The sequence below is a fragment of the Oculina patagonica genome, chromosome 7 (genome assembly GCF_052425735.1).
Source record: "Oculina patagonica isolate OP01 chromosome 7, crgOcupat, whole genome shotgun sequence".
NCBI classification, from domain to species: Eukaryota; Metazoa; Cnidaria; class Anthozoa; order Scleractinia; family Oculinidae; genus Oculina; species Oculina patagonica.
The window spans coordinates 12,592,714-12,699,939 of record NC_135764.1 but is presented as its reverse complement, the minus strand read 5'-3'; the positions used below and the strand labels follow the sequence as shown (position 1 = coordinate 12,699,939).

Sequence of the window (107,226 nt, the reverse complement as noted above, 5' to 3'; positions counted from 1 at the left end):
AATATTTTTAGCGGACAACAAGGATTAAATTAGATACCAGCAAAAACGTGCCACCTGACCATGAATACTGCGGCATAATTTCAAATATGTTTGAAATGCCTATGAATTGACCAATAATGTTATCATGTCATCTATTTTAACTGGCACACAATAATAACTGTTTGCATTTTGAACGTCGATGACAACTTTCTCCGTAAACTAAAGTGCAAGGGAGTCAACCTTTATCTTAAGCATTTGCAGTTTCCATTCAAAATGGATCTCGAGCTCGGCCTCCTACAGCTCTTCAGCCACCTAATGTTCTTTCTGATGATCATATCCTGCTTTCCAGAAGCATTTGAAGGTAGATTCACTATTTTCTTTACCACTGTAACACTTTCTTCTGATTATGACTTAGTCTAAGTCGAAAACGTTTGTTTTTTTCTTTTTAGCAGGTTTTTTTAACAATTTTGTAAGCCTTGTAAATAATGATTTTAATTCCAAAGCGAACATAATGAACTTCATTTAGAATTATAAACATTTAACGTAAAAGTTAAATTAAAGGCAAACATATAAACGCTGTGTTCCCTAACCTTGTTTTTTTTCTTTCTTCTCTCATTTTTTACCCACTTATTTGCTCGTTAAAGCTCTTAGCCGAAGCTCTGAGGAAGCTATGGTTTATACCAACTTCGATGCTCACAAATGGTCCTACCTGAATATCACCAGTATCGGGGTAGATCTCGTTCAAGATGACAGCGAGTGTGGATTTGCCTGTTTAGAAATCGCTTCATGTTTTTCTTACAACCTCGCTGCATTCCCTGACAACAACGGAAAACTCCCGTGTGAATTGCTCCCATCTGACAAGTACAACAACTCAGACAAGTTCATCTCCAGTCCGGTTTATCATCACTATAGTATCACGGTAAGCCAAAGATGAGTTTGTTTAAAACAATAAGGTAAACTGAAACTGTCATCTTCGCTTTTACTTCATTAAAACTATCATGTGCGCCAAAATGTTTATTGTTGTCAAAGCTATTTTTCATAACTAATCTTGTGTTCGACTCAAAGGTTTTATTTTTTTCGCCTGAATGTAAGGTATCCCATATGTTGAATCATGGAAGTAAACGTTCATCACGAAGTACAGCTTTCTTACGAGAGTTCTATTCTACCGCTAAATTTTTGTCTAGTATTGCAACAATCTATTTCCTCTTGCTTAATTCAAAGTAACAGTAAGAGACGGTGTTTTTTAGTATATTATTTTTTACTTTTCTAGTTATTTGCGACTCATTTCTTAAGAAAAAAAGAAAAAATTATGGCTCTTTCGATTCGATGGCCCATTAAAATATCACTTTTGAGATGCATTTTTTTTTTGATTTCAAGCATTCTAAGAAAATATATATTAAAAAGATATAACAGCGACCGAAAATATTATTTTAATGTGGGTTACAGAACATATTATCTAAAGAATCCATCGCCTCATTTCCAAGCGTCCATTTCCTCTTTTTCGGTCGTCAATGCTTCATGTTTGTTTGTTTGTTTTGATTTTGTTTTGTTTTTTGCTTTAAACGTTTGCTCGAAGTTTATAAATGTATGTCCACATTTTTCTCTGCAGTCTCCATGCAGCAGTACGCCTTGTAAGAACAAAGGTACGTGCGTATCACAGTACAAGAACAATAGCTACGTGTGTGTTTGCACGAAGGAATATACCGGGAGAAACTGCCAAACAAGTAAGAACGTCCACCATATATTTGCATGCACATATGTCAATAGTTGCTGGTGTTATATTGTGTTCCAAGTATTCGCTTCGAAACTTTTGCGAGTATCAAAAAAAATGAAAGTATTGTAGTTAGCTGCATCGCCATCCTGTCGTGGATAGGATAGAATATTGCAATTCGAGGATATAGGAGCAAAATTATTATTAAACCTGGTTATTTTCTCTTTTTTCAGGGAGTGGAGGGGGGGGGGGGGACGCGCACCCACCGAACACGACAAAGCCCATCTTATACATTCGTTTTCACAGAGGAAATCCCATTATTTCGTATAATTTCCACAAGACAAGACAAAAAAACTTGCGTTCCCTGTGAATTCGAGATTAAACAGAATTTAATACTTTACTGAGGTCTGCCGAGGGCGCATGCCGGGGTACCGATCATTGACAAGGGGCCTGAAGGGTTAAAAACGGGAACTGGGATTTGGAAACATTTTCACTAGGAAAATGGGGTTTGGGTCAATGGGACTGGGAATCAAAAACAAAAAACAATCCTAAATAAAATTATAAAAACTCGGCTGTTGATGTTCTAAGTTTTGATATAGTTAAATTATATACATTTTAATGGTCTCTCTTTTTTGCTTTTACTTAATCTGCTTCATAATTGAGAAGATTATTTCAACTTTATTATTGTTTTATGAGTGAGTCAAGTGTCAACGATATCCCAAAGCAATCTATGTCGCTTACTGTCCAAATTCACTTGACTTCCGATTCTGTTTCCAGAGATTTTGTTGAGTTCGACCATTATCACAGGAAACGAATTCTATGAGAAGCACTTTCATCAGTTCCTTGCACCTGTCGTTGGTAACCGTGTACAATGGAAGCTGTGTTTCCGCGCCTCCTCTCACGGTTGGGCTGCAAAAACCTTTCACAGTCTTTGTGATGGGAAAAACCACACTGTGACCATCATCAAGAAAGGGCAGTACGTGTTCGGAGGATATACTGACATTCCCTGGGGTAAACAATACCTTCTGTACCTTTGGGTGCAAGCAACTTTTAGCCAGGGTCTATTCAGACCCTGGAAGGGGGGGGGGGGGGGCTTTTGAAGGCCGCGCCGAATCTGAAGAATTAGAACTTTTTCAAGATTTAACCAAACCCCGCCAAACTTTCTGAGTTTATCTAAAATTTATCTGGTAATAATTTGAACTTGACTCACCATGTAACGGCATTGATAGGCATGTCCCAAATTTGTAATTTTCTGTTTCTTTATGAAAATTAACTCACCTATGCAATTTATTTTTACCTTTTTACGGTTTCTAAGCACAATTTTATTGATTTTGTGTACTTTGCAGTAATTTTGGGTGGATTTCTGGTATTTTTGAAAAATTTTGAAATCCAAGATGGTGCTCCAAGATGGCGGCTTTTTGACATCTGTGTAATTGTACTGAATGACTCATCATCCCACGTGATATTCCAAGAATGTTTGACATACTTTCCCCCGGTCAGAGAAGAGTCAAAACCCGTCTAATAGGTTAAATGCCGACGCCCTCAATGAGCCACCCAACATAATTTAACTAATAGTAAACTAATTCGCCAACCCAAGCCTTATACGCTATTGTCGAAAATGCTTAAGAACTCTTAACAACCTTAAATAATTTTCTATATTAAATTACTATGTACTTATTTATTATACTCATTGATAGACTTAAATCCATGTTTGTATCTTGTTTTCCGTTTTAGCCCTTTTGTATGTAACAATCCAGATTATACATCGTAATTATTGTAACTACCCGCTCGTTTATTTTTTACTCTTCCGAGTATTTTTTTATTACACAATTGAACTCAGTTAATTTTTTCTCTACCGTATGTTTTTGTGTAATTTATATTTGTGCCAAAATGAAATGGTTGTTATTGTTGCTTGTTGCAGTAATTCTGGTTGGTTACGTGTTATTGCTACTGCACTTTCAAGAAGTTAATCTTTATAGAGTTAAGTTTTTAAGTTCTCAGAATTTTATTTCGCTTCCTCTTTTAGATACAAGTAACAGCTCACACTACGGCTTCACTGCAAAAGCGTTCATATTTTCTCTCCGCAACAAGGAAGGACTTGGGCCATTCAAGAGTATGGTGGCAAGGCCAGAATACGCAATTTACAGAGGCACGGGCCCTAACTTTTCTAACTGTTATTGTCCAACATTTGGTAAGGGACACGACATCCACATTGTAGACAACGCAAATACTCTCCCAGAATCATATACAGACTTTGGTCAATTTAATGTCTACTCCGTTCCAAGTGGAGTACAGGACCCGTTCACAGTTCTGGCCGGGACCAACAAGTTTTCCCCTGATGACTGGGAGGTGTTCTACCTTGGTTAACCCTCGGACGTACAACTTGGCTACTGGAGGGGTGGGGACTGATCCCACCCTTCTCCCTCCTGGGAGTTTTTTTTTCAAATAAAAAAATGAATTCTATATTTACTCCAGCAACCACCAGCTCCTCGCAGAAATTTTGATATGTCAACTATATATGCCCGTGATCTTACATACAACACAATCGCCGCTACATGGAGTGTTTTGGCCAAATATCGATTATTATAAAATAATTCTTCAGTTTCCCCGTTTTCATAAGTAACATTGCTATAAACAAAATTCCAATCGTTTGCACGTCATTAGCAATTTGGATCGATTTTGTATCAATTTCCGCTATCTTTGCTTTTCTAATGACAATAGTCATAAATATCAAGCGTCAACTTTGAGCAGGTACAGCTCTCGGCTCAATGTGTCGTAAAAAACAAACTTTTCAAAGTTTAGACCACTCCAAAACTCCGTGTATGATCAAGAATTGCCCTACTTTTCATCAAACCAGATCTTCACCAGAGAAAAGGAGATAAAATATAAAAAAGACTGCAAGGACTGGTCAACAGCGTTAACATACTCTGGGGGGGGGGCTACTATCAACAACTACCCCCTTGTACCACTGTTGGGGTATGAATTTGCTTGCTAGGTACCAGGATTAACTGTCTTATGAACACTCGCTGTCACAAATGTGTTACTGCATTAACAAAAAATTGATATTTCACTTTAGATTAAATTATACGGGGTCAGATTGATTGGTGAAATCTGTGAAAGTGGTGACGAAAAAAAAAAATCTGAGAAGAAATCAGATTTTAACTTGTTGCCAACTCTAGTTTCCTTATAAAATGTCTAGAAAGCCTTTTGTTATTACGGAGGAAACTATCAGAAGTTCAACAGCGATTAAGTATTTTTAAGGTGATTCCTCAGTATTGCACTGCGCATCCTTACTGCGCAGAATTTTATTGATAATTAGCGCGCACATAAACGCAATGGCGCCTTTTTCTATACGGTTTGGCCCGCGAGGGAGATAAATCGTCGTTTTTTCGTAAACGAGCAGGCTGACTTATATTTTTTTATTGCATAATTTTGCTCTACAAATTGTCCTCTTTGATTTAGACAATGTAAAGAACTATGATCGGAGGGAAAAAGATATAGCTGAACGCGTACTCGTGTACTCGAGTACGCGAATTATAACCTTGAAAAAGCGACTCGAGGAACGTTTTGATTCGATTTCGGTTAGATTTTTTTTTTTTTTTTTTTCATGATTTCTATATTACATTGTTTTTGCCTATCAATTCCATGTTTAAGTATTACTTAAAAAAAAAACTTTGCTTTCAGCTACCACAAAATGTAAATGTAATGTAAAGCGATGAAATAATGCGCGTGATTTGTACCGGAAATTTCATAAATGAGGTACGATTGGCCCATCACATATCTTTTGCGAGCACGGTGTCAAAGACCGTTCTTAGATATTAGCTACATATCAGATATGGATAAATAAGGGTATAATATGAAGCTCACATAGAATTTTTTTTATTAAAGCTTAATTAAATTCTTCCAATAGAATAATGCCATTTGTCAAACATGTCGCTAATGAGGGATTTCCAGGGTCCGAAGGACAGTTTTGTTTGGAAATCATCTCAGGGCAACAGTGTTCTGTGTGTTATGTTTCGCTTGTACATGCATCAACAAATTACTTTTGGGCCATTGCAACTTGACTGAAATCATGCAGAGATGAACCAATCATTCTGGAGAACCAGAAATATGATGAGGCTATTGGCTAACTTAAGTTTCATAATATTATGCTTATTATTTATTTAGCGACAATGCCTCTCGATGCGTTTAAAAAAACGAAACAACAACAACATAAAATTATTTATAATGTCATTTTTGTTCAGCCATTAATTAATTTATAAATAAGGAAATATATCAGTTAACCGCAGATGTTGAAATAAAGGCTTGCAAGATAATAACAGTTACCACTGTGTCGTTTGCATGTTAAGTGATAACAATTTTCCAGACATGATCGGTTTGCAGTGTTCAAATGTAACGAATGTTTTCTTTCCATTCAATTGTATCCTATCTATTAATGAGTCCTGCATATCAAGGTTTAACTAAAATTGTAAAATTCATTAACTATTCATGAGGGTGCAAACCAATCCAAGCACAGTATTCAGATCACATGTACACAACTGTAAACCCCAATACTAATTAAGCAATAGAATCAACTTTTGATACAAACTCCTGCTCAGCTAATAAGTGTTCATTAACTTTTGATACAGATCTCTTCCGAATCGCATAACAATACTTTGCATTCAATTTATTGTTTTCATTTCCCTAGTACTAGTAGGATAAAATATTCGCGTCCGACCTGTATGGCCGTTTACAATGACTCGCCTATCGGCTCGCCATTATAAACGCCCATACAGATCTCCCGCTCTTATTTTATCTACTACTTGAAGTTGAGTACGTCGAACATTTGAAAATGGCTTTAAATCTGACGTTTCACAGTCTATTTTTGGCGTGACCAAGAGGTTTATTTTTCTAGAATGTGCTCATCCCAAACCGGTTTATTTTTGAGTAATAAGTGATACTGGCCGTCCAAGGTTCACGACTGTTTTTGGTTTATCCGTGACTTGCTTTAAACTGTATCCGTGTGACCATGTGATAACTGGGAAAATTTGAAACAACTTGAGTGGAGCCACCGTTATTGCAGGGGATGGAACTTCCTGTACCTGGAGAGTGTTGGGTCTTTCCCTCGCAGCTTATTCAATGGGCTATATTAAGAACAGTTTTGCCTTCGAGTCTTTGACCCAAGGAGTAACGTCTTTACATTTTCTCACCAAATTCATTCAAAGAACGGAAGACCTCAGATTCCATGCTCCCTCAGATCTGAGAGAATGTTGTGAGCCTGGGCTTGCCTTCATTTTACGTTCTCACGGGAGCGCTGTTCATGAGCGTATAAGACATAATTCAGGGTGAGACAAAAATAAAAAAGGCAGCTTGCCCTTCGGGCAAGCTGTTATTTTATCTTACTAGCCCAAAGCTCTGAGAAGCTAGCCCGAAGGTAATTTGCATAATTAATTATATGCAAATTTAAAATTGTTCTTCCTTTGGAGACAATAAATACATAAATATTCAAAAAGAAAAAGAAAATAATGTTCCACAAGAATTAAAACAAACACATAACGATTTTGTGGCAACTAACTTTGTAGCTTAAATAATGTAGAGGATTGCAAATATGAAGTATCCTGAAGGATACATTTCAAGGGACATAATTCATATGCATACATGACGTACCCAATGCCTGCAATGCATTTTGGGGTGTTTTCAAAAACGGTCAGCCATTTGCAAGTTTTACGAAGTGACTGGAGTACTTTACGGCAAAGCAATACAACGGATTGGAAAACTATGACTTCTTTTCTTATTGTGAATGCTTTAGAAGCAAAGATCTTCCAATCTAATTTTCTGGAAAGACACAATTCCTCAGAAAATGGCCGTTACTCATCTTAACAGAGAGAAATATAGTCGCCACGTTCAAGTTGGCGACTATAAAACCAGGAGTTTTTGTCTCCAAGGATGCAGTGAGTCACATTTTTGAGCCCCAAATTTTTCCCTCTAGTCTAATTTGTCTGATGCACATTTATTTCTGAAGGTTGTCATAAAAAAAAACCCAATGTTTCTTGCCCGTGTGTTGCTTGCCCGTCGGGCAACCCGTGATCAGAATACACTAGCCCGATGGATAATTCCACTAGCCCCGGGCTATCGGACAGCACTTTTGTCGCGCCCTGTAATTAGACATTTTGTTTTCATTCCTTAATTAAATGTCAAGAATCCCATTGAGCAGAAATAACTATTCAAAGTGGCTACGAGCCACTAAACTCGGAAAATTTATTATGAATCAAGAATCGAAAACAACAAACTGACAAATAGAGATTTGCTAAACAAATGATGTTTAACTTTCCACAATTCAGTTCACTTCACTTAGTTTCATTGTCATCTAGCTGCTTATCGAGAGCAGGCCGAAAGGGCAAGTGATAGAGTTCCCATCGGTTACAAATTGTTTTCTTTCCTTTTATTTTTCTTTTTTTTTTTTATTTTTCAAAATAATAATATCATTAGAAAAAATAAGTTTTGGTCTATTTCAAGAAAACTGACATTAATACAATATTTCGGCTGGTAGTTAAGCATGCATGTACCGTATTTATTCGGCTATTAGCCGAAACCCTAGACTTTTAGTTTTTGGAACCAGTTAAACTGACAAAAAATTACCCCAAATCACTCAGCTATAAGCTAGACCCAATTTTTCCTTCAAGCTATAAAACAGTCCACATGCAGCGAATCAACATATCGTTAAATTACAACTATGTAATTGAAAAACAACGAATCACTGACAAAGAATGAATTTACTGAATAGAACCGTACACAAGCGTGACAAAACATTCACCTGAGTTCAGAATCCCATCTCAAACAATCACGCATTCTTCAGAAGAATTAAGCAGTTATCGATCATCATGCCAAAAGCTACTGGTTTTATAACAACGAAACGTTCAAGTTGAAAGTTGTTGCCGTGGTAGGAACAGTTCAGAACAACTGCAAAATTGCCAGAGAATACGGAATGATTCCTGATGATTCAGTGAATCTTCAGTTCGTCGCAATTCGCCAGCGAAAAGATCAAGCAGGTCAAGCGGGTGAACTTTAAATGTCACCAAAACGAAACATGTGCTGTTACCAGTATTTGTCGAGTATCCTCAATTCAATCAAACTCTTCTGAAGTGGTTTCTTTTAGCAGAGAAGTCGTGGTATTTTTACGTTTTCGCTTTTGAACAAAAATATTACATGCAGCCGATTTCTGTCAGATCGTGTTACAATGTTTACCAAGCGCGTGAGAACGACCGCTTCTGGTTGGCCAGTTTGTGGTGTCGCGACAACTAGTCAAATAGATCGATTCCTTCTTGACCCTTCTTCTCTTAAAAAGTCACGTTAGCAGTGACTCTGCAAATTAACTAAACTTAAAGAAAGGAACAGAAGGAAAGGAACAGAAACAGTCTCAGGCAGAAATAATTATTGTAGAAGAGATTGCGAGGACATTGTTTACGACATGCGGGATTTCGAATTCCCTCGTTAGTTCAAAAGACGATCTCATACGCAAACAAAACAAATAATATTCCAGTGCGAGCTGATGGAGGACGAGTTCCAGCCTAAATAGCGAAGAAAAGACGAATAAAAACTGCATTCCTAACGTTGCTTCATTAAACCAAATGGCTTTTAAGGAGCCGCCACTAAAATAAAAGGTAATGACCAAGAATAAATACAAACGCTTGTTAATTTACGTTTGTTGATGACCGCTCGGCTTATAGATGAATATTTCATTCAAATTGAACTCTTTTCTAGTACCATCTAATTTTTTTCGGAAATACTCGGCGATAAATCGAACCCCAAATTTTGTTGAATTTTAACCAGTTCTCAGTAAGATTTGGTGAAAATATATCGTCTTTGTGTACTTCATATATGCACATGCGTTCAGCACAAAATTCCGTGTGCTTGGGTCTACGCCTGGAAGAATGCATACCACAAGGAGAACATTTGGTTTTCAGAAACAAATATATAGCCTTTGTGTACCTCATATAAAGTAACACGGATAAAGTTCGCATTTTAGCCAACCCCCTACCCGCTTCACAAGATTAATTGATTAATTCAATTTGATATTAATTAATTAATTCAATTAAAATGTTTACAGGAATCGAGTGAAGGAGGGAAGGAGTGAAATCGGGCCCACTCACCAAAACTCGGAATTTTCCGAGTTAAAAATGAAAACGGAATGTTTCTTAAGGGGAGAAGGCACTTGTATGCTTGTAAACTGGTACTTAAGTTGCTTCTAAACCAAAAGTGAACTACCAACGCTAGATATTTGGTAAACAGTTGATGATGGATTCATTTACATGTCTATACTCTTATTGACGATAAAAAGTAGCCAGTGTGTGCGGGAAATTTGACAGTTATTCTTTAAAGTTTAAGTGTTGTTGTTGTTGGTAGCAAAGAACCTAACGCGATAATTTATTCAAAGTAAAGACTTAAAAACGAGTTCATAATGTACAACATTTATTTATCATTTTACATATTAACTGTGACAAAACATGGATTCGACCTTTCAAGACGTATCTGCTACTTGTTCTACAAAGCGTACTCTTACAATTTATTTCAAGTATTAAATATACCAATCGTTACCCTACCTCCACCCAATGGTTTGGCCAGTCGTTAAGGCAAGGGACGTTACAAAGGGAAAACCATCTTCTAGCTGGGGTGTTCGCTTGATTACTGCGATATAACTGAATATATTTACAGATACTGGGATACATTCTACTCCACTACACGAACCCGCACGTAGTGAACATTGCAGATAAACTATAAACGAGTGCTGAATTTCTAACAGACCACTATAAATAATGACTGACTCTTTGGTTAAATACGGTGAACAACACCACTAGAACTACCGTTGCTTCCTTATAGGAAAACTAATTAAATAACGTTGCAGTGTTAAATATAAAACGAGTCGGATGATGATACATGTATGTATGAATGAATGATGGCGAACCTAGGTGCAACAATCTTTTGTACAAGCGTAAAAAAAGACGATGAAAACTAAGCAGGTTGCACGTGCATGTTGTAAGAGAGCTTATTTGTAATAGCAATGTGAAAAATACCAAGAAATACGTTCAGAAACGTATGTCGTCGGTTCGGATGAGATATAATGCTACGCTTTAAGACAGAAAAAATTCTGAGAACTTCCAGAATGAGTGACTCTGAATTGGATTAAAACCCATTGCGTTGTCAAACTTAACTACTAATGAAAGCTTTCTACTTTTAGCACACCTAGCCCAAAATTGAATTTTGCACTTCACTGAGAAAAAAATAAAATAAAAACGTCAAAAACAGAACCACAAAATCTAGCACTTTTATCCTGCAATTGCTAATAAAAGTTGTGAAGCTTCCTGTTTACAAAGTGAGACGAAAGACAATTTAGTGCTACGACGCTTATACCCCATTCACGCGAAAGCTAGTTTAATTAAACACAGTTTAAAATTGTTTTCTTCACAGAAGTTGCTGAATGATGTTGGTCGACTTCACATTTAGCACAATAAAGGCACAAATTATACACGAATCTTAAACCCAAGGTGAAATTCAATCTCTCAGTTTTCTAGTCCTTTTTTTTTCATTTTGCTAATCCTGGTTTAATTAAACATGTTTTGTTGGTGTGAATGTGTATAAGATAATAATGAATTAACCAACTTATAAATATTTATCTATTAATTTTTCACTGGATTGAGCAGGCCGCACTACTGATCTTGCCGTCATTGTCAACTGATTTCTGTGCGTGGAGAATGATGTCAGCGGTTGCTTTAAACTTGTCACCTTCGCCTCCATTTAAGATATCTTCAACTGCTGCAATCTGTTATCAAAGATTAAATGCTGTCAGCTATAACAAATGTTACACTTATGGAAATCATTCTCTTCGGTAAGTTACAACTAATTGAAGAAATGTTGACCCTGTGAAAAGCATTAACCATTAATGATAAGACCGGATGGTTTTCTGGGTAGACAGCATTGGCAAACTGAGTAATATTCCATTCATTGAGAATCACTATGTTTTCTTCTTTTGGGGTCTTAAAAGCGTAATTTATGCAACCTGTCATATCATTATTTTAATTCTGCCACAGACGGGGATTATTTTATATAATAATAGTCAGTCAACATTTGGGTCGCATTGTTTAAGGTTTATGCTTTTCACGGGTTAAAGTTTCTTCAATCAGGTATATTTGCAAACAAAGAAAAACCTCGCAGTAGTAGTGTAAAGTAAAGTATGCTTCTAAGCCTACGCAGCTAGCCCCGCCAGTGCTTTTAAAATGTGTTTTCACGCACCATATTACTTGGATTAAATGGGACGACAATATATCACATTCTTTCCCTACACCAGTGAAGAGTAATATGAGAGTGTCCAGCTTAATGACACACACAACGACCCAAAAAGGGCTCCAGCCTAGACCTACAGCTGGCTATTGACCCTTCGTCCAACAATCAGACCACGTATGGTGTAATAAGGTAGAACAGACATTCAAGAGGTGAAAACAGACCATTGAATTTAAATAAAATCGTATAGGCTAAGGAAGGTAGACATGGATTAAAAATAATGCCACATGGCTTAATATGCTTGATACTTTGAAACATTATATTGCGAAATTGAGTTCCCTACATGGTAACTAAAGATGCTACGTTCTCAGTGATAGGTGAACAGTAACTGACTACTGGACTAATAAATAACAAGAAAAACACAGCGATTTAAATTAAACTGAACCTAACTTTCATAGGTTATCTCATAAAATAAAATTACGTGAGGCAATGGGAAAACATTTGATATGCTTTAAAGTCAGGCTCTTCGTGTTTTCTTTCAAGTACAACAACCGGCAGTTTTTTTCTGCTTTTTTTCGTTTTCCTATTGATACATAGAAACAACGTGCCATTAGCCTCCGATTCCACGGGCCCTACAGCAACGTTTTTTTCACTGCTTTACATACCTTTTAAATAATTGATTTTATGGGATGATAAGAAAAAAGTGTCAGTCTTAGTCCTTAGCCTATCTACTTGAGCTTGATAAATCAGGGACAAAGAGGTTACCACGGAATTGATCAGAGGAGGCATCACCTCCTGCTTATTAGAATTTTTTTTTATTTGCCTATTTATTCTGTATCTCTTAGCTCCACTTACCTCTACTGTCTTGATGCCTTTTTTTTTAGCGTCCTCCAATAACTCTCGCATCTTTTTCTGTGTGAAAAATCAAAATCGTACTGATGTAAACGTTCTTTATTAAGTTCTTTGATCTCAATTACAGGAAATCTTGCAGACTGTTACCTTCAGTTGCATAACGTAAAACCCATATTCATAACCTTCTTTTAAGTAGCAACCTACTGAAATAAAGAACAGATTCGGTTCTACCCTTGACTAGCAATTGCCGAAAAGAACGACCGCTCACAAGTCCCCTCACCCCAATCCCCCCTCCCATACTGCCTGAAAGAATCTGCACTTTGCTAAAGTATGTAGCACCCACGTGGCGAAGCAATAAAACATCATTTGATAATCTTATGTCTTTAATATTATTATTCTTTTTTATGTAACGGTAAGGACCACTCTCCTTTCTACGTTTATTTACAGTTCACATTTTCACTATCATGCATTATTTTAAGACAAATCTGCATTATATTTAATACATTTTTTAATTCAGTAAAACCTTGGTGCATTATAAATCGGACTTCCATTAATGGTAAACGATTAAATTATATGTGCCAGATTACTTACCAGTTTCTTTTCAGCTCGATCATTTCTTTTCAGTGACTTGTTTAGCTCTAATTTCATATTTTGGCCCTCTTCCTTTGACTATTAAGAAAAGAAAAGAAACAATTTTAAAATACGGACAAGGATGCACTTGCATAGCGTTGCACTGCTAGTAAGGTAGACAGCCCAAGAGAGAATTCTACCCCTGCTGTCTGGCAACAAATATAAAACTGTGCATACTCGATTCTTTGTAATGAGAATGCCGGGCATGGCTATTATCAAAGTTCTTTCCAACTCATAACAACTGACACTATAACATACCTTATTATAGGAAATTAACGATACATGTTATTAACGCGAATTTCAAAACTTCGCGTTAATTTTATGTATGTTAACTTTTTTACTACAAGCATTTGACCAGAACTTTTCCTAAATTCGCGTTAATTTTATTACGCGTAAATTTTGTTCGCGTTGTTAAAATGCCTCGTTATATTCCTATAATAAGGTAGTTTCAGAAAAAAAAAATAACGTAAGGTGACCAAGCAGTTGCAGTCAGCGATTTTTCAAGCGCGATCACTCGGGACTACAGCGCTTAAAATCCAGTAAATAATGGAAGTTGAATATTTGTACCCGAGGACTCCGGATTTGTGCACAAACACTCTGTTACTAACAGCATTTTATGAATTCTTACCAAAACCTCTCCGTTTGTCATTCCGCTGTTTTTTGGCCCTACAGATGTTTTCTTGTTGGCTGCTGGGCGGTTTATTTCTCCACCCGTTTCTTTGCGGCTTATTTTCCTTCCACTCTGCTTTCCCCAAACTTCGACAACAAGTGGTTTGTTCAGTAAATAATCCACGAACTGAAATTGGTAAACAGAAAAAAATAAAGACCAATTATTGGCTATACTGCGTGACTAAACTGTAAGGAGAATTGTAAAAATTCCCCCTTCACACTCCACCCCCCCTCCCCCCCCCGCCCCCCCCCCCCCCCCCCCCCCAAATCACATTTTGTGTTATTTTTTTTTTTGTTTGTGTGCGTTTGTTGTTGTTGTTGTCGATGTTGTCGTTGGTTGTAGATCTGAAGCCATCAACTTCATTGAGCAAGCATTACCGAAAAGGAGCGTTTTCTTCTGTTACACGAACCTAGAACATCCCTTCTCCAAACAAATAATTTGACGAACAAGAGAGCAATGTTACTGTTCGACCGATTTGCCTAGACCTAGAACGTGGTTTCTTACTCAACACCATCCCCAAACCCTGTTTGATATGTCGAAACCTCGTTTGAAAGTTATTGTTTTCTTCTAAAAAAACATTACGTTTGTACGTTTCTCGTTTGTGTTTTTCTCCTTCTCGCCCCTCGTTCATCTTTCCTCTCACACTCCTGGCCGCCTCCTCACACCATCACCAAACCCTGTTTGATTGTCGAAACCTCGTTTGAAAGGTATTGTTTTCTTCTAAAAAAACATTACGTTTGTAACAAGTTTATCTCATATTGGAGTTTATTCTCAAAGCTTCTAACGCACAGCCAATTCAGATATACATCTAGATTTACCATACTTAACAAAGGCACTACCATAGGCCGAGATAACAATAAAAATTAATACTGCAACCCAAAGCTAACACAGCTGGTTGCTCTGATAACAAACAAGAACATACCTGTTTTGTGACTGGATTGAAGGTGAACTTCTTTTCGGAATCATATGAAGGATTCATGGTCCCTGTGACGCTTTTTGTACAAGTGAATTCGTGATCCAGATACAGTTTATATTTGCAAAATGTTTCGCCCTGTAAGAAAAAGTCAGCTTTGTGAGAACAGTCAACGATTACTGGACAAATTTGAGCAAAATATCACAATTTGTTAGTGGCGAGCAAATTAATTATTCACCGAAGCCGAAGGCTGAGACAAATTATCTACCTGCAAGACCCAGACAAATCAAGGTATTTTACGACAACCGAGTTCAATGAATGTCTTATCATTTGAACACTAAGTTTGTTTTACATTATGTTCGGGAAGTGGGAAGCTACAAGAAGAAAAAGTTACAGTTTTGCTTCCCACGATAAGAGCTGTTGTATTGACGTTAAATCACCCTCTGAACACTCTGCTAAACGAGATTCCATTTTTTGCAGAGGTGCACACAGCTAAGTATGAGGGGAATATTATTTGTAGCAAAACACTATAAGACCGTAACGCGTATGAGTAGACCATTATTTGTAGGCATATATTTTCAGATCACGTGGTTGGCTCTCCAAAAATGGTATATTTAATGAGTCACACTGGTTGAACAAATACTGAAACAATATGTCAGGTTTTTATTTATGGTTATGCCCACAACACTTCTATATAAATGATTGGAAAATGCCAGTGACAATAAGACATCGGGGCCTCAATATTTGCCTTCAATCCCTCGTCACACTGCTAAAAGTTAATGTCAAATGTGCAATAGCAATTTTTCTAACCTTATTACTATAATATAGCTAAAGCTGAAACCGTATGGCACGGTTTGAGCAAGCCGGGTGGAACAGAGCCTTCTCCCGCCCTGGTTTGAGCGAGAAGAGTTTTCCGTGGAGCGTGAATTCGTGCAAAAATCATTGCGGGAATCAAGTCCCCCATCCCTCCCACAACTGAACCTTTTATCGCACTGGGACTGTCTGCATACCTTTCCAAATATGGCTGGTAAGCCTCTTGCGTATGGAATTTTTAGTTTGAAATATAGTGCCTTTCCAATCTGTAAAAAAAAAAAAAAAGAAACAAATTAACAAACAAACAAAACGAGGAAAAATCTACGGAATATTGAAACGACACAAGATGATTGCTTTGATTTACAGTTGAATCCCGATAACTCAACCCTCAGTAACTAAAACCTCCCACTAATTCGAACCTTATCCGATTCCCCTCCAGGTCATTTTCTTACTAGTTTTACCCTCGATAACTCGAAATCTCGAACCTTTTTCGATTTCCCTTGAAGGTTCGGGTTATCGGGATTCGACTGTACTTCTATTCATAAATATTGTAACTTATTGAAAACTAGCCATGGTATATTGCCATTCCTGCGTTTTGATTGGTTAACAGGCAATAGTATATAAGCTCATATACCATTGACCACAAATAAGGTAGCCAAAACGCGTCAACGAAAACAGATGGGGAGCTCAAATATTGCAATTCTTTGGGTGTTTTTTTTTTTAAAATTTTAAATAATTATTCCACTCGCGCTTGTTGTATATGAGATCATTATAGCCAATTCGGGGCTACGCGCCTCGTTGGCTATCTGCCGTCTCATATCCAACGTGCGCTCGTTGAATAATTGTTAAATATACAATTCCTTGATCTGTGAATCTCTTACAAATACTCCGCCGATTAAAACTCACTCGGACCAAACTTTTAGACAAGGGTTAGTGTACTGCTAGCGCAGTTTGTATAGGGTATGAGATGTAAACATGACATTTTGTAAGGGATAATGTAACTGATCTATTCACTATACATACCAATTCTTTAGGGTCTTCAACGTAATCGTCCAGATCCTCGGAGAAGCTTGCATCACAAGGATATGCCTCAATCTGTTAGCAACGGAAAAATTTATAATGAGACAACACATCAAAAAGTCCTAAATTAGTCTCCAAAGAAACCGTTTTTTTGGGGAGTCACGCAACAGAGGGAGAAGCGTTGCGTGACATCCCTTTTTTTTTATAAGAATACAATTTTTCCGACCCAGGCTGAATATTTTTTATTTTTCTGCCGATTTTAAGCTGAAATATTCTTATGAACATTCTTAGAAAACAACGTTTGACATTTCCGTTTTAGCAAGTATTGGGTAATCAATTACACGTTTTTGGTGTCCAGATCTGTATCGTGTTACATTGTGCACATGTACCATTGCTTTTCGTTGCAGCCTTGCCGTTTTGGCTTTAAACAAAGCATCTCACAGAGATAAAGTGACGGAAATGAAAATACCTGATTTTGTTTAAACTAAAAACTATATTCTTTTCAAAATCTTAGCCTCGGGTTAATTCTTAAAATATTCTTAAAAATTCGCAAATTTCAGCTTCGATATTCTTATAAACTAGATTCTTATAAAAAAAAAGAGTGTATGGGCTGCAAAGAAGACTAGTCCTAGTGGGGTTGTAATTGCCATGAGTATTTTGCTTTACTTCTTCTCTTGCCATGGTCACTCTCTAAGAAAACATGATACTAAAGAGTTCTGTTTTATAATTTTTTTTTTTTTAAGAAAAAAGAAGAAAATAATGGACAGTCGCTTTATTACAACAAACACCGAAAAGAACATTGAAGACACGAAGTTAAAGTCTTTCTTGGGCTTTACCTCTGTAGACCCACCCGTCACTCCTGCTCTCGTCCTCTGTTCTCGCTCGTGGCGCCGCGCCGCCTCTCCCTCGTCCTCGTCCTCCCTCGCTCTCCTCCCCTCTCCACCTCTCCATCACCATCATCCACCCATCTCCACCATCGATCCATCGACCATCGTCCACACCTCGTCCACCATCGCCCTCGTCCACACCTCGTCCCTCTCCTCGTCCCTCGTCCTCTCCCTCGCTCGTCCAGCGCCCCTCTCCCTCCCTCGTCCCTCGTCTCCTCGTCCTCGCCTCGTCCACTCGTCCTCCTCCTCATGCGCTGTGTCGTGGTGACTCGGGGGGCCTGGGCAAAGTTCAGGAAGGTGCTTGGTAAGTGGCATTCAACACTACACGTGACTATAACACTACACCTCCACCCTCACGTACCATCACACTACACGTGACTAATTACCCTCAACAGTGACTAGTAACATAAAATGGGATCGATAAATACATGTAAAAGGGGATGAAGTGGGACATTACAAGAACTTGTAAATTAAAGAAAACTAAGTTACAGAGAGACTCAGAAAAACGTGTCTTCCAATCAAATGACAAAAGCAACATGAGTTACAGGACAAAATGAACCCACAACCGGGAAAAGGCAAAGAAAGACCAAAAAGCTGCGATAAAAAACAAAAACAAAAAACAAATAAGCTGCGATAAGACAAAAACAAACAAACAAACAACGAACACTTGTGAAACGTGAAACTTGTTTACGACATTTTTTGTATTCCAATAAATGGCCAATCCAATTCTCCCAATTATACTAAAAAAAATTCAACTGCACGTACCTGTAAATGTCCCTTCTCGTTGCCTTTGTGATCTGTAATTACAAGGCTTTCTTCCACTTCAATCTAAAACCAAAAACATTCGTCATACTCGAGAGGTCACTGTACACGTTACTTATAATTAAATATAAGGTATAGAAGGTCTAAAGAATAAGTAGCGTAAGAAACTAGTCTCTGTGTATTTGCTAAATGCTGGGTTTTAGGCAAAGAGGTTGTTGAGGTATGTATTTAGCCAAAACGTTCTTACCAAGTAAGCTAAACTTTGAAGGTAAACCTGCACTGAACCGATGAAAACCTCGGCATCATCTGGTTCCCAGAACGGATCTTTTTCCTATTTAGAAATAGTAAAAATAAATGGATTTGAAGCACAACTAACCTTTAAATAACAAATCAAAATAGGAAAGAACAATATTCACTGACCAAGGCGGACGCAAAATACTTCGTTTGCCAGTTAATAGCCCTAAGCAACTCTCCGACGTCCAAATTTGCCAATAAATGTGGGACATTCTTTAATTTTTACTTTCTGTTTTAAATTAAATTTGCTTTTGAGGAAGGATAAAAAGGAATCACTGTCAATGATAAAGAGTGGTCCAGGTGAAAGTTAAATGGGATTTACAAACCTCTGGCACATTCCAGTCCTCCTCTCCTTCGAAGTAGTTCTGGAACATTTCCTTCATCAAGTACGTTCTATTAACGAATTTATTTCTGTCCCAGATCCATTCCGCATCATCTTCCGTGCTTTTCATCTTTACTTTGACCTACAGGGTAACACGGACGGTTACTTTTTTTTTCCCTCATTACTCTCTACACTTAATCGTGTCCTCGTGCTGAGTAACAAGAAGTGGAAGTAGACAGCAACGGGCTAAATTAATTTTCATTATTAACTGTAACCGACTTCAACAGTGCATTTTAATACGAGTGAAACGTACACGGGAGTGTACATGATTTGCCCGAACGGAGGGCAAACTAAATGCCTCTTTATAGATTCACAGATTACGCTTCGATTGTGAACCCTTCCTGGAACGTAATCCTGGAGGAAGCAGAAATTTTCAAGCCAGCCTCGGAGGCCATTTTAAAGATTGCAACAAAACAACCAAATAAGCAAACACACAAGCAAACTCATACTGCAATCCATAGTTAGATGATTTTTGTCACAGTCGGCAACCTGACGATGGGACGAGCTGGCTGATCACAAAGACGTATAAAAATATACTGAGAAGCATGCAGAGTACTCCTATATAATAGAAGTCCCCTCCTACCTCAGTTCTTCCTTCCTTGAGACCACGAGCTTGAGGTGATACTAACAGAATTTCAAACTTCACCTGAACGCGGGGAAAGAAAACATTCACGAAATTAATTTAGCTCAGCAGAAGGCCGTGGCAATATAATACTCGTGGAAACATCCTTGAAAGGCAATAATTTTAAAGTCACGAGCCCAGGAATCTAACGAATAAACTCCGACAACTTCGTGGAGACTGCGTACGAGTTTTGCAAGATGGATTTCTGGTATACTGTAAGTAGATATAAACATGGTGGGTTATTGCCTGGACAGTCCCTTATTATCGTTTTTGTTCTTAGTCACTTAACAAATTTTCAAAAACATTTGCTTATAGTGGAAAAGATGAACGTTTTTTCGTTTGTGTTACGATGGAATCGCTTTCAGTTGTTGATCGCGACGTTTCGACTGCAATACTGCTAGTCCTCATCAGGCGATGAGGTCGACTGTTTACGTGTCGCTATTTGTAGCATGTTGGTTCACTGCTATTAGTGTATTTCGATACTCATTATTACCGTATTTATTCGGTAAAACGCCTTGGGCGCTTCTTAAACTTTGGAACCTTGAGGGTGGGCGCTTATTCGAGGCTGGCCGCTTATTAAATCTTCACCTTTTTTTTAGCAAGTAGTAAGTTTATTTTGCAAGCAAACAATATGAAATAACTAAACGTGAAGGTGTATCAAAGCTGAATTTTAAATGTTCATTGAAAGTTTTAGTAAAAAAAAAAAAAACTAAAAAAAACCTCGGTCTTCGGGATAGTCGCTTAGACGTACCTAGTCAATTTTTAATCTCAACTTCAACAATAATCCAAATTTTTCTTGTGCTCTCATTTTAAGGAGGGGTGGGTGGGCGCTTATTTGAGGCTGGGCGCTTATTAATTTTTCCTACCTACATGGTGGGCGCTTATTCGAGGATGGGTGCTTAATCGAATAAATACGGTATTTGCTAATACTGCTAAAGCAGTTACCCTCACCGGTTTTCCCAGTTCCTCAGCCATGGCGTTAGACTCATTTACCATGGGAACCATCTGTACCAGGTCTTCTTGCAACAGCAGATCATCTGAAAACACGTAAGCTAAATTAGTAGTAGAAATGGCAAAATATTGAGTACATTGTCCAATAAATATACAAGAGCCAAACTTATCAAAACACCCTTCAGGAACTCGGAGGATATTTCAAGATCTTCATAACCTGTTAAAGATCGAAATGTTAAAAAGATCTTTTAAGGATCCTTGGAAGATCTTTTACAGTTTCAAGGATCCTCAAATTGACAGAACTTGCCAAGATCAGAATGACCTTGACATGAACTTCGAGAATCTTTGCAGGGACTGGATAGGGACTTGAAATACTTTTGTAAAATCCTACAAACTCTTTAAGGCTTTGAGATACAGATCCCTTCTTTACCAGGTTTTTTTTATATCCATGTTGGTGCCCACAATTTAGTTCTTTGCGCGATTGAATCATGTTGTTTGTTAGTGTGAAACTGTACATTACATACTTTTAGATTGGCCGCTATTCTTGCCCATGTTAAACCCAGAGCTTGCTGCTATTTCCTCCTGTGCCAGGTCATAAGTTACTTCTTCAAGTTTAACGCCCTCGTTCTTTTTATTTTCATACTCCACAGGGTGATGTAAAACGAACAAACTTGCAGAGCCAAACATCACTCTGTCGAGAAAAAAAGAAGCAACAATTACTGGATATGTTACGTTGTGTATAAGTCGTTTGTAAGATGCTGTTACCTGTTGGTGTCGGTTAAGTCGTGCTTGTTCTTAGTCTGTGTACAAGATTTCTGGAGGTAACTCATTGAAAGTAGTTTGTACTAGTACTGTAGGTAATATATTGAGCAGCTTCCCAGTGTGCGGTTTGTTGGTGTAATATTATGATGTGCAGCAATGTGATGATCAAAACGCCCTGTCACTAATTTTACTAAGATTTAGTTTTGTATTAATAATAACCAGAATAATTTTTATCTATTTACAGTAGTCCCCTAAATTATGAACATTCGAACGGTTGCAGCTCTAAGCTAATATTTATCAAATTCTCCTACAAAAACCTCTCAGAACCAGGCAGGCAATTGGCTCAATAAACAACAAATCATAACAAGACCTCTAGCCCACCACAGCTGTAGAGGACACAATAATGAAAATACACGTTCTACACAGGTGGTGGCTGTCCGGAAAACGAAGACACATTTCAAAAGCTGTTACAGTAAGGAATGTGTAAGAGAATAGCATAGTCCCCTATCCAGCCTCTCTTTGGGCTCGTCACGGGCAAAAATTGCGTGACGAGACTACAGAAATCAAGAATGTCACGAAATCCGTACCTGTCATTATGGTGTAGCTCTATCTCGTCGTGTGTTGGTTTACCATTAACCATCAGTTTAGCATCTGGATGAGCGAGTATTGTGATGGTGTCACCTTTATGTGTCACTGTAGCGTGCTCTGAAAGAATGCTAAAAGAAAAAAAAAGATCAGTTGAAATACGAGTCGAAGGTCTTAAGTGTAGCCCTTACCCACCCAAACTTTCTCCTTGCTTAACTCCATCTAATCGTTGATAGGAAAGACTGCAAAACTGTCGACAACTAAACCCTTGCAAGGCAACACCTTTAGTCAGTTAGTTGTGACGAAATCTTAATGTGATCAAGCAGTTCTTTTTCTGGCGCAACTTGTTTTTGTTTTTCAACATTTAGCATTTTTTCTTCAAACATATTGATATTCGTCAAAATTGATTGTCAGCTGAGATTAAATTTGATTGAATTCCATTTATTTCAAGCAGTTACTTCCGCGAAAATTTCACTTACTTTTGTGACTAAATTGTGTGTTTGTTTTCAGTTACTATTTGTGCGATTGTATGTATTACCTCAAACCACTCAATACAATGTCAGGTTTAGGATCGGCTTTCTTGTTTCCAACTCTTTGTTCTCCTGCAATAAACAACCCCAAAACGTTAGCAACATAGAGTTAAAAGCTATGTTAAGCTAGTGAAGGATTTAACCTCTTAAAGCTCATAAATTAGCTTGTCAGGGCATACAAATGTTCCGCAGACAATTAACTCCCACGAGACATAAATTCCGTTCAACCAGGGTTATCGTTTTGGGGATTATGAGGTAAGGCTTTACGGGAATTAAAGCCCTTGTATCACTCAAGTTTCAAGAAATAAAAAAGGTGCCTTGTAATAAATTTTAAGTAGTCCCCGCAAGTTGCTCCCAATCAAAAGAAACTTTAAAATAAATTACTACTACTGTGAATGAACTTCACGAACATATCGCAAACCTCAATAAAACACGGATGAACAAGATAACGAAACTCACTTATTGATATCACTGCGTTTTGAATTTATAGTTAGGTGGATAATTATCTTTAATGTACTGTATTAAGGCAAAGGAAACCTCAAATTAATGTTTATTTAGACAGCAAAACAACAACGAGATGATATTGAGCAATACCGAAACACGGACGTTAAAAAGACACAACTCAACTTCTCTATGAGCGAAAAGCGATGAAAGCTATGTTACGAAAACAATGTTTCCTATAATAAGATCGTTTTTTATTGTAAAGCTTATGTAATGATTTGATCGCGTTATGTTGCTCTCTTGAGACAGAGTTAATAGAGATTATAACTTGTTGTGTACTCGATGTCTGGAGTAAAATACCTGCATGAATGGTGTAGATAACTTACTGATAGGTCTGATAAGTTGGATGCGAATTACTGTTCTACTATTTCACCAGTAAATAAATAACTTAGTTAATAACTAGTAAATTACCATGCGAGTTTTGACAAACAACATTACCTGCGCAATTTGATCCATTCAATAAACTTAAGAAATGCCTAAGTACATCGCCAATATCATTATATTGCCACATAAAGCTTACATATGTTCAAACTAAAACAATATTCCAAAAGCTATTTTTAATTTGCAACTGCACGTTTTTTCTTGTTATTTGCCAGTGTATTGGCTGTTAAATAAATAGTTCAAGTTCATAATTGATGAAAAAAAAAAAAAAAATGCCTCGAGGGTTGAATGTAACTGTGTGGTTCACGCGAACAAAAGGTTAAAGACAGTGAGAAAAAAATTAATATCGCCACTTGTTTTTCATTTTTCCATTTTTAAGGGAGAATATTGTCACGTGACGTAAAACCGCGTACACAGCCAACATTGCCTCAGTTATGCAAAACAACTAGCCTTCCGATTAGAGCGCACGAACGAACGAACGAACGAACGAACGAACGAACAGACGGACGCAGGGTCGAAAGGACGAACGGACTTTTTTAACCTTGTATGGATTACTTTGTAAAATAAATAAATAAACAAATAATTAAATAAATAAGTTTGAACCTTATATGAATCACTTTGTAAAATAAACATATAAAGAAGTAAATAAGGAGTTAAATAAATAAATAAATAAATAAATAAACAAACAAAACGAAACGAAACGAAGGTCCGTGTTTCGTTACAGCTACCAGAAAACACTCGCACGACATCCCTAACTGTTTTGAAGCTTTACCAGGCTTTCTTTGTTTCTATTATAATGTGGAAAATGTTTTCTATTCGTTACTGTAAGTGGAAAGTGAAAGTTCCCACATGTCAAAATGATACTTACCTCGTTCAATAAAGTGGAGAATTTTTCCTGAAAGCTGCGAATCTTCATTAAGATTCCAGAAGTGAGGAGCGGTTTTGCGTAGTTCTTTTTCCTTCTTTTCTTGTTCCTCTTTAGCCTGCGAATAATGGAGACATGCGTAAAACGTCAGGATTACGGCTGTAAATTTCATTAGTCACAATTGAGTTTAAAGACTGCTTGTTGCTGCTTCAATTGAAGCCAATCTACCCAAACACGTGAAAACTGTATTCTCATTCCCTTTTTCTCCACCCTTCTCGTGGTTTGAACTTCTTTATGTGACATCTTCTTTTCGATATACGAAATTGCACTTAAATGGAAGATAAGTTCCTCAAAATAATCGTTAACCAGGCCAGCAAAAACACCAACGGGACAACGAGAAAGCAAAAAAAAAAAAAAAAAAAAAAAGAAAAGAAAGAAAGACGATGGTTACAATTGAAAAGGATTTAGACGTATATGAACAAGAAAGAATACTTAGTAGGCTAAATTTTTCAACATGTGCCCTCCGTAACATATTCACAGATGGACGGACGGACGGACGGACAAAAAAAACGAACTTAGGTAATCGTGCCTTACAGTAAATCTGACACGCATGACCCACCTTGTTGGCTGCTTCTTGCTCATGTAATCTTTCTTGCCAAGACTTCTTCATCTCTTCCATCTCCTTCTGGTTTTGTAGCAGCTGCAACATTAAACAAGAACGATATCAAGTATATTATTGCAGAGTCGAGAATACAGTCGAGAATGTACATCAAAAAAGTCTTAAATAAATAAAAATATACGCATACCCGCTCCTCCATTTCCTTTTTCATTTCGTTAACCTCTGGAAAACGAAACAAAATCAAAGTTCAACAATTAAATGCTGGTTAAATTAACACCGACAGCCATAAAATATTTGGTCGTATGAACAGGTGGGCGTATTAATGGAGTTAGTGCAAATACCTGTAACGACAAAGGAATTTTCACTCGAGTATTGAAAGTAATTCGCGTTTGCCTTGGTTTTGTATACTATATTTTGTAATTGGTTTAAAAAAAAACCGCGCCACTTTCTCAACCAATCAGAAGTAAAACCAAAACCAATTGTAACGCGCTTACACATGTATTAACTTCGAGTTTTGACTGGTTCGCTGGATTGTCCAAGTCCTTTGTGATTGGCCAGAGTGATTACTTTGGTCTTGGTTTTACGACACTCATTTGAAATTGCTCTATCAGTACCAATTAGTGATATCATAATGTATTTTTTATTTTTTTCCAAGAGGGCACGGTAACGAATCCTGCAATCTAATTGGTTATTAGCGCGGGCGATTCTCCTATCTCTGCCCACGGGCCACGGTAACGCTTTCGTGAGTTTCATCGCGGCGAGACGAACGAACCCATGACAGTTTTGCTCTCCAAATATTTATCGTGTAGTTGCTCACCAACCGTTGTAAATTTGAAAGGGAAAATTAGCAGTGGAATTAAAGGCCTTGAGTTCTCCAAAGGCGAGTATTTATTCTCTTTAGTGACAAAATGAAGTTATAGTTTTATGGCCGTGGTTTGCCGATCGTTGTTTGTGCATTCGCACTGATTTTCACGCCATTGCGGTTAACTGCAGTCGCCGGTTTACAGACTCGATTTATCCTTTCAAACACCTTGCTTCTCCGCTACTTTTCTCCAAAACCGATACTGCTTATCACCATTCAGAAAATGAGATGCTTTATTAAAAAAAGCAAAATCTCGCATTTGTGCCGTCACTGTGCAGGCGACCAAACTACACATTTCACTTCATTCAGTTTCACTTTCGCAAACTTTTTGTCAAAACAGAATACTGTGGGAATCAACACAGAGGTTTCTGACTCGTTAAATAAAATGTAAAAGCTAAGTGCTTTCCAGTCCGAAAAGAGTAAAACTAAAAACTCACAAGCCGAAATGGAGTTAAAAGTGTTTCGCAACTCGCTGATTGCTCTGTTCTACATTGTGCTTTTCTATTATTTCAGATGCTTTTTTCTTTTTTTTTTTCAGATGATTTTCCTTGGTACTGTTCATTAGTATTTTGTTTGACGTAGCTCATAGCAAAATCATAACTCTGCCGTAGCTTTGGCGATCGACTCAACATTGGATGCGCGCGATATAAAACAAACACATTTGGCAAGAAAGTCTTTGTAGGTTTTATAGGTGTTTTTTAATCAAACACATTAAAGTAGGAAAAAATAAATAAGTTATTTACCGGCTTAGGGTCGGTCCGTATAGGAAAACTGTGCCTCGGCCTTGAAAATGCTGCCCTCGGCCTGCGGCCTCGGGCAGCATTTCAGACCTCGGTCACAGTTTTTCAGTATACGGACCTCCCAGCCGGCAAATAACATATATTTATTCATTTTTCTTTTGTATTTTTTTCTGTGTATTGTCAAGTGTATTGTGTTGAAAAGTAAAAATTAAAAAAAAAAAAAAATGTTATCAGTAGATCTTGCAAACGAAACTAAACGCAACTGTTATCTAAATTCCACTAACTTTCATTTGTCACTAATCAGACCGGGTATTTTGAGTGGTCATATTAACGAAACAAATCCTTAAGGATTAGGCACTCCAACGCAAGGCGGAGTCCACTGTGTATATTTCCTCTTAGTGATCGTATACTCTCTATGTGCATCTGCTTATTCATAAGTATTATAATTCCAAGGCAAGTGCAATTTAATAACACCCAACATTAACAAAAGCTAGAACCTTCTTCAGAGATTCCAACAGTCTGTGGCTCGCCGGGTTCGCCTTGGACAATGATTGGCTGGCCTCCTCCCCCTGACATCTTTAGCTGTTCCAACAGTCTCTGGTTTTCTTCGCGCAGTTCTCGGATTAATTTTTCAGTCGGACTTTCATTAACAACAGCTTTGGTTTTGATAGCCTTGGCTCTGTCGGCTGCAAAAAAAGGGCAATCACCTTAGTGAAGATATTTCGTTTTGTTGTGGAATTCAGATATTTTTACAAAATTTGTAAACAACATCTGCCGGAGAAATCTCGACAAACTAACAGCACCAGATAAAAGTACTTATGTCGGGTTCAATCTAAATGACTTTCATTCGAATGAAAACACATTAAAGATGAATTCCAGTCCGTACTGCGCAATCTCGGCTGCAATGTTTATGCGAGCCCAACACGAAGGAATGTTTACAAGCAAAACTAAAAATTCCGCGACAAACTTACCTTTTTCTTCATTATTAACGCCAGATATCATTGCAAAACAAATAATAACGAGTAGGGGAACCTTGACGCTATTTCAAACCGACGTTTCAGCTCATCGGAAATTCTTGAACCAAACGAACTGTATTGGCGGACTAAATAAACTTCATGTATGCTGTCACCGAAGTGTAACGTTTCAACGAATTCAAAACAAAAACGAAAACAAACCCCGAGTCTGCGCAGTACGGACTGGAAATCAGCTTTAAAGGTTTACACTTAAAAGTTTGAGCAACCTTGTACATCATAATAAACAGTACCACATGAAAGTAGCTTTTAAATTGTCACACTGCTTACAAGAACCACACTGCTTACCCAAGAATCTATGCTGGACTTTGGGAAGACAATCTTTAAGTGAGTAATAATTTTAAGTATTTTCACGTTCTTGTAGGCAATGTTTCTACTGCCGTCTATGGAATGCAACATAAGTTACACCAATTACGAGGTTTGGCACTGTTAACTCGCAATGAAAATTAAAACCAAAAAAAAAAAACGTCTCACCAAATCGCAACGTGGACAAAGTCTCCTCATAGTTTATATCAGCGGGACTCAAGGCTGCAATCTAAAAATCAAACAGTTCACAAAACCATATTAAAGAGAATATAAAGTAAGTAAATTTTTCAAACGCATTTATAACAAAGGAAATCATAACCGCATAGATTAGCATAGATTTTTTCGATTTTATTTCTCCGTTTTTGTCTCGATTTAGAAGATATATCAAACACTCGCGATAGTGTTCATCGGCTATCCAAACACCTTGAATTTCGTCGGTGTTTGGATATCCCGATGAAACATTGTCTCTCGTGTTTGATATATTACTTCAAGGCCACTGAATGTTCACTTTAACTTTTCTTGTCCAAAGGAAACTTTAACACTCACCATTATTGTCTTGCTGTTGCCTCCAAGGGCATTCTTTAGTAGCTTGGTAAGGACAGAATCACGGAAAGGAACTGAAAGGAAAAGAATGTGCCATTACCTCGCAAATGAAACACGTACTTTGCTGTTTATTGTGAATCATATAATCATGTAAATGTGAAAAAGAAGGAAAGCTGTAGAAAAAATAATAGACTTAAAGATTTATACGTAACTTTCCATTAATAAAATTGCTCTGGACTTGACTGAAACCTACTTCCAAACGAACTTTTTTTTAACTTTTTTTTGGTACGAAATTATTTTCCCAAACGTATCAAGAATGCCAATCGATTTCCTGAGACTGTATCACAAATATTTTGCCCAGCCTTCATGCCTATTAACGGCACAACTTCTTAATACCTCCCAGAATGTCTCATAAAAAAAGCAAGAACAAGACAAAAACAACAATAACAACAACAAATTAAACAACAACAACACAAGAAAATATCAGATAGAGCGGTTTTCACTTGAGTGTCGAAAGTAAATTGTGTTTGCTTTGGTTTTGCAGTACTACGCTCAGTGATTGGCTTAAAATTCTCGCGCCACTTTCTCAGCCAATCAGAATTAAAACCAAAACCAATCGTGACTCGCTCGCGCACGTTTTCCCGCGCTTCGTGCCGGCTACATGTATTTGCTTCGAGTTTTGATTGGTTTACTGGATTGTCTGTGTTCTTTTTGTTTTGGTTTTACGACACTCAATTGAAAACTGCTCTATTCTGTAAGTATTTATGTAATATCGACTTGCTTCTTTTGTGCCATGCCATTTCGAGAAACGAAGGCAGTTTAAGCTACGAACTTCTTACCAAGCGCGCCCTTCTTTCCAGATGACTGATCAGCAAGGGCTAAGGAAGGAGAAATAAAATCGACATTTCAACACACTGCGCAAAATGAATCTGCAAAAATCAAGTCGCATTTTAGAGATGTTTAAATTAATTTGCGTATTTTCATATGTATTGGATTTATTTACTGGTAGTATCAGATACTTGTAACAAAAAATCAACTTGCGATTTGAAGCCCACCGACAGATAAACTGCACCTGTCCAACAAATTTCTCGCTTTTTGCTGACGTGTTTTTATAAAGTTATTTGCCACAATAAATGGTTTGAACTCAGGAGTATCATTCGTTCATACAGTGTGATCGTCCGTGTGAGGGTAGTTCTGAAAAGAACTGTTGATGGTGACTGACGAATCGACAACCTGAGCGAAAGTCATCTTGAGAGTCAAGTATAAAGCTGTTGTCAGTCAATGATGTTATAAATCTGGTTCGTTGAAGCTGATTGGCCAGTTTTGCCGTGACGTTCAGTTATTGGCTACAAGACAAGCAATTTTTCGCCGTCTCTACACAAAACACAACAGAAATGGATAGTTTTATAAATAAACCTGTCAGGGAACTCTTCAAATACGATCATAAATACCTTTAATACAGTTGCCTAATGTGGAAAGAGACTGGTTAATTGCTGATCCTTCTTTTAGCCTGTCTCCTGTAGCTCCGGTGGACTCTGCTCTCTCGCTATCGAAAATATACACGAGATATTTTATTACTTGGAGAAATATGCATTGTAATGCTAAGTAACTGAAGGCGGAAGATCGATGAGAAATACATGTACTAGACAGCAACACCACAGAGGTATTAGGACGGTTTCCGCTGAACAATCAAGCGACAAAGGCAAAAAAAAGGTATCAAAACAAAGTCACGGTATGATCACAGTTTTTAATACAGTCAAGAATAGCTTATCGAAATTTTAACTTTTAAGCTGACCCCGCGCGAGAGAAAAGAATTTGACGTTCTCCATATTTTAGTTAAAATAGACGTTTCAGACAAAACTACACGCGTTTAAGCTTTTTTTACGACGTTCGGCATTCTCGAGAATGCTTTAGAATTTCATAGCGGGGTCAATTGGAGAAACGAATTACAGTGAGATGTTTCAAACTATACAAAATGTCACCGTGCTATGAGTAGATTTTTGGTAATTAACTTTTGCACTTATTGCTCGAGCTTTCAACAAAATCCGTCTTAAGACTCTTAAAATGCCTTAGTTTGCAGATCGCTTGAAAAAAGAAACAAGTCGTCAAGAAAACACTGCCTGGGCTCAACTACATTTATTCTGCATGATTGTGCATGATACTGCAAATTGTTATAGGGTCACGCAGGTTACCTTCCAGCAAGATCCACCAGGTTGACAATAGACGTTTTAGTCATCATTTGTCCAGCTTCATTTTTCCCTTTTTGGATAAAGTTAATTGCGACAATCGTGTGGGCACGGCTATAGAAATCAAAGTAAAATATTAAACTGAAACAAATATAATGTATCCGATAAAATCCTCAAAATCCATTGGCCGTTATCCGTCCTTAAATAAAGACCTTTGGAAAGTAACAGGGCAAGAGATAAAAGGTCAAGATGAGTTGGTTGGGACAAACTCTTTAAAACCTAAACATCAGCATCACACGGCAGCCCTTGAAATGGAACAAACGGGGGTGGGGGGGAGGGGGGAATTGGAGGGAACAGCTGGCGAAAGACGATGGAAGGAGAGATTAAAGGAGCGAGATTCAACCAACTACAGAAGAGGCCCCGAAAGACCTGTAAGAAGATCTTCCTTGTATAATGCTTATACATTACTTGTTGCTTACGTACATGTCGCCACCCACTCGACACTCTGGTTTCTTTTACATAAAGTTTGAAGTCCGCGATCAATAAAATAATTCTATATGCGCGAAATACTTAAGTTGACAGAATATAAATTTACTTTTTTTAACCGGCGTTGACAAGATAAGAACAAAAAAAGGCAGTTGTCAACACATCCTTCGGCGATCCGTTATTGTTCACAGTTCAAAATAAGTGTGAATTGCTTTACCTGCTAGTAGCATTCATGTTGGTAGCAGCCACTGTCCTGTTCCTTGTTCCCTCTTCAATACGACTTTCAATATCGGCATAGTCCTTCACAGGGACAGTCACTAAGCTCTCGACTGAAAAAAGAATGACGATAACCAATATTCACATTACGTTGGCAAAAAAATACTTTGGTCAACACGTAAAACATAGCCGCTGGTTTACACGAGTGATGTAACGGCATACGCAAATGCGAGCGCAGATGTAGACTTGTTGCAGTCTGTTTTCTGTTGCAAACCCCTCCTCGTCTATTCCGTCTCAGTTCTTACGTCCGCGTTCCCGAGATAAAAGCGCTCGTCGGACCTAAAGAGAAAAGAACGAATACAATAGTCCAGCGCAAATGCCAGGAAAAAAAGCAAGCGCTAAGGAAATGAGAATAGTTCATTTATTTGCACCTGGCTTGCGCTTGCTCTTTGCACTTGCTTCACAAGTGAACATTGCGACGCAAATGCAGTTTTTTGGCCTAGCCAGTAGTGTGCCACTTACTCGATTAAATTTCCCGGCACGGCAAACTAGTCACCACTTTGAGAGTTCAATAACGTACTGTTTCAGTGTACACTCAACTTAATGAATAACATTGTAATTGTGTTCACGCATGCCTTACCATAAAATCCCTTGGACGGATGCTGCCTGACTTTAAGTCCTCCCTTCTTGTTACTTGCTGGATTTAATAAATCACGTACCTGTACAAGCATTAAAGTGATTAAAGAACCGCGCGGTTTCGTCTCCTCCCTCCAGCGTGCAATTCACGCGTTCTGCCCTCGCGCTTCACGCGTGCCAATGTGCATATGATTCCAGGCGGTACTGTACATGTAACAAAACTGGTTTAACGTTTTTTTTTTTTTTAATTCTCGTTCATGTATATTGACAGTTAGACTAATTTTGACTTTAAAACTGGTTTTATTTTAAAAACAAGCCTATACTTGAATATAATTTGAAAAGTAGTTATAAAAGAAAGTTATAAATTCATCACCGTCTGACCGGTGAGTCGACAGTTTTGTTAAAGAATGGTCCCTAATCACAATGCGTTAACTTTAATACAACTTTATTTTAATATACGTGTATCTTACTAACAAATAGAGTACAAACATACCGCCTCATTGTAGATTTCAAGCATGCTAAATGTAACCTAAAGTAACAAACAAGGCATTAGTCATTGGAACTTTCATTCTGAGGACGTTTTCATATAAGAGCTAGCAAGTAACCCCTGTGCTTACATTGGACGAAAAAGGCGTGATACAAACATGTCACAGAAACTTTAAATCAGCTGAAACTTTTGTTTCATAGAGACGGATATGCCTAATAACGTTTGCGTTCGAACGAGGCAATTTTTAAATGATTCGAAACACTTGGAGACGACCTTTCCTACTCAGTTGTTAATTCGAGGTATGAACGAGACTTTTGATAACCACATTTATTTGTCATTAAATTTTCTTCCGAAAGTGTTCTAAAAAACATCGACCGTGTTTTGTCTAGCTAGCAGTTGTAATTCGCTGAAACTCTGCGTTAACTGTGTCTCCTTGCTTGTATGTTTTCACCTCCTTTATGTTTTAAACGTTACCAAAAAGACTGAAGCTCTTGCATGCGTTTGTAAATTTTAACCGCAAAGAAGTTCTTTGCGTTTGCAAGATTTAAGTGGAAGTGTCCCGCAATGCCCACAGGACTGAGTTGACGGCTTCTGCATGCTAAAAGAAGTTCTTGGAAGTGTAATTACGTTTAGGCTGTACTGTAGAAATTGGAAGGTACCTGCACTTGTTTTGCTTTACAGTGATACCCATCATATCGACTTGCCACTCGACAACGTTTTGATCAAGTTTAGAGTAATTTTCAATTGAGTGTCATGAAACCAAAACCAAGATCATCACTCTGGCCAGGCAAAAAGGACACAGACACTCCAGTGAACCAATCAGAGCACAAAGCAGTTTGCATTCCGCTACCTGGCACCGCCGAAGCACGCGAACACGCGTGCGGGCGAATCACGATTGGTATTAGTTGTACTTCTGATTGGTTGAGAAAGTGGGGCGAGATTTTAAAACTAATTACTAACGGTAGTAATGCAAAACGAAAGCAAATGCGAATTACTTTCGACACTCAAGTGAAAATCGCTCTTTCCTCTTGATGCTTCCGCTTCTGTTTCAACTGGCCAATCAAATTACAAGAATTGTAGGAAACGGAATTGACTAAAATTGTCGAACAGTGAAAATGGAACCCGACAACCCTGCCTCACTTAAATTCAACAACTTAAATTTGCACAATGTACTATAGCTATCACATTGCCGTGAATGATCTATTAAGTGCCGCTTATTGAATAAGCATCGCTCTTGAATAAACACCACGCCTTTACCGAAAATAATTTAATAAGCGCCGCGGCGCAAATTTTGGTATTTACAGAAAGACTGTAAAACTGTGGTTATGTAACCTCTTGTACATATTTGAATAGCAATGCTTTAACAAGAAGACTGAGAAACTGTTCATGTTACCTCAGATTGTATTTTATTTAAACTAACTTAAAGTGTTTGAATAACTGGGGCCTCAGGTGTTTAATGTAATGGGAAATGATTTTTTTTAATAAATTGTGCATTCCTAGTGCACACGTCACTTAAAACGGCATTTACATGCCCAAACAAATCTGATTTGCACGGCAAATTTTTGGCACCGTGCTGAAAATTTTGGACACGGCACTCCCGACTATCGACGTGTGAACGTACCAAATTTAATGTGGCACATTTGCACAACTTTTTAGTGGTGCCAAGACTACCTCCAGGAGGTAGTCTTGGCGCGGGTAAATCGAGGCACCGTGCCGAAAAGAAGTGTGACGCATGCGTTGTTTCCACGAAAACGGCAGACAGTGTGGCATTTTCGTCCCAAGAGCCCTCGTTTATTTTGGTCACGTGGTTGGAAAAGAGATTGTAAAAAAAAGAGAAATTCTGCGGGATGAGAATGACACCGGCGAAGAGAACAAGAGAAAGCTCCCGCTCTAAAAAAAAGCGTTGTGTGAAAGGCACGTCCACCATCATTGCAAAGAGCCACTTATTTTTCTTTCCTCTTCTTCTAATCATGTCAGCTTCTTTCAGATGTCGATTTGGCTTGCCCTTGAACACTGTTTTAATAATATGTTGAATTGTCAACAACTCGTTCCTTGCTGATAAAATTCGCATTTTGCACTGGATTAGCACAACGAACAATCACAGCAAAACATTTTTCTGCCATTTCTCGGGAAGAAAACTGATGAAAACTAGGGGTGCTGATATAAAAAAAGCCGTGCCTAGCAGGAAAAAACCTTCTTGTTTTGGTCGTGTAAATGGGTAGTGCTGTGCCGAAATGGTTTGGTCATGGTGCCAAAATTTGCCGTGTCATGCCGATTTTTTAGCGCGTGTAAATGGAGCTTAAGTCTCTCTATATTCCCCTCAGTGTTTTACCAATTGAAAATACCGGTAGTTGAAATAAGCACTGCTCTTGAATAAGCCCCACTCTCAAATAAGCGCCACACCCCTTGGAAGCTGCTGCGACTTTACTCCTTATTTGTTTTTCCCTAGAAAGCTTGTAAAATTAGGATTCCACTGTCAGTAATTGTATAACTATTAAACATATTAAAAATACCTGGTATTCAGACTCTGAACCTTCTTTCCTTTTTGTCTCGATTTCATCAAACAGCGTCTCACAAAATATTGGCACAATACCTATAATTATGCACATACATCATTGTCAAAAGACAAGTTACAACACATTAGCTGAGTGATTAAAGCTCTACTGCATAATTTTCTACTTAATTGCTCATAAAAAAAGAAAACTGAAAATGCAATCTTGACTGTATAGTTACTGTATTTGGATAGTAGCAACATGCAAGTCATAAATTTACATGTACATTTCAAGTAAACTTAAGAATTGTGTTAGACTGGTTACATGCTGACTGGTTACTTCAAGATTGAAAAACAGGACAATGTTATAACAGGCATTGAGAATAAAGAGTAATGGCTAACAAAGTGTTGGTAATGAAAATTACACGTGAATTAAAAGAAGAGATTTAATTGGGGGAGGGGGGGGGGTACTCCATATAATGGCCTAAACGGGGAGGCTCCGCCCGAAAGGGGTACCTTTTTCAGGCTTCAGGTATATAAAAGGATAGGGATTTCACAAGTTTAGGTATATGAAAGGGTATGTAAATCCGTCTTTTAGGTTTTTAAAGGGGCCTTGAATTAAAATATGTTGAACCGACGCACCTTATGGCTGTATTATTTTAATTTATAAAGCGCAACATGAAAATGACAAGAATACGACCTGTTCTAAGTCTATACCAATTGTCTTTTAGGTATTTGAAAGGGGTACCTTTTTTCAGTAAAAGGTATACGAAAGGGGTACAATTTCTGTGAAAACGGTATATAAAAGGGTAAGGGGTAAGAGCTTGGGGCAGAGCCTCCCCGTATAAAACTTTTTTGAGTGCCCCCCCCCCCCCACCCCCGGGGATTTAGTGACATGAATTAAAAGAAAACAGCTAATGACTGATAATTTAAATCGATTTTCATATTATTTATCAAATATTCACCTTTATTTTTTCCATAGCCAACCATGGAGTACGACTTTCCTGAACCTGTCTGACCATAAGCAAACAGCGAGCAGTTGTAGCCTTTCCATGCATTCTCAAGAACTCCTCTGCCAAGGTCATCAAAGACAAGTTTCTGCAAATAGAAATTTTACTTAAGCTCAAAATGAAAGCATAAATAAATTAATGAATTAATTATACAGTTCCTGATGCCATGTTTCCGATAGGGAAGACGGGGGGGGGGGGGATGTTGTGGGGGGCAGGGGAGGTTGTTGTTCCAAGCAAGGTACTTTAACTTTGACAGAGTTTGGCGAAAGCATGTAAAACAACAAAACAATTTAACTAAATCTGTATTAATGGTGCTTATCCTGGTTTTGGTTTCACTGCAGAACATGTAGTAAAGTTAGGAGTTATTTACCCCTCCCCGCCCCTTGAATGGGAACCACCTTCCCCCCCCCCCACCCATCACATCCCCCTCTTTAATATGCATATACCAATTTCTAAACCTAGGTGGAGACTGAGGGGTACATGTGGTTTGAGAGTTTAAAGTACCTTGCCCAGGGCACTTTGCCACACAATGATACGGGCCAGGTCTCTAAACTACATAGAGCCAAGAGCGCTCACCGAGTGCTGTGCTTTTCATAGGAAAAAATCTAACTTAAGGCGCAGATTTAATATATGTAAAGCTCGGTGCAAAAAGGCGGTAGTGATTTTCACTAAAAATGAACATTGACAATTTTTTTTCTTTTTTCTCACATGTGAGTTTGTTTACGTATGTGAGACATTGTTTTGTATTTATTTTTCTGGGTTTTTGCTTTGTTTTCAAGAAATAACATATGCAAAAGCTCGACTTTTCAAGTTGGTATTCTAGAAGTTTCTTTGTTCCATTTAAACAAAGGCGCTACTTAAGATGCCAACTGGAAAAACCTAGTTTTTTGCATAATTATGTTATTTCTCGGAAATGGAGCAAAAGCCGACGAAAATACATTTATTACAATGTTTCACTTATGTAAACAAACCCACATGCGAAATTTGGAGTTGTTTTGGCAAGGTTCATTTTTAGCCAAAATCACTACCGCCCTTTTTGCACTGAGCCCTTCAATTGTACCTGATCTGCATAATGTGGTTCTGCAGGTGAAAGGTAGCCATCATCAAGCTCCTTGAACCCATCATGTGACCAATAACTAAAGTCAAATGCAAATTTTCTTGGTTCCTGGTCTGGAGCTGCAGGGTCTGTAATGTACGTACTGTTGCCCTGCATCTTTATGATCAACACTGCAGCACGAGCTTTCTCGCGAGAATTGTGCTGAATGTCAAGGGTGTTTAACTTTATTGCCAAAGTTTATAATACAAGTTCATACAAAAGTACAACTCATTGCTAGAACATATTTTCTAATTGTTTCATGACTTTGTTTTCTGACCTTGACCACACATACCGGTACAAAGTGTTACGGCTATGTTGTGGTTTAAATTTATCTTTGGTTTAAAACTATGCAAAGATAAATTTAAACCACAACAATTACATATATGCATGTTGCAGAGTTTTACATGTTGTCAAATTTCACCGTTCTTGTCAGCTCAATTTTTTTGTGACCTTGTCTCAAAATCTCAGTTGATTTTTTGACAAGACAAAGAAAGCCTCAGTCCACCTCAAAGAAAAAGTATCTAATCACTGTCTTGAAAAAGTTCAGAATTACCATGTGTTTCCTTTTAGAACTTGACACCTTATTTCCTACACCTTAGAACTGCACTACTTCTTTCCCACAAAAGAAGCAGGCATGCATGCATGCATGTATAAAATGTTTCCGCTATATCACAAATCTAATTTTAAGAGAACATTTCGATATACAATCAAATATAAAATAAGCGAAATAAATCTACGATGTTTTGAAGTCATTTTGACTCCATTATCAAGTACAGCAAAGAAAGATAACAGCCGAGTTTCAAGTTAGTTGATGACTCCGAAACGTCGTAGTCTTATTTTGCTGACAGAAATTTTAGCACTACATAGGGCAGTCTACATGGCATGCTTGTAATTGGACAGTGTACATGTACATATCTGCCAACCCCCAGAGTACAAAAATCTGGCGACATCTAGAAATCTTTGCTTTGTAAGGATATCATTTTAAGACAATGTACTACTATGAATACTCTCCGAAAACCAGACTGGGAGTTTTGATGAAAAACTTGGAGACTCCTGGGAAAATCTGGAGAGTTGGCAGGTATGAGTATAATAGAACAATTTATGCATCATGCTAGTAATACCCGATTCCCTCTATAGCGCGCGCCTGCAGGGAATCACGGCTCAGCAACGTGCATCATAGCTGAGTCTCGCGCATGGTTTGATGAATACAACTACCGTGATTCCCTGCAGGCGCGCGCTATAGAGGGAATCGGCCATTGGACAGTGAAATAGGACATGCAATTTATGCATCTTGCCTGATGTCATTTCACCGTGCAAGCTGTTATGCAAACTATATTTGAGGTCTTGCATTACTGCTATAATAGTCAATGGTTATGTCTTATTTAACCGTGAAGATGTTAAACTGACGGTTATAATTATTATTTTTTTAATTTTGTCACAGTTTTGATTATAACTGAACACAGGACTATGGCGGTGTCATCCAATTCTGTCTGTAATCGTACTGTCCAGTGATTTAAACAAATCAGACTCCTGCGGTCGTCGGATTTTGTTAAATACTTGTATGATTACAGACCAAATTGAAATCCACTCAATCCTGTTACCACTATTTATCAGATTTTTTTTTCATTATCATGATACATGTAATTGTGTGATGTGTAACTTTTTTCAGCATTTTCGATAGCAAGTTTTTACAATAAGTGATTGCTTTGCTGCAGACAAACTGGTTTAGAAGTACAGTATAACTAGTTCAGATTCTAATATCTAAATACCCAGTTTTGCAGGTGAGAAAGGTATAATATGATCAAAAGATAAATTGTTTTATGGCAAGACACTACTCCAAAGTCTTCGACAATATTTAATCCTTTAATTCCCTTTAATTGAATGTTATCTCGTTGAAGGCATTAAAATGCAGCGAAAAGTAAACTTAGCTTATATTTTTAAAAAGCAATTAAATGAAATCACAGTTGTAAACAACAGATTACAATATTGTTAAACTATATATTTGCTTTAGGAGTAATTAAAGCAAATATTTTAAAAGTTTGAACTTCTAACATCAAACAATAAGCTTACCACCTGCAGATATATTGATTATCCTTCGCAATTAGTTAATGTAACTTTCACGGCATTTCGTAATTTCCAAAGAATAAATCACAAACAAACAAACAAAATATTAAGGATAAGGACCAATATTTACCATAGCTTAAGTCAAGAATATCATTTCAGGCTAATATTGAAGCATAAAGGATATAAATGGGCGAACTCGAACCGCCACACGCACATTTTCCGCCATCTTGGTTGTGATGAAAGGTACTGTTTCCTTGGCTACGTCTAACAAGATCTCAATTTAGCCGCCAAATTTCCTCTCGATTTCACGAAGAAAGCATTAATTTTCTAAATTACTGCCAAATAAAATACTCCAAAGCACTCGATTCCGCTTTTTCCCTCACAAAACATGCTCACCTTCGGTACTTTATTCAAGTAGATGATGTTTAGGTCACGGGGTCATTTCTCACGTCACAATGTTTACTTGCGTTACCAAAACACTGCACATTTCATGCGGCGATTCAGCGAATTTAATTCTTCAAACAAAATTAGCAAAGTCCATTGAGCAAACGACAGCAAATAACGACAAATGTTTACTTTAAGAATGTAAAATTTGACACAAGTTTTTTCTTTGTTTAGATTTCCAAAATTATGCTTGAGTTGCCAAGACCGAAAGTAAACAGCAAAATTATCCCCACCACTACCCACGAGGAAGTATCCTACCGGGTGGGAGAGGGGAAAGTAAGAAAAATTTCCCAACGAGCCCTTGTGGCTTTGAATTGCGAATTTCAAAATGGCGGACGTAGTGATTCGCTCGTGCGGGTTACGAGCATTTCTTCCGTCTTGTTGTAGAGCATGGTCAGGAGCTCGACATCTGAGAACGGCTGCAGATATACATAAAGGTAATCCATATTCACAACGTGTGGTTATGTATTGAAAGATCAAGTTTACAAATTTAGATAAAAATACAACTTTGCACACATGACACATGCATGGGATCTGCCAGGGATCTCATGGAGGCCTTTGGAGTTGGAGTATGGTGCCTTATTGATAGAAATCCTACCCATACCGTACTCCCTCGCCTATACGAGTTTGTGCCGCCCAAAGGGGTCGTGATTTTGGGCTCCCGATGTAGAACGGGGTATCCATTTAAGAGACAATTTCTAGAGTACGAAAGTTTCAAATTATTAGCAGCCGTAACGGGGTGTTAAAAATTGGCTTTTTTCTAGAACAGGGTATCATTTTGAATGCAAATTCTTTCTGAAAAGGGGTGCTACTTTGGAGACCAGGGTGGCACATACCCACCTAAAATATACCTGAGTCCCAACCCCCACCCCCAGAGCCCAAATCTCATTTTCCCAGTGAAAAGATAGGCAAATCTCAGTTTCCATTGTACCCCATACAACATTAGAACTGCATGCACTGTTTTGTGGTTTAATACTAAAAATATTGAACCAAATTAGTTTAAGTTATGGTATTAAATTAATTTAAAAAATAATAATAATAAAAAAATTATTTTCTTTTACAGCTTTTGGAACATCAATGGTGAAGTTAAACACCAGGGAAAAATTTACGTCAATAACTAAAGGGTGTGCTTCTTGCACAAAAATAAGAAAATTGTCTAGCCCGTCAGGTGTTGCTTTACCCAGTCAAGTTGTAACAGCTAAAAGGTGTGAGATTAACTACCATAGTTGTTTACATCTAGACATTTTAAAGGACAAGTCATTTTAATTACAGCAAGGCGCCCAAATGTATGACCACTTTTAATTTTTTCACATTCTTTCGTGCAGATTTAATCCAATCAGAAGTCAACTGCAAGCTATCCACGGCTTTTGATTGGATTAAATCTGCACGAAAGAATGTGAATAAATTAAAAGTGGTCACACATTTGGGCGCCTTGCTGTAACTTTTTTCTCGTAAATAGAAATTATACTGTGAACTTGATGGATCATTGACAGTGCAGTCATTGTTCTTTTACCTTTTTGCTAAATCTGATTGATTGATTGATTGATTGATTGATAGGGCTCATCATGGTTTTCGATGCCATTTTGACGAGTAGGCAAAGGGGGTAGAAATTACAGCGTTTGTATGGAAATCTGACAGCAAATATCTTTACAAAAATTAAATTCTGGACAACTTATAAAATTGTAAAGTTAAGATACTAGGCAAAAGGTTTTATTCACCAAGTTTAAAGGATGTAGCGGCGCTAAGAAGCATTTAGGTATGTTTTAAATTTCCCATACAATTCATTTGTCTATATATTTTTCCCGCGAACCGAGTCAACTCACTGAACCAGAACGTAAATCTGCAGAGAAAATACAGACAAATGTATGGGAAATTAAAAGTGTAACTGAACACTTTCTAGCCCAGCACGTTTTAGATTCAAACTTTAAAGACTATGAAAACTCTGAAGCTTTTTAAGATATATTTTGCAAATGCTTGATATTACAGGTGTATGCCTAGGCCATTAGGGGGAGGATGGGATTTTTAAATCAGTTGTTCCATGAAAAATTGGTAATAATAATTATTTGTTTGGTTGCAGTTCTGAGGTACAAAAATCTAAGAAATACCAGCCCCTTCATGTAAGTTGACTGACATCGACTTTGTGGTACAAAACTTTAATAATAAGTTTTTTTGGACTCTGCTCTCACTGATCCAAATAACCTGTCATGTAGATCTTTCTTTTATTTTATCCTGCAGTCAACATAAACTAAACAGCTTACAATCATTTTGAGAACAATCCACTCTCTACATTATTCTAACTCTAAAAAATTTCATGACATAAATTTAATAATATTCTTCAACAATCTGCTAGGCAGGCTAACAGTCAATTCCAACTACAATCTGTTTATTACACATTAAAATTATACATTTAGTGACACTTTCACTTAGCATTAAGCTACGTGCTTGCCTTGGTAGTCATAACCATGGATTATTTATCAAGTGATGCACACAATGTTATAATAATTGAGTGTAATTTCTTGCAGGTAATGCCATTTTCTTTAACACAAGGAGGCAAATGTGTTGCTCATGTGTTACAAAAGTACAAGCCAAAAAGAGCTCTTGTATTTGTTCGAGCTAAGGGTGAGTGATGGGATTTATGTGGCAGAGTGCAATAGCATGTTCCATGAAAAGTACATGTATAACCAGGCGCAAGGAAATGTGTTGCTGCAACATGTCACTGTTGTATTACGTATCTGTATGTACATGTTGTGATTTTGTCCCAGCTGTGAAGTATCCCTGCAATATGTCCCTTCATGTCTCAGAATTGACATTACAGTGTAAGTTTATAAATTTGCCGGTTTTCACTTGGCACATACATGTATGTGTAAATAAATTTCTACTGTATTTTAGAATACATTTAAGTTCAGAAGACAGTGAGGGCAGTAGCAGTATTGACTCATAAGCACAAGATCGGAATAAGCAGACCAAACTCATTCTTCTTGTGTTCTATAATTGTATACAACTGTTCTAAATAACAGTTTTGGTGTACACTAGTGCCCCCATCTCTTCTACATTGTATTTTTACCATCAATTATTATTATTGAATATCCAAGGTCCGTCTACAAAAATGGCAGTTTCCATCTAAATGATAAGTGATCGTACATGTATGTGTTGACACTGAGCACCAAAATGTAGCATCTTTAAAAGTTAAGCAAATAGCTTACCCGGGGTACATGCACATGTAGGTAAGTGCAGCCAACCAGAAAATACAGGCATTTGTTTCTTTTTTTTTCACATAGATAGAAACAAATATAATTATAAAAACAATATATAATTATAATAAAAACCTTCCCAAAATCCTTTGCAACTGAAAAATCGTCAATGCCAAATGACTTGGTCAGTTTGAAGTCAGCAGGAGTAGTACGCCGTATAGAAATAACTCTTACCATAAACTACTTCTTGTATAAGTGGTAGGTTGATGACGTCATTAGTCACGTGACTTTGCTCAAAAGTTCGTTTTTGCTCACTGTGACGAAAATAGTTTATTACTAAAAAAGCAGTCATTGCAGTTTGAAGCACATTGGTGTGAGGCATTTCGGACTGCCCAGGTACCGAACAAAATATCAAAATTAAGGTAGCTATGCACAATTTTCAAAAAATGGGAGTCTGGGTACAAGTGCGTATCTGGCGTTGCATTAAATGCGAGGTAACAAGAAATTACATGTTGGTAGATACTTATATGTGAAGTAGTTTTTAATTAATCCCATTGTTATGACGTCATCGTCCACGTGACCAGAACGGTGCACATTTTTAAATTCGCTTGAAAACTTTACTAGAACCTCTCTCTTAGTATCTTTTTGAGCAAAGTTGTAGTTTTTTAAATAGTGTTTTTAAAAATGGCCATTATTACTTTTTCGTGAAAAAGTACGGCAGTAAAAAATACAATTGAAAAGTTTGTTGGCTTCCTACTCAACGACCATTTGCATTTGAAATAAAAGAAAATTTTGCCAAAGGCTTGAGTGTATGCTCTTTATTATAACGTTATCAGTTTCTTTTCATTGTAATTGCTTCGGGCGAGGTTGGATGTAATTTCTTTCAGACAAAGGAGTGGCGCTTGGGGAGAGTTTAAGCTGTGCCCCCCCTGCTTGCGGATTCCCCGCGGTCCGTATTGCGGGCGCATTTTCAAAATGGCGTCGATCGATCGAGTGGAGTGATTTTGCAATTTCGAGTTCTATAGGATAGTTTTGTCAATGTTCTTTCTTCTTGACGCGATCACGAGTCCCGAAACAAAGGGTATTCGATATCCTTTATTTGTATTCCCGATACTGGAGAAGAATATGGAATGAGGAGAAACGGTGGAAGCTTTTCGTACAAACATTTCTATGAGGTAAGCGTTTCTCATTGTACTATAATTTCATTTTGAAGACTGGCTTAAGCTTATGTCTTCGGCGTTTATGTGAAGATTTATAAAAGTGCTAAAGATAGAATCGTACTAAAACTTAGCTGGTCTTAGCTCACTGGAATTAAAGCCGTGCTCGGCGATAAAAAAAAATAGATCTTGTAGATTTTGAGGCGATAGTGTCATAGTAATGTCACTCAGTTCGTCGAGGCATGTAATTGTTCTTTATATTTGTCATCTGAATGTTAAGCTACTTCAATTTAATAAGAATCGCATCCTTTCATTTAATGAAATATTTTGACAAACATTTCCTCACGTATAAATAATATTTATACGTGAGGAAATGTTTGTCAAAATATTGATCATGTGGTCATTTCCGGCCGCAAAGAAATAAATGAGACCATTTCTGAAGTTTAAATTTCTATCTTTCCATGATGTGAAATGTATTGCCAGACATAGATTGACGTTTCTTTTGCATTTTGGTGTATACAGGTAATTTGTGGGATTATTAGAATGTCTAATTTGTAAACAGGATTTACAGAATTCAGTACTGAGGACTTTCTGTATTACTGGTGAGTTAAACTATGGATTATAACAAGTTCACTGGCAGTTATTGATCTCTTCAGCCAATCTCAGCAATTCCCATCCTCCTCTCTACACACATTCACTACCTGAGACATTTTTAAAAGATCTTTTTTTTGACCAGACATTTGCCTACGTTATAAAAAAGCTGTTTGACATTTTTTTAAGGCATGTATTTTCAGTTGTTGGATGGCCTTCAGTAGCATTTTAAACTACAGCTAGCAATGTAAAAAATTCAAGTGAAGACTGACATTTTTTTTCTGCAAAATTATGATTAATGAAAGGAAGGGTGCAAAGAAAATTGATTTCTTCCTGGCCTGACCTAGGTAGACTGTGCAAGGTGAAACCATTATATGCTTACCCAAAGTCCCATGTTTCTCTGGAAAGATCAACAACAAAAAATAAAAATCCATAAATGTCATTTGGCTATCTAGCAAGTGGAAGAAATTATTGAATCCACTAGCCCAACATGAAAGCAGTCAGTTTTTTTTTTCACACACTGAAAAAGGCCATTTAATATACAGTCTGCATGCTGGAAAATAGCAATTTCATCAAAATAAACAGTTTTTGTTTGTTTTGTTTCTATTTACAGGTGACTTGAAGAGTGCAATGACATTCCTCTTAGTCAAAATGAACTCAAAAATACACATTGTGTTAATGTAATAAAATTGTCACATGATTGATTCCCACATGTTGCCAGTTTAAACCTGAATATACTTTAGTGACATTTATAGCTATTTATGTAATATGAACATCCCAGAACCCAATAAGGCTACATGTGAATACTGACACTTTATTACATGTAAGTTTTGAAACCATTCTGGGTTCACGACAAAACTATTTTGTTTTGGCATGATTGTAGAATACCCCAGCACTTTTTTTAATGTCACCGCAGTCCACGGTCCACGGCCCGACACAAAAAGTTTGGTGTTTAGATTGCCTGCCACCGCTGTCCGTAGTCACGTATTTCTTGTCTGCCACCGTTGTCCGCAGTCCCATAGTGGACACATGGGACAGAATGTTTTGTGTTTAGAGAGGCCTACTTATTCATTTCGGTTAGCCTAATATGCACTTTGGTTAGCCTGTTCACGGTTAGCTATCTAAATTTGTAAGGGCAACACTATATATTGTTAACATGTAGAATTCTGGGTACACTAGGGACTGCGATTAGGTTGCTTGCGGTTAGCCTTTATATTGTGTTCAGGATATCTACTGTTCTGAAATCCACTACGGGACTGCGGACCGCGGTGGCAGGGGATTATAACATTTACTAGCATTTCTTAGAATCGACTACGGGACTACAGGCCCCGGTGGCAGGTGATTAGCAGACTTTATATTATTTTCAAATAAAACACTACGGGACTGTGGACTGCGTTGGCAGGCGATTATAACAATTAAATCCAATTTTGATCAATGGACTGCATGACTGCGGACTGCGTTATGAGTGAAATATAACTTAACAACAAAATTTCACTGCGGACTGTGGACCACGGGAGCAGACGAATAATGGCGGGGTATTCTACAATTGCTCCTATGTTTCAATAAATATAATAAAATTACAGAGAATTTACGAAATTATTATCGCAGACCATAAATTTACTCTAGCACAGGGTACAGTGTCTTCAATAGTGTAAAGGTCGGGACAAGTCGCTCCGTGTGTACTGCTTACAACTAAGTCGCTGCAACAAGGTGTTTGTTTGGTGCATAAACAGCGAATTTGGAAGAGTGGGAATGCAAACTAGTTTTCCATATTCAATATGGCGAAAATACGATGTATTTTCATTGGTTAATTCATATTTTGTCGCAGCGACTTGTCGCAGCGATTTGTCGCAGACGTGTACACACGCTGCAACAATGCTGCTATCGCTCATTTTGTTGCTGCGACGTGTCGCACCAATTCAAACCAGTTTGAATTTGTGCGACACGTCGCAGCGACAAAATTCTATTGCAGTGACATAGTTCGTCGCATGTCACATGAGGCGACTGTCGCTGCGATGTGTTGCCTAGTGTGTCCCGACCTTAATGGCAGTTTAATTGTAATGTGTGGTTCCAAAAATATCCATACCTACCCCAAGGATGGACCCTTCCAACCCCCTGGAACTTTCATTTTAGCTTTATACTTTCTTTTAAAAATTTGGGCTATTGTGCCCTCCCTCCCCTTCGGAATTTCCATTGACCATCCTTGGGGTGAGTATGGAATTTTCTGGAACCGCACAATGCAGGCATTTACTTATAAAAGTAAGCTGCAGATTGATACACACTAATCTATTTTTTTAACCTTTTCACATTTTCCTGTTTTCTATGGAATATATAATTATATATTGTTTTTACCGGTTTCACTTGTAATAATAATAATAATAATAATAATATTAATAATAATAATAATAAAAGCTTTTATTTATACACGATAAATGTTTTGCAGCATAGCTGATGTGGTCGTGTTTACAAATTACTATTGAAGCTAACTAAACCCTTAAATAACAAATAAAGACTACAAACCAAGCATTCCAAACAAACAAAAATACACAGCCTCTAAATCCCTAATACTTTCAAAGCACCCTTGAAACTTGCCAACGATTCTTTAAGGCGGGCCTCGTTATTCAAAGAATTCCATAATGTGGCCCCTTCATAAGTAATCGACTTTTTGAGAAAGTCAGTCTTTGGTCTTGGTACTGACAAGCAATTTTTCCTTCTAAGATTGTAATTAGTCTTCTGCTCCGTCCACAAGTGTTGTAATTGTACCGGAGCACCTCCAGATACACATTTGAAGACAAAACAAAGTACCCTGCGGATGTACATTTGCCTCAATGGTATCCACTTTGCTTGACGCAGTACGTCTTCTGAAGGGGTGAACCAGTCTAAGCCGAAAATTTACTTGGCGGCACGCACATGGATTTTTTCTAAGTCACTAAAAAGTGTTGAGCCACACGACCCCCAGACTATCATACCGTACATTACAGACGGTAAAATTACTTTAAAATAAAAGTCTACTCTCGCAGGAATTGGCAAAAAATACAATGATCTCAAAAGGTTCAGTTTCTGGGTGAAACGTTTACACAGTTCTTTGACATGAATGTTCCATTTGAGTGCACTGTCTATTTGGACACCTAGACACCTTGCTGCAGAAGTGACTTGCCTGATGTTATTTTCCCCAAGCTTAATGCTTTGTAAAGGGCCAGTAAATGATCCTCGGTATAGCAGCATATATTCTGTTTTATAGTTCAACCTCTTTCTAAGAAAACCTCCATTACCAGGATGCATATATAATCTTTACTTTCATCGTGGAGACACCTCCACTTGATAATACAGACACTCACTCTGGCTTTTTGGTGTCCGTACTTTAACTTTAACCTGACTATGTTTTTTTTTTGTTTTTGTTTTTTTGTTTTTTTTTTGTTTGTAGTGCTGGCTGTTGAGCTTGCAAAAGAATTGGAAGAATATGGCCTGAAGTGTTCTTTACCCAAGTATGAGAAAACAGCTGATAATGATGCTGAGTCAGACAGGGTGAGTACAGAGGTGTGTATTAATTTTGCTACTAACATGCAAGTGTGCTGCCAAACATTTTTCAGCCAAAAAAAAATTACACCTGCTAGCCAATAGTCTAATAGCTTTGAATCATTATAGTCTAATAGCTTTGAATCATTAGATTGTCTAGGCTGTAACCCTAACCACTGTCAGGATTGCGTTATGCTAATTATGTAAGATTCAGTCAGGCGTTACCAACACACACGCGGTTGAGACTGGAAATGTTAAAAACATTATGGGATACATTGTTGTCATTTTGAGAGCACATGGCGAGTGATTGACGAACATCTGTGAACTAGGAGAAGTGAGTTAAGCCGATTAAAACTGTTTCGTTTAGAATCAAGTTGTGAGTTTATTGACGGAAGAAAACATTTCCAACACCACAGAGGAATCTTAAACTACCTAGTTGAATGGCATTTATACGTATTTTTTTTCTTTGCTGACTGTTCAGTCATGAACATGTATTGTAAAGTTGTACGTTCAGGAAAGTGAGATTTTGATAAAACTATAGCTTTAGGGAAATAAATATAATTAAAAATAAATATTCGTGTGGAAGTAATTTCCTGTAACTGTCAGGTTATTTTTTTTTCTTAATAGGAAGCTGCATACATGTACAGTTTGTACCCAGTGACAATGGACATAGAGGCAATGGACACAGAGGCAATGGAGAGGCAGTCAGTGGACAGACAGCCAACAGATGGACAGTCAATAGAAGGAGAGGCAATTGACAGACAGATAGTGGACGAACAGACAATATCAGACACAGAACCAAGCATTACAGTGGTTAGTGTGGGCTGTGCAGCATTCTCTGAGCATATGTTGTAGTTTAAAATGGATTTCAGCTGAAAGTGACTTTAAATTACAATGTACATGTAGTTTGATTTGTATTTTCGTTTGCTCCAGATTTATTTCCACGATTCTAAAACCAAAATAAATACAATTCAATTTACAATCAGGGACAAATTATTGGCAGAGAGATGCATAATCATCAAATTTACATGTACCTCTTGCTACTACCCACCTCTCATCGTTGCTTACAAACTGAAACCCACTGTTCAAGGAGTTCAGGTACATTGCTCTATCCAACATAGCATGGGGGAATTGCTACAGGGGTGCCACTTTTCGCAGTGATTGTACATGTAGCTTGCAATCAATTTGACCTGAAATTCGTTATAAACTACGACTAAGTAATATACATTGTAACTTCCTTGAAGATGATTTCAGTATTGTTATCATCATGATTTTCATCTCATAATTATGAAAAAATTGCTAAATACTACTATTCGTGCAGTTTGCCTCCCTGGACATGCTGTAAATTTTGCTGCCCAGATGGTATAGTCTCCTTCCCAGCCATAAGTTTGGTCATCCAAAAACAAAAACAACAGCAAACAGATTAAGACTAGTTTATATTTTCCTTTGTTCAGATTTAATACTATAATCCTCACACAAAGAAAAAAAAAATTTAATCAGTTTGCAATTATTTTGAACTGAAATAATTATCCTTTTTCAACTTTAACATATATTGTAACTTCCTTCAAAATAATTCTTACCTTTACCATGATTTTCACCCTGTATGGTAACTTAACAACACTTAGAACTGTACAAGAAGTTTGGCTCCTATAAAAGTTTGGACTTGGACCTTGAAAAAAATTATTTTATACCACTGCATTGTAAGCACTTATTTTAATTTTTTTGAAACACGTTAGTCATAGATAACACACTGTACTTACATAACCTTTACAAAGAATAGAAATAAAAAAAAGTTTCATAACAGCTTCCTTTAAGAAAGAATCTAAAGAAATAAGCCCTTGATGATTATGTAATAATTATCAATTAATAGTGAAGAAATTAAATTCAACATGACACGAGCGTGGGACAAAGAAAAAATCTGAGTCCCTGACGGGAATCGAACCCATGGCCTCCCAGAATACCGGTTGGGTGCTCTAACCAACTGAGCTACGAGAGACTCGTTGTGAGCTGGGCCATTTTACTAGGTTGATATATGACATGCGTCCTGCATACTGCTTTGATCAGCAATGTCGAAATCATCAAATGTGTAGTAAATACTAAAGATGGTAAGTTCTTCACTATTTATCACCGAGCTTAAAATTAACTATCTTTAGTATTTACTATCAATTAATTATTTTAATGTGTTACTTCAACCAGCTTACAGAGGACGATGTGCAGTCAATGGAGGAACTCCTTCCTGTGGATCTCATTGTATTAGGTTGTTTTTTTAATTTGAAAATCATTTCAATGTAGCTAAGCAAATCTTGAACAAATCTTGACACTGACTAAGTGAAACACTTTAAAACTTGAAAAAAGATGTTTCCGCCGACAACCTTCCGCTATCTTTGGTTGGAAAATGGCAAAAAAGCAATAGCATTCTTGCAAATCTGAACCGTTATGTAAGTTGTTGCTTTTTGCCATTTTTTAACCAAAGAAGGGCAAAGGCTCTCGGCCGAAACGTCTTTTTTTTTTCAAGTTTTATTGTTAACGTTGCTTTGCGTTTCACTAAGCCAGTGTCAGAAATATTTCAAGAATTTGTTGAGCCAGTTCTTTTCTTAGTGGAAATTAAGGGATTTCTATTTCTGTCATGGTACTTTTCTGCTCTGACTACTAAACTAAATATCGCCTTTTTATTGTTCTTTAAATGAAGACATGTATATGTACAGTACTGATTGTGATGTCTGGTTTTAGTCCAGCAGCCAATGTCCGGCAGGTCATTCACATTGTTCTGTCTAAAAAAGACGCACGCTAAGGTGAAGCCTCTTGATGTGGTGCTTCTTTATGGACACAATGATGTCCCCTACTTAAGAGAGGTAAGATATTGCACTGTACATTGCATTGTAGCACTCAAGGCTTGTTTTCACATACCGTATTTACTCGAATAAGCGCCGCCCCCCGAATAAGCGCCACCCTCGAATAAGCGCAGCATTTGGGACAAAAAATTTAATAAGCGCCGCAGTCCTGATGCGTCGCTTATGCGAGGAATTACGTTTTGTAGTTCGCAGTGATGGTTTTTTGCTCGCCTTTCCATACGTAGTCCTATAAATGTTATGAAGGCCGCGAACTTTGCCAGGACAGCTAGCACCACTACTCCTCTCTTCAGACACTGAGAGACGAATACTGACAATCAGAAGTCGCTATTTTCGATAACTGCAGAATATTAGATTCTTTGTGGCATTCAAATTTTAAATTTAAGCACCGCCCTCGAATAAGCGCTGCACTTGAGGCGCGAAAAATGTAAAGCCTCGATCAAACGGTCATGATAGTTGATGATAGTTCGCTGCTTCCAACTATCATTCACTATCATATTGACTATCATGTTTGCGATCAAACGCTCCATGATAGTTGATGATAGTTTGTCGAAATCACGCAATGCGCTCGCGCATTTCATTTTTGCTTTTCTCGTTCTCAACTACACTATCACTCGGTGCAGAAATGTTTCATGTTTTTTCCTTGTTTCCGATGCTTTGACGCCATCTCTTGCTTTTGGCAGTGATATTTTCAGTGCTTTCTCGACGCTGTTTTTACTCTTCTTCTTCCCACTTACTTTCTCGTTTTCAGCTTCACTTAATAGTCCAAATATTAATCTAAATTTCGGTTTTCTTCTTCGACGAACGAGAGAATTTCCTTTGCGGAAGCCATGAATCTTAGATTGAGCCCGTCTTTGACTAAACCACTGACCGATAAACTATCATCCCCGCGATCAAACGGTAAAAACTATCATCAACTATCATGTCGAATTTGAGCACGTCCAAACTGCATGATAGTTGATGATAGTTGATGATAGTGCATGATAGTTCGTGTTCAAACGCGCGTGATAGTTGGAACTATCATCAACTATCATCAACTATCATCAACTATCATGACCGTTTGACCGGGGCTTAATAAGTGCCGCGGCGCTTATTCGAGTAAATACGGTAAGTAGAAGTGCATGATAAGAACAAGTTATTAGGCTTCCGAAAAAGAAAAGGGAAAAAAAAAATAAGCGTATATTGTGTGTTTATTGTTGCGTTGCAGATGCAGACTTATGTGGATGTTAGAAAGTTAGTACCGCCATCGTTTTACGGTCTGTCAGTGATGACTGAAGGACTGCCGTCAGTTCAGGAGGAAACTGTGGTATGAAATATTCCTGTTTAAAAAAAAGCTCCTCTATTTTTACGCCTTTGTGGTGTGAAATGGTTCATCAACTTTTGTTGAATGTTATCTTCTCTAACCGTTTTCGAACTTTTCCTTAGAAGACAGCTGCAGTTGCTCTCTCTGATGACTGTAATTTTTAAAGACCTTTTTAATTGTAATTGTAGATACCTTGTAATAAATTGCAATTGCTTTTTAACTAAAGTTAATATTGTAAGAATTATATTTATTCATATCATAACAATGACTATGAAAACAAACAAAAAAGACATTTTCCTGCGGCTTAACTGTAGCCTGTATATACGTTGGACGGATACCCTCTGTTTGTTTCACGTCGTTGATTTGAGACAAAACTATGTTTTTGAGAACTAATAGGCATCAGGAAGGTTGCGTTTCGAGCAAAAGCTTATAAATTATTGTGGGCAAGGCCTTATTTGACCTGTTGATATGTTTTTATTGTCCGTTAGGTAACGCCTGGAAGACATTTAATTGAACCGCCACCACCTCCGATCACGGCAACCATCCCTCCAAAGCTTCTGCCGTTTAAAAAGTTTCAACCCCCGGTACCTGTACCAACCAAGGTAGGGAATGCACCATAAAAGCACTTGTTTGTTAGTCAAACGTTTTAGAGTGGAATTGTGCATCCATATTTCAGTTCTGTGGTAACAAACTAAAGGTTTGGTAATCGTTGAAAGAGCTCACTTCGGCTCGTATAATTGATATATAACGCTTGTGAGAGGAGTCATTGAAATTGCCCGTTTTTTTTTAAGCTTTTGACAATGTCTCATTGTCGCAACTAAGCATACCAAAATGGAGTTACTTTAGAACTTGAATTCAATAAACAGACATTCATTTGGAAATTGTACATTGAAAGTTGACGTATAATGATACGTTTATTCCTTTCCGAAATAAACAAGTTTGTTTATCTCGAACTCCCCGCAGCTTCCATATCTTGGTCATCTTCAGTCATTCACTGTAAGAAAAAATAATAAATAAATAAAAAAAAAAACAGAAAGAAAAACAGAAAAAATCACCCCCCCCCCCCCTCCCCTCCTCGAACAGTTTGCGGTTTTCCTTGACCTGCACTTTGTGTAATTTGTTACGCTTTTTTTTCTTTTTTCTTTTTTCCATGATTAGCGTCCAGAGCGCCATGGGCTGGATGATCGCGCCCGCATCTATGTCCGTGGAGGAGGTGGCGGCCAGGGATCCCCTCGCTTTGGAGGAATGGGAGGAGATGGTGGGGATGTTGTTGTACAATGTCTTCCATATGGGACATTAAGCCATTTCACTCTCAAGGAAAACCGTCGCATAATAGCCGAACATGGCACCTCCTTTCGGTAAGTAAATTACTGCAAAAACTCAAATATCCTCCCACCCGCTTTCCTTTCCTATCTCTTTTAGCCATGGAAACCACGAACTCTCCAACGGTCGTATTTCGATCAATGGTATTTGTACGTGTCTACTTAGCCTGCGAACAGGCCCCCGAGTGACTCGGGAGCCTGTTTGCAGGCTAGTGTCTACTGAACCATTTAACTTCGCCAAAAGTCGACCACAAGATTATGGAGTATGCTGTGACGAGATAATACACAAATGAGCTAGGTGTTTCATGTAAACTGCAAATGAACGAATGCCAATTGGAGATGGTTGAGGTAGCTTTGAAAAACCGGACTCGAGAGAAAGGCGGCAGTCGAGGCTAGAGACTGTGAACCAGCACTTTTAAAAATCACAGTGACAGATGTTGTCTTTGTAAATCACTTTTCTCCTTCCTAAGAGTCTCATTGTGCGCTTGCCTTTCTGTTTCATTCAGGACATCACTTGTGTGTGTGTCCGCTTTAATGGCATCTCTTAAACCAATCGCGTTTTGATTTTTTTTTTCAGCATTGATGAAAGGGGCAGAAAACATCGCGCAATTCGTGGTCGTGACGTTGTGATACCAGTTCCTGTTGGGACCACTTTGTCAACAGATGACGGCCGCCTTATCGGGGAACTGGAAGAAGAAGGGGCCAAGATTGTTGTGGCTAAAGGTGGCCGTGGAGGATCAGCCGCGACGGTGAACTGGTGCGGAGAGAAGGGCGAGAGAGACATCGTAAGACTGGAAATGAGGCTGCATTCAGACATTGCTCTGGTTGGGTACGTGATAATGTTTCAGTTTAGGAGCATTTTAGCATCGTATCAGCCATTCAATCAATTGGTCATCAGTCGGTCGGTCGGTCAGTCAGCCAGCGGCCAGTCAGTCAGTCGGTCGGTCGGTCAGTCGGTCGGTTAGTTGGTCAGTCAGTCAGTCAGTCAATCAGCCAGTCAATGAGTCAGTCAAACATGTTTTTAATCAAAGTAATGTAATACAGACTTTAAAAAAAAATGGATAAATAAAAACGTTTGACATTTTTTTTATAGATTTCCGAATGCCGGCAAATCAACCCTTCTTGGTGCCATCAGCAATGCAAGCCCAAAAACTGCGGATTACGCTTGTGAGTTATATTTTATTGAGTTATTTCAACTCATTGTATTATCTCAACTAAAACCAGAACAAACTGATGAAAGCTCTTTACAAGAGAACCATGTCGAGAAACATAAGCATGTCACATGGCCTCGTCAATAGAAAAAAAAAAACATATTCGGCGTGGATGGTCGTGGAACGAAATTGATGGGAAAGTGAAATAGCGTTATAAAAATAGTACAATTGGCCATTTCCGAGTTGCCTTTGGCCTTTGCTTCACAACGAGTCCTCGTGTGCATATTCTGTTTGTTAGCGTAGTTTGTCCCCGTGTAAAAATATTCAGTCCGAGATTTCGACCACAGTTAAACCTGTCCTTACCGACACCTCTATAAGACGGGCATTTCGCTATTAGTGTTCGTATTGACGAGGTTCGATTACAGGCGCCTGGCTGACGATCGTTTATAACTTGAATTATGATGTGACTTACTTTTATTCCAGTTACGACTATGCGTCCCAGCATTGGAATGGTGGAATATTCGGATCATTCACAGGTATTATAACAATAAAACGAATAATTATGTTTCGCATTTTGACTTGGCCCACGTCCTTCCTGATGATTTGCTCTCCCGTGTGGCCGCTACTTAGGTTGCCGTTTCCATTGTGATGCTGTTTTCACCAGAAGTAGACACAGTCCACTATTGATGACAGTCAATGGTTGTTAATAATTATATAATAACCTGAATTCTACGTGCATTTTGATTGGTTCTTACTTATGATCTATCAGAGTACAGACACATGGATGACGTCACGCGGTGGTGTGACTCGCGCGCGTGATTAGAGTTCATAGTCCAGATCAGAGTTGTCGGCAAAGTTTTTCAAACTTGCGAGGCCACAACAAAGCAAAAAAAGTTCAGCTTAATTACAAATGTCCAGTGAGAAACAATACGCCAAGCATCGTTCACCTTTCGAAGCATTTAACTGGGCGAAACAAGCTTGAAGAAGAGTGTGAATTATTCGAGAAATTATCCGAAATCTATATGAAAGTTTGACCGATGTTGTGCAGTTGGACGACGCCACGAATTGAAACGAATTGTGGTTGAACGTTTCGGTTATGTTTACAGATTTGAACAACTTTCCAAATCGGAATAAAGGTTAGAGTTTTCATTGACTTTCAATTGACCATTTTTCTGTTTATTTAATTAACGAAAACTTAATAGTTAAATCAAAACAACTTAGCTCATCTTTACGGCGGCATTGCTCACACTGAAGTGTGCTGAAGTCTTGTGTTATTATATAAAACAAATTGGACGGAGCATGCGCGGCCTTGGCGTGCGGTGGCACGATTTCTGAGCGGAGTCCACGTCCCCAAGCTTTTTTTCCCTTTTAGAGTTAATAATCACTAATCCTGGCAAACAAAGTATAGAAATGGTACCTTCCTAATGTCAGGAAAGAGTAAGAAAAATAAAAGAGGAGACCGTGGATCAACAGACGAGGAATTAATAGATTCAAAACGAGCCAATATGGACAATATGGCGGCGAATGTTGACGAAGACGAAGGTACGCCGAAAGAAACAACAGAGATCTCAGAAGAACCGAGCCGCCGCGAACTCAGAGAAATGCTTGTTGACATTCAAATCACAGTAAACAACATCCTGCTCGAAAACAAGAAAATCAGTAGTGATGTTCTGGAACTCAAAGCTACGGTGCAGAAACAGCAGTCAGAATTAGCGACCCTAAAAGAAGCGCTGGCTAATGCAACCAAGGAGCGAGCATCGACAAAAAAAGAGCTGGCCGCGGCAACAGAAAAGCTAGACGAGCAACAGGAGGAAATAGCCAAGTTATATGACCTACAGGACCGCTTGGAACAATATACACGAAAGAACTCTTTAGAGATACACGGAATTCCCGAGGTAGCGTACACTTCCACAGAAGAAGTGGTTTTGAAACTTGCAAATGCACTCGAGGTCCCGGTTGCCCCGCAAGACATCGAAATTTCACACAAGCTTACAACTAAGAGCGGCAAGGCAATCATCGCCAAATTTATTAGCCACAAAGTGAAAACAAATCTGTACCGCGCAAGAGTCAAGTTGAAAAACATCAAAGTGTCTGACCTCTTCCCTGGCTCCTCGTACGCGACAAGCGCCCGCTCAGAGAAGATATTTCTCAATGAAAACCTGACGAGTTACCGTCGCCAAATCGTCAATCGGGCAAACGAAAAACGTAGAGATGGTGAACTACTTAGTGTCTGGACTTTGGACGGAACAATATTCGTGAAAACCTCGCCTGAAGGTAGGCCAGTCAAAATTTCCGAAATTGAAGACCTTGATTACCTCTAATCTTCCAGGATCAGCAGCAACACAAAACTGAACTGTCACCTAATTGGGGACGTGGATGATCCAGTACGGATCGGAAGTAGGAACTTTAATTTGTGTAGGCTCTGTGTTAGCGCTTGATTGTTTATCTGTTCTGTGTAGTTTATTTTGTGTGTGTGCGTGTTTGTTTGTGCTATTTAATCTATTTTCTCCTTACTTATACTGATATGCAGGCCGATAATCCGTTTAAGTTTGAAGTCTTTTCCCTTAATGTTCGCGGAATAAGAGATCAGACCAAAAAAAGAAGTATTTTTACGTTTCTGAAGGACCAAAATGCAACTATTTATTTTTTGCAAGAGACATATTCCGAAACAAGTGATGAAAGTATTTGGAAAAAAGACTGATGGGGTGGCGAGCTATTCTTTTCACATGGCACAAAACATAGCAAGGGTGTGTGTATCCTAATTAATCCCACCGCGCAATTACAGGTTGATTATCAATATTCCAACAATTCAGGCAGGATAGTGTTGATTACAGCCTCTCTGAATGGTCAAAAAATCACACTTTGCAATATCTATGCACCTAACGATCAGGCCAACCAATTACAATTCATACAAGAGCTCAATAATTGCATTATTGACAAAACAGAACTTACATCACTAATTGTCGGAGGTGATTGGAACTGCACGTTGACAAAAAAAGATAAAATGGGAGGTGCGCCTTGGAAATCTACCATTTATAGTAAATTAATCTTGACAACTATGGAAATGTTCGACTTAGTAGACATCCAAAGAGTACGCCATCCAAAATTACGAAAATTCACATACGTGTCAAAAGCTTTGAATTTAAAATCCAGAATAGACTTTTTCTTAATAGCTAAGGACCTCACCGTAAGCATAAAGAAGTCCGAGATCTTACCAGCGATAGCACCTGATCACAACGCGATTTGCATCTCACTAGCTTTGTCAAATAAATGCCCCAGTGGCCCTGGATTTTGGAAATTCAATAACACCCTTTTAAAAGACCCTCAATACATTGACAAAATCCGCTATACTTACACGCGTGCCCGCAATTATTACAGCCATTTGACTGATAAGAGACTCTTTTGGGAGATGATAAAGATGGAAATTAGATCGGCTACGATCTGCTATTCTAAAAATAAGTTCAAAAGCATTAGAAATCGGGAACATGAACTCATACGGCAACTTGATCAACTTGATGGCACAATATGCAATAACTTCTCCTCCCCCGATATTGATGGGGTGCTGCGCGAGTATGACGAACTCAAAACTGAGCTCCAGTCAATTTACGAAGAAAAAGGAAAGCAAGCTATGTATCGTGCAAAATGCCGCTGGGTGGAAAATGGAGAACGCCCGACAAAATATTTCTTCAACTTAGAAAAACGTAATTACAAGAAAAAGACTATCAGTGAAATTCGACTACAAGACGACTCAATAACGAACGACGGAAATAGAATCCTGGACCAAATTGAAAACTACTACAAAAACCTATATACGTCTCGCCATACCTTTTCTAACGAAGAATGTGACTCCTTTATCCTTAATCTAAAAATTCCTAAGCTTTCGGACGAAGATCGAGACAGCCTAGAAGGTCTACTTACATATGACGAATGTAAAGAAGTATTAGAAACATTCCAGGCTGATAAAGTCCCAGGGGAAGATGGCTTTACAGCCGAATTTTATAAGCATTTCTTTGAACTAGTGGGCAATGACTTAATAGCGAGTTTCAACGAAGCACAAGTGAAAGGAGAATTAAGCATCTCTCAACGAAGAGGGGTAATCACGCTTACCCCAAAAGATGACGGTTCACTATTAGATTTATCCAATTGGAGACCGATCACGCTATTAAATGTCGACCTTAAGATAGCCGCTAAAGCAATAGCTAAACGACTTGAACAAGTACTCCCAAACCTCATTCATCAAGACCAAACAGGCTTTGTAAAGGGAAGATACATTGGTGAGAACATTCGACTCATAGCGGATGTAATGGAAACAACGAAATCACTTAACCTTACTGGCATATTAACATCATTAGATTTTCGAAAAGCTTTTGACTCGTTAGAATGGCCGTTTATTATGAAGACGCTCGACTACTTCAATTTTGGATGTGGCATTAAACGTTGGGTAAATACTTTTTACTCGAACATAGAGAGCACGGTAATCAATAATGGATTTAGAACAAACTGGTTTAAACCGTCTAAAGGAGTTCGCCAGGGATGCCCTCTTTCTCCTTATCTGTTCATTCTCTCGGCCGAAATACTCTCAAATAAAATTCGGCAAGATCCCAACATAACAGGTATCAAGATCTATGAAAATGAAATTAAGCTATCACAATTTGCTGATGATACCACTCTCTTTAATGCCGACTTGGCATCACTAGAAAGGGCACTAAAGATAACCAATGACTTTGGGAAAATAGCTGGTCTGTCCTTAAACGTGAAAAAAACAAAGGCAATTTGGTTAGGGAAATGGGCAAATAATAAAAACAAACCTCTAAACTTAAAATGGTTTCATAGCCCGGTGAAAATATTGGGAATCCACTTCTCATACGATGAAAAAAGAAACAACGAGCTTAACTTTATACAAAAAATTCAAAAACTACAAACTAAACTTGATATGTGGAGTTCAAGAGACCTGACAATATTCGGAAGAGCTATGATATTAAAAACACTAGGATTATCACAACTCGTATATTCTGTTTCTAATCTTCTGGTTCCTCAGGGAATTGCAGACGCAGTGAAAACCAAATCGTTTAAATTTCTCTGGAGAAATAAAAAAGATAAGATAAAAAGATCTGGCCTCTATCAAGAACCTGATAGGGGTGGAATTCGTATGACAGATCTCCACATAATGTTCAAGGCCCTAAAATTAGCATGGATCCCCAGACTCTTGGCTTCGAACAATGGAAACTGGTGCACTATACCAAACCACTTTTTCAATAAAACGGGAGGACTGAAATTTCTCTTACGATGCAATTATGATGCGAGATTTTTCAACGACCTACCGACCTTTTATAAAAGAATTCTTGATAACTTTAATGAATTAAAAACTCTTTACAACTACCATCAAAATCAAGATATAGTATTGTTCAACAACAAAGAAATACTTGTTGGTGGAAAGCCAGTCTTTATCAATGAATGGTTTAAAAAGGGTATTATTTCAATTAAAGACCTACTTACTGAAAACGGCAAATTCCTCACATCCCAGGAATTTTCACTTAAATATTCATGCCAAACTAATTTTCTTCAGTACTATCAAGTGATAAGCGCCATCCCGAAGCACCTTCTGTCCATTGCCAAACAGACAGAGGACTTCAATAAATCTTTTTTCATCAGTAACGACAACATCTTTCCCCTTGGCGAAGCCGTTCAAATAAATCTAGACAAGGCCAAGTCAAGAGACTTCTATAACCTGCTCAATGTAAAAACTCACAACGAGGATCACACGGGCCCTCTGCGCTGGAGTCAAAATCTATCTATAAATAGTGACACCTGGAGCAAAATTTTCAAGTCATTGAAAAGTATCTGCAAAGACACTAAGCTCAAAGAGTTTCAATTTAAATTCATCCATAGAATTATAGTAACTAACTAAGAATTATTCAGATTTGGTATCAGGTCTGACGACAAATGCCTTTATTGTGGTGATAAAGACTCCATCGAGCATACATTCATCGAATGTCCGTTCACAAAGACTTTTGTGCAAAGTGTTGTTCAGTGGTTTAACCAAACAAACCTATGTCAGATCTTTCCGACCACCGAGGAAGTCTTGTTTGGCTACTTCTCTAGCATATGGGATCCACGTACAAAAAAGAAATTTAACTACACCACCTTAGCTATGCGCCAATACATATATGCTAACAAAATCAATAGCAAAGCCATCTCCGTTCATGAGTTTATTGAGAAAATACTCGTTAAATATAAGCTTGAAAATATTTATTAATTAGAACCAATGCAGGAAGAGACTAGCTCCTTCTCGAAACCTCGAAAATATTAAAACTGAAAACGTTAACCTTGAAAAATATTTATTAGATATCTACTAGTAGCAGAGTCTGCTAATATTCCAATTATAGACTAATTATAGACTGCATTGTATATTTAATAAGTAAGAAGAGATTGTAATGTATGTTTCTAAATAAAATTTTAATTGAAAAAAAAAAATAAAAAAAAAAATAATAGTATTGACATTTCAAGGAAAATTGATCATTTAATCACTGCTGGGCTTCTCGGGAAAAGTACACAATAATCTAATAAATGTAATTTTTACTTTAAAAAAAAAAATATATATATATATATATATATATAAAACAAATAGATTCCATTTTGCCGTGGGTCTGTTCAGTTATAGATCACAGAAGACGTCAAAATGTGGTATGAACATCAGTGACCCACTCGGCTAGCGCCTCGTGGGCCACTTCTCTGTTCATACCACATTTTGACGTCATCTGTGATCTATAACTGAACAGACGCACGGCAAAATGGAATCTATTTGTTAAATAGTAAATGATAATAATAAGTTATGAATAAATAATAAAATGTTGTGCGAGCAGAGCAAAATTTGAAGCTTCTAAAGTTTCTCAGTGGAGTCCACTTATTGAAACCTTAGATTTCCTTAGAGAGATGTTAAGAGATTTGAACATATTCAATAAAACCGTTATTCAGTTGCAAACCCAGCCATTGATGAAACACAAAAAGTGATAATACAACTCTAAGCCACCCGAAAAAGGATATTTAGACAAAAATAAGTCAATGGCGTATTAACTGTATGAGCGATATGTTGAAAACACATCTTTTTTTAGGTCCGCGTGGCCGACCTTCCAGGCTTAATAGAAGGCGCATCGATTAACAAAGGACTGGGTCATGCCTTCCTCAAGCACACTGAAAAAGCGAAAGCCCTGGCACTAGTTGTAAGTACTCAGTATCTCTTTAACAAAAAAATGAAGAAAGCGCGAGACGCAGGCGAAGATTTTTTTTAGTTTTTCTCTCGATAAAATCTTTTTTTAGTTGTTGGCGACATATGTCTTAGAATAAATGACTAGAGGATATTGGAGGATATAATTTATATGCTTCAGTTTTACGGTGAAACGTAATCAGAGTTTGATAACTGCTTCGAACAATTCTATCTGTTAATTTGTAGGTGGACATCGATGGCTTCCATTTCAACGACAAATTCCCTGCCAGGACAGCTTTTGAAAACGTGTGCATTTTACTTAAGGTATTTTATTCTATTTAATTTCTGTATATAGCTTCCTTGACAGCTTTAAAGCCTGCTATAGGTTTTTGTTTCACTATTTTAACAGATCTTTTTATGTTGCTCTTTGTTCTTCCCCGATGCTTTTTTTTTTTCCAAAGCATCGGGTTGAGACACAGGTTGCTGTAAACCGTTTAGTGCCCATCTGTTCGTCGAGATCATTCGGGCGGTCGAGTATCGGGATCCGATTCTCTTAATATTAAAACATTCGAACTTGAACCGCCAAAATAGTTTTCATTCAGAGGTAAATACTGTCTAATTTCCGTCACGCTTTCTTTTTTTTTATAACTGGCAATGTGAGGAGCTAAAGTGATCTATTAAGGGGTGAAGGGCTAGTTTTTTAATGACCAGAGATAACTCTTCATTATTATTTTTTTCCTTCTTCCCTTTTTGTATAGGAGCTTTTTCTTTATAAGAGAGAGCTGTTAAATCGACCAAAGATGCTCATTGTCACAAAGCTTGACAAAAAAGGCGCCACCAGTAGATTTCAGAGTTTGAGGCACAAACTAGACTCTATTCAACAACATGGTAGGTCTTAAATTTTGCACCATAGTTAATTCGAGCCCTGTTCTCGTTCCTTCTGCATTAAATGATTTCGACGTGGCCATACCTTGCGAAGTATGTAACCTGCCCTGTCACAAGGAAAAGCTATTTACTGAACATGCAGATCGCACGTGACATGACCAAAATGGCGACGACCGCCTCCACCACGAAAAATAATCATTTTTGCGACTTCCTTCCATGAAAGGGTTTCTGTGCAAGGCCTACTCTGGGACCTAAAATCGCCTAAAGTCGCCCAAAGTCGCCCAAAGTCGCTTTAAATAGTATAGACATTTTCTGTAACAATGCTTTATGGTGTACCATGATGATTCCCATGTACATGTATACCACAACTGTACTTAGTCGGTCACCTAAAATTGCTTAAAGTCGCTCAAAATCGCCTAAAGTCGCCCAAAATCGCCCGTTATTTTGGACAAAATAAGCTAAAATCGCCTAAAGTCGCCTTAAGTCGCCCAAAGTTACGGCGACTTTGGGTCCCATAGTAGGCCTTGTGCAGATGATGTGCACTCGACAGAAACTCTTTCCAGAAATCCTTACGAAGCCATGCATTTCAAACAATTGACTCTAAAGCCCGTGAAAGTATCAAAAATGGTCGTCCAGTTTATTTATTAAAGTGCGACTCACTCACGTCGTTTTCATTTTACTGTAATATGCTAATACGCAATTTTCAGTTACTTAGCTGAGGAGATGGTGAACGCTTCCAAAGATTGCATTTGCGTCAAGTGGTATCGGACGTGTATACACGGGTGATGCCCACCAGAGCAGGGGAGGAGTGAAACACGATCGCCCCTAAGAACGACTGCGTGGGAGGCTATTGAGATGGCGGACTGTTGTTCTTACGCGCCTGCGTCTCATTTCCCTGTTGTTGACGCTTCCAACTTTGTAAGGGTTTATAAACTGTAAAACTGCAGGTGATGGGCGCTCAGCAGAAACCCTTATCCCAATGGTTTTCGACAATCTACTAAAACTTAACAAGACAAAAGAATCAAAATGTTGTGTCGGTGGCTAAAATGTTGAGAAACTAAACCAGATTGTCGATAATAACAGCCTACGCTCAGCAAAGCACAGCAGAGAACAGCACACAATTTAATTAATTTTTATGTTATTTGCATTTCATTTTTCAGAAACCCTACTTTCAGTTTTACAAGAAATATCTTCAAACAGCCCAACAGCCCAGGAAAATACGAACTTAATGGAGTTAACTGAGGAGCTAGCTAGGACGAGTTTTGATTCCATTGTCCCTTTCTCTGCAGTGACATCCTTCGGTTTAGAAGACGTTCGAGATAAAATCAAAGAGCTGACATAGTTAAAGTATTTATAGAGTTCATTATTTATTTTTTTTTAAGGTGGCTCCATAGGGTTTTGAGATATTACGGCGCGCGCACAAGTGATACCCATCAAGAGATCATTTTCGCGTTATTTTTTTAACTAGTTAAATAAAAGCTGCCGAAATATTAAAAACAAGGACTAAAATATGTTGTGCATTATTCTTTTTTAAAATAACGGCCTTTGTTTTTGAGCTACATCTACTCAAAAAGACCTATTTTTTGGTGTTTTTATGGCTTTGATCTTAAATTTCTTTAATTTTCTTCGGTGAAAATTTTTGAAATTCCCCCAACGGATTGAATCTGATGAGAAATAACTTTTAAAAACAAAAAAAGTAGGGGTTGTCCAGGTCGTTTTTGCGTTTTTAGTTATTTTGTGTTTTTTTGACTAAGCAAAAAAATTGGCTTATAAATTTTTTTTAAAAAAACGGCAAAAAGGGCAGTTGAAAAGGTATAACATCTATGCCAAATTTTAAGGAATTTCACCGAAGGAAACTCTAGTAAATACAAGGGGAAAATTTCTATTTTCGCCCGAATAACAGTTACATCATCAGAATAGAAATTGTCCAAGATCGCTATTTGAGCATGCGCGAACTTTTGAACCATACCAGTTGATGTGTAAAGACGAGCATTACCCGTTGTTGTCGGTTTTTGTGCGAATATCTGTTAACGCCAAGGTCAGTTAGAGACATACCTTAATCCTTTATATAGCAGAATCTCTGAAATTCTGCTGGAAGTATCTCACAATCGCGAAGACTATTCTTTATTTTCTCTTTTGCTTTCGATCGTACGAACTTCACAAAAGCGGCCAGAAGCACCGCGGACGTTGTAAACACCTTTTTTAGGGTGTTGTAAACTATTTTATCTGCTCAACACAGGGAAGCACGGGTGTTGTTTCATTGGCAGGAAGCAAGTCTCGCGTTTTCTCGCCGAAAATTTCACGCTCGCGTGAAGCCGCCATGTTTGTTTTGATTTGCCGGCATTTCAAGCTCGCCCTTTCGTACCCATTCTTCGCGCGGTCAAGAAACCCTATGGAGCCACCTTAAAGCAGATTGTATTTGATCCCAAATAGGACATTGAATAAAAATTGTAAATTCGTAATCGGACGTACCAGGAGTTCACGTTTTACAGGTGCAAAAACAACATATGTCCACAGCCGTGAACGAAAACTTGCAATTGTTACATCAGCACGGCACGGCACGGCGCAGCGTGGCGCGGCACAGCATACCGTATTTACTCGAATAAGCGCCGCGGCGCTTATTAAATTTTTCGCGCATTAAGGGCGGCGCTTATTTAAAATTTGGACGCCACGAAGAATCTTATCTTTTACAGTAATTGAAAATAGCGCTCTTTGATTGTCAGTAATCGTCTCTTTGCTGAAGAGAGAAGTGGCGCTAGCTGTCCTGGCGACGTTCGCGGCCTCCACAACATTTACAGAACTATGTTTTGTAAGAATGTCGGATAGAAAACTAATGAGCGAACGGTAAAACAATCACTTTGAACTGCAAAACATCGCTTCTGATGGAAAAAAATGTCCAAATTTGTTTTAGAGTTGCTCTGTAGTGCTGTTAGTTAAACGGAATTCCTCGAACAAGCGCCGCAACGGGACTGCGGCGCTTAGTAACTTTTTTGTCCCAAATGCGGCGCTTATTCGAGGGCGGCGCTTATTTGGGAGCAGCGCTTATTCGAGTAAATACGGTAGTACTAAAGTAAAGCAAAGCAAAGCACGATATCACCAGCGCATTGCGCAGCAGTGGGGTCATCATCATTATCATCATCATCATCATTATCATCATCATCATCATTATCATCATCATCATTACTCACAGTATAATTATGGCCTTCTTGAGAGTCGTATATTTACATAAATTACACGTATTGACTACATCAATTGTAAAATTACTCATTATTGCAAATAATAAAATGTTATGATATTGTAATAGTTAAAATACTTAGGTACGACACAGCAGAGCAGAACGCACATCAGCACAGCATCATAGAACATCACAACAATGTACAGCAAAGAATAACACAGAACGCCACACCGATCTACCAGCTTCGCCGATGTAGTTACTGCATTCTCAGGGAATCCTGTGAACGACTTCGTTAACGTAGTCCGACTTAGGTTTCAGGTCTTAGCTCTTACGCAATTTTATTAATTCTTGGTTTGCAACCGCGTGACAGGGCGGCCATGTTGGTTGACAAAACAATAAAACATGTTTTTGCTGAATTTGCGTAATAAAAAAGTTAAGTTCCCAACGGAGGAGAACGCTTTGTTCCTGTCATCCAACATGGCTGCTGTGACGTGAGCTGCAAACCAGCAATACTCCCAAAATAGCGGGTCACTTAATGACAGGAGATTCACTTGTTTACGTCAAAATGTGAGATTCTCACTGCTGAGAATACAAAATACTTGATGAATCATTAAATCCCCCAGACACGTTTCATCAGAAATCTATGCAGCCTAGTAAAGAGAATTACTGTTGTGATTATAGCTATGTACCTGGAGGTGGGCAGATATTTAACACTGGCATGGCATGAAATATATACATGACATAAAGAAAATATATGTGAAAAAATGGTGTCACTGACAATTATGTGACAAAGAGTTATATTTTCTTCCTGTCAAAAAATTGTCACTTCGATTAACTCTACAAAACAGTTATTTGTAAAAAAAAAAAAAATGTAAACATTGATTGTAAATCGTGAAACAGCGTTGAAGAAGTCATAATATTGTACCTTATATACCCGGTTGGGTTCGTTAAATTGTTCTCGCCGTATCAACAATTGCATTACGACAAAATATAACGTTTGTAATTATAAGAAATTTAATTTAAGAAATAAGATGTTGCTTGACTGTTGTGTTGTATTAATAAATACTGATGCTGTTTTTATTTTTTTTCGTGAATATTTAACACCTGCTTGTGAAATTTCTTAAATCTAAAAGATGAATAAATATAACTGCGTGAAACCTTTTTGTATTAAAAATTCATGCATAGACTTAATGAATGACTGAAAGCAACTGAAGCTCTGAACTATCAATATGTATAAATACGAATTTTTTCTTTCTCTATTTTTAACATCAAGAGGCAATTTTATGCACTTCAAAACGATAGACAAGCGATCGTCAACAAAATTGTACATGTTTTTGCAAATACATCCCTTTTCCATCACGTGAAATACGATATTTTTAATTCCTAACGTTTACTGAAGTTAATTTAAAGACAATTTTTATACACAAAAAGATACTTTATTTTTAATTTCGAGGAAACCTTACATAAGTAACCCATAAACACGATTGAAAACCTTTGGGAACTAAACCTATTTCCTCTAAGCGAAATCCAATATTTTTTAGTTGGTACAGCTAACCAAAGAATTAGTTAATGGTCAGAGAACGTCATTAGCTTTTATAAATTTAGAAAGTCAAATATCAATAACATTCTCCAAACTTTCTTGGAGTCAATTAATAATTAAACACATTTAGGATATGAACGATATTATGAATGGGCGAAAATCGGTAATGGAATTGAAGCCTATGAATTAAGATATCTGCTTTCAGTATAAGTTATTTTTATTTTTTATTAGAAACATGTAATGTTAAGGAACAAGTATTTAGAGGAGATACGGGTCTTTTGTTTTAATAGGAAGTATACAAGCGAATACAATCATCCCACTCTTTCTAAAAACACCACATATCGAGCCTTTGTCTATCAATTGAATGGAAGTTACGTTGTCAATGTGATTGGCATAGCGATCTCGAAACAATTTCCCATGCATTGTTTTGGCAACGGGCTATTAGCCTAGATCCGTTAGTGACCGCAAACAGTAATCTGCCACACGAAAAGTTTCCGTGTTGTCCGAATTCGCCTGAAATGGATAACAATATTGGCTCGAAAAGCATCTTCACTGATCTTGAGGGTGACGGAGCGTCGCCACCGTTCATAAGAATATCTTCTCTGGCAGCCAAGATAGCAGAGCGCGCAGAAGAAACGGAGTTAGAAGACAACGGTAGTGGAAGTGGTGTTTCGAGTCCCGTTGAAATGGCGCGGGACAGAAGTCAGAATCTTTCAAACTCCTGGAGTGAAGGTAGTTGGGCCTTCCGTTCGGAAGACATTGCTGAGGAATTTCCATCGCGCGAAGTACGCCACGAAGCCATGAAACGAGTTTTTCAATCACTCGATCACCAAAATGATGGAAGAACCAGCCGCTTGGAAACTTCAAGGACCCCTGACGGCGACAAAGCTGTGATTGGTGGATTTGACAAAGAGAATAACACGGACTTTTATGCCAAACTTCAAGAGGCGGTGGAGAAAAGAGTGGCAAACAATCTGACGAGGTTGACGCATCCTAACATGGCTACGGTTGACTTCTTAGGCATGCCACAAGATACTAAGCCAAAGACAGCTCCACCTAGGGAGGATCAAGCAGCAGCAAAGCAATACTACTTTCCTGAACTCCGCGGCCTGATAGAAGACAGATTGGAAGAAACCAAAGTTGAAACGTTGACAAACCGCTTAGAGCGCGAACTGACACGAAGACAACAGCTCTGTAACGAACAAGCCTTGATGCTACAGCTGCTGATGAATCGGATTCAAGAATTGGAGAAGCGGCAGCCAAAGCGAGGGCCATCCGCTCCAGGGAATGGATGGGGCCGGCAGCCCCGTTCAAATGCCGGTCACTACTGCTACACCAGCAACTACATCGTCGAGAAGGCGACCCAGACACCAAGCGACCTTCACGACGCCGAAGGGGTGTACGTCATGGTCGCACGGAATTCAGGAGCTAAAGCCAAGAAAGTACAGAAGAGGTTTGCGTACGGCTACCCTGAGCGAGTCACGGAAGAAAAGGAAGTATCCTCGATTTTGAACAGAAAAATTGTTACGCAGCACATCGAGTTTTTGCCTCCCATTCCTGAACCGTATGCCAAAAGACGACCTCGAGATTCTAAGAAGCCCGGATGGCACACAATGTAAGAGAAAACTCTTTGGGAAAAGAAAGGTTCCACTTTATTCAAGGGACCGAAATTCATTTGTAGAAAAACATTGTTCGATGCAATTTAAACATAATTTCGTACTTGTTATGGCATGGGTGCTCGTTAGATTTTAGTTAAAAGGTAGTTAAAACTATACCAACCTAGTAATTATCTACTAGAACTTGCGTATCTCATCCCAAATTCTTTTAGTCAACACCAGAAAGAAGAAGAAGAAAATGAATTTTTTCTCAGTTTTCGATAGGAAGCATTTCAGTAGTTTTTTCGCTATAGCGCCTTGTGTCAGTACACACAAGGGCACTTAATTTGAAGTAGTCAAATGTTAAATGTGCTCAAATAGAAATAAGATTTTCATAAGAGGTAACTTGAAGACTTTCCGAATTAAGAAATTTCTTAACTGCTGTAAATAACTCTTACAAAGTCCTTAACTTATACAATACAAATTTTGCACTAAAATTTTTTTGGCACAAAATATTTTTAGAACCACGGTAATTTTTCATGAATGTTTAACGAAGTCCATTTCGTGTTTACGGTAAAATTTGTGATATTTGACGTAGACTTGGTAATTAAAATAATATCTTTACGTATGGTAAACCACACTTCGTAATAGGTCGATATTTGTGAACAACTGTATTCTCTGACACTCGCTGCTGATCCAGTTCAGAGTGGATACTGTCACTTAAATGGTACACCGTGAAAATATCAGCATTATTCGAACATAACAATTCAAATTAAAACAAAAGTTTGCCAAAACCGTGCTGCGACAAAGGAAGCGCTTTGAGAGGGCTGCATAAAGGAGCTGCGTCATAGACAGAACATCGTGAAACTATTGACCATTTTGTCAAGTTTGTTATTTGTAATCCGCCTTAATCCTTCTTAGCTTGAATTTCAGACGTCCCACGACCAGGAAGGGACGTCTGAAATTCAGGCTACATCTAATCTAAATCTTCTTCGGCCATAGCCATCCTTGATTATCTTTGATTTATTACAACTTTTTATGGAAGTTTTCTATCTTTAAAATTACTTTGATGTTCCCTTTACTACAAAAACACTTTTAAACAGCAGAAACAGTAATAAAATGTTGTGACATATATCTTCTTTTAGCGCTCTCAGTGACACCCCGTCGAACGTAATGCAAACAAGGATGTTTGATATTATATCGTAGTAGTAGTATGTGAGCTAGTTTATTGTAAGATGAGATTTTGTTAAATATGAGAAGTATGTATTAGAGTTCTTGATATCTTGTTAAAAAAGTTTCAGAATGGCAGAAAGTTCACGTGTCCAAATCATAATATTACAAAAAATAAATTTTTGCAAGAAGGAAATAGTTTAGAAATAAATAATAAAAAGTATATCACTTGCGTCAGAGTTATTAAAGAGCACCATATTAAATTCCCACAGTCACTTTTGTTTTGTTTTTTTTTCTGTTTTTTGTTGTTGTTTTTTTTTTAGCAGCAAGGAACAGACTTGAATGAAAACAAGTCAATGTTGGGAAAAACAAATCAGTGTTGGCCAACTATGGTGTGCAAAAAAGTAATAGGAATGTGTTACCGACTTTGTGTAACGTATCTCGAAAAGGAAAGATAATTTTTATACCTAATCTTACCTTTTTGGTACGCTTCGGCGGCAAATCAGGCGAGTTTGGTCGAGCCATGGTTCGTATTTTGGCGAGACGTAGTCGAGCCAAAATATACCCATGGCGAGACCAAACTCGCCTGATATGACGCCAAAGCGTACCAAAAAGGTAAGATTAGGTTTTTACCGTACCCAAATTCAGAATTTAGCGAACAATTTTGGAAATCCGACTCTATTGTTTCAGTCTGAATGTTTCAGTGCTCGTCGGTAAACATCACGCAATTGGCGAGCGCGCTCAAGTTTAGTTTTGGCGGGAAATTTTGTACTTCTTTTACGACCGTTAAACACTAGCTAATTTTAAGCCACGAAGTCCTGCTATATTGGTTAAACCTCTTTTCAATTTATCGTAGGGTAACACTACTTTACTTGAAAGTGTCCATGATATCGTGGCGTATCAGGTTATTCACATCTTGGAGAATGAATTTATGCCTTTCGTTTGTTGTTCAAAGGTTACGTTGTTATCACTGTGTGCACCCTCATAATTTAACAAATGGTAAACGTCACAGCGTGCACTATTGAGTTACAGATGCACGCGGGAGGTTGCTAAGCACGCGTACGAAAGATGCGTAAGAGTCGCCCGAGGCGATAGCCGAGGGCGACTCTAGCTTCTTGAGTGCTTAGCAAACCTCCCAAGTGCATCTGTAACTCAATAGTGCACGCTGTGACGTTTACCATTTGTTTTATAGCACAACTTTTAGGAGATTTATTAAAGTTTCTTTGAGGTAAAAGTGCGCGCGCTTATTTGAACAATTGCGTGTAGTGCTCGCGTAAACGCTGACGAAAACCCAAAAGAAAAAACAAACAAAACAAAGTTTTGAATTATTTCAAACTTGCATTATACCTCAAATTCTTCAGCGTTATGGAAAAATGGTTTTTCTTATGTTTAGCTTTTCAAATTCACAGGAAAATCGAGAAAACAAGTAAAAACTCGTAAAGTAGTGGCACTTTCTTGTGCCATGTCGCAACAGATCAGCGCGCGCGCTCAAGTTGAAGCATACGTCAGCGTGCACCCATGGGCAAATAGTAGACGCTAAATTAACCAATCAGAACGCGCGCTGTACTTTAGTTGTGCTATAATGTATCATAGTTTACACAAAAACTTAAAGAATTTTCGTTTAACTGCCCCTTTAAGACCGTTACTAAGCAAAGGTGCTCACTTTGAAACCCTGCGAAGAAATATTTTTGAAAAGTTAAGTAACAAAAAATGTTCGCCTCATTAAAAAACGAAAAAAAATCCGTATTTAGTTTTAGTCTTACGACAGTCAATGTTGACATCTGAATAAGCAGAACTCAATTTGCTCTTTCAGGGACGGCGGAGCCGGGGGGAAGGGCTAGGGGGGCTTTAGCCCCCCCCCCCCACTTTTACCGAAAAAATAAAGAATTAATAAGAGAAGAGTCTCTTAAGCCTCCCCACTTCCAGTCACTAGTCAGCCCCCCCCCCCCCCCCAGTTGGAAAAATGTTCCGCCGTCCGTGTCTTTTTGCTTTTATCATCTGTCTGAACAAATATTAGCCTGAGTTTAATAATGTTAAACTCGTGTCCCTTGGGAAACTGAAAAGGATGGCTTGAGAAACGAAAACCTGGTTTTGACATTTCCTGCTCGACTTCGAAAAGAAATTGAAAAGCAAAGTGATTTTAGCAGCGAGTGTGAGATGTTGAATTGTCAAATAAGTCAAGATTACCATTAAATACTTTTAAGTGCAAAAACACACCTGGGTAATCGTTAAATAAAAGCGTTGAAAATATGGTAAACAACTCAATGTGTTTACCATTTTCACGCAAATTAAACGTGCATGAGCGAAGATATCTTAACAGATACTAGAGTCTAAATATCTTAGAACTCTGGAAGACACACTGAGGTGAAGAAAAAGGCCTTAAAGCAGTCAAGCCTTGGTAAGTTATGTTTGGTTAAAGGGTAAATTTGGAATTTTGTATGCGCGAATGTCTATAAAATTAAAGGGACGCTGTCACCAGTTTCACTTCAAAAACTCAAGGGCCTAAAGACATATAATATGGAAACTGCGAGGAGTGGTCCAATTTTGTTAAAAATCACCATGCAAGTGTATTGAAGCGATAAACAAGTGATATTATTGTGATGCCATCAGGAACTTTAGATCTCAACTTGAAAAAGTCAGCCTGATTTTATCAAGTCCTTGTGTACCAAAAAACACCTAAAAAATATTATGGCTCCCTTCTTCCTTAAACAACAATTTACTTTATAGCTCCGTCTTGCATTTCATGTATGAGAAGACCTGCGGACAAATTCAAGCATTTACCAATATGTAAAAACCAAAACAGATAACGGGGCTTAAAATTTATCATGCCTTGAATTGTCTTGCGTTTTTAAACAAACATTTTATATTCAACAACCCGTAAAGAAAAACAAACTAATTTTCGATTTAGGTTGAACATGTTCTTGAAGTGCTTAAAGAAAGACACGTCCTGTTTATACTTATTTTCTGTATAACTATTAAAGTGATTTCTTTCAGGTTTTCTGACCACTCGTGTATTGTTTTATTGTACACAAACATTAGAATATGATACGACTCATTAACATATAAAAAACAGGTTACACGAATTCACTCTATTAGCTCGAATTTCGAAAGTATATGAATCAGGCCTTTTTTGGCTCGAGTTTCTTTCAGTTAGGCGTGAGAAATAAGTCAGTAAGCATGAGCTTTTATAGGGGCAGATCGATACAACGTTTTGACTCACAGGTCCCCACAGGCGTGAGACTCACGCCTAAGGCAAGAGGGTTGGCAGACATTAGTAAATCCCAAGCAAATAAAATATGCATATCATTTGGTCAAAAAAACACGTACAGCGTCACTTCAGATAAACTGGTAAACCAGTCTCGGTTTTAAACATAGCTTGCCTTTCGAACAGTTATACGATAAGTGGTAATTTTTAGCCTTCGAGCTTCACTATTTTTTTATCAAGTAAATATATAAAAACTCTACCTATTTAAAGAAATAACAGTGATAATAAGCTGTTATGGAAATATTCCTACGCCAGTTAGTTCTGCTCCGTGACTGCATATACGTTAACAACTGATTTGTCGATTGTCAATGATTAGTTTAATTTTTTTAATTAGAGCCCCTTTGTCAAATAAACAACGTCAAAGATCACAACTTGTTTTCTGCAGAAAAACAACTAGTAACTGAGGTCTATTGGCTTATCGCAGATTATCCATCAAAGAACTAAGTGAACAAGGAACGTCTACTGCAGTAAGTTAATCTTTTATAATATGGACGGCTGTGATTCAGTCCCTCTTGACAACATAAGCCAATACCAAACATGTAAAAGAGCACAAAACACGATGGTCGATTGCTAATTAGGCTTTTTTTTCTCGGAGTGTTCTTAAACTTAATTTTTTACTCACAGGGAGAATGTTATATTTGAAATGAAGCAAGACATTAGAGTTTCTTAGGCTCCGTTTACACGGGTCCGGACAAATTTTTGCACGGACAAAAACTTGCACGGTTCCACCTTGCTTTTACACGGGACCGGCGGAACTCGACGAATTTTTGAACGGCTAAGTGTGCAAGTTTGGGACCTGAAAAAAAGCAGGTCAAATTTTTGACCGGCACGGTTCCATATTTCGTACGGACTCGTGTAAACACCCGAACCGTGCAACTTTTTGCACAGATAGCGCGGTTAAGGCCTGGAATCTAGTTATATTTTGCCTGGTTGCTTAGCAAAAATGAAACATTTTGTTGCATTATGCCCCTATTTTGTTACATTTTGTTTTAAAAATTTAAAAATTTGAGGCAAAAGAAACCCAGAAAGCAGTTCACAGATATGAGAAGACGAGCGGCGGTACGTCGGGGGAATTTCTCCTTGTCGTTATGAGGGTACTTTTCCAAAAACATTTTGGTTACGTCCTCGTACTTGCTCCTGACCGTTTCCCAATCAACTCCTTCCCCTGCTTTTCTTGCTTTGTAGTCTATAACTACATTAAGCAACAAATTAATTTCTTCATCAGACCACGTAAAGTTCTAGTCTGCCGCCTTGTTTGATTTGCCGCGTGCTGCATTAGCTGCAACATGATTGGCTTAAAACATTAGCGAGAACCGATCACAACGGTTCCGTGTAAACACCACTGCAATCTGTAACAAAATTTGCACGGATCCATGTAAACAGGCGGTCCAGGTACAAAATTCGTCCGTGCAAAAATTTCTCCGGACCCGTGTAAACGGGGCCTTAATTGGAGGAAGTTGTTCTAATTTTTTACAATTTTAAAGATATTTTTGACATTGCTTGAAAGTAAGATAACGTAAGTGACACCTATTTTTAGTAACAACATTAGAAATTTGAAAAGCAGTGTTTAAAACGTTACAGGCGTTTCTGTTACAGAAAAACAATATTTACAGCGAAAACCTCATCTTCATCGGATAAGATGGCGGTAAGTTATAGGTAATTAAAAAAAATTAAATTCCCTGCCACATGACCATATATGGGCAAACGTTTGGTGTAAACAAACGATGAATGTATTGGCAACGGAGAAAAGACAATGCTAAATAAAATCAAAATCTTGGATTTTGTAATAGAAAAAAAAAAAAAAGGATAAAGTTATTATTGTATATAGGTATAATTTATATATTTTTATATTATTTTTACATATAGTAAACAGCGCTTTAGAATATTTATAGTTTTAGCGCTATATAAATGTATGTATAATGTAATGTAATATAGCATATGTGGTAATATGACGCGCATTTCGTCACAATTTATGACATTTTGGCATCAAAATGAAGCAATTTATGTGTGTACCCGAAAGTTTCTTGGTTTCCTATTTTGTATTATCTAACAACTTGCTTCAAGGTTGCAAGAAAAGCTTAATGATTAGAAAAGCAGTGAGAAGTATTTCACTGCGGCTGATCGGACTGAGAAGAGAGATGACAGGAATTGCAAATATGGTCTCTGTAGAGGGGGAGGGTTGCTGGCCTGCAAATCATTTAGAAACATGGTGGTGTGGGGTTGGGAGTTTAAAGAGGAGGAGAAGGTCACCCATAACTCGAATTGTAACCATTTTTATATAGGGTGTATCTAATGGTACCAACTGCTTCATTTTGAAAGAAATGGGGCTCTTCTCTCTCGCTCTTATATGCTATGTTATGATGTCAATGCTGAATTGTAATTTGTCAAACTGAAATTTTTCTATTGCAGATGAAAGGATTTAGTTTGGTCTTTGTTGTTCTCGTGGTTGTGTCCATGGATGTTCAAGCTGCTGTCGATAGTTGCTTGCACGATTGTAAAGTTGAACGAATCAACTGCGTGCGTGACCCTAACATGTGCCCAGACCTTCAAAGCTGCGTAAAAAATTGCATAACGCCTTTTATAAGGTGTATGGAGAAATGCTCTGGAAAAAGGGAATTACTGTCAAAGTTCTTCCAAGACGACGGCAAAGAAGGCTAGACCTAGTCCATGCTAGGCATGAATTGTTTCCTTATTTTTTAAGAAAGAACTCCATATTTAGTTGTTTAAAGTAATGGTATCTCTTAGTTGCTAATGATTTTTTTTTCTTGATTGTGAAATGTGCCTGTTAACGGGCTGGTAGAAAACGGAAACGACATAATATTGACTAATGGGAGAAAAACAGTTAATCTTACGGTAATAAATGCTGAGCCTATGTGTATTTTGTCTTGTTTGAATTTTTAAGTGTGCGTTATAAAAGTGTTTAAATAAAGTAAATGGTTTGAACCCAGGAGTATCAGTAGTTCGTATAGTGTGATCGTCCGGGTGAGAGTAGTTCTGAGAAGAACTGTTGTTGGTGACTGACGTTTCGACAACCTGAGCGGAAGTCATCTTCAGAGTCAAGTGAAAAGTTGTTGTCAGTCGATGATGTTATAAGTCTGGTCCTTTGAAGCTGATTGGTCAGTTAAGCCGTGATGTTATTGGCTGTAAGACTCGTGTAAAGTTTGTCATCAGTAATTGGTCAGTTTCGATCCGTCTATTGTTAGTCTAATTAAGTCGTTCTGTTCCGTCTATTGTTAGTCAAATTAAGTCGTTCTGTTGGCGGTTCGTTTGTCGCTTCTGTTTACGTCGTGAATAAGTCGTTTGTAAGGTGCCGGTAGTTGTTGACATCTGTTGATAGGCGTCTGTTCTAAGTTTGTGTACCAGCTTTCCAGAGTCAGTCGTTGAAAATAGTTAGTACTTAGGTTAAGCATTCAACAGAGTCCCAGTCGATTTTGTGTTTAGTAAGTCGGTGGTGTTCAGAAATGTGATTGTTGACATCACCATTTCTCGTCGCTCGTTTGTGTTCAGTCAGTCTCGTGGTCAAGTTTCTACCGGTCTCTCCGATGTAGGAGGCCTGGCAGTCGGAGCATTTGATCTTATAAATCGCTCCCTGTCTTTTGTTAGGTTCGTCCCTGTCTTTAACGTTGGTCAGTAAATGTCGTAACGTTGTTATAGGTTTGTGAGCTACACGGATATTGTATGGTTGTAGGATCCGCGCAATAGTCTCAGAAGTGCCCTTGATGTAGGGTAAAGTCGCTGTAGTAACAGATGTCAGATTTCTGTCAGTTTCAGTAGTTCTGTGAGTGTTGCGTCTAATAAAGTCAGTATTGTAGTTGTTCTTGTGGAAAACGCGGTCAAGGTATTTGTTTTCGTCAGTGTTTTAGTTAAACATTTTAGAATAAAAATAAGCGATAAAAGTAAAGAACAACGTTTCGCTGTCTTCATGACATGCATTTTCAAGTTCAATGTTAATGTCAAGTGCGATGGCTATTTATGAATATGATTTTATAATAGAGCGCGAGGAATGTAGTAAAGTATTTTTTATGTAATTAGAGGTACAGAAAAATTAGGAAAGCATTGTTCCAAGTGAAAACTTTTGCACGGATGGAGTCAGATTGAGTGTTAAGATCCGGTTTAAGTTCTCTAATAAAAAACTTCTCATAAATGAGGCAGTCCAGTTTACTTTGACATTTCTTCAGATCGAATCGTTTACCCTTTAAAGATCAGAGTCAGCGTCCGTCGCGTCCTGTGATCTGGAAACAAGGTCAACAGTCGCGGGAGTCGGCCAAACGCTCGTGTGCTGTGACCTGTGTGATGCGGTGGGCTCGCGCTCTCCACCACGCGGGGGTAGCCATTGGTCTGGTCTCACTTCTTGGTTCAGTCTACCCTCATTTTGGTGGCGATCTCACTTTTCCCACTTCACACGCTATTCTGTCCTCTTTACATCTTCGCTCTTCATCATCCACTTACATTGAGGGCGCGCCTCTTTTTTTTCTTCCATAATCATATTTAGTCCTACAGCAGCATTTCGCGGTGCCAGCATCAGTGTGGCTTGTGGTGTGTGAAACATTTTGTCTTCATTTTGATTCCTTCATGGAAACTCGGCCTGCGTTACCGCCTTTCCAAAACCAGACCCTAGTGTGTATCTCGGACCGTCTATTCATGGTTAAAAGTTGTGTATTTCGTCTCCATTGCACAAAACTCATGTCCAGTTGTTTATTTCTCAGTTCACTACGTAAAAGTGGGTGGCGGTATGAGTGTAACTTTATCGATGTCCAAAATGAGACGGATCACGGCGGCGATCAACTATTAAAGAAATTAAAAAAAAAATTAAGATGCAAGAAACCCATAGTTTTGAATAAAGTTTAAACTACTGGGTAATTTCTGAGGGAAGAGATGGAAATTGTTGTAAACAACTAGGACGTGGCACTAGGTCTCTGTGGAGGCGAATGAGAGAGCTAGAGACTTTATTTAATTCCGGGATAGCAACTAGAAGTAAAATCTTCGATCGGTAATATAAATAAATTTTCGAAAACTTCGGCTTATCTCACGAGGTTGTATTCTATTTCTACAGGTATGTGGATCGGACCACAAAAGAGACGCGTTTGTTTCAGATTAAGGCCCCGCCCAAACGTCGAACTTCTCACGATGTTGGACTTAATCTCGCCGTAGACCGAGGGGAAGCTAGTCGGGACGACGGAGGGAGACTTCTGTCGTTCTTGAATGAAAGTGAATATTTTTAACTTTGTAAACTTTCGTCCAAAAATCCTGTCGTCCCGACTAGCTGCCCTTGGGTTACCGAGGACGGACTAATTCTTAACAGGGGCACTATATATAATGAGGAATTTAATTTGCTGCATTTTTCTCCAGAACGGTGCTTAAAACAACTCAACTCGTACACCAAATGCACATAGATCACCATGATCAAATTATTATTTATCACATTTCAGAAATTTGAAATCAAGAAAATTTTCCGACTTTTGTGTTTTTTTTTTTCAAACAGAATATAACAAAGGGGCTAACGTTCATTTCTAAAACACAATAAATTTGAAATTAAAAATTGAATTCATGACCATTTTTTCCTTTTAATTTTCCAATTGAAAAGCTGGCAGCTTTTCAATTTAACAACAAGTCGTCAAATTTGCCTGATGAGTGTGGATATTATGATTTTGGTCCATACGAAACAGAACTGTCGCAATAAAATGATGTATACTATTGAAGCCTAAGCTCCAGTCAAGTTATTAAGCCAGATTTTTACAATAATTAATTCTTGTTTCTTGAAAAACTGAAAAGGGTGGCTTGAGAAACGAAAACCTGGTTTGGATATTTTCTGTTCCACTTCGCATAAATATTTGAAAAAGTTATTTTAGCGGTGGGTGTGAGATATTGGTCAAATCTGTTAACAATAACAATGTTAAGCCTTTATCCTTCTGTTCACATTCCACAATATGCTAGTACAATGAAAATCGTAACTTAGTCTGAATAAAACGCACGAGTCTCGCAAATACACTGATCCGAATGCGCATCCAAGAATCAGTAATATATAGATTAAGCCAAGCCTAAAAGCGGAGCTCCACAGTTATATTCTGGTTCTTAAAATTTTGCAAAAATACTCTTATTGAAAATACTGTTATTAAAGTTATTAAACTTATACTACTCAAGAAAGATCCATAGCCAAAATAAATCATCAACTCCAATCTAAAAAAATGCGATAACAAAATTCTGTCATTACGATGGACAAAACGAGTAAGATTTGAGCCCGTGTTTCAAAGAAAAACTATAACCTGGACAGCGGTCAGCTTCAGAAAACACATGACCTCGATGAGCTGTACACCTGAGCCCACGATATGGTCATGTGAAACTGGTCAGCGGATACCTTGTTTTGACAGCTATCAATCCACCATAACATAGATGACCAATATCTGAGATATAGGCCGGCGTTATCCCGCTCGGGTTGCCTGTGACTCCCCTTCCCCTCCCCGAAAGTCTGTAGGCGCGTGTGGGCGTACGCTCACTCGATAACCAAATTTTTTCGGCTTCATGGGTTTACCAAATTTCCTTACCCATGGTGCTCCGCTTGTGCGTTTCGCGTACTGAAGCTCCGCTAAAAGTAATATAAAAAATGGCATTTTCAAAAAAACAAACGGATTCAAACAACCCAATTCTAAAATACCAAACTGTTTTCCAGATAAGTCCAATCTTCGATTGAATACTTTTAAGTGCAAAAAAACCACCTTGGCGGCTGTTAAATAAAGGCGTTGGAAATATGTAAACAATTCAAGGTGTTCTGGCATTTTCGTGCAAATAAAACGTGCCTAAACGAAGGTGTAATAACAAATATTAGAGTCGGGTTTTGTAAATATCTCAGAACTCTGACAAACGTGAACTCTGAGGTGAAGAGCTCTTTTGACAAATTCACCGATAGCAAATCACTGTGATGCGCGCCCCAGAATCAATAAAAGGACTAGACACAAATGGCATTTTTGAAAATCAAACAGATTCAATCAACCCAATTCTAAAATAGCCAAATGTATTTGCAAAAAGGTAAAACTTCGGTTGAGTGCTTTTAAGAGCAAAAAACATCAGCTGGGTGCCGTTTAATAAAGGCGTTGGAAGTATGTAAGTAGAAGATAAAATATGAGGGGGTGATCTGTATGGGCGTTTACAATGGCGAGCCGATAGGCGAGCCATTGTAAACGGCACGTCGGACGCGAATATTTTATTCTACTTGTGAAATGAAAACAATAGATTGAATGTAAAGTATTGTTATGCGAATCAGTACAGATCTGTATCAAAAGTTAATGAATACTTATAAGCTGAGCAGGAGTTTGTATCAAAAGTTAATTCTCTTGTTTAATTTGTATTGGGGTTTACAGTTGTGTACATGTGATCTGATGTGGTACTGGGATTGGTTTGCACCCGCATGAATATTTAATGAATTTTACAAAGAGTTTGTAAAGTGTTTGTCATTTCCATGCAAATAAAACGTGCCTAAACGAAGGTGGTGTAATAACGGATATTACAGTCAGGTTTTGTAAATATTTCAGAATTCTGGCAAACGTGGACACTGAGGTGAAGACTTCTTTTGACAAATTTACTGATCCACATGCGCACCCCAGAATCAATAAAAGAAATAAAAAAATATATATATATATATATATATTAATCAACCAAATTCTTAAATAGCCAAATGTATTTGAAAAATAAGTCAAAATTGTGATTGAGTACTTTCATGTGCCTAAACACACCTGGGTGACCGTTAAATAAAGGCGTGGGAAATATGGTAAACAATTCAAAGTGTTTACCATTTTCATACAAATAAAACGTGCCTAAACGAAGATAAATAACGGATATAAGAGTCAGTTTTTGTACATATCTCAGAGCTCTAGCAAACGTGGACACTGAGGAAACGAAAAAGGTCCAAAAGCGGTCAAGGCTTGGTAAGTGATGAATAGTTAAAGGATAAATGTGTATCATTTGGTGGCTGTCTGTAAGATCGTCGAAACTCACAGTTAATTTCTCTGCAGAAGTGGGACACTACACTACACTATTTTTGCTATTTAACAAATCGACCACATTTTCCATGGTCTACACTCTTATAGACCATAGAAATGACTTCAGAAAATGTTCAAAACTCAAGTGGAACCACGAGCCGTAGGCGAGTGGTTTCACTGCAAAGTTTTGGACATTTTATGGCGTCATTTCTATGGTCTATAAGAGTGTAGACCATGGAAAAATGTGGTCGATTTGTTTTATACCATAACAAACTCGAACAAGTATTTATCAAAAGCGATGCCTGACCGTTAAGAAACTTTGCCGGTGGGACGTGAACATTCCGGTCCGACACGTAAAAACGACAATGATCATGATACAAAAGAAGATGAACAAGAATTCAAAGAATAACAATTTTAATTACCTTTTCCTCTCTAGTGTGCCTATCGCTTGAAGTGAGCAAGATTACTTTTCTTTCTGAAGATCTTGTTAGCGCTTGTTAACTGAACATCGACAGTCCGCTGCCGGTTCGTTAGCACCGTTCTTTTCAGTTAGACCAAAAATTCAAAAGCCTGATCAATTTTCTTTCTACAGATTACCTGAGTAGAAGTCCAATCCTGAATTCCGAAAACAAATGCGTATTTGATTCAAACAAAACACGCTGAAATTCGCTTTCATTCATGGAGACCAAACCTGCACAATTCTAGCCCGCGCGTGTGCGTGGCGTGATCTGACGTCACTTTCATGGTCTATACTCTCATCGACCATGCTTGCACAATCGATCTGACTGAGTTTCACATCGATAGCCAAAACCGCCGTGTTTACGATCATTTCTAATGCCTTGAGAACCATCTCTTGAAATTATTTTTAATCCAGAAGCCTTGGTAGTTCAGCCTTTCGTATTCGGCATTACTATTTTTTATGTTAAATATAATTGCAGAAAACTATCCATTTTAATAGTAGAGAACACCACTACGGCATAAGCTATTGTGGAGCTTTCCTTGTGCCAACAAGTCCTGCTTAGTGATCAATGCACTTAAACCCCTTAAATAAATTATTTGTCAGTAAGTTGTCTTTTGTTAATACTTTTCTTATTATAATCCCTTGGACAAAGAAAGACTTACGCCTTATTCGCCTCCAACCAACGGTTGTATAGCAGAAGTGTCATTCATCAAAGAACAAAGAACAAGAAACTAGTGTAGTAAGTTTTATCTTTTCTAACATGAAAAGCTATATGCCATCTCGTTTCTCCCAATAAAATAAGCCAAAACAAAACATGTAAAAATAGGCAAAAACGTTATCCTTCGAGACACACTCCTTTTTTTCTATTTTCACAAGCAATAGTTGACTATACAAAATATTTACACATGCACATATACCATCAATAAAAATTAAAAAAATCGATTTACCATTCCTCTTCCATTTTACGTGCAAGGGAGGGGTGGGAGAATTGAAATGCAATTGTCACGCTTTTCAGGAGGGGGTATCTAATGGTACCATTAGCTAAAGTTCGGAAAATGAGTCTTTTCGCGGGGCCTTCTTCCTTACATACTGGGGCATTTTGATGTTGTATTGTAATTTGTTACATTGATTTTTTATTGCAGATGAAAGGATTAATTTCGCTCTTTGTTGTTCTTGTGGTGGTATCCATGGATGTTCAAGCTGCTGTAAATAGTTGCTTGCGCGCATGTGAAGATAAACAAATCAACTGCTTAAGTGATCCTAACAGGTGCTTTGACCAACAAAGCTGCGAAGCTAATTGCTCAACGCCTTATAAGAGATGTAAAGGTAGTTGTCCAGGAAAGAGGGAAGTACTGTCAAAGTTCTTCCAAGACGATGGCAGAGAAGGCTAGATCCAGTCCATGCCAGCCCTGAATTGTTTCTTTATTTTTTAAAAAGGAACTCTATAGTCAGTTGTTACAGTAACGGTATCTCTATGGTGTTGGTGATTTTTTTCTTTGCGTGTGAAATGCACCTGGGCTGGTAGAAAACGCGAACGACATAATGTTGACGAATTCGAAAAAAATCTTACGGCAATAAATGCTGAGCTTATGTGTACTTTTTTTTGTCTTGAATTTTTTAATTTACATTATGAACGTGTCCTGGGCTCATTTCCTTCATTATTTTGAAGCAAAGAAACGGAAAAAAGGGGCCCGCGATTCGATGCTCCTTCGAAGGCAAGATATTCTAAGAAAATGAAATTATGCACGCACTAACACTGTGACATAGTCTCTGCCAGATTTTTAATTTTTTTTTAGAAACAAAAACAAAACAAAAACCAGTGTGGTGCCTTTATTCCGTTTATTCAGGTCTTTTGTAGCGGAATGCTACAAATAAGAAGATATAATCCAAACAATTAATACAAAGTTTATAAGTTGCTATTTATTGTTACCGGTATTTCAAAAACCTTTTTTGGACTCAGTCCCCTATCACTATTTCAGGCGACTACCCAGATCACTATTAATTTGTGCTAACCAAGTTTTTATGTTTGTTTTTTTGGTTTTGGAAGAGGGGGTGGGGGGTCTTACTAAATAGTAAAATTCTACACATGTACTTTAGCTTTATTACTATTTCTAAGTCTACTTAAAATGCTTAGGTAAACCTTTCAAATTTGATAATTGAAGGGTATGTTTTCTCCTTAAAACGATATTTCAATAAACCTTTTGTTTAACTTGTTTTTTGTAACACGAGTCACCAAAATCTTGAGCTTTCAATTAATTTATAACTACCTTGCTACACATCACTATTAGCATGATCTGCCTGTCTGTTACTCATCTGTCTTATTATTGTAAGCCCTTAACCATCCCAATTTCTTGGTATAAACTCAGTCGTCTTGGTATTTTTACTGCATATGAACTAACTGGTTCTGGTGCATTCTAGTACATTGGTAGTTCTGGTACATTGAGTGTGAATCAGACAGGCCGAGGTTATGAAATAATGTCTTCAGCGGAAAGCCATTTGTCTAAAAAGTATGCCAATTAAAAACGTTCAAAGTAGTATAATCCAAATAAAAGAAGTTATATAAACGGCGTTCGTACAATTTGTTCCTTCTTGAAACGAAATTTTACTCCCGCTTTGTGCTTAAATTGTAATTCTATAATACGATACAACGTCTAAGTCTACAATAATACTGTTTAACTCTTAATGACGTCCCATTCTAATTCATACATCAGAGTGTATGTTTTATAGCCCACTCTACATAATCAGTGTATCCTACTCTAAAAAAAGACCAAAGTTATAGAATCGGTACCTTTAGCTGTATCCTATTTATCTAAAGAAGTAAAATGCGATCGTTCGTCAATTAACAGCGTTTGTGCAACTACTTAAAAAAAGACAGAATTTAACTCCTGATTTCAGTTTAACTTATGATTCTATAACGACACAACCTATCTTAATTAAATATTACTAATAAGTTCTACTTTGAAGACAAACCGAATTTATACTAATAGCACAGATATCTCATCTATGATCTAGACGAAAGACGATTTGCTCAGGATTAATCACTGCCACACCGACTTTTGCAACATCTATGTTACTTCAGTTTGTGTTTCCTCGTTTCCTCTTAAGTGTATTTTAAGATAGTTTTACTACATCTTGCCCTTATCTATTCCTTCCTTTATTGTATTAGTCACAACATGCAATGCAATGCAATGTAATGTAATGTAATGTAATGTAATGTAATGTAATGTAATGTAATGTAATGTAATGTAATGTAATGTAATGTAATGTAATGTAATGTAATGTAATAATGAATAATCAACGCTCAAGTAGTTTCAACAACAAACGAACTTCAGTCGGAAGTGTATTCGGATGAGTAAGATGCTGTCTGTTTTGTTATAACGTTTGATTCATCTTCAGCAACAAATGGCAGACTTCAATCCTGCGTATCGAGGCCTGCGAAAAATAAACAACATAGAAGGGTTAATATCAGTGGTTTCAGTTGTTTCTTCTTATTAATTTAAGTTCAGTAAACGAATGATGTACACGGAGGTGCCTGATAATGTCGAGCTGTGCTTATCACTACAAATTCGACATAATTGGTCCATCATTTAAGGCTGACATTTATGAATCGCCTTTCAAAATATAATGATTTTTATAAGGAAAACGCAAAATCCAATAAGAACAGCCAAACGATTGGGTAAAAATAAGGAGAGGGTGTCAGTTAAGAATTCCACAGTAGCCGCTTTTACTTACTGGCAATTGCATCAGTCCTTTATTTTGCACAGAGGGACCTTCGTCTGGCACGCTGTAGGACAGCCGTCCTTCATCATGTGTTGCTTACTTGATTTTCATTGGTCAATCAATCATAATCAAATATGTTTTGTTGAGGAGTGGCAATACCAAGCTATCATGAACTAAGGTAATTAATAAGTAACACTAAAATTGTTTAATATCTAAGATTGGGTTGTAGAGCTTTGCTCTATATATTTTTATCACCTTGGCCTTGTAAAATGTTATGAATTATTACATATTATGTTATTATGACATATTATTAAAATGTTAAAGTTTTTTTCCACCCGGATCAATTCTCCAAGTTTTGGTTTCGCAGTATTGGAATGCTACGTCCTACGTGGGTACTACTTATACTGTCAAAGTTTTCTCGTGCTTTAAACTATTAAAAAATGTTCATGTATGATTAAACAGAATTGTTACCACATGTATGACGACAAAAAATATTAAAAATTGCATTTTAGCTGTGGTATCACCACTTCTCATCTAAGGGTTTAATAATTAATTAATTTAATGAGGGCCTTTTTTACTGGGGACTATTTTGAGGTTGACTGAACAGCGGATGGCGGCAAATTGGACATGTCCGGCTGTGGAAAAACAGATGAAACTGTGAGTATACAAACTTATCTTCCTCTCAAATTAAGCCAAAAAATTATACTTTTAACCATTATCCCATACCCCCGTAGACCGCAATCGCAATAAACAATTCTAATAAAACTCAACGGTCCGAACCATATGATCATATTTTGCTCACAGGTAATAAAGAAGAATACGTGGTACAACTAGCTCACTACGTCGTGCCTCTTCACAGGAGGTCAAAAGGGCTTGGGGAGGAGAGGAGTGAAGGCGGGACCTTTCTTCCCCAAATAAGTCGAAGTACCGAAAATTTCTCGGCTTTTTTATTTTTCAGGCATGAAAGGCGCGTTCCATCACCAAATTACCTTTCCAGATAGCAAAACGCAGTCGAAGCGATTGCGAAGTACAATATTTCTGGAATTTCGAAAAAACCTGGCGCTTCCTCATGCAAACAATATATGACGAGCTTTAAAACGAAAACTACACTAATTAAAATTCCACCAAGCATCTTATTTTCCACTGTTATTAGAAAGAATCGAGCAGAAAATACGTAACATGACAACATGGTACCACAGAGATCCGTGTGTATTGTACGATTGATTGACAAAGACAGATTTATCTTAATGAAGCATTGACATTTTCATGAATACTTACACTCCATTTTGTATCATTGCTATTGCGCAGTCTTTGTGAACTTTGTGAGAACAAGGAAGAATTTGACAGCCACTGAAGGCGTCCTGAAAAAAAGGCGCAGAAGAGCATAATTGTGTAGTACTAAAAATAATTTTAAAAAGGGGAATTATTTCACCACTCCTAACTTTTTTTTTCTTTTTTTTTTTCCTCCCTCCCGGGAATTTAAAACTGACGGAGTGACTTCGAATGGAAAAATAAACTCGAGCACAAAAATCTAACCTCCAGACAAATGCAACATTCGTCGTGTCCAGAATCTGGTCTGCACTTGTGTTTGCCTTGTAGGCGTTTGTCCAGACACACGTTACATACGTCACAGTGAAACGATCTATCTCTGTGGATCCTGAAGAAGGCAATATAAGTAAATTTAGGACAGCACTAGTACTTTGGGAATGGAAGCATTGTTTTCCAGATTTTGATTGGCTTATATCGAGTGTATTTTTAGAATAAGTTAAAAAATAGAGAACGAATTTGGAGATACCAATATCCAGCTTAATATTTTCAAAGTTAAAAAAGTTCCCACTAAATGAGTACTAAGTGCTTTTAACCCTATCCAGACCGGGGTGGGGGGGTTTGAGGCCCGCGCTGACTTTGAACTTTTATAACTTTTTTTTAGACTTAACCAAACGCTGCCAAGCTTTCTGAGTTTTCCTAAAATTTATCTGGCAACAATTTGGTAGGGTTAGATGATGTGTCAGGAACTTGACATCACCATGGCAACGGCATTTTGACAGGCATGTTTTCCCAAATTTGTAATTTTGCGTGTTTCTGTTAATAAATCATCTTAAATGGAATTATTTTTACATTTTTAGGGGTTTAAAGCACATTTTTATTTTGAGTACTTTGCAGTGATTTTGGGTGGTTTTCTGGCATTTTGGAAAAAAAATTGAAATCCAAGATGGCGGATCCAAGATGGCGGCAGTTTTGACATCATGATGTAATTGTCACGTGATGTGACGTCACCATCCCACGTGACGTATACCAAATGAAAGAGTTTCGGACATACTATACATCCTATAAGTTTTATGGTGATTGCTTAAATATTCTGGAAGTTACATAGGGGGGGCTTCCGAAGCCCCCTCCCCCCCGGTCTGAGAAGGTCCTAAAATGCCCGGTCTGAATAGGGTTAAAACAGTTCAAAGCTTCATACGTTTCGGGCTTAGCCCTTCATCAGTGGAAAGTCCAGATTTCAGTTTTAATATTTTTACTCTATTTAAATTAACAGCTGAACTAAATGCCACAATGGCCACATTGACGAAGGTATTCAAACTGCCTGAAACAGCGGTTCTATTCCTGTTAGCGTTTGCATTGGAAGTTTCCCTTTGGCTAGCAGCTTGGTAAAATCAACAATCTTCTACCTTGTGACACTTTTGGATTCCATTGGCGAAGTGTGAACATATATATTTTTAAAGAAAGTGACGATTTGCCACTTTTTTCTAATTTGTTCATAATTTGGCTTCCCTTGTTTACCACATTGGGCGTAGACCATACATAAGTTAATTTTTATTTTTTTCATCTCCAACTTACCTGCAGATGCCGCATTTATCGCAGTGGAATGGATTCTTGTCAACCGATGTAAAATGCTTACAGGTGGGGCAGAAATACTCAGACATTTTTGATTTACACCCACCACAGGTTTGACTTTGTTCGTCAATCTAAATTGTATGAAAACAAACAACTTGATATTAGGTGACATGGTTTGAATTTAAGCCACGCATGCTGCTCATTTATGCCAATCCGTCATTTTTGTGACGAATGTTAAGCTAGCCTAGTTCATTCTTTTTTATCTGTACAAATCTTAAAACATAAATAAGATCTATCAGCTTTAACGTATCATCTGGTTGTTAACTTGTAAAAAAACACTTGTAAGCTACTTGAATCATTCTCTGTAAGATTTGGCTCATGAATCATGCATTGTTTCTAAGGACGAGAACATTTTATCTATTTATTTCATCTTTTTATTTTATTTATTCTGGCTTTTCTTAGCAAAAACCTGATCTTGAAGTTCAAATGAATTATATATATTTGGTACAAACAGCGATTTTCTCTTGAGTGTCAAAAGTAACTCTCGTTTGCTCTGGTTTTGCATTACTACGTATACTCTTAGTGATTGGTTAAAAACATCCCGCGCTACTTTTTATCTTATCAGAACTAAAACCAAAATCAATCTTGACTCGCTCACATACAACTTCCCTCGCTTTGCGCCTGCCTACGTGTGTTTGCTTCGAGCTTTGGTTGTTTCACTCGATTTGTGATGGGCCATAGTCATTACGTTGGTTTTGTTTTTACGACACTCAATCGAAAATTGTTCTATAAGGTATAAATAACATATCAACATCTCACCGCTTGCTCATGGTAACAGATGGTACATCGTATATGCGTAGCATTGATGGCTCTCGCTTGATCATCGCTGCAACCCTCCGACTCATTGTGGCAACGATGGCAAGGGTGGAACTTCTCACAGCACGGAAAACGGACCAGACACCGGCGCTGATAATGACTGCATACAGGTCGTGGACTTTCCTGCACAGGTATTGATTGCCTTTCCTGTGTAGGTATTGACTGCCTCTCGGTGTCCAGGGTTGGCTCATTTTCTTGACTAGATTCTTCTTGATTCCTTGAATCTTCGACCACTGTTGTTACAGCTTGTTCCTGATCTCTACTCCCTCTTGCTTCTTCTTGTATGCCCACCTTTTCAATTTCTTTTGGCTCTTGCTGGGGTTGCTTTCCGACAGTATCACTTGAAGCAATCAGTTTGACGGTTTTGGCCATTATCTGTTTAAGACTTCCGAGAAGAGATGATATAGAATCTTCCGCTGAAGATTGCTGACCTTCACCCGCTATAAATGACTGTAGTGCTCCATTATCATCTATACTGCTGTGGTACTCATTCGTCATCGAGTTCATTTCATTGTAAGCACTTTGCGACCCACGGCTGCTAAACAGCGCTTTAATCTTAGAAACAAAAGAATCATCCATCTGAGTTGAGTTTTGCTGACTTGCACAGTCCTTATCAAAGCCACAGTTTCTTTGCACTGCAGGAGTTTCATCAGCTACCGGAGGTGGGAAATGCCAACTTTCCTTTTGATAAGGTGGAGGTTTCTGGTAAATTCCAAGCGACTGAACGTCACCTCGGGTTGCAGGTCTGGCTGCAAATGCTTCCTCCGCATCTAAGCTTAAATCACTGCCGTTTGAGGCATAGTTCGGCGGATTGAATCGTTTCCAGGGTGCTTGCAGGTTCCCACCATGGGCCATCGTTTTGGCTGAGAAGTACAGTTCGTCGAATTCGTCTTGAAAAGGTGCCTCCAAAGTTGCTCCATTACTCTTTACAGTATGGCGTGCCAAAAAGCGAGGGAAAATACCATGAGTTTCCATTTCTTCGTACTGATAAGCTGGGATTGTTTCAGTATTCTTGATATTGGTTGCTGACGTTTTTCTGATGGTATTCGTCGATCTTTCTTTTGGCCTAGCTCCTCCGAAGTCCAAAGGCATATCATTGAGGTAAGCATCAGACTTAGTAAAATAGGCAGGACCGTCGATCACATCTCGAGTGGTATCCAACGGAAATGTAGTGGTATCGTTTCCACTGATTTCCTTTCTGGTATCCAGACTTGTCTTAAATGCCTTGCCTCTATGAATGCCTACTTCAACTCTTTTTGGGAAATTCGCTAAAACAGGACCATCCACAACGTCTTCCTCAAAGGACATGTTGCTGCTATCTCCGTCAACAAGACACCCCCCCAAAAAAACAAGAAATGGATGTCTAAAGGATGTTTTCTTCATGTTTTTGGTTCCCAATCCTGTTCCTTTTAATCATGGCATAAATCTTTTTCGGGGAAGAGCAATGACTGCATTTGGAGATTATTTTCAACTCTCTTTAAAGGCCTGTCGACACCACTCGTATTTATTAAAGACATTAAGTCGTTTGCATTGGTTTCGATTCTTCTAGAGGTTCCACTGGTGGGCCCGTCAGGAACCATGTCGTCATCGACCACAAATGATGTTCTTGGTGTTACTGTTTTCGTCAAATTACTATTTGAAATGGGATTACCCCAGCGGTTTATGTTGAGCTTTGCTGCTTTCTGTCACCTCTCTTCCATTACTTTCCTGCATGTTGTGGTCTTTTACCTCTTCAACTTGGTAGCTTCCTTTGTCCATTTCAACTTGGGCTGCTGTGTACGTTCTCGGCCCACGGACCTCTTGCAGATTGCTTTCTTGTTGACCCTGAGTTTGATCGTGAATGAAGGAAGGTTTTTCTGACTGATGCAAATTAAGCAATGTGGCATCCTCTACTTCAACTTTAGGTAATACGTTCTCCGCACTGGTTTCGATGATACTCTGTTCATTGTCGTCATGTGTAATTTGGCCACTTTCACTGGGGAGAAGAGAGCTTTCAACATTGCGTGTGTCATGATAACGTGGGTCTTCTACAGAGTCTTGTTTGTCAGACTTTTTATCACAACTTGAGCTATTTTCATCTCCCAGACTATTCGATTTGTGTGTCATTTCCTCTGTTGGGGGGTCTTTTAGCCCGGCAATCAAAGAGCTTCTTGAGTGTTTGTCTCTTTCAAGCAAATGTCCTTCTAATGCGTTTTCATCATCTGCTTCTCTGGACCTTTCGTCATGTAAAAACGATTCAGATAAATTGCGGGTTTGTAATGCAGCTTCAGCATTAAACGGCGGTTGCTCAAAACTACTAAACGTGACGGCAATGCGTGTTGGACTGTTGTGGGACTTATCGGACTTGGCCACATGACGTGTTCCTTCTTCCTTTACGTCAATCACGACGTCGCTACCTTTCTGTGTCACTTCTTCATGTTTCAAAAAATTCGACTTACAAGGTGTTTCTTTTTTTCTTTAAACTTTCTTGTAACTCAGCCATGAAAGAACGTCTTGATTGTCGATCTTTTTCGAAAAGACTTCTCCCCAACTCATCATCATCTTCTTCCCTGGCCATGGCATTTTCTTCACGTGTCCATGGCCTTCTTCAACAGCAGTCGAGTCCGGAGCCTCCAATGTTGAATTGCGGCTTTCCATCTCAGCTTTAGGATCCATGGTCGTTGCCTCAAAACTACTGCAAATGACTTCATTCTGTAATTGACTTTGGTAAGAGCTGGGCGAACAACTTGTTTCTATGTTGTCTGTATCAACTTCAGTGACATCGTCGTCTTTTTGGGTCCCATTTTCATACAGCTTGCGTGATATGTCGCTGATGACCGTTAGACCTTCTAGAACGCTAGCATTTAGGCAGATTCTCAGATTTTCATTCTCTTCCTAGCAATTACAAAGTGAAACGATTAAATCAGATTACTTTGCAGTTCTCATCAACAAATACCGAAGATGGCGCATTATGAACCAGTGAATACCAAATGCCTCAGTATGCAAATACTTCAACAGTGGCGATATTACGCCTTTTGAGTGAGGTTCTTCGTTACAATCAAGAGTAAATTTAAGAGTTATATAATTTCTTCAAGCAGTTGACGTATGATTTTGTGTATTGAAACCCACGGTGATAAACAACTGGGCATTTAAAATAAAAGAGGTATCTCGCTGAGGTGAGGCAACTGAAGCAGTTGCAAAGAAATCCCACTTAAGTCCTGCGCTTCATATGGATTCGATTCCAAGATTTGAAGTTGTGTACATGAATTAGGACGTCTTTGCCCAGCTCCACACACATAAAAGAATATTTATAACCTATCTTTATAATCTTCAAACGTAAAGATACTATCGAAAAAGGTGTTCCCAGTTGTGAGACCACTGAAGGTTTACACTGGGTGTGAATATGTCTTGCAGAGTGACACAACCCAATTGCGAATATGCTTAAAACAAGAATGTCAGTAGATCTTCGACTTTCCAGGAATGAAACTCTAGACTACTCTACCGCCTTTGCAGTACATTTAAGAAATGGGTCTCAAGAACAATTTTTCTTCAAGTACTTACAGTTTCCTCACTAGAAATGTGAACACATCTCTCATGCTGTCTATCAGAGACGATCCCGTGTCGTTCACAGTGCGCGTTTGAGACGTCTAGTGGTTCATCGGAGTCGACTTCGTCAGCCAGGAATTTCACGTGATATGCTTTTGCCCAGTGATCGATGTCTGGCCAAGAGAACCTGTCTGCTACACTACTATTTCCTACCAGCTCTTTACAGGACGTCTGCTGGGGCACTGTCCAACCCGTTTGGCCATGCCTCGCTGCTTGTACTAACTGGATTTTCTGTTTGATGCATTTATCCATACGCCACATCGACACTCGAGCTTTAACTGGATGGAAAACCGTCATGGAAAGGCATTGACTTTCTACCGACAGAGTTGAAATATTTCCAGAATTATACTGCTGAAGAAGAGAGAGAGCATTTTTTCTGAATATGAAAGAGCTCGTGTGCTCATCTTCAAAGGTCAGGCATGTGATATTCTGACGCATGGCCGTGGAAATCTCGGAAACATTTCCCATGAGAAACGTCAGCGTTGGCCTCTTCTAATACACACAGTGGCAAAAGCTGAATGCGTTTACCAGTTGAAAAGATGTCGTAGAAGTCACAGGTGGACTTTGAAGTCAGATCAACAAGAACCTGAGTTGCACTGCCTTCTATACCAGTTTCAAAACACTTCAGCTGAAAGCACTCTTGGACTGAGAGTGATATTTTTCTTTCCAGTGCCTGCAGGTCATCGATATCCAGAAGAATGGATGAATTGTAAGTAACCAAAAAATTGTCGGTTGGCACATTCTTCTTGCAGGCTAAACGTCTGAACAACTGGTTTTCAGGAACGGAGCTTTCTGAGTCGTCTTCTTTAATACCAATTGTGGAGGATACAAGGACGTCTTGCACGGCCGTTTTCCCATTGCACGTGATTAAAGTTCTTGATGCATAAACCTGAAGTCCACCATTGAGGAGAAGCAGGAAACTCTCGTCGTTCTGAGAAAGTTTAGAATACAAATCGTACACCGCGAAAGTGGTATCGATCATTTTCAGCTCAATGGACAACAGCATGAGGGAAGTTAACACGATCTTCAAATTGAGCTGACAATGAGATGTGACTGCTGCTATATCTTCAGTACTTCTTCTGGATCTACTACCAGTGTTTACCTTTGTCATGACTTCACCAAGTTCTTTCAAACAATTAATCAAATCATGGTTATCTTGCAATTTTTCCTGGCCACCCAGCAGTTTCTTGGCGATTACGCTATATAGGCGTGCAAGGCATTGGTTAGGAAGACCTCGAACTACATGGTTTGCTGCGCAGTACTTCCCTGCTTGTTGAAAAAAGACAGCCGCTTCCTTTGTCATACCTTGACGGAGGAAGGTTTGTCCACTCTGTAGAAAATTGCATGTACGTTTGGATGAAATTATCTGCATGGTGTCTTCTGAGCATTACTGGTTTCCCTTCTTTCTAAAGGACGGCTGTTGTCCGGAACAACTGTTCGCGATAACAACACAGCAAATGCCAACCCATGCTCAGCAACCAGATCTTCAATCAGACCTTCGGTTCTATCTACACACATCCTGCTGTCCTGGAAGTAGTTGGCATTCTTTGTGATTTTCACATACTTCCTGGACAACTGACTGACAAATGACACTTGGTATATTTCTTCGATGTTTTCCATGGCTCTCTGAAAGTAGAAGTACGATTCATCTTCACGTTTCATTCTCAAAGCCAGATCACCAAGAGACATGTAGCACTTGAGAAGAAGCGGATGTATTACACCAAACATCTCTTGCAAAATGGCAATGGAGCATTTAAATTTCTTAACCGCACTGGAATCCTCACCAACGAGACTCAAAATCGTTCCTTGTTTGTACAGCAGCGAAGCCACGGTGAAATGATCTGGTCCAAAACTCTTCTTGAAAATATTCACACCTTTTTCTAAAAGGGTGCCAGCAAATTTGACTTTACCTCTGTGTACAAGCACGTCTATCATCTTCTCAAAAGCCTCAGTTTTTACATTGATGTGAAGCCCTCCAAACATTAGACCCAGTTCCGTACCATGTGCTGAAGTTAATGTTTCAAGACTGAATGCTTTCTCGGCTTGTTTTGACTTACCAGCGAGATGACACACCTCACAGAGATGCAGCGATACGAAATTAAGAAGAAAATCGCAGTCTTCTCTTTTCATCTTGATGCAGTACGATTTTAACCACTGTAAAGCTTCTTCTGCTATTCCAAAGTTCGTAAGGGAAGTATGCAACGCGGCTTGGTTGTTCAGCACCGTAAATACAACTTCAAGAGGAAGCTCATTGGTTTCTTTGGCTTTACAGTGCTTGACTACTTGCTCTTGTTTCTCAAGAGCTTTACCAAAATTCCGTGACATTAGGAATAGTCGGCTGATGTTACTCTGTAATGCAATGAGCATAACCTCCAGTGTCGAATTGCGAGGCTGTTGAAACTTCTCAGATTTTAAATTTTTCGACGAAGTCTTAAAATAAAACTCTGCCTGGCTGAAGTCACCCTTTATCAGTGATATACACCCAGCGTTGTTATAAGCAGCCCCCAAGTCCCGTAAATGACTAGTGCTATCTGCCTTACGATGCAGAGAGATCAACATGGAAAATGTTTCCCTACCAATTTCATACTCACAGATGGTCACAGCAAAAGCTCCAACAACGTTAAGCAAGCAAACGTAGAACTGTGCCCCATCGTTACTTGAGTCTAAAAGCAATGTCCCGTGTTTAACAGAGCAACTCACGCGGCCCTTGAAAAAGAGTTCTTTTCCACGATCAAGTACTTGCCTGCCGAAACCGGTTGGAAACTCAAAACTCCGCGCATCAGCCTTTGTCATTATTTTGAAAACAGTTTGTAGACTCTCCCTCGCTTTACCAATGAACTCAGTTTGGTGTAAGTTTATAGCTCTATCAAGTACTCGCACAACGGTTTCGGCCACCACAGATTTTGCTTTGATAGGAGGCATGTCAGGTTGTATTCGATTTGTTTCCTCTTCCCCATAAGCCTCGTATGGAGGAAAGCACTGAGCTCTCGCCATTTCATCGATTTCTGCCAAAAAAGTGGAGTAAAGTGAAATAGTTATGTAGTTCAGAGCTCCCACCTACCTACCTAAAGAGAATAAGTTATTGATTGCCCAAAGTAGTCATGGTGCAAATCATGATTCAAAGAGCACAACCCCACAATTCAGAGATATACGGAATAATGAATACCCTGAAAGCGAAATACGTGACCAAGTTGCAAGATTTTATCATTATTATTTTAACTAATTTTGTAGTGAGTTGTAGTCTTAGCTAGTTCAGAATAATTGCAACAGATTTTATTTAGTTACATTCACAATATAATCTTTAGCAATTACAAGGACACTTGCAATTTATATATTGTTAAGGCAGAGATAATGTGCAATCCTGTTGCTCATGGATCATGAGAATTGTCAGCAATATCAAGGTGTGTCCGAAAGGAGAGGTTTGACCGTAATTGTATTTTGCCTACCTGCTTACCTACCTACCTACCTACCTACCTACCTACCTACCTACCTACCTACCTACCTACCTACCTACCTACCTACATACCTTCCTACTTACCATAGTCTGAGCTATTGTGGAGTTCTTGTAGTCGCGACCCAATGGCTTTTAAGGGATGCGACATGTACATTTGCTTCTTGAGATACTGTAGTGGTTTATTCAGCACCCTGACAATAGTAGCCTTTCCTGTTTTCCAGTTGCTCGGGCTGCTACATTTAATGCGTACAGTTGGTTCCCCCACTAAAATATCCATTGTTAAAGCATTAGAGTAGAATAAACTCCAATAACCTGCAAAAATAGAAAATAAAAAAAAAAGATTTCATTTCATTCTATTCCGAAATTTTTTAGTTCCCTAGCAACACAATTCCTGGGTTGTTCTACAAATCAACCAACTGCAAAGAGTGATATGATCGCTATATTACTCCCGAACTTACGTTGAAGCCCGGCAACCCCGAAGGACAGTAGCTAAACATTTTCCTCATATTATTTCTTAAAATTAGCTGTATATTTACGTCCTGGAAGAATTAGCAGCATTAACGTCCTGAAAGAATCGTGGAAAACCATATGTTCTCCATACCAATTAAACCTTTTTCTGTCTCAAGCTGTTGATTTGATTTTTGCATTGGCAAAAAGATCTTGGGTAAAGGCTGTGATGGAGTTTTCTCTGATTGTTTTCCGGCTGAAGCAATAAATACGATTCGTTATGCACACAGTCAACTAAGAGAGCATCAATGGGGTTAGCTTTTGGTGTATCCGGATGTACACCCAAATGGTAGGTCCGTACTGTAAACTTGCGCAAAACGTTTTAGCGAACACAGCTAATTGGAGAAAGGTTGCCGCAAAAAGCACAAAAATGCACACTACAAGATCGAAAGGTGGTCTGGGTGTTCACTTGAATGTTGCATATTGGCCTAGAGAAAATGTACAAGTTTGTATTTCTACACGTGAAGATTTTGTTTTTACTTTTAGGAGGCCTTTATCTGCAGCTTTACTTTTTCTGCATGCATGTCTTTGAGTTTTAAAATACAGCGTAGCTAAAAGTACCTTGTTTCTACATCTCTGAAAAGAAAGAAAACGTGCAAATTCTCGTTTGTCGTGTCGCCATCTTATTAGTATTCAGCACGTGCAGTAGCTCTTTACTCCTACCCATATTACGTTCGGTCTTGCTGCGTGCACTTTTGTGCTTTTATCCGACAACTTTCTCGAATTCGCTGTATCTGAAGTTGGGATAACGCACCGAACTAAATCTTGCACTGCTTTATTTAGCTCCTCTAATGTCCAATTTTCTTGCATTCATTCACCAAATGGTTCCGTTTTTTTATTGCGTGATAGTGAAAACGATCTATAGCTGTTTTGAAAGCATAATAAGTATATATCATGCTGGAGAGGAAAAGGCCATGCCATAGCATGGTAAAAGGCCAGGGAAAAAGTCGAGTTCTGAAGAACATGACTCGTCAAAACAACAATGAAAATTAATTATTAACTTTATAATTTTAAAACTTCTGTTACCCATAATGGAAAGAAAGTAACCTTTAGCCGTTAAAAAGCCAAGATTTTACCCGTTTACCGTAAAAGCCACCACCTTATTGAGACCCTCGACTAACACACACTGCTCAGCCAAATTGATATGACAAAGCAAAATTTCAGTATTTTGGGACAAAAATACAGACTACAGGCAATGTGGGGCGAATTAACAACGTACATTCTTCTTCTTCTTAGACCCTTTTACTCCCGGTGGAGCATAGGTCCACGAAAACCAATGCTCGTCATCATGGTCTGTTTTGAGCTATCCTTTCAAGCTGCCACCAGGTGTAGCCTGCTTTGCTCGCCTCGTCGTCTACGCTCCTCCTCCAGCTGTTCCTGGGACGGCCTCGGCTCCTCTTCCCCTGTGGGTTCCATCTCAGTGCCTGCTTGGTGACATTGTAGTTGGTTTTCCTGAGGGTGTGCCCAATCCAACCCCACTTTCGCCTTCTTATCTGGATGTTGATCCTTTCCTGCTCAGTTGTTGTCCATAGTTTTGCGTTTGTTATTACCTCTGGCCAGTGGATGCCCATGATGGACCTCAGGCATTTGTTGACAAAGGTCTGCCTGCCCTGTTGACAGCCTTATGCAGCCTGACTCGATCCATCTTGTCTAACAAAGGCCTAATATTGACTAGTTTAAGTAGTCATCTCAGCAGCAATCTGAACAGCTTTACCTGCTTCGTACATGGTCCTGACGTTCCACGTGCCAAATAGTGTGGTTGTCTTTGGGGTAAGGAGAGAGGTCGGCATCGCTGCTTCCCTTTGGCTTTCACAGCGGTGCGTCTGGAGGGGCATTCTCTCCTCAAAAGACAGATGTGATTTTGTGCATGTTTCCCATGGTTTCTCTAATCCTTTATATCCATTTGATGGATGATTAGCCCTTCAAACTTCACTAGAGCCACGTTAGCCAGGCGTTTTCAGGGTTCCGTGCAGGCCTTCATGGCTACTGTACCGTACCTTCATGACTACCGGAGGAACGAATCCTCCACCATACTTCGCCCTGGACGGCAATCGCCTACTTTCCAGTAACCAACTTGTACATAATGCGCTTTATTCCCGAATTGTTTGGGTTTTGTTAGTGCATTGCTTTGATTGATTGATTGATTGATTGATTGATAACGACTAATACACATCGCTAAGCCAAATCGATATGACACTGCAAAATTCAAGAATTTTGGGCCAAAAATTTGGAAACTACAGACAATTTGTGGCGAATTAACTTTTTAAATAACAGTTTAAATGGCAAAAAAATGATTTGAACAATACGTTTTATTCCAATTTGTTTGGCTTTTGTTATTGTATTGCATTTATTGATTGATTAATCTGTTTGTTTGTTGCTTGTTTGTTTATTTAGTTGTTTGTTTCTTTGTTTGTTTTTGCACAAAAGCACTATTGGCAATTTGCATTCTTGCACTTTTTACATTACGATTGTGACATAACATACAATACCATATTTTTGCTACCTACAATACGGTCCTTACCCTATCTACAATGCGATACACAAATTACAATACAATAGTAAGTACATAACGTATAGTGCGACAATAACATTACCTACAATACGATACTCTTTCGTTTCTTTATTGCCAACGAGACAGCCGAGTCAAGAGGCGAGGCTGTCGAGGCGGCAGAATCATATAGCCGTGTGCGTATGAGTGTATAGGCAAAGAAAATCTTTAGTTCTGCGTAAGGTACTTTTTTTTACCATATTTGGGTGTAAGTAAACCCCATATTTGGGTTGTATTGTTCTTCCCAACTGGTTCCCAGTCTCTCACTCTTTGCTAGAGAGCAAATGACGAAAATGGCGTCCACGCGGCTCGCTGTTAAAATTTTCAATGTGGTCATTCATCCCTTTACCAATAAATACACCGTTAGGGAATTATAAATCGAAAGAGAATACCCTACAGAATATTCGACCGCCGAAAAATTGAACATCAAGGTCTTCAAAGCGATGAAATAATCTTTCGACTTTGGAGTCCTTTGATTTACGATCGAAGAGAGACATGAAAATCAAAGGCGGACTGTTGACTTCAAATAGAGTTTTCTTGACTTATGAGAATGCTGAAGTCGGGTAAATGCTTCCTTTTAGTGTTGATTGTGTTTATAGTAATTGTTTGACCGATGATTTATTAGGTACAACTAGTTTTTATAACGGTCGGAATACTACACAGGAAAGACTCTCGCAAGCACACAGTACCATATACTCTCTGCACATGCACACACACGTGCCTAGAATAGAGCGGCCACCTTTCCCTGAATTGATGTGGTTGATTGTTTTTGACAGCAAATGCATGAAGAAAAAGATCTTTTAGACGCAAAAGAAAGCTTTCAAATTCCAGGATGCGAATAAATACATATACATATAGCAAAAATACGCGGTCTTTAGCAATTATTAGAGAATGGTTGAGGGCTATCCAGCCAGGACATACCGGAAAGCAATGGAGTAAAGGGAAAGGAGCTTTATTTCGTAAATTCTCGTGTTTTTCTATTACCGGTCAGACCGTTAAAAACTACCCTGTGTAGCCCAATTACCAATCGTAAAAATAGTTCCCGCAAAAATTTAGCGCCTCATGGTAAGCATTTACGATGACACACTGTTGTTGATTTTGATAAAAAAAAAAATAATAATAAAATAAAATAAAAAAACCGAACAAATTTACAGTCGAGAGTAACGCGGGCAAGGTCATCGACATTTAGTCACAACATGCCGATCGCATAAATACCGTGGCCTTTCGTAGCTTGGGAAATTTCTCGGTAAAATGTTTTAGCATTAAAAAATCCCATAGGGCCTTTTAATTTGATCCCAGTAAGCGGGCGGTCTCTTTACGAGGGGGGTGAATAGGAAAACGGATCGACGGATTTTGACTATATTTTGGCCCGGATTTCGTATTCAGAGCATATTTTTAAACGGCTTTCGGATCCTTTAATTTACTTGGTCATTAAATTAGAACGGATCGACGGATTCCGTCATTAAATTGTGACGGATCGGCGGATTTGCATACCCCTATTCACCCCCCTCCTTTACCGAGACGAATCTTATCGTCTGTTCATATGGGAGGTTTCCGCCCGACTGACCGGGATATCTTCGCTGTTATCGACACTTGCAACGTAACTAATGAAGCAAATTTGAATACTTCTAAAGTGGAAATGTATGATAGAAGGCAAAATGATGCCTTTTAGCCGCACAGTACTAGTTGCGAAAACGAAGCTAAGCCTTACTTTTTAAAAAAATTCATCCGGTAACCGGGTTGGAGTGTTCATATGGGAAAATTTTCATCCGTGTTGCTGACTCGGAGATTTCGGTTTTTAATCTCGGTTACCGAGTTAGCCCGCCTTCTCATATGAACAAATCGAATTTTTCAGTACAAAAAAGGACAGAGTGAGGCGAGATCCTGGTAACTGGGCCAACCCGATCAACCGGGCTCATATGAAGAGGCCTTATATAGAAACCAAACGACGGTAACGTTGAAGCCCGAAAAACAAACTTATTCAAGCGCGATAGAACCGAGACCAAGAGTGAAAGGCCTAGGAAAGAAACCAACCTGAATTTGTGATCGAACCGACCCGACCTAATAAGTCTATTAAGAAAGTGTTTTGGGAAATGTTTGATTAGTCAGCAATTTAATCAAATACTGTGATACCCCCGAGACGTATTTATGTTCATTTTGGAAAGACATAAGCAGCTATAAATAAGCAGCTACAGCCTCCTAAATCGTCTTGATTGATTGATGCACTGAGTTCATCGGATCTCTCACACCGTTCTTTGATCTGATATCCATTCGTCATTTGCACGGTAGTAACGAAAACGAAGACCCCGAAAACGAAGACCCGTACGAAAACGAAGACCCATACGAAAACTTACCCACAGTTATCGACTCAGTGACATTCATGTCCCATCAATCTACTACAGTATTTTTGTTATCACTATAAACTGCAATTTGTCTGATATTCGAAATTTAGCTTGATACGTTGTCATTTTTTGGGGGAGGGGGGTCATATAAAAAATTAGGATTTACGAAGGGGGGCAGGGTAAAAATATCTGATGACGAGGGAGAGCAAATGCATTTTTCAGGCACTGTCGATCAAATTCCACCCCCATCCCATACAAAAAGAACTGTCACTTTAGTTAGGATGTTAGGCAATAGGGAATAATGAATAACAAGAAAAGTCTCAAAATGAATAATGAATAAGTCGTGAAAAATGTGAAGGAATAATGAATAAGTCACTTCTGATAATTCCTCTTCAACCCCCGAGCATCATTGGAGAGCATCCCACCACAAACCCCCCCCCCCCTTCTCCCTCCCACGCTTCCCCCCTCCGCACCCTTCTACGCGGAAGTAAAGCGAGAAATAATAATCTGGTAGCGAAGTTTATTGAAGCAAGTATTGTGCGAGAGAAGATGTCGATACGGTGCATTACTGCTGGGGGACTTTGGCTGTCTCTTCTGTCACGCGGAAGCAACCGTTTTTGATCAGGTTTTAGTTTTCGATCAAGTCTAGATTTGCGATCAGTAGTACGTTCTCAGTACGCTCAGTCTGCTTCAATATTATTCTGTCATTATTATTAATGTCACGCAACTCTGGGTAACGCTGGTTTTGGTCGGGTCTTCGTTTTCGTACGGGTCTTCGTTTTCGTATGGGTCTTAGGTCTTCGGTCTTCGTTTTCGTGGTCTTCGTTTTCGTTACTACCTCATTTGCACTGCTATTACAAGTATCTTTATGCGTTCAAATTTCAAAACATCCCTATTGTCCAACAATGTGCACGAAAGCTTGGACAGGCCGAGAAGCTATTAATCTGTCATTCATTATACTGCATACGTTACAAAAATTCCTCATTAATGTTCTTCTTACCTCAGTCTGGTCAAACAGTTCAGTTTTCAAGTCTTTTTAAACCTTTATTCTCACGTCAATTCCTAGTCTTGTCGACAGCAGCTCCTAGGAACAGAAAACACAAAACGAGGCATTTTATCACTTCAGGAGAAAATGAGGTGACGGACACAATTTTTCTCTAGGTAAATGTTTACTACCTATAGTAAAAGTAGCACTTTTGAAAACTTTTACACGAATGAAACACAGATTCTTTACCGTACCTGCCTTTCTAGGAGTCCGATCAGAAACTTCCGGAATTTCGTGGAATGGCTCGATATTAAATGAACACGAACATCATATAAAATTACTCGTAACGTCACGTAAAACCCCCCAAATTTTCATGTTTCAGCATATTTTACTATCCGATGAGTCAGATGCTTTTTTGACATGCTTTTTTTAATTTTTATTTTCATTTCATAATGCAACGAGACGGTAGATTTCTTGAACAAAATCTAATATCCTATGGGTGCAATTATAAAAGCAGAAAAATCTGACGAGTCACTATGGCTTTTGATTTTGACCGTGGAGACCTCCAGGTATTGATTACGTATTCTATACTGTTTATACATTGCGTGACGCTTTATGTCCTTTTCACTGACTAGAATATACCTGTGAATAGATTGCGTGACGTCATACCAGACACCTTTAATCCAATAGAATACCTTCAACAATAGAAGGGAAAAACCCCTACCATTTCGAAATTCAGATCATTTGATATGTAAATACCGACGTGTTTACGTTTTGGGGAATAAAAGATTCTCAGTTAAACGATAAAGCGAAAGTTAGGTACGAAAGCTTAAGCGACGAGCATTTCTGTTTCCCTCGTTTGTAGCCCATTTCAGGCTATGAGATCTTACTGAAGAATTGTTTCTTTCAAATTATAAAATAAAATTCATGTCTATATGAATGCAAATTTTTAGAACAATTATTTGCAGAACACCGCATGATCTGAAACGGGTCAACAATAAGTCTCTGCGGGCTTCATCGTAAGGCTATCGGTGGAGGGCTTCTTTATCGAAATACAGCTATACCCCATGTTCTCTGTTAGAAATCAGCCTATACATAATGTAAACGTAAAATGGTGATCACAGTCTACAGAGCGAAATAAAAAAGGTTGCCGACTCTTCCTAAATCCGCTATGTCCCAATTTATACGCTTCATTTGAGTCGCGTCAAATTAAATCCTTACTCGGCGTCCCGGAAAACTCGCTGAAATTGCTTTAAACCATCGCAACCCACACAAATAGCAAAGTTAAGCACGTTTGAGGTTTCTTCAGCTTGAATTAATACATTTGAAGCGTTTTAATTTACGTCGAAATTGCCAAGGCCTAAATACTCGGAACAGACTTTCGTCCGGCATTTCCTTGTCGGTCACTGTAGCTGGCGATATCATGCTGCTATCGCATCATTAGTCAGAACTGAACTGGCTCGGTATAGTCAGTAGTTTTGGCATATTGCCGCGAAGGCCACTGTGTTCTGTCTGGTCTACATGAAGGCTCGAGATCGCTCAATGATTGAACGGGGTTATTTATTGCCGTTCAATCATTACCGCGCACTAACTATTACAAAAACAGCTTTACGTACAGTGGCGCCATCTTGTGGAACAGTCTTCCTATTAACGTAAGACAAGCAGAGTCCCTTGGGCAATTTAAAAAACTAATTGAACGAGTACTCTAGGGCACGGCATTCGTGGAAAGCAGCTTTTTATTTTTGTACATATATTTTTATATTTCCCCTCTTTCTTGTATATATATTATAATTAGATTGTTGTATTGTGAGCTGATGAATTTGACCGTGTTTTAAATAAAGATTATCCATCCATCCATCAAAGAATAAAGTCAGTTGCCTCACCTCGCTTTCGGTCTTCAGAGCCGTAGTCAGTTGAATCTTACAAGAACTTGCAACGTATTGAACGGACGATTCACATGCATCTAGCTTATGACTATCTCTGTTACTACATGTTATTCACATTGTATGCGTGTCTGCAAATCACCGTCGCACATACAGTCCACATGCTAAGCACTTCGGGTCACCATTAGCAATGAATAACTAACACAACACTGAAAACGTTTTACCTTTGAAACCTTGAACTGCGATCGAATCGCTGTTGTTGGCGTGTTGAGTAACAAACACTGGCTCGATCAATCGAACCAGAATAGTTACTTTGCCATGTTGATCGATGATTCCAAGCGAAAATGGAAGGATAGAATGACTGCAACGTTTACGGAAGCATGTTAAAGCCTTCAGACTGTCAATAGTAACACGTGATAGCTAAAATGGATTATAATCTCAAAAGGCGCCAAGCGAAGCGAGCAGAAGCGCGCTTAAAGGATTTTTTCTACCGATTTCTTCATTTTATTGGATATTTACGTCATTTAATATAGAAGGAAATTTGCAAACGGTGGAAACTGAAAGAGGCAACCATGAACTGTTTCATATTACAACGTGAATGAAACTAACTTCGAAACTAACTGGATCTTAGCGGCGGGAGCGGATTATGCATAGTAGAAAAACATCAAAGAACTGTTTACAAATTCGCCTATGAGTATGAGGAATACAAGTTCTGTTTCTGCATTGATATTTACGGTATAAGATAGGTCATTTATTTTTACACGCTGAACGCTTAAGGGACTATTGGCGAGAACGATGTGCAACATTCGCGTTTTTCTTACTCGGTTTAACGATATACGCGAATAATTTTTTCATACTAATACAATTTTACATACAACAGGTATTCACATTTAACAGCTGGTAAGTTTACTCAATGCTGGCAGAGTTCTGGTGCGAACTGGTGGGATTCAGTCACTCAGAATCTTCGGAAATGATCAGAATGCAAACACTTTTTACAAGCCTCATCTTGCTGTGGTATACAATATCCACTCTCAGTTGCAAATGAACGATTTGTCACCGAACTCACAGTACAACGTACAAACAACGCACAAATAAGTTATTTAACAAAACAATCACGTGAGTGTAAAATAAGAAGCTTGTCAATCAGACCACGCTCGATTGTATCATGAAAGTGCTTAGTCATCACATTTTTCCATCTAGATTGTGCTCAGTAAGCACTTTCCAAGATGACACATCTAAGTTGCATTTTTAAGTGAGTAACAAAAATAGTCCCGTAGTAAATGATATTTCTTGTTAAGCCTGTTAAATGTAAGATTTAGTTGACATTCACAATCATAATATTACAGAATGTATAGGGCTGTTCGCAAGCGCTGCACTTTCTAAAGAAACGCATTGAAGTGAATGTTACTGAATTTATGGAAGTGCTTACCGAAGCACTTTCTCAAGTGCAAACATCAAAGCCAAGGTCAAAATAAATGATTGTGGTCACGGGATATAAGCATCTGATTGGCATATTCTCTCAGATGCAACAAAAACACTTTCAGTTTTCCGCGATTTCGCAGAAATGATGGCACTTAACAACGGCGTCTTTTTTTGCCAGTGGGTTCGTGCCAGGCCACACAGCAGTCAGTAAGACTCGGCTTAGGTTAAAACATAAAATCGCATTTAATCAAGTAAATGCGCAAATAAGAAATAATATTTACCACACATATCGAAGAGACCAGAATTATTTGGCCGTTGTTCGATCACATAATATTACGATCGCGAGGCTGTGGCAGTGACTTTCAATGATTTTGATTTTTCAATGATTTTGTTGGGTTTTGCTTTTTCGTTTAAATCATCAGTTGAAGGTGTATTTTGAGGCGATTCAAGCACGCCTGATGTATATAACAAAACCTTTCATTTCTTTTTTTTCCTCGAAAGTGCCACCAAATATAAAAGTCAAATAATAGAAAGCTGTAAGTGATTAGCTGTCATCATGTGGCAGTTACAAAGCTGGCTGTGGCCCAATAACCACAAATTAAGTAATCATGTGCTCGTCATCCTCGGGACTTTCCCGAGGAAACTGAAAGTGCTGCGTGTGGGCGTATTTGTTCTTTCCACTTTCAGTTTCGATTGTACAAACAAATGCTAAACAAAGTCGTAGAGCTGAAAAGCGCTTACTCAGCACAAGTTCAAGGTGCTGTTTCAACAGAAACCAATCACCTATTGTACAATCATGTGACTGTTTTTTTAATTGGTTCAATTCAGAGAATTGTTGAACGAAATAGATCAGGCATCGAATTTCATTTGAGAAAAACCCCGAAGCCTTCAAAGCTCTTTTCGTTAGGAAAATTGTACTCTGATCCGCGTGCAACATGATAAAAAACATCGTTGAACTTCGTTGCACAGGTTGAGTTGACCGATTTTTGCATATCATTATGAGTGTCATGGATTGAAAGTATCTGCATTTGCCGGTTCAGACAATGCAAGGACTTTTGTTGGCTTTAATGCAACAGCTCAATATTTATCCGACTGACTACGAACGGTCTGCGCCTCAATTTCGCAGATCTGACAAAAT

At 38.3% G+C, this 107,226-nt stretch overlaps 5 protein-coding genes, 2 long non-coding RNA genes and 1 pseudogene across 10 annotated transcripts in view; 6 read left to right on the top strand and 2 right to left on the bottom strand.

Annotated features, from left to right (window-relative positions):
- Positions 1-252: 252 nt before the first annotated feature.
- Positions 253-4,057, top strand: LOC144660905 (uncharacterized). Its single transcript, XM_078521630.1, has 5 exons — positions 253-340; positions 624-898; positions 1,589-1,703; positions 2,468-2,701; positions 3,717-4,057. The coding sequence occupies exons 1-5, from the start codon at positions 253-255 to the stop codon at positions 4,055-4,057; spliced, it is 1,053 nt and encodes a 350-aa protein (XP_078377756.1).
- Positions 4,058-10,121: 6,064 nt separating this feature from the next.
- On the bottom strand, positions 10,122-39,567 carry LOC144660795 (kinesin-like protein KIF28). Of its 2 annotated transcripts, XR_013572161.1 has the most exons (32): positions 39,322-39,567; positions 37,038-37,232; positions 35,933-36,065; positions 34,990-35,069; positions 32,483-32,518; positions 31,994-32,072; positions 31,355-31,466; positions 30,658-30,765; positions 29,917-30,011; positions 29,305-29,343; positions 28,469-28,539; positions 28,091-28,151; positions 27,083-27,271; positions 25,171-25,205; positions 24,984-25,064; positions 24,368-24,482; positions 22,626-22,689; positions 22,090-22,218; positions 21,265-21,431; positions 20,741-20,826; positions 19,751-19,813; positions 19,112-19,249; positions 18,739-18,822; positions 18,495-18,557; positions 16,846-16,917; positions 16,020-16,088; positions 15,019-15,147; positions 14,055-14,222; positions 13,388-13,465; positions 12,800-12,856; positions 10,908-11,486; positions 10,122-10,872 (listed from the first exon to the last, which is right to left on the bottom strand). XR_013572161.1 is itself a non-coding variant. In XM_078521520.1 (31 exons), the coding sequence occupies exons 1-31, from the start codon at positions 39,361-39,363 to the stop codon at positions 11,352-11,354; spliced, it is 2,973 nt and encodes a 990-aa protein (XP_078377646.1). In that variant the 5' UTR covers positions 39,364-39,567; the 3' UTR covers positions 10,122-11,351. The 2 variants fall into 2 exon arrangements, 1 of the variants encoding a protein (XP_078377646.1); XM_078521520.1 differs by having other exon boundaries at positions 10,122-11,486.
- A 312-nt stretch (positions 39,568-39,879) lies between these two features.
- On the top strand, positions 39,880-67,082 carry LOC144660796 (uncharacterized). Of its 2 annotated transcripts, none has more exons than XM_078521522.1 (19): positions 39,880-40,018; positions 40,645-40,786; positions 41,659-41,698; positions 42,104-42,200; positions 47,945-48,045; positions 48,664-48,849; positions 50,233-50,293; positions 50,767-50,888; positions 52,093-52,191; positions 52,677-52,790; positions 53,347-53,546; positions 54,088-54,339; positions 54,604-54,677; positions 55,145-55,197; positions 61,774-61,881; positions 62,112-62,189; positions 62,624-62,753; positions 63,911-64,132; positions 65,160-67,082. In XM_078521522.1, the coding sequence occupies exons 1-18, from the start codon at positions 39,910-39,912 to the stop codon at positions 64,090-64,092; spliced, it is 2,148 nt and encodes a 715-aa protein (XP_078377648.1). In that variant the 5' UTR covers positions 39,880-39,909; the 3' UTR covers positions 64,093-64,132; positions 65,160-67,082. The 2 variants fall into 2 exon arrangements, with proteins under 2 accessions (XP_078377648.1, XP_078377647.1); XM_078521521.1 differs by having other exon boundaries at positions 47,945-48,057.
- On the top strand, positions 42,878-45,406 carry LOC144660797 (uncharacterized). The gene is made up of 3 exons (XR_013572162.1): positions 42,878-43,947; positions 44,452-44,531; positions 45,134-45,406. It is a non-coding gene; the product is annotated as an uncharacterized LOC144660797 (long non-coding RNA).
- Positions 67,083-67,616: 534 nt separating the features above from the next.
- LOC144660422 (uncharacterized) lies at positions 67,617-79,471 on the top strand. The gene is made up of 2 exons (XM_078521037.1): positions 67,617-70,331; positions 79,394-79,471. Exon 1 carries the CDS (start codon positions 67,984-67,986, stop codon positions 69,082-69,084), a length of 1,101 nt encoding a protein of 366 aa, XP_078377163.1. The 5' UTR covers positions 67,617-67,983; the 3' UTR covers positions 69,085-70,331; positions 79,394-79,471.
- On the top strand, positions 72,507-76,369 carry LOC144661576 (uncharacterized). Its single transcript, XR_013572312.1, has 3 exons — positions 72,507-72,628; positions 73,881-73,962; positions 75,905-76,369. It is a non-coding gene; the product is annotated as an uncharacterized LOC144661576 (long non-coding RNA).
- A 4,507-nt stretch (positions 79,472-83,978) lies between the features above and the next one.
- Positions 83,979-105,061, bottom strand: LOC144659213 (uncharacterized; annotated as a pseudogene). Its single transcript, XR_013571871.1, has 12 exons — positions 104,891-105,061; positions 102,799-102,882; positions 96,486-96,713; positions 92,903-95,952; positions 91,801-92,236; positions 91,014-91,658; positions 89,306-90,725; positions 88,490-88,617; positions 87,185-87,305; positions 86,927-87,009; positions 85,661-86,283; positions 83,979-85,360 (listed from the first exon to the last, which is right to left on the bottom strand). The product of XR_013571871.1 is annotated as an uncharacterized LOC144659213 (transcript).
- A 1,411-nt stretch (positions 105,062-106,472) lies between these two features.
- Positions 106,473-107,226, top strand: part of LOC144659694 (uncharacterized) — an 8,740-nt gene continuing 7,986 nt past the window's right edge. Inside the window, exon 1 of the mRNA XM_078520184.1 lies at positions 106,473-107,226. This exon is cut by the window's right edge and continues 485 nt beyond it. The gene's annotated coding sequence lies outside the window, so the exon portion shown is untranslated.

Bases quoted from the DNA above. Each gene is read 5' to 3' on its own strand.
- LOC144660905 (XM_078521630.1), top strand. From the start codon at position 253: ATGGATCTCGAGCTCGGCCTCCTACAGCTCTTCAGCCACCTAATGTTC. The intron at 341-623 runs GTAGATTCACTA...TGCTCGTTAAAG, and splicing joins CTTTCCAGAAGCATTTGAAG to CTCTTAGCCGAAGCTCTGAG. The intron at 899-1,588 runs GTAAGCCAAAGA...TTTTCTCTGCAG, and splicing joins ATCATCACTATAGTATCACG to TCTCCATGCAGCAGTACGCC.
- LOC144660795 (XM_078521520.1), bottom strand. From the start codon at position 39,363: ATGGCGGAAAATGTGCGTGTGGCGGTTCGAGTTCGCCCATTT. The intron at 30,012-30,657 runs GTAACCTGCGTG...TATTTTCGATAG, and splicing joins CTGGTGGATCTTGCTGGAAG to CGAGAGAGCAGAGTCCACCG. The intron at 19,814-20,740 runs GTGAGGGTAACT...CCCCGCGTTCAG, and splicing joins CTGAGGAACTGGGAAAACCG to GTGAAGTTTGAAATTCTGTT.
- LOC144660796 (XM_078521521.1), top strand. From the start codon at position 39,910: ATGGCGGACGTAGTGATTCGCTCGTGCGGGTTACGAGCATTTCTTCCG. The intron at 40,787-41,658 runs GTGTGAGATTAA...GTTTGGTTGCAG, and splicing joins CAAGTTGTAACAGCTAAAAG to TTCTGAGGTACAAAAATCTA. The intron at 54,678-55,144 runs GTGAGTTATATT...CTTTTATTCCAG, and splicing joins AAAAACTGCGGATTACGCTT to TTACGACTATGCGTCCCAGC.
- LOC144660422 (XM_078521037.1), top strand. From the start codon at position 67,984: ATGGATAACAATATTGGCTCGAAAAGCATCTTCACTGATCTTGAGGGT.